The sequence below is a fragment of the Lepisma saccharinum genome, chromosome 13, assembly GCF_977018435.1.
Source record: "Lepisma saccharinum chromosome 13, izLepSacc3.1, whole genome shotgun sequence".
In the NCBI taxonomy this organism is placed as follows: Eukaryota; Metazoa; Arthropoda; class Insecta; order Zygentoma; family Lepismatidae; genus Lepisma; species Lepisma saccharinum.
The window spans coordinates 43,308,628-43,452,806 of NC_139241.1; the positions used below are offsets into that span (position 1 = coordinate 43,308,628).

Here is a 144,179-nt window from a genome sequence, read left to right on the forward strand (position 1 = left end):
CTATCGACATGACTCGTAAACCTAACAATGGTAAATTCAGAAATAAAATCAACGACTTTTTGAACGTTGAAACAATATAAAATAACCATTAATCAAAAATTAAATATGACAAAACACAAAATTGAAGATAATTCGAAATTACGAGAGTACTTGTCCAAACGTTTCAAAGGTTGGAAATCAGAGAACCGTGGATTCTACGAACAACACAAACGTCAAGACCAACACATTATCGATGCAATCAGATTCAATTTTAACTAAAAAACAACAAGAAAAGAAGAAACAATGTATAGCCAAAGAAAATGGAATGAAATGATTACTCAGTACGCCACAATTAAAAAAAATGCAAAATACAAGAAAGAAAATACATAATGGTGGATTCATATTCAGCATTCCAGCCATCTTGGCCGCTTTGGGGGCAGTTGGGAGCCTAGCCTGGGGCAGTGCTGCTATAGCCAAAACTGTAATTGATTCAAAAAAGAATAAGGCAGAACTAGAAGAGCAGAAGCGTCATAATCTTGCCATGGAGAAAAAATTAGGCAGCGGTGTGAAGTTCAGAGCACTCAGAAAATTAAAAAAAAAGAAGAAGCACTTACGAACCAAGACATTGAATCTTTAGTTGAAATATTTAAAATTAAACACTTCAGGGTGGGGGGGTTTCATGTCTGATTTTCTCCCTAAAAGTAGTCCCCACTCTCGAGAATGTGGCGTGGTCAATTTGGATAAGTCCGAAAACATTGGTACCCACTGGATATGCTATTATAAACAAAATAACAACGCTTTTATTTTCGATTCTTTCGGACGGATACCCCTGCAGAATTAATTCGTTACTTACAACATGTTAAGGTTTATTACAACAACGATCGTATTCAAGATTTCGATCAAATTAAATGTGGCCATGGTTGTATTACGATGCTCAGAATATTAAATAAAATACCAAACATCAAATTAAAAGATTTTCAATAAGCTGTATTATATATTAAATATGGGAATTTTTCATCTCTCCAGCGAGACTTTTGTTTTGAAACTACATCTTCACGATGATATTATCTATCCAAAATCCATAGCTCTAAGAGCATTCTACAGTATGTATCTAATTCCAAATGTAACTAACTACAACAATACTATATTAGTAGGTTATGAAAAATTATTATTCCTCCCGGACAGTATAACTTATCTACTTTACAATCTGAACTTCCAAACACCGTATTGCTGTCTCAAAATTCTGTTACACACAGGGTGGAGATTGTGTCTACCAATGAAACAGTGGACTTATCTACCATGGGGGAACTTCTAGGATTCGAGAACAATAGCAAATTAGAACCAGGTGTTAGGCACGTAGGTAAATTTATACAAAAATTCTTAGCTATAGAGACATTAAATATTCACTGCAACATTCCCAAAGGTATGATTATCAAAGCAGAAGAAAATTCGATTGGTAGCCACAAAGAAACAGGTATCATTGCTACATTTAAACCAAATTCAGAATTTATGGAACCCATCTTCTATTCCCCAATCCCACCAGTCTATTTCCCTGTTTCTATTGATAAAGTTCATTACATAGAGATAACAATTTACAAATGAGAAAAATGAGATCATCGATTTTGCTGGTGCTAATAGCACTGCAATAATAGAAATTAATATTTAAAATATATAAATAAATACCAAATGGAAAATATCGAGAGTTATGAATTACAGTCCTTCCCACCAAACAGGAGGACATTTGCAAATTTGAATCAGCCCAACAAAGAGATACAGTATGACATCACGGTGGGGGATGGGTTCATTCATCCACATAGATCAGATCTGTATATAAAATTTGATATTGTAAAACAAAGTAATGGTGAAGAATATCCCCTCCCCGGGGCTAATATAAAACTTATAGATAATTTTGTTCCATTCTTATTCTCTCAAATTGAAATTAGGAAGCATTGTACAGTCATATACAGGATTGATTGCCCTGGAATTACATCCACTACAGTGGGGACATTGAAACTGTCCAAATCAGAGAGTGCATATTATAAAGTTGGTGGGTTCGAAGCTGGAACAAAAATTCAAGCAAAAAGTCACACAGTACTGTTCCCCATGATATTGCTATTTGCATTTGTCTCTGATTATAAAAAAAATTATGTGGAAAGGTGGTTTGAGTGTCATATTTCGCAGAGCACCCAATGGTCATAATGCTATCATGAGATACAAAACTTTAAATGCAGATGGAACAGCTAATGAGGCTAGTTTACCCGAAGCTGCGAAATGTGTGATCCAGTCTATGGAGTTGCGAATGCCTATAGTTGAATATGAATTATGCTCTCAAATACAAAGCCAACATTTTGAAAAATCCTCAAATTACGATTCAATTTTATACTTAACAATGCATACAGAAGCCTGTGGAGGGTAAATTTTTTGAATTTGACATTACTAATCAGTTTCAATCTTTACAATACGACATGCCAGAGTTTGTAGCTGTGTTGTTTCAGACAGGGAGAGATGACAATCAGGAAAAGGATAGCAGCCAGTTTGATAATTGCAAAGTTAAAAATGTGTATTTGAAGAATGGCAGAAATGAGGTGTTCCCTCCTGAAAATTATAATTTAAACATTGCAGAACAAGATTATTTGAAGTTATATGAAGCATTTAGTGCTTTTAAGAGAGTAACTGAAGGTAACATAGATATGTATTATAATGCAGATGAGTTTTTCTTCACAGACCAATGTTTTTAATAAATGCATCAAAAAGAAAATCGGTAGTTATAAATGATAGAACAAATACGAAGTTAATATGTGAGTTTCATGAAACTTTACCGGAAAATACCATATGCAGTGCAATTGTAGAGAAATCATACATACATATATGATGTAAAAAATGAAAGAGTGATAGAACAATTTTAATAGAATAGAATACAATAGAGTATAATAGAATAAAATAATTTTAATACTATTTACTATTTCTTACTATTTAATATAATATAATGAAAATACAACATTATAAATTTTTAATACTATTTAATATTTATATATATATATATCTGTAATAGATAATAGAACAATTTTAAATACTATTTTTAATATTAAATATTTAATACTAATATATTATTTCTTACATTTATCACAATGTTTACTTGTATTATAGTATCCATATTCTTTAGTATGGACATTGCAATCTAATATTTGCAATTTATTGTCATTGCTATCAAAAGCTACTTTATTTTTTTTAGTGTAGACACTAAGTAATTTTCTAGTTAAATAAACATTCTTTAAAATCTTTTATTGTAAGTTCTCTTGTTCATGCTCAACTTACATTTATCACAATGTTTACTTGTATTATAATATCCATATTCTTTAGTATGGACATTGCAATCTAATATTTGCAATTTATTATCATTGCCATCAAGAGCTACTTTATTTTTAAATGTAGTATGCACACCATCCAATTTGCGAGTAATATGATATGAAGATGTGTTTTTTGTTAATACTATTTACTATTTCTTACTATTTAATATAATATAATGAAAATACATTATAAATTTTTAATACTATTTAATATATATATATATATATATATATATATCTGTAATAGATAATAGAACAATTTTAAATACTATTTTTAATATTAAATATTTAATACTAATATATTATTTCTTACATTTATCACAATGTTTACTTGTATTATAGTATCCATATTCTTTAGTATGGACATTGCAATCTAATATTTGCAATTTATTATCATTGCTATCAAAAGCTACTTTATTTTTTTTAGTGTAGACACTAAGTAATTTTCTAGTTAAATAAACATTCTTTAAAATCTTTTATTGTAAGTTCTCTTGTTCATGCTCAACTTACATTTATCACAATGTTTACTTGTATTATAATATCCATATTCTTTAGTATGGACATTGCAATCTAATATTTGCAATTTATTATCATTGCCATCAAGAGCTACTTTATTTTTAAATGTAGTATGCACACCATCCAATTTGCGAGTAATATGATATGAAGATGTGTTTTTTGTTTTCTTTTCTAATAAACATTTTTTTAAATCTTACATTGTAAGTTTTCTTGTACATGGTATACTTACACCCTTGGCTCTTTTAATTTCTTCTTTGCCATGAATATTTAGACAATACATTTTTGGTCTTAGACCAGCAAATTCTGTTATTACAGACCCTGCTGCCTCATCTTTCATTTTCCCAGGGATCATCCGATTTTCAAGACTGTGTAATGGATTATTTTCTGGATAATTACTAAAGTCAAAATATTCTTTCATATCTAGCAAATCACTATACAAATCGGGTGTTTCTATCACATACACAGAAGTATCAGTATCCATGTATGCTATTTCAATTTTATCATTGTATATAGGTTTCATAATATCATAATGAAATTTATACATTTCTAATTTAGCTAATTCTAGAACTGCAACAAACACAGCTATTGGTGCATCACATTTTACTTTGTTATTGGATCTTTCAATAAGAGTCAGATTATCTGTAATTCTTGTAAAACCTTTGTATGTGGGATCAGCAATAAGTTTCCTAAATTTTTTTGGATCGCATACCAAATTACACCTTACTCGATTTATTTTGTTCTCTGTACATTTTCCATATATTGCATTAGTTATTAATTTAAAAAGATCTTTTTCTTCTTTGGAATTTGTTTGTATTCGATTCTTTGTATTTTCCACAATATAAGATTTTAACCATTTTTCTTGCTCAAATTTTAACCCCTTATGGATTTTAGTAAGTTCCATACCTTGCTCCAAGTAATATTACAACAGTCGATAGTGAAGTACATAATTTTTTTTAGTTTCGAAAGATAGTAATTTTAATTCCTCTGGACCTGGGACTTTCTGAGAAACTGGTTCCATAGCTAATCCGTGGTGATGTTTATGGAGATCAGATGGATATTTCAAATCAACTTCCAGTAGACAACCTTTTGGATGATCTTCAGGCTATTCTAAGAAATCCTTGTTTTTAAGTTCTTCTTCACTCATATTTGTAATTACCAATTGGCAGTCATTGAGTCATCGCATAACCATATAAGTTGTTCATATCAACATAAAATATGTATTTAGATGGTTTGCTAGGATCATAGTTAGGTAAATATTTATTGTTTGCTTTTGCATATCTTAAAGGACACTGCACTATATCACCACGTTTAGCAGATTCAACAAACATGAACTGGTTAATATTATTAATAAGACCAATTTCAACTTTAGTATTTAAAAGCATGGCCTGCCAGGATAAACCAGGTGCTGTGTACATAAAAACAGGATCTAGTTCATATAATTTAAAACAACGTTCTCGAAAAGTTTCGAATAGATCAGCCAACTGGAGAGTATCCAAAATCAAGTAGTTGTCATGATAATCCCCCATTGTTTTGCAATCTAGTGTTTTCCAGACTCTGTGTGCAAATTGATAATCTAACTCGCTACATTCTTTATCATCAGTTTGTTATAAAATTTATCTATCGATGGTAACTGTGTCTCTTTAAATTTTTCAAAATTATCCATGTGATCATATGGGTAGACCCCTTTTCTTTTTAGCAATTCTATCTTATCCTCACCAAAATATTCTTTTGTGTAAACAAATTTCTCATTGGTTAATTTACTCACTAGAGTAGCCAAACTGCTGGGAAGAAACTGATATGAATCCAAGAATCTAAGAACAACTTTTTTCCATTTTCTAATTTGATAGTTTTCTCGATAGCAATATATTTATCTTTACTGCGTGGTATAATATTGATATTCTCTATATCATACCCTAATCCTTTGATAAATAAATGTTCATCAAAATTTTGCAAATTGTGAATAAATATTGGAATAAAATTAGTTTTTTTTATTTTCAAATTACATGAATTACAAATTGTATGGATATATTCTCCATTAAAATGGTTGTGGTGTTTCTTTTCTTCACTATCAGAATTAAAATATCTATTACAGTATCTGCAACTTAAAGTATTATCATGTTCCTGTTGTTGTTCTGGTGTAAGAGAGTTCATTGGTATTTCATCATTATATAAGATTGGACCATATTTTTTACCCCACTCTCGAAGTTTTTGAATACATTTTTGGTCTGCATCTTCACCTCGATAAAAATATAGTTCTGAATTATTTTTTTATATGTTTTTACTAATTTTAGTGCAAAACCACATGCTTTATGTTTAGCTATATTTGTTGTACTTGATGCATTCGAATCTGGAAAACATGTTGCTATTGGTTCTAGTATTGTTTCAGAATCTCCATAGATTGCAAATGGATTTTTTAGCAATGATTTGAAATTACTAAATTTTACACTTTTGGATGAAACATCATAAGTCCCAGGAGGGTGGAGAGAGCAATATTTAATATGGTCCCTTAATTTCTCTTTACATGTTTTCCCCCCTCTTCCATCAAATTTTGACAAGCATCGATAACATATTACTATTTTACCATGATATGATGTTATTTGACAATGTATCAATCGTCCTAGATCCTGTATAAGACAATAGTGTTTCTTGTTTCTCTTTGTAACATATAATAAATGTATAATACGTGTACCATCTGCTGCTGGATAGTGACGCAGTGGATAAAATTTATTATTTTTATCAATACCATAAACTTGCACAGCTATTGGTCGATTGTAGTATTCTTCATATATTGTTTTTCAAAATTTACTAATATCTGAGATATCTACTGGATATTTTATGCCTGACATAGGTTTTTTAAACTCTTCTATATATTCAGGATAATTGTAATTAGAGATACGATATTTATGGTCAGATGCTGGATGAAAATAAGCTATGATGCACCAGCGAAAACATTTATTATCTTCATTTTGAATATTTATTACAGCAATCTTGTTTTTGATCTGATCGGGTAATTCAATATAACTAGATCCACCCCCAAGAGGGACATATTTTGTTATTTTCAATTCAAGTTTATGGTTTGTATCACAAAGTGACCAACCCGAACTTTTCCTTGGTTTCTTGTTTTGACTTTTTTCATAAATATCATACAAAGAAGGAATATCACTTTTGTGTAAAATTAACACACGGGTACGATGAATATATTGTTCTTTTTCACTATGAGAATTTATATACATAGAGAATAGATTAAAATATATTTTGAGAGAACATCTTTCAAGTTTATTTTTAATTGCTTCTATAAGTTTTTCTTTCCATTTAGCTAAAAATTTGGAATATCTGTATCTTCGTTATTTATGTCTAATATAGTATATATTTTTGTATACAAATTTTTTTGTTTTTGGTTTCTGTTATTCATTTTTTTATTCTTTTATATAATTTGTATATATATAATTATATATATATTTTTTAAAAATAAAAAAGATTTGATTTTATATATTAATAAAATTTCTTTGGTTTTTATATATTTAATTTTGTTTTTTTTAAATAAAATTTCTTTGGTTTTATATATTTAATTTTGTTTAAAAAAATATGTTAGAACAATTTATACTTAATAAAAATTAATTATAAATTTATATGTTATTAGTATTCTACATACCAAAGTGCATATATATTTTTATATATAGCCTTTTTTCTTTCTTCTAAAAAAGGCACACATGTACATTTTCAGACGTAAAAAATTAATCAGAATATATTATACATTTGAGAAATAATTTTATATGCCCTACATAGCACTGTAGCACTCATAACTTAGAATATACACACATTTGAGAAATAATTATATACGCAGCACTGTACAGCATTGTAAAATAACTTAAAATCACTTACAATATATCTATTTCTCTTAAAATATATAATAATTGTAAATATATGCTTAAAATATACTAATATAAGCTCAAAAAGTAAATTTTGTCCCGTATGAGTTGAGCTTTGATAAAAAAAAATAATTATTTTTTATACTATAAAAATAGTAAAAATTGGATTTTTTGGATCTTTCCCCCTTTAGAAAATTAGCTGAAATCAGGGTAAAATAAATAAATAGCAAATAAATGGCCGCCGACGTATCATTACCTCTACTGTTTTTGGTTGATATGTAAAACTTCTGTTTCACAGCAAATCCATAGAAATTGTTGACATCAAGATAAATAATGTAACTTGAAGGTTTATTCGAGTTATATTGATTCTCAGACATATGCATGTTGTTGGCTTTTGCATGTCTCTGCGAACGTTGAACCATTCCACCCCGTATCCCCCTCTCGATGAAAAGTAAGATGTCTACGTCCCAAATAAGTTCCAGCTTGATTTTCGTTTTGGCGGACAAAAAAAAATATATATATATATATATATATTTCATAGGCATCGTCGAAATCTCCCCTTGTGTGTGTGTTTTCGAAATTTTAGGTTTTTCAACGCTGGGGACACACACACTTGGAAAGAAAACATTTCAAATATTTCGAGGGAGGATTTCCGACATACGGTTGCTATTTTATGATTTTTGTAATTTTTGAAAATTTTATTGCAATTATTATTATTATTTTTCTGAAATGATATGAAACAAACATTTCTACTTGCGTTAGTTTTTAAAACTGTTCCGTGACTCTCTCGTTCTTCACGTCTTGGACGAAAGATTTGTCTGCCACCAGGATGACGCTGCACAACGTGTCGTCGGGGATTCGATCCGAGATACGCTTTCGATTTTTGAATTTCGCGGTATTTTTGATAGGTGACGACAGAGAAAAAAAAACCCTCGAATGTTGGAGTTTTCTGTCGACTTTTTTTTCACTATAAGAAAACATGTCATTTAGGAACCTTGTGGTAAAAAATTTGGTAATGGCCAATTTGAAAATTGAATAAAAAAATAACAATTTAGGTGGCGATTAAAAGTTCGGAAAAATATGACAATAGGTTTCTCCAATCTAAATAGAATTGATGGTGAAATTTTGCATTCTTTGAAAAAATATAAAAACGTTGAATTTTGTACGTGATCGTAAATTTTTTATTTGCTCTTCCCGAAAAATTCTATATAAATAACATACCTGAAAATTCTATCGCATTTGCGGCCATAGTTTTTTAACTTGTTTTTTTTTTTCAAGTTTAGAGGTGATGCCTTATTTTTTCGACCAGGTTGAATTTTTTACATGGTCAGATTTTACTTGCTGTCCCCGAGAAATTCTATATAAATAACATACCTGAACATTCTATCGTATTTGCGACCATAGTCCTTTAACTTGTTTTCGACAAATTATTTCAAGTTTAAAGGGTCTTTTTAGAAGGTGTTCCTTAGTTTTCTTGAATTTTTTTACACGATCAGATTTTACTTGTTGTCCCCAGGAAAAAATCTTTTATAAATAACATACCTGCAAAAATGTCACCGTTGTTTACTTGACTTTTATTCTTGTTGATTTTCTGCGAAATATCATGCCGGCACGAAAAATTTGTGACAAGTGTCAAGCTAGTGTTGACAGTTCTTGTTGGGCCCGACATCAACGTAATTACGCACCGGAAAAAAGTTGTTACCTTCTAAGCCCTGTCCTCAATGCGGAAAGAAAATTAGCATTAACAACCTAAACAGGCACGTTAAGATTTGCAAAGCGTCAATTCCCGAAGCAGCGACGACTAGTCAAATACTTCTGAAAAGAAAAACTGTCAATCCTTCAACTGATGCGCCCAAGTCAAAACAGAGTAAGAAGTTTTCGGTTGAATTCAAACTACGACGAACTGCTTTCGGTGCACAACTCAAAGACTTCAATTTCAGATCAGAAGCATGCTCTGACATCAGTGGCGCCTTGGGTGAAATGAAATATTCTGTAGTGGACCTTCTGAAAAACGAACTCGAAAGCGGTCCGATTAGATTTCATATCATTTTATGTTATGAATATCGGAATTCCGATGGTGAGATAGACACATTCCATCATTGCTCAAAAACCCAAACTCAGTATTTGTCCGATATTAGTAATTTGAACGTCATTTACGATCGTCTAATTGACGAAATGGTTAAAAAGCACGAAGAGTTCGAGGCTAATGGTTCAGGTTGGACGTTGTGCGGAGTTCTTCATGATTTAGAGTTGAAAGTGCGTCATTTCACACCTCTTTCTAGAACCTCTCACGAATTTGAATCAATTCGATCACCTTTCGGCATCTAGTTACATTCCCCTTCCACCTGACATTCAAAATAAAATCGCCGTGTTGAATATTCAAACAATGACGATAGATGCTTTAGCTGGTGCATCTTGGCGGCTCTGCATTCGATTCATCGATTAAATCATCCGGAGCGGGTTGGATATTAGATGCAGTATTCAGAGAAGTTTCAATGTGCCATGGCTGGCATCGAGTATCCAGTTGCTCTTAAAGATATATCAAAGTTCGATACTCGGCCACGAGATGCAGAAGGCAATCGGTTAGCTATCAATGTATTCATTTACATCAATTAAGCATGTCGTACATCCCGTCAGGATAAGCAATGTTGATGATGACAATGCTCGCGTAATAAATCTCCTTCTCGTCTCCAACGAAAATTTTCATCACTACTGCCTCATTCGTTCACTTTCCCGATTGGTCAGAAGCTAAACAACCAAGTATGGAAACCACATCGAAGTTTGTCCAAGGTGCTTAACTACGTTCATCCATAAAAAACAACTCAACTACCGAAAATACACCGGACGTCAAATTGCTGCTCAAAAACTTGCCGAAAAAAAAAATATTGCGGTGAGAACAAGTCTGTGCGAATGTTGATGCCAAATTCGAAAGATGTCGAAGAATTTAAAATCCATAGTGCAATGTTAGAGCATCCTGTTATTATTATCGCAGATTTTGAAGCATTTCTCAAACTGCTTTCTTATTTCGAACCGGACCCCAAACTTTCTTCCACCACATCTTATCAGCTGCACGAAGCCTCGAGTTTCGGATATGTGGTTGTATGGTGCGATTCATCAGAAAAAACAAATGAGCCTTTCGTATACCGAGGACCAAATGTAATCAAACACTTCTTTGAAAAGATGGTCGAAGAGGTTGGGAAAATTGGTAGCATGTTGAATAAATCGAAATCGATGCTTCCGTTATCTGCTACCGAATTTAAAAATCACAATGCAACTTTTGTCTGTCCGGTCTGCAATTCAGGTTTCACGGTTGATAACAGAAAAGTATTCCACCACGATCATTACACCGGAAGCTACGTCGGGGCATTATGTAATATCTGTAATCTAAAAATTCAAAAACCTAAATTCGTCCCCATATTCTTCCACAACGGCAGCGGATATGATTTTCACCACCTGGTTAAGCATCTCGGCTATGATACAGAAAAAAATAGATATTCTCGCTCAAAATGAAGAACTTTACATCTCTATAAGTAAGGAAGTTAAGATTCCAGGAACAAAACAAACCATAGAGATGAGGTTTCTAGATTCATACAGATTTCTCTCTGCCAGCTTGGACGCTCTAGCGAGTAAACTTTCAAACGAACAATTCAAAATAACTAGAGCTAGTTTTCTCAACGTAGATACAGAACTTATTAGACGTAAAGGCATTTACCCATACGAATATGTAACCGATGAATCTAAATTTAATGACAACACTCTCCCGCCTCAAAGAAAATTTTACAGTCGACTCAAAGGTTCAGATATTACGGACTTAGAATACGAGCATGCGAAATTAATGTGGAATGGATTGAAATGCAATACTCTCGGGGATTATCACGACGCATACATGAAATTAGACGTAACAATACGTACTCGCGGATGTTTTTCAAGCATTCAGGGAAACGTCAGCGAACATTTTCAAGTTGGATCCTGCTCATTTTTACTGACTCCCTGGTTTGGCGTGGTCGGCCATGTTGCTCCAAACGAAAATCAAGCTGGAACTTATTTGGGACGTAGACATCTTACTTTTCATCGAGAGGGGGATACGGGGTGGAATGGTTCAACGTTCGCAGAGACATGCAAAAGCCAACAACATGCATATGTCTGAAAATCAATATAACTCGAATAAGCCTTCAAGTTACATTATTTATCTTGATGTCAACAATTTCTATGGATTTGCTATGATACAGAAGCTTTACATATCAACCAAAAACAGTAGAGGTAATGATACGTCGGCGGCCATTTATTTGCTATTTATTTATTTTACCCTGATTTCAGCTAATTTTCTAAGGGGGGAAAGATCCAATATAATATTTTTGTCCGCCAAAAATTTTGTGATTTTTTCAGAGGTTCGAACATAACGTGAAAAATAAAAAAAATACATTGTAGAAGATTACTCGGGGCCCCTCGAGGCTCCACCTTATGTGAAAAAAAACAATCAAAAAAGTATATCGTAGAAGATTACTCTGAGGGCCCTCGAGCTTCGAACATAACGTGAAAAATCAAAAAGCACATCGTACAAGATTACTCTGAGGAACCTCGAGGTTCGAACCTAACGTGAAAAAAAATCAAAAAAGTACATCGTAGAAGATTACTCTGAGGACCTTCTTACTTATGATAAAATTCTTACTTATTATTGGTTTGAAACAATATTTTTACTCTACCAGTATGTGTATGATTTCTAACTCGTGAAGGATCGTAAAAAAAGCGAATAGGTTAAGTTATATCACATAAGATCATAAAAATCATAAGAAAAAAGCCATAGACAAGAACAACCCTTGTAGGTTAATTTAGCCCGTAAAAGGTCGTAAAAACAAAAGTAGCGATGCATTTCGTCCAAGAAAATGGAAAACGACCAAAAGGATAGAAAACAACCAAAAAGATGGCGTGAAAACAATAAACTTACACTACTTATCCGTTCTCTTCTAAGTCTTCATAATTCCTCTCGTACCATTCTCTTTCTATCACCACAATTGTTCCTCCCTTATCTGCCTGCTCTACCAACACACTGGAATGAAAGAAGGTGTTAGAAAGAGTGGAAAGGACAAGAGAGAAAGAGGAGAGAAGAAGGAAGAAGAATGAAGGAGAAAGAGCGTGAGATAAAGAGTCCAACCACATTCTAGATGGAAGTAAATATGTTTAGCCTTTTAGGTGAAAGTACAGTTGACAAGGGAAAGCCACCTGCTAGAATGTTCCAGAACAACTTTCTAATAGTCTGGAGAGGAGCAAAGTTTGTGTGTATATATATCGTCCTGTTTTTGTACCTTGTTACATTTTTACTTGGTGCAGAGTCTGAAGAAGACCTTGCTAGAAGGTTGAAACGTTACGTTTAGTATATGTTTTATAATAAAATAAATTACTGCCTTGGTCAGCATATTGAGTTTTTCATATCATGGAAACAAGGCTTAATTGTGTTATAATTGGACATTTTCCAAGGCTGATGAGGAAAATTAACAACTGGAAGGACTTGAAGAGGAAAGAAATACACAAAGACGAACAAGAGAAGTTTCTGAGAAAATGTTTGTAGAGAAGCACAGCGCCTAAAGGATTAAAAATAAGTACGAAGGGAGTGGTTTGCAACACCAGGAGATGGAAGATATTGGTTCAGAAAATGGAAAAAAACTGATATGGAATGAAAGAAAGGCAAGAAGAAAGGAGATAAAAATAATAAAGGAGGACCTGACAAGAATTGAAAAATCTATTGAAGATGGTCTCACCATTTTTACGAGAAAATATACATATATTTTACGAAATGAAAAGCTGGCAGGAGAAGTTTAGAGACAAAATCAAAATAAAGTTGAAGAAGAAAGGAGAGGGACTTGGATGGAAATAAGAAAGGGGAGAAAAGGAAGAAGAAGAGGATACCAGAAGAAGAGTTGTGGTAATAGGGAATGTAGACCTAACAAAAGAAGAGGAAGCTTTTTTAAAACTAGGAAGAGGTTTCAAAGTTAAAGAAAGAAATGTAGATTATGAAGAAGTTATACATGACTTTGAAGAAGCAGTGCTCCATATAGAAGAAGAACCAGAAAGAGACAAGATTAGAAGAAGAACAGCAGCCATACTGAAGAAAGAAATAGAAAAAAAGGAAAAATAGATAATTTGAGTCAAAAAGAAAGGGATGGGACGAAGAAAATCAAGACAAGATGTGATGTGGTGATAGAGCAGGCAGATAAAGGAGGAGCAATTATGGTGATGGAAAGAGAATGGTACGAAAGGAAGTATGAAGACCTAAAAGAGAACAGATATGAGGAGATTTGCGGAACAGAAGAAGTACACACTATAAGAGAAAGAGTCATACTTGACTGTAGGAGGAGAGGATTCAAGAAGTGCATAAAGGAGACAGGAGGACTATCAAGTTTGAAAGGCTTTCCAAAGATACACATGAAGGAGATAAAGTTGAGACCAGTAATGGACTGCAGAAACAATACTTTGGAACCCTTGGAAAATAAATTAAAGAAAGTTATTGAAGTGTTAGTAACACAGCAAGAAAGCATAGCAGTTAAGAACAGTGAACAAGTAGTGGACCCCATAAAAGGACTTAAGTTATATGAGATGAAGACGACAATGTTTAGCTTAGACGTGAAAAGTATGTTCCCGAGCATCAAGAGGGGACACGTTTTGGACATTGTTAAAATGAGAATGGGACAATAAATTATAGGGGAATTGGATAGTGAAAGGGTAGTGAAGGCGCTGGAAACCATTTGGAATAACGGTTACAGTATAATGGGGGATAAAATAATGTTAATGAGTGAAGGACTGAATATAGGTTCTAGCCTAAGCCCAGCATTGGCTGAATTGGTTATGAATGAATGGGAAAAGAAAGTGATAGAAAAAGGAGGTGACAAAGTAATTCTGTTTTGCAGATATGTGGATGATTGTTTTGGCATATGGAAGGGAACGAGGAGGCAGCTCGACATTTTTGCCAAAGAGATACAAGATGAAGAAAGAGGGATATTATTGGAACTCGAAATAGAAGAAGAAGACAAGTTAAGCTATCTAGATATATTGATGAAAAGGAAGAGAGGACAAGAAATTGAATCCGCTTGGCATCAGAAGAAGTGTGCAGCAAGGGTATTCTGCCACAAAAGAAGTGATGTAAGTGAGGTGACAAAAATAAATTTTATAAAGAATATGGAGGACAGAATGAAGAAAATATGCACGAAAGAATGTGAAAAAGAATTCAAGATAAATAGCCTATGGAAACAGCTGGAAAAAAATGGCTATGAGATGGAGGATAGACTGGATATAAACAGAAGAAGGAAGAAACGTGGCAGGGGAGATTTGGAAGAGAAAGAAAAAGAGGAAGAGAAAGAAAAAGAGAGGAGGTTTGGAATAAGGAGTATGGGGAAGACCACAGAAAAGATATGCAAAGTGCTTAGGAAAGCGGGAGAAAGGGAGGGAGAAGCATCTTAAGAATAGCGAAGAATGCAAACAAACAAAAAAAGAAAACAGAGAAGAGGAAGAGGAAGGGATTATCTAAGATGTGAAATGTAAAGAATGTCAGAGTGTGTACATAGAAGAAACCAAAAAGGGGCTGAAAGACAGGTTGAAACAACATAGGTATGATGTACGACTTGAGAGAGAGAGAAAAGTGATATTTAAACACACGAGAGAAACAGGACATGACATAGATAGTGGGATGAGGCTAAGCAGATAGGAAGGGAGAAGAGAATACTAGTGATAAAATGGAGGGAGGCGAAGGAAATAGAAAAGAAAGGTGAAGAAGACACAATGAACTGGAATGGAAGAAGGTGTTAGAAAGAGTGGAAATGACAAGAGAGAAAGAGGAGAGAAGAAGGAAGAAGAATGAAGGAAAAAGAGCGTGAGATAAAGAGTCCAACCACATTCTAGATGGAAGTAAATTTGGTTAGCCTTTTTAGGTGAAACGTCTTGTTTTTGTACCTTGTTACATTTGTACTTGGTGTAGAGTCCGAAGAAGACCTTGCTAGAAGGTTGAAACGTTACGTTTAGTTTATGTTTTATAATAAAATAAATTACTGCCTTGGTCAGCATATTGAGTTTTTCTTGTATCGCAGTTTAACATTGAAAAAAAATGAAGAAAGGTTTAATCTAAATTTGATGAGCACGCTATATAAAATTGCAAATAACAAAATAGACTCTATGGGGATTAGTATCTGCATTACAATGTCGTGTACCTCAAATGAGAACCAGACCGAACCCGGGTTGTTTCATTTACTAAAATCTAAAACCAACTATGTAAAGATATCTCCGATGTGGAAAAAGGGTAAAAATTATAATGAAGTGGTAGCAAATGATCCGAGTGTTGATATAACAATATGTCACTTCAATCATTCAAAAGAGCCCTATTGGCTCAGTGGAGAAAGAAGTGAGGGATTCGTCTATATAGTAATTAGTGAAACAATTTATATTATGCACAATATATGTAATGCACAAACATACGTACGCGGTAATGCACAAACATACGTACGCGGTAATGCACAAATATAGGTAATGCACAAAATGTATGTATGCCTCAATGAAACAATGTTCTGTGGCATCATTTGTTTAATAAATAAATAAACCCTGGTTTGTATACATTTTAATAGGTATCAGTACACGCTGTGCAGTTGAAAATGGTAAGGTGCTGCGCACATTTGGTGGTAGTTTCTGAAATGAGAGTAGTAAGTAACACCACAGAGAAGAAAATATAATTTTACTGCCCCACTCAATCTGAAGGAAAAGTCACATACAAGAGTTTCAAAATCGAGTTACATTTCTTGTCCCGCCCTGGAATAAACATTGCCCAAATATTCTTCCAGTACTATTGTCCCTGCTTTCTCAGCACATCCAAGTATGATTTGTAAGTCTCGTGAGGATTCTGGTCGTCTGGCCATTTTCCTTCCTTCACTTTGTTTTGCGAGCCTGTCAGATAGTTCCAGTCCTTCTTCGGGGTGAACCAGTCCTTGCCGTATTCAACCTCGATGACTTCTTGAACGTTGCACGGGACTCGAACCTTCATCCCCAGAAACTCAGTCCAGCACAGGGAGATATTTGGGTAGACGTATCTGGAAAATAATGAATGAATGAAAGGATTAAAAATATTTGGGTGCGTCTGCACATATGACGATTTTGCACCCTTGGAATTATACGAGTTTAAAATCCTTATTTAAAATCCTTGCCTCAAAGTTTAAAAAGGGATGTAAGAAGCCCCTTGAAAAAGGGCAAGGTTATAAAGGGACATATGCAGAACAAACACAACACATTAAAAAAAAGTAAAGCGACGCTAAAAACGTCTTTATAGACAATGGAAAAGTTGCATCCTTCTGAGAAAGATAACATTACTTCAAGCATTTGTATCATCTCCTCACATGGATGATACATCGTTGAGAAGCTTAAAAGTGTGTGAGGGAATGAAAATCGGCACATTCGAGAAGAAAGTGCCGAACATTTGATGCGACATTTCAGACACGGCACAGCAGAGCGTCCAGCCCTTGCAGCAAAATGACGATGAGTGTCCAATACGAAGCCGAGTTAAAATGACTTCGACGGGAGGGACGGTACGAAGTATGCCATGCATCACATGTGTTTGATAGTTCGAAACATTTTTTCCCAGTTACTTTATGTAGACTAAACAGACTATAAAAATTCAGAAGGGTTTGAAACGCTCTAAATATAGGAAAAAAAATATTTTTGGTCGTCATATTGAAGCGCTTCGATCTGTTTTACTCAAATGCTATGTCGAGTCATCTGCCGAAGGTATCTAGTCACTACATGAATTCCAGATTAAAACTTCTAATGTTTCTAATATGAAAATTATTATATGAAAATTTTGTTAGGTGACAGTAATGCACAGATTTGTAAAGAAGGGTTTTTTAAACTCACTATTGGTAAAGAAAGTCCGCAACCTCAAAGAATTCAATTGTGAAAAGTACCACTTTTAATAAGAAAATATATCCATAAATATACCTGCCCCCCCACTCCCAGATGGTAGAACTCATAATCAGATAGATCATATTCTCATTGATAAAAGTTGGCATACTAGTATAATTGACGTTCGTTCACATAGAAGTGCTGACTGTCCTAGTGACCATCACAGGCCCGTAGCTAGAATTGACCTCCAGGGGGAGGGGGGGCTCACGGGTTATCAAGGTGGGCTTTGTAAACAAAGTCCATTTTTTAAAAAAAAAACAACAGTATTAAATTAAGGTAAATTATGTGTGTGTATGGAGGGAGGGGTCATTAAGGTATATAAAATTTATAAATATCATAAAAATACTACTTTTTTCTACATCTTTTAAAACATCTCTTGAAGTGTTAATTGACTAATACTTAAATCATCCCTTACACACTCCATACTACTTTAGATGATACAGATATTTATATCACACAAAAAAATGCACAATATTCAATCACAGTGCCTACAGTATATTCCACTCCCGACCGAAGCAATTAAACTCCCCATCCTTCCCAAAACTTGAGATCTGTTGACCTTTCACGCAGATGCGGAGGGAATTTGCATGATGACATCAAAGTCACAGATTTCTGTCTAAACGGGAGGTCGCAACAGTGACAGTGAAGGTAGAGATAAATAAGCTCCCCCATGAAAGAACTTTCTGAAGTCTAGAGAATATTATAAATACTTGCAGCTACTTCTGCTCATAAACAAAATGAGAGAATGTAATAGATACTTGTTTATATTCTGTGGAATATCTTTAAAGTTGTGAATTGTCTACATTTCCACTCTTCACTGCAAACAAATTATGCAAATATTTTACCTAATATCAAAGGGGGCTGATGGCAGTGCCAGGGGGGGCTGACGACAGTTCCAGGGGGGGCTGAGCCCCCCTGGCCCCTGCCTGGCTACGGGCCTGGACTATCATTTAATAATTGATAAATTAAGAGAAAGACTCTGAGTTGTAAATCATAAGCAACAAAATCTAAAAGTTCTAAAATTTAATACAGGAACATTGGTTGATGAAACAATTAAGAAAGATTACCAAATTAAACTGTCAAATAGATTTGATATTTTGCAGGATTTAAATTATGATGTACGTACATATAAATGAAACAAACGTAAATGAAAATTGGGAGCACATACGTAATTGAATAGAATCAGCAGCTAAAGTATAGGATACCATAAATCAAGAAAGAGTAAGCCGTGATTTGATAATAAATGTTATAATCTAATAGAAATGAAAAATCAGGCTGACTTAAGTGGTAAAATAACTTTGATGATACAAATTTAAACAATTATAATAGAATATAGCGAGAAGTTAACCTCGCGTTTAGAAGTAAAAAAACAACAACAAAAAACAGATTACTTGAAAAGCGACATTAACGAAATTGAAACAAACAGCCAAAATTAAAATATCAGAGATTTATAAAAGTTTGTGTAAATGAATTTAGAAAGGGGTGGCAACCTAAAGTAAACTTGGTAATAGAAAAAAAAACGATGATTTTTTGTCTGATCCAAGCGATATTTTAAATAAATGGAAGAACTACTTTACACGTAACATTTAGATGTTCATATAGGAGATAAATCAGAAGTAATTGAAGTACACAAAGCAAAACCTTTAGTACCTGAACCTAACTTGACTGAAATTAAAGATGCTATTAAAAAGCTAAAGAAGAACGAGAACCTTGCATTGATTTAATAACAGTTGAGTTAATTAAATATGCTGGGAATTCATTAATATATCAAATTCATAACTTAATTAGTTTAATATGGAATAAGGAAGAAATTCCTCAACAGTGCAAAGAATCCATCATTGTTCCAGTGTTTAAAACAGATGAAGATGAACTGCAATGAACTGGTCCTAACTGAAGGGAAACGGACTGATATCAGGTTTAGCATTGTTTTCAAGGCTCAGACAAAATAGAATTTGGCATCAACTTCCTAGCACTACTAATAAATCTCTGCCTACAATCTCTATCGGGTAAAGCTATGTTTAAAAGTTGCTGCGTACCGCCCAAGCTTGAGTAAAGCTTTAAAAGAAGAAAAGTTAATAATCATTCATTCCAAGAAATTATAGCTCAAAACAAATCTTAAACTAACACTATAGAACATGCAGGGGCTTGATGCCTTCTTAAGAAGTTCAATAAGTGATGAGGACCTCCCCAGTGGCGCAGTGGTAGCGTCGTCGCCTTGTAATCAACGAGTCCCGGGTTCGATACCCGGTGGAGGTACACAATGGTTCGGATCCCACTTTAAACTGTAGGTCCAGTCCCGATTAGCCTTAGTGTGTATAAAGTGGAGTTAAAACACAAAATCAATCAATCAATAAGTGATGACTTACGGACTAAAGGCAGGCGGCGAGTGTCATCATAAATGTTAACATGAATTCAAAAGTAGATTATCTTGAAATGTATGCATTTCTACATGTTTGCATGATTAGCATGCATACCTCAAGCAGTAAGTTTAATTCGCATACTAGTCGTACAAATCAGACAAGTACTCGTGGCTCACCTGTATTTTTGTCCTGAGGCGGAACTATGCCCCATCCAGACGCTATCTTCTTCTTCATAAAAGGCGAAAAGATCTAATTTCACGCCATCTCTCTTGAGTGACAACACGAAGCTGTCGTTGACCCTTCCATCAATAAACTTTACGGTGAAGTTACTCCTTTCAAATTCCAAAAGGATGCCTGGCTTGTAATCCTTTGCGTAGAACCCAATGTCGACGTCAGTTGTGTAGGATATGATGTCACACTCTCGAAGGTAACCTTCAACAATGAATACATTTTGACATTACCACAGAGCATGGGCGGTTCTAGATTTTTTCTGGCACAGCATGTGCTGTTATGATGTAAGCGCGCGCGCGCACGCACACACACATACATACATACACACATATATATATATATATATATATATATATATATATATATATATATATATATATATCAATATAATAGCTCTAGAAGTTAAGGGTCAATTTTTTTTCATAAATTTTATGTTGAGTGATTTCTTACATAAAAATATATTTTTTGGAATTTTCAAAACCATGGAACCATTTATTCTTTCGAGTACATGATAGAATATGATAGAAGCTTGCACGCCCGTACCAAATTAATTTTTATATATTCACACACCTCATTGCAAGAGTAGTTGTATTTACATTACTTTAATATATGCATGTAGTCACTGATGATGATATTATTATTATTATTATTATTATTCATGATTTACCCCTACCCACAAAGTTATAAAAGTTTACTTCGTGCATTATTTTGTGAGTGTGTGCATGGGTAATTACTTATGAGTATGTGTAGTTAACAATATTTTGATATGGTTGAATACAATTGTGGTACAAATCGAACATCCCTCTGCACGATCTTCAAGTCTTAAGTTTTGATTTTCGCTTCGGATAGCTTAATGTATGTGTAATGAGTCAGGTTTTTGGTCTTCTCACAGAAACGATCTTCAAACAGCAAATACACAAAAAAAGTAGATAATTCCAAACGATTTTTTTTTAACTCACCTAACAATGTGCCAGATTGCAGCCAAAACGGGACCTTCAGTGTATCAAGTATATCTTTAGCTGTAGCAAGCAAATTCCTGGATTTTCTGACGAATTCTTGAACATTTTGAGAATCATTCTTTCCATACTGCTGGACAAAACGTTTTGCAGTTTCTACGTTGCACTCAATGAACTTATGTTGTGCTGATCGTTCGAGGAATTTCTTGATGTTTTTTGGTATCAGAACAACCTGGAAATTTATCTCTACTCTTTCCGTATTGAACCTGAAATATTAATGCATATTGTAGACGGTATAAATGTATGTCTAAACTACAACGTTGTACTTGGTATAAGGGAAACTCGTCCAAATGGGGACGTCGGATAAAACGGGGTCGCTCGGTTGTACAGTGATGTGTGCTGTTCCAGCGGCAAGTCCAGGTACTACTGCTCCCGTCCACCATTACCGAAGTTTGAGGTGGTCTCTGACAGGAAGAGCACGTTTCGTAGGTCGTGAAAAGGTTTTAGAAGTTTCACGCCAGAATTTTACGATATTTACATGGTGTGTGATTGCATTGTATGCTTTTTGTGATACAGAACAGAATTTGATAAGTAAGCCACTGTATTCTGCTGGTGTTACGCATTACTGTACTGTTGACTTTGTTCAGCTTGAGTAACCGTGAGCATTGAGACGCCATGTTTGGCAGTGATCGGCAGTGTCGGATAAAACGGGGACATAGAAGGTTGTCCAAAATGGGGACGTCCCCATTTTGGACGACATATAGTTGGAGGGTTCAGGCATTATGTCTCCATACTCTAATGCCATCACGTTTAGTTTATTGTCAGGCCTACACTATTTTTATCAACACATTGAGTAAAAAACATTGTTTTAGTTGGCATAGGTGTTCTGTGCTGTACTATGTTTAGGTGTACTAGGCTATATATTTGTAATATACTAATAATACAAACCGATGGGCAAAGCTCCATCGTAAGCTATTTTGAAGGCTTACCCGCCATTCAAGAAGTTGTGTATCGTTTAATGTATGAAATGTGCGTTGTGAATATGCTGATTACAAGTTTTCATACTGGTAACTAAATATGAACTATTATTATTAGATGTTGTGTTACAAGACTACACTAAACATAAAAAGAAATGAAACACTAAACATAAAAAGAAATACGCATGCCAAATACTCATCCTAATATAAACAGTTCAGTCCCCGCTCTGTCTTCTAAGATAGCTACAAATCAATACATGATTGTAATGTAATTTTATATGCTCTACAACTTTTGTTGCAACATTTGTTCTAAAAAGCAAATCGTTCAAAAGTAATTTACCGAAGGGCAAAGTTCCGTCGTAAGCTATCTTACAAAGAATTATGTAGGCCTGTAAACACTGGGTTATATTTGTTATATTTGTTTATTCTAGATTCCAAGATGGGGAGTATAAAAGAAAGACGGACAGACAGAGCTGGTCTTCAGAAAGCATGGCAGGAGCGATCCAGGCAGTTCTACAAGGAGAAATGGGGTACAGAAGAGCATCTGCAGCCTTCAACGTTCCGCAAACGGCACTTGAAAGAAAAGTAAAGGAATCCAGAGACAAGTGGCTATCTTCTGAACAAGCTGCCGAAAAATGTCTAGGTAGGTACAAACGTGTGTTTTCTAAAGAACAGGAAGATGAATTAGTCCAATACATCCTAACTCTAGAGGAACGACTATTTGGGATGACATTAACGGATCTACGTAGATTTGCTTTCGAGTTAGCTGAAGCAAACAGTCTTTCGCATTCATTTAATGTGGAGAAGGAAATTGCACGAAACGATTGACTGTACGGTATCATGAGAATGGTTGGATAAATAAGGACAGCTTCTTAGTTTGGATTGAGAGATTTATTGCATTTGCAAATTCTACTCCTTGCAAAGCCTGTATTGCTAATTCTTCTTGGCCACAATTCACATGCCAAGAGCTCAGCACTCATAAATCGTGAACGGGAGATGAATGTAATATTGCTATGCTTTCCCCCACACACCTCCCATAGGTTACATAACTTACATCCAGAGATTCATGTCTCCACTAAAAAGGAAGGCTATCTAAGTGTCCCCCTCCGATTTCCATGAAACCTGGAAGCTGTATAGAGGGGCCCAAAGGAAGAAATACATGTTTCTTTGTTTCGGCTAAGAAACTGTTTTAGGGGGCAAAACCTCCCCTCAAATGTCAAGATGAGATCAAATTGAAGTGGGGATCTGACCCCTGTGTCCCCCACAGGTTTCCATGAAACTTGGCAGATGTATAGAGGTGCCCAAAGGAAGAAATACGTGTTTTTTTTTTGTTTCGGTAAAAACTGTTTTAGGGGGCAACCCCCCCCCCCCCTAAGATGCGGACAAATTGAAGTGGAGATCTGACCCCGAAACCACGTAAATCTGGCATAGGAAGAACACGCTTATATAATTGGAACACACACAGCACAGAACTGTAGGATTGTCGGTACCAGACGCAGTATAATTGTAGAGAGATGCCGAATTCATAGACACCGTTGTTCCCGGATAGGGATGTGGATAACAATAGACGGACGAGAGCAGGGTAACGGAGCATCAACGGAGCATCAAAATAGCCGCACACCGGAACCATAACCCTATCAAGCATGACCTAGATATCATATAGGTGATATCCATAGCCAAGGACACAAGAGGATAGTTCCACAGATGAATACACAGCATGTACTCGTATAAAACATTTATTGCCATCAGAAAGTAACACGAAACAACGTTATGGTAGCCTATTTGCCAACACAAAGTAAGAACAAGCACCCATGCATCATATTGAAAACTGCCCCCATTGTTGCTTCCACGGTGTCAATGTACATACTCGTCACAGTAATGGTACTCCTAAAAAAATGATTTAAACATAATGTTCGGTTACACCATGCACATCTGATTATTGCACTGCACCACAAACATCACAAATCGGATTACTGTCACCCCCAAAACAGAATGCCACCGGATTCTCAAATGGAGGTGGCTTTTCGGGAAGATACCCACTCTTATACCGTGCGTATTGGAAGACGTGTCGAAACCTGGTGACCTTCCGGGACACGATGTGATGTGTTTTCTTGAATTTCCAAAGCCAAAACCGTGACGCCGTAAACCGAGGAATGTCCAATTCAGCTTTAGCTTGCAGAGCCCATCTCCGAATATCAATATCATGAATTGGAACCTGTGCTTGCACGGCATCGTTAAAGTTTTCTAAAACATATTTGGAAACCTGACACAGCTTTTCTTTCCGTGTTCCTCCTGCACGTACCAGCTCTTCCCATCTTCGTAGTTGCCGTGTTGAGGTAATCTTCTTATACTGATTTTGCACGGTGGTCAGAGACAAACGTCGCTTCTGTCCACTCCTCCAAAAGTCAACTGCTCTTCGTTTATATCCAATGGATACAGTATGTGGTGAACAATGGTCGGTATAGTCTTCTTCCGTGCCATCATCTGTATCTTCCAAAGCGTGTGCATACGTATCGTCTTGCTGGTCAAAGTCCAAGGAAGTAGCAAATTCAACGATGTACGCAAGATCTGCGGTACATCTTTCAATGACGTCCTTCACAATGTCTGCGACATATGCCTCCAGTGTTGTTAAAGGAGATGGGCTACTGGCATTAAATGCCTGTATTAAAAGTGTGACCACATTCATTACATTCAACATGGTACCTCCATACAGAACGATTGTCCTTATTTTCTTCTGTGAGCCTTTATATACGGGGTCACACACACGGAATTTGGATTCATGATGTCTTATCGTACATACCATCCCACTACAGCACACCTGATAATTGTGTTTAACTGTGGCCTCCTGGCACCATTTCACGTTTCCTTAGTCTTATCTCCTCTGCTTGTGAGGTATCTCATGACAGACTGCCCATAGGTGATACGTCGTGCTGGGTGCGTTGCACATGATTTGTGTCAAGCATGTATCGTGTGTTATGTAACGCATTTTGTCACATTGTATGCTCTCGCGTGGCATATTTGCCTTTCTTCGTCTCGTCGGTGATAGCTGTGTTTCCCAGTGACATGCACTTCATATCTCAAATGCTCCACTTGTGTATCTGCCAGTTTTTTAGCCGAAACAAAAAAAAACACGTATTTCTTCCTTTGGACCCCTCTATACACCTGCAACGTTTCATGAAAATCGGAGGGGGACACAGGGGTCAGATCCACACTTCAATTTGTTCTCATCTTGACATTTGAGGGGAGGTTTTGCCCCCTAAAACAGTTTTTTAGCCGAAACAGAAAAACACGTATTTCTTTCTTTGGGCCCCTCTATACACCTGCCACGTTTCATGGAAATCGGAGGGGGACTCAGGGGTCAGATCCACACTTCAATTTGTCCTCATCTTGACATTAGAGGGGAGGTTTTGCCCCCTAAAACAGTTTTTTAGCCGAAACAAAAAACTTATTTCTTCCTTTGGGCCCCTCTATACACCTGCCAAGTTTCATGGAAATCAGAGGGGGACACTTAGATAACCTCCCTTGTAAGTACGAGCACGATTGATAAATACTAATGGCAGCAAACAAGTCCAGCAGATAGGAAAGAAACAAATTACTTCCACTAATAAAGGCTGTCGGGGCCGAGAAATAAAGAGAATAAAACTTCAGAAAGAGGCAGAATCAACCTCATCGTCCGATGACGATGATTCTGACGTTGCTTGCATATTCTGCAATGACCTTGTAATGATGCGATCATTACTGGATCCTTTTTATGTTAAAAATTGTGTATGTCTATGTCCTGTACGTTTGAGTTCTTGGCCGTTGGGGAGCTGTAAGTTTCCAGTAACGGTTTAGGTCATTAGCGGGGCCTATAAAAGGAAGGGAAGGGAGCAGTCGGCCTCAGATGTTTCAGTGCAATTCGGCGAGGTAAAGAGGTGTCGTTTCTCTATGGGGCGAAACGAAGAATCTTTCTTGATAATATGAATAGGCGGATACTTTAACTTTCTTTCTTTCTTTTAATACACACACTTGCTCTTTTCATATTATTCCAATAGTTTATTTCATGTGGGAAACCGGGTACACAAGACACATACCTTCAGCCACCTTTTTTGGTACTGAGGGTTATATTTTTACTCGTGGAGCCAGTGGCTACGCGAGTCTACACACTCTCTTCGGGAAGGGGGGACAGGGTACACAGAAATGCAGATTTTGCGAATAACGGCCAAGAATTAACTTCTGTAAATATATTATGAATAAACCTATCTATATCTAAAAGGAAATGGGCGTTAAGCTATAATTTGAAGAAGTACGTGTCTATTGCCTAAACTAGCATCCACAGAACTTCAGGTACTGCAAGTTTTGAACCTCGGGACAAGGATTCAAAAATGTATGGTTGTGTATATTGTGCATGTTGCTGAGAATCAGCTTAAAAGCACAAAATATACCGCTACAACCTATACCTCAGTTCCAAACATAGCGAAGGATGGATTCGATGCTCTGGATGAAAGGAGTGGGCATATGAAGCATATTCGAATGCAGAGGAAGGGAATGAAACTTTTATTTGTGATTTTTGTGGGGCTTAAACTATAAAACACAATATAAGCAAAAGACATTTTAAGTTGTATTCTTATTCTTCATGTGTGATTTTTGTAATACATGTTGCACTAGTATGTAATTTTGCGTCATTAAAAATAAATTTTGGCACCAAAAATTAATTTCCTTTATGAGGACCCCATTTTACCCGACTAGTCGTCTAAAACACGTGCATGCTTTTGTCAAAATGAACGTATGTCGCATCAAAGAAGGCGTATTTTTAGGAAGCCTAAATATCAATAAAGGATTTTAATTGCATTTAGCCACTTTAACATTAGCGTCACTGGGTATATATCATCAGATAGATAAGCGTTCCCATTTTGGACGAGTCTCCCCTACTTTACCATTGTATTAACTTCTGCAAACGTTTGCCCATACAATCAGCTTTCAGAGCCTCCCATATGACGTAATATAACATCAAGGTGTCCTGGGTTCGATGCCCGATATACTTTAAAACTATAGGTCCACTTCCGATTAGTCTATCTGTGCATACATCGGATTTTAAGTATACCTCAAGCATCTAGCTTCCTCCAGTAGGAAACACTGGATTTCAAGAAACCGTCGGTGCTCGCTGCGTACAGTAATAACACATCATTTCGACCAGTTTTTGATTCATTTATCACTTCACCAGTTTTTAAAATTTTATCAATTTAACCACTTGTTTCTGTATCCTTTAAGTGTTCAAAACCCCGACACTGGAGATTTTCTTTACGTTTGCGTTTGGATCTCTCAGTAAGTCGCGTGCTGTAATTTCAGCGTTTTCAGACAGGATTTGGGACGTTGAGGGACGAGGTCCTCCAACCTCCTCTCGCCTCTCTCACAACCTCACCTTCTCTCTCAGTTTTCTTTTCTTCGTTGTTTGCATATCGAGCTTAGTTTTTTTTTGTTTTGTTTTCTGAGAGCGGCTTCGTCCCAATTATGGATTATGGAAATCAGAAAGAGGTTATTCATTATGCAGGTAAAGAGATTTACAACTTGGTAAATAGGTGAGGACAGGGAAAGGAGAGTGGGTTCTATACCTTGATACCTATGTTATAAACCAAGGTGTATGTACTAATTAGTTATGACTCAGAAAGAGAATATATGAATGAAAAAAAAATAAGCAGTAAGTTAAGATGTTCAAAATGTAATAAGTATTTACTAAATTAGTCCTTAGACTAAGTGTTAGGTCTTCTAAATGTATTTAACTGTGTAATCTAATATATATTAGATACACTTTAATAGAGAAAATATTATAATATAATAATATGATAGATTATGTAAAATACAAGATATAAATATATACAAGAAAATAACAGTGGACAGATAAATAGATGATATATGCATTACAAGTCCTTGGACCTAAAGCTTCCCGAAAACAAGGGAATTATCCAAGGAAGGACTTTCCCGAAGTATGGGAAGTTCCAGTCTTGTAGTCTTCCTGGCTTTTGGTGGCTTCTTGGCTTCTGGTAACTTCCTTTTAACCTGGGTGGCACACAGGGAGCCCTAAGGCACCATTGGCATTGGAGCTCTGGATGGATCATTCGGCTGTGGATTCAATCTGGCTTCTTGGTGTAACCTTAACTCTTGAGGGTTCCATAATTTCTTCTTCATTTTCAATCTACTCCCTACTCTTCAAGGCAGTGGAAGATGTTTGGAAGTCGGACTTCTTGAATAGATGATATGATAAAATTCCTTATCCTTTCACCTTCGGCTTCCCTGAGGGAATTTCCAAGGGAAGAATAGTTCCCAACAAGGGAGTTCTAAGTTCTTAAGTTGTCTTTGTCCATGACATTCATTCAAACTTCTTCCGTTCTAATACAGCACTTGAATCCCTCTAAGTTTTATCCGGTTAAATCTTCAAAAGGGTCTAGAGCCAAGTTGGCAATTCCACACTCACACGAGCCTCAATCTAAGAGCACTTTGCATACAGTTCTTCCAATTCAGACTTATCACTTAAGATCACTTAGTTCCGTTATTGTCTCGGGGCCAAATAGTCCGGCATCCATCGATTTCACTTTGATCTACTTGACGTAATATAAACTTTCCGTCTGTTTATGCAAGAGGGACCTTCATAAAATCTAGTCTAACACTGTTCAGGGGATTCTGTCCTCAGTGATCTCCTTGTCATTGATCTAGTATTGATTGTTCTCACATATGTAGGAACAGACGAAACTTCATTTTGTTGCGACGAGGATCTGACACTATAATTAAGTTCTTCCATATATGAAATTTCAGCAGATAGTTTATTTAGAATATTAAACTTAATTTGGCTGTCAAAAATTGTCTCCTTATTGAACTGTCCTAGGTTACGTCTAAGTTCACTCACATATCTTGAGGCGTGTTCCTTACACTTTAGCACTTTTCAGACATTTATAACTTCTGTTCTGTAGTTCCAAATATAATGATTCAAAAAACATTTTCTTGAAAAATGAAAGCTCTTTCTTTCTGTTTCTTGCCACTTTTACTCTCGATTATTATTTACCATATTATACTACAATCAATACGATGGATATTTTCTCATAATTTCTTATTTTTGGGACACCAAGTTATCTCGAAGGGACACAAATACCTTTACCATATTTCCTCTTTTTACTCTGTGGTATCAAGTAAATACCAAAATTGTTACATATGAGTTTCCTGGACCCCATTTTTCTGTAAGCTCCTAAATATTGAAAATGAAAAAAAAAGAAGTTTGATGCTCTTGTAACTCAAATAGGAGACAGTGAGATCTCTTGAGGTTCAACATTATACAGAAATTAGAATAGAGTCGACCATGAGGAATTGAAGACTAAAATTGGTAAACGCTGTAAGTGCCACAATAATTCAAACACCGTTTTCCACGTTAAACTGTAAAATGTGCCGTGCTTTATAATGTGGTAAACGTGAAATGTGGCTGGTAGCCCTCTAAGTAGTTCAAAGGGCGTGTAAAGAGGACACTAGTGTGAACGTACTTACGGACTGATGTGCTTAACGATGCGATTTCCAAACACTTTCGCTTTTGGCACTTACAACGTTTACCACTTTTAGTCCTCAATTCTTTATCAGTTGCATCCCCACTTTTCGCCACTTTTGCCCCGCACTATGCTAAACCCAATCTACAAAGCGAAATATACTGTCTTTGCCCGCAAGGTTTTGTCACTTTGCCCCCTTCTCCCCGGTTTTGGAACCCAATCGCCGCCACTGTTTAGGGGCAATGGTACCAGTAGAAGCTATTTTCTTCCCACTATGCTCCGTGTGACAAGAGTTCCTAACTGTCAATAAACATTTGTCACTTTTGTAGGCGTCTGGAAACGACGGCGTGCACAACTTTTGAGTCTGAGAAGGATGTTAAGGTATGGCCAACTGTTCTGATGTCGTGTGGAAGGTGGTGGAAGCTCGTTTGCATTCTTATATACTGGCGGTGAGACGTTGGGCTGACTGTTCAATCTCCCTGGGTGTCCTTATGTAGTCGAGAAGATTGATACTGGTGTTGAGTTCTCGACGACACATATCACAGTTCAGAGTGGAAGTTTTGCTCGTTGGAAGCTGACGGGTAAGAAGATCGTGTCCGGATCGTGGTAGGAGTTTAGAGCGTTGATCGCTGTAGGTTCAGCTAACAGTTGTAGTCCCTTTCTGATGACAACATCCAGTACATCAGTTCTACCGCCTGGTATGGTTTATTGCGTGGGCTCATGTGGTGCTTGTACTGTGAAGCCCAAGGTGGCAGCTAGGTGATGGAGTTCACGAGCAACGTTGTTAACTCTTCTTGAATGCCACTGGGCATGCTCTGCGTTAAGGTTGACTGCCAGAAGGATTTTGAGGCCCAATCCCATCACGGTTCGAAAGTCCGCCTCTTCCATGTGCGCTGGTGAACGGATGTATCCGGCTACTGCGATGAACCGAGATCTCGGTGAGAAAACCTCAACAGCCAATGCTTCTAGGTGAAGTTGATTGCTGATGTGGACTTGCTGAGATGGTATATCTGCCTTGAAGCAGAATACCTTCCTTTGGTTCAGCGGTTCGATTCTGGCTGTAGGTGGTATAGTTTGGAAGAATGGGAAACATCGAAGGGACATGTGGTGGCTACACTGTTCGTCAAGATTGTGAGGAAGATATGGTCCGAGTGCCTTTAAGTTTGTCCGAAACTTTACGTGCCCATGGCATATGGGCAACAATGATACTCCGTGAAGAATTTCTATCTTCTGAGAAGTGCTTCGAGTATGGACGTCCGACAGGGGGGCAAGGGGGGGGGGGGGTCGTGGCTTCCCTCTGGAAGTTGAAAACATGATTATTTCAGACATAAATAATGTTTTTTGAGGAGGCATCTTTATTGTTGGGAAAATATACCGCCTTTGCCCCCCCCCCCCCCTGTAAAGAACATTATCTTGCTTTCTCCTTCCTGGAAAAAAGCCATGGCTCCGCGACTCATAAATTTTGGACCATTAATCTTCCCCATTTGAAGTCCGAATACATTACGTAGTATTGCTTACTTGTCATAAGACTCTTCGTCATTCATGATGTCCAGTTGGCTCCACTCTAACCCAACGACCGCTAGCTTTGCCCTCCAGGAGAAGTCAAGTTCCAGACTACCATGCCACCAGAAGTTGTCCTTGTAAAACGAAAGGAAAGAACACACAGTACGTGAAAGAACAAATACGTAAATTAAATTTACAAGAAAAACTGAAAAATCTTTGTATGAAGACTGCAATTAAATTAACTTACTTTTTACACAGGTCATAACTTCAAGCAGTATTAATAATTTCTTAGAACATTTCAGTATATCCCATCGATATCCAGAATTGGACTAGATATATATTGTGGACTCCCAATAGATATGTAGAATTCTATAGCCAGGACTGGATATCCAATGGACGTTTAATGGATATTATTGGATTTGATTTATTTGACTTCGCTTTTCTGCCACATTTGGCTAATCCTGAAGATGAGGATGAGTGATGATATGATCAAATTCATGAACACACTCTCACAAAAACACCGGGATTCGAACCCGTGACCCCTGGCATCGTAGCTCTCTATGCTAACCACTCCGACTCAGAGGTCGGCCTCCGCGGATATCCATGGATCTGATCTGAACATTGTGGATATCCTATAGCTCTGGGGTTCACCCGATCTTTGATAAATGGGTACCTGGGAGTTAAGCTGCTGATAAAAGCCACCGGAGTGTGGTGCTGATCACATCACCATGGTGATGGCTCAACAGTCTCATATGAGCCTCCATGGCTTACTGAAATGCACTGGGGAACACTTTACTTTTTATTAATTATTCTGGTAAAGCTTCAGCACAAGCAACTCTCGTCAGAGGAATTATTAATGTTAACATGCATTACATTCCTGCAGAATAATTGAAGGAAATACGTTATTTGTGTCGAAACAATTCTGTAGGATCAAGTTATAACTTCACATTTTAATTTCCTAGAGCTGAATTCAAAGAATAAATCGTCGCAAAGAGATTTTTGTAACAAATAGAAGGTCAACTTCATGACTAAAATTTTTCCTTTACTTTCGAGCGTTTTCCTTGAACAAGATGTGTGAAAGTTAATAACAAAATAAAGTAACTATAGATTTTAGTATATTAACGGCATGAAGTGTGAAATATAACGAAAAACAATTGTGTCTGGTATCGAGTAAAAGTGTCTCATAATAATAATTTTGCAGTAACAGTGATACTTTATAATTATTCGTTTATATTAATGGAAAACATCCCTGGTGCAACAGACCTCCAAGAACCAGAGCCTGATAAGCGACTTTTTCACTGAGTGACAACAATAGGGATTTTTTTTGCATATTTTGATGCAGGTTTTGAGCAATTTAAATACGAGTTCTCAAATTTATAGGCCTAGAACACAAACCCTGTGATCCGGTATTATTGCTAAGGGGGATGCCCCATGCACGTGATAAATATATCATATTCAAGTTGAAATCTAGATATATGTTGTACTTGTAACTGTCATAATTTGTCATGATATAAACTTACTTCTGTCTCGTGGAAGATAACGATTTGGATTATGACTGACTGCGATCTTAAAATAACAGCAGTTGGACGGGAAGATGTGGTGTCCTCCAAAGTAACGGACTGGAACCCGAGACCTTCCAGCTCCTGGAACATGCCCTCCTGGAAAGAAGACGAAACGAAACAGGCGTTAGTTCAGGATACGTGCAGTACATTTACAAACTTGAATCAAACTCTAATGCGTTTTACTTGCATTTGAGCGTTCCACTGCATGATTACTTTGTACCATTGGCGTACACAAGGGGAACTGAGGGGGCTACAGCTCCTCCTGAAATTTTGAGATAATCAAAATTTTGAAATAAAATCAGTAAAGGAATCGACAAAAACAAAAGTGGTAAATGGAATGACTCCAAAATTACCATATTCGTCTTTGAATAACTTTTAGAACGAAGACTAATAATGGTAATTACGAAGTACTTTATCCAGCACCCACAGCTATGTAATAACCAACTTTAGAATTCCAGCCCCTTCCGAAAATAAATCCTTCGTACGCCAGTGCTTGGTATGACTGTTTTTTTTTTTTTTACCGTATTTCTTCGAATCCAATACTCCATCGTATGTAAGGCGTACTTTAATTATTGCTTCAGCTGTTGAGAAAAATATTTACTTCCAATGCAGATGTACATACCAGCAGTGGCGTCTCGTGGTCTGGCTCTATGGGTGTAAACTTCAGCCTCGCGTCCAGAAGTGTCATCATCCCTCTCAAGTACTCGCAACTGTTTTTGCATACATAGTGACGCTAAATATATTGACAACCCAAGTTATGACCACCTTTCACTGATAATGATGCTATAGCAATGTTGTATTTCATGATATAATTTTTTTACAAATTTGAAATACCTCTATGATTTTTCCGTCTCTCACGAGATGAGGTGTTATTGGGCTGTAGATAATTCAGCATTCGATAAGTTTACAAAATCACTGAAAACATAGAAACATCGATCTAAAAATATCAATATTATTGTCGATTTTCAAAATATTTAGTAAAACTTCCTCCCTCGCCCCGTTGTTAATAGTGAACAAGGCGAATAGTAGGCCTAATATGTGAATACATCAAACAAGGTAGCCGATCCGACTACCACATGCAGAAAATCGATTTTAATCAGATGTTTATTTCTAATAACCGTTTAACCGAACCAACAAAATCAAATGAAATCAAGAGAATAATAAATATATTGTAAATTACCTTACTCACTCAGTCAACACTGTTTCGTACTTAGGAAGTTTTCTTTCCCTTCCGTCGTATCCATATTTTTATTGCAGTCACTGCACGCTTCATAGCTACAACCCTCCTTTCACTCTTCCTGCCTTCGTTGCCAAAAAAAAATCGCATCGTTAAATAGTACTGAAAGAGCAACGAGTTCTTCACAGTGCTGCACAGTTTTACAACTTCTTCTTTTTCTTCTTCTTCTTCATGCCCCTCATCGCTTGTATGGTAGCAGTCCTGGGGCAAAGGTCTAAAAACATTGATGGCTGGAATATTCGCGCACAATTTTGAACATCACAATATTTTGTTACACTTCACTTCACTGTCACTATAACACTGCAATGGTGAGGTATGATATCAGAAGCGAAGTTCGCACTGTCGAGCAAAACCATAGAGGATCCACATAGTAGAGGGGGAAGGTGATGAAAGTAAAGAGGGTAAGGAGAGAGGAAAAGGAACCCTTTTCCAACGGAGTCTGTGAAAGAGTGCCTGACGTTGTGTATTCCAAAGCGGGCATTGAAAAAATAAATGGGTGGGGGTTTGTTTATGTTCTCCGCAGTTACAATTGAGAGAGGGAGTTTGGTGAATTCTTGCCAGATGATTGTTTGTGGTCACGTGTCCCGTTCTAAGCCGTAGGATGAAAGTGATCACTTCACGAGGCATTTTAAGGTGATGAAACCAGGGTCGAATAAGTAGTTTATCCATGAACCATTTATAAGTAGTGGTTTTTGCACTGCGGCATTAACCCAATCTTCCCACTGGGAATGATTTTTTTTTTTTTTGATCCGAGGTAAAATATCAGTATAAAAAAATCGGATAGGAGACGGAAGGAACGTCCGTAGCTGTTTTTGCATAAAGATCCACTAGGTCTTGATAAGGATTAAGATTGCTATGCGCTTTGACATAAGTGAACTGTCCGCGTTGTTCGTTTTGGTGGAGGTGAAAGTACTCCTGTAAAATTAGGGTGGGAAAGAGTTGCAAACGATATGCTGCCTTACCACAACGAGCGATCGTAAATAATACCTACGGGCATCTGTCAGAATTTAAGTGTGCGTGTAGTTTGCTTCACGAGCGTGGAGTAAAGCCTGATAAATGGCATAGCACTCTGCCGAGTAAATAGACGCTTCTGACGATAAGGAAAATTGACGTACAACATTGTATCGAGGGACATAAAAGGCACAGCCTACTCGGTCGGCATCTTTGGAACCGTCTGCGTAAATAAAAGTGTATTCCGGCCATAATTCTTTGTAGTATTCGTGTCTACCGAAATCGATATAATTAATATTAGGGAGAGGGGCGATGAGTATGGGTAAAATGTAAATCAAAGAAGATGTAAATGTGAAGCTGAGATGGCAAGCGTCTTGATCAATATTGTAAAAGCGAAAGCGATCGAGGGTTAAAGATTCGTCCAGTTGTCTTTAAATGGCGAATACGGTATTGAAGGGGTGAGGGTGTCGTTCACATGTTTTCAATATGTATTTCAGGGTAGAGTATTGATATCTGATGGAGAGCGGCGGTTCAATACTCTCACCATAAACGCTAACAGTGGAACTAGACGCCATTAGGCCGAGAAAAAGACGGAGTGCCTGACGTTGTAAAATATCCATTTTCTGTAGCCATCGATCAGACATCCCGCCCGATACGGGAGCCGAATAATCAAAAAGTAAACGAAAACAATTCTTATGAAACAATAACATAATGGAGGGGTGACAACTCCATTTGGTATTGGCAAGCCTTTTCAAAATATTTAAAAAATTTCCCTCTTGTGAGCAAATACGTAAGATGTGGTTGCCAAGTTAATTTACGGTCAAAATAAATTCCTAAGTACTTACAGGTTTGAACCACCGGAATTTGATGTAAATGAGTTAAATTGTTAGGATAACGAGTAATCATATACGGATTGAAAAGAATGATCTGAGATTTCTCCGGGGAAAATGATAAACCGCGTAGCGATAATTCATCTCGTAATTGAAGAATAAAGTTGCGTAAGTCTAAGATGCCTCGAGTGGCATCTGATGTACTATTATAGAAACAAAAATCGTCTGCATATTGAATGATATGATGATTAGAATTTACTGTTTGATGTAAGTATTGGTATATATGTACAGGGTGATTCTAAAGGTATAGTACAAACGAAAACCACAGATACCTCCCATGAAATAGAGACGAAAGTTCCCCTGCCACTTTGCCGAGAGATGCCTCCGTGAGGAGCTAGACATCGCCGAAAACGTGTGAAAATGAACTTCACACCTCTGTACAGCCAGTAGCAGTGAAGATAGAAAGGCGGAACAAACGAAGTCAAAAGCAACACCAAAGTCGCCCATCCGAAAAACACTAGGCGGCAGCTGCGCAACGCATGCGCATGGGGTTCCACAAAGGAAATAGGAGTGTCCCGCAAGACAAGTGAAGGGAAAGGGTAGCGATCGACAACGGTAGGGAGAAAAGATGCTATGAAGCATGAAGTAACAATTGCACAGCGGGAAACAAACACCATGACTGAAGCAGTGCAGTCGAGAAAAGTAGTGCGAGGTTGCAGAACCACGGGAGGACGACGTAGGATGTAAAAACACACCGAGAATGCAAGCAAAGTGGTCCGTGACACTCGACAGGCAACAGACGCGTACATGGTTCGGGGCAGAAATAGCGGCGCTGACGGTGCAGCGCAAGGGGAGTCCCCAAAACACAGTGGGGAGACACCGCAGCAAGAACAAAGCACGGTGCAACAAAAGAGAAAGAGGACCGGACGGGGAATGGTACCTGCCAAGGAGACAACAAATGCGGGACGAGGGATTCCCCGTAGCAGCACCGAGGGGATGTCACACAGAGGTCGTGCGCCAGCAGGACAAGCACAGCAACTACGGGCACAGGAGGTTATTGCTAATGAAAGGTGCACGTACAGTTAGGACCACGTACCCCGTACTGACGTTGTAACAAACGTCGTGATGGGGCCCAATCAGCCTCTTAGAAATGAAGCCGGAGGCACATCGCTGGGTGGGAGCGGGCGAAAGGCTGCTGGAGTGTCGTGCGGACCCCACAACTCCGTACGGTGGACGACACTAATGGACGAGGTCGGAATGTTTCCATCCCGATCACCAGGTCCACCGTTCCCAGACCTGACGCGGCTGCTTGCTTCCGAGCGCAACCCCAGCCGAACAACTCGAGTCCCTCCTCGGCCGCAGCCTTCCGCTCCGAAACCAAGCGTGGCCTCACACCACCGCAGCCGCACACTGCCGCGTGGGTGTGAGACCGGGCCGAGCAAGGCTGGACAGATAAACTGCGTGGGACAATCGTGTAATGAAGCTACGTGGGGGTATGCACGTCTGTTCAACTGCTGGGTTACCCCACATTGGTGTACACAAACACCACACGATCGTACGTAGTGGTCCCCGTCGGCTCGAGCAAGACGGACGAAGTACGTGTTGTGGGTGAATGGGGCAAGAATGAAGGACGCTACATGCGTTCCACGATGACAAGGCCCCAGAGTACATGGCCCCACCTGACGGCAGTGGTCAGGTAGTGAAGAGCACAGGCACGGGTGGCTCAGGAACGTCAGCTGATTGTACCACAGCGCCGTGCGGACGTGTGGGCTGATTGGAAGTGCAGCGTCAGGGAGCGTGTCAGTGAAAGAGCCGGTGCGGTGGTGGTGTGCTTGACGTACGACAATTGAGTACGTTGTTTCGAAGCCGTTGTGACCAGTGTGTGTGTGTGTGTGTGTGTGTGCCACCTGTGCACTGCAGTACAGTATTCCATAATTGGCACTATCCTCACCGTACCATGGAACGCTACACATTTGTAGAACTGAGGGACATGCATTTTGTCTACGACCTTGCAGATGGCAATGGCCGAGCAGCTGCACGCCTTTATCGCGGACGGTATCCGGAGAGGCGACAACCCGACAGCAGGTTGTTTTCGAACGTGCACCGTACCCTTGGTGAATCGGGTGTGTTATGTGCAGGCCATCATGTCGGTCACCCAAGACATGTGCGAGGAGGACGTACTTGCTCGCGTGGACGACACACCGTCCACTAGCACCCGTGGCATTGCACGTGCAGTGGGAGTATCACAGTCGACAGTGTGGCGTGTCCTTCATGATGATCTGCTGTATCCCTATCATCCACAGCGAGTCCACGCGTTGCAGGCTGGGGATTACCCACGACGTGTGGAATTCTATCAACGACTGTTGAAGTTTTGTACCGACGATCCCCGTTTTTTGCGCCATGTGCTTTTCACGGACGAGGCAACATTCACCCGTGAGGGCATCTTCAATTGCCGAAACAGCCATGTGTGGGATTATGAAAATCCACATGCAGCAGTCGAGGTGCACCATCAGACCCAGTTTGCAGTGAATATCTGGGCAGGTATCATCGATGAACAGATTATCGGTCCATACCTGCTGCCACCACCTTTAAATGGCCGCCTCTATCGCACCTTTCTTGCATCAGTCCTTCCAGAGCTGCTAGAAGATGTACATCTCAACGTGCGACATCGTATGTGGTTTCAATTGGATGGAGCGCCTGCACATTTTGATGGCACAGTGCGAACCCTTTTGCACCGTACCTACCCACAGCGCTGGATCGGCAGAGAGGGTCCCGTCCCCTGGCCCGCCCGTTCGCCTGACCTCACACCAATGGATTTCTTCTTGTGGGGCCATGTGAAAACACTCGTCTACGAGACCCCTGTGCCTGACAAGGAAACATTGGTAGCGCGGATACTTGCAGCATCGGCCGAGGTGTGTACCATGCCAGGGATTTTTGATAGGGTTCGCCAGAATTTCCTGCGACGCTGCAATGCCTGCATTGAATGTGGTGGTCATCAATTTGAGCAACTTTTGTAACAACGTCAGTCCGGGGTACGACTACGTACTACGTACTATTCCTATCGGTAAGTGCACCTTTGCGTGGCAATAAACCTCCTGTGCCCGTAGTTGCTGTGTTTGTCCTGCTGGCGCACGACCTCTGTGTGACATCTCCTCGGTGCTGCTACGGGGAATCCCTCGTCCCGCATTTGTTGTCTCCTTGACAGGTACCATTCCCCGTCCGGTCCTCTTTCTCTTTTGTTGAACCGTGCGTTATTCTTGCTGCGGTGTCTCCCCACTGTGTTTGGGGACTCCCCACGCGCTGCATGTGTTTGTTTCCCGCTGTGCAATTGTTACTTCATGCTTCATTGGCTCTTTTGTCCCTACCGTTGTCGATCGCTACTCTTTCCCTTCACTTGTCTTGCGGGACAGTCCTATTTCCTTTGTGGAACCCCATGCGCATGCGTTGCGCAGCTGCCGCCTAGTGTTTTTCGGATGGGCGACTTTGGTGTTCTTTTTGACTTCGTTTGTTCCGCCTTTCTATCTTCACTGGTACTGGCTGTACAGAGGTGTGAAGTTCATTTTCACACGTTTTCGGCGTTGTCTAGCTCCTCACAGAGGCATCTCTCGGCAAAGTGGAAGGGGAACTTTCGTCTCTATTTCATGGGAGGTATCTGTGGTTTTCGTTTGTACTATACCTTTAGAATCACCCTGTATATTAAAAAGAATTGGACTGAGTGGGGAACCTTGTTGGACACCACTCCGGATTAATCGCGGTCCCGTGATATTATGGGGAAACCAAAAAACCAATATGCGATCTTGATATACAAGTAAATGCCATATTAATTGTGCTACCACCGGATGAATATGAACAGTATCAAGAATTTGGTATAATATTGGAATTTGAACCGAAACATAGACGTGAGCAACATCTATGAATAAAATAAAGCAATATTGTCGCAATATTTGGCTATTCTGAAGTGCTACTGTAAGGGTACATATAGCATCTTGACTGCCAAGCCCGGTGCGAAAACCCATTTGGGAGGGAGGGAAAAAATTGAGTTTTTCTAAATTCAAAGATATTCGGTGTTGTAAAGTTCTTTCAAAAAGTTTAGCCATAACTGGTATGAGAACAATAGGGCGGTAAGATGTAGCATGTATAGCTGGTTTATTCGATTTTAATATCGGGATAACTACATGTTGGGTCCAACCTCTCGGGATTTTGCCCCTACGATAAACAGAATTAAAAATCGCAGTGAGAATATTAAGTCCTTGTTCTGGTAAATGTTTGAGGATGTCATAAGTGATACCATCATAACCTGGGGCAGTAGATGGGATGTTGTCTAGAATATGTTGGAGTTCCAGTATTGTAATAGGAGGGAAATCTGCTGTAAATGTGATGTTTGTCTGTTCTATAAAGGGGGGAGGTAAGGTGACTGTAGGAGGTGTGAGGAGATCCATAAATTCAACTTCCCAGGCATTATTAATCGGTCGGGGACGAGGAATATGGGGGTGTCGTAAAGAGTTGAATTTGCGCCAAATGACCCCGATTGGGAGATTCATATCAAGGGACTGACAGAAGAGTTTCCATGCCTGTCGTTTTGCTTTGGTATATGTATTTTTTGCGAGAGTCTGAATTTTGTGTAGTACCAGCCAGGTTTCGGGCTTGGGGTGTTTGGCATAAAGTTTTGTGAGTGCTGTTTTTTGTTTTTGATGGCGGCACATTTAGTGTTCCACCAATGAATCTAAGGAAATCGATCAATGGAAAAACATTTTTGGCGAGTGCCGCTCCGATCAAGAGCTAACGTAATCATGTGGAGGAATTGGGTATATGTCATAGTCCGGTGGGAGGGTATAACATCCGTATAATATAATTTAAGAAAATAAGAGCGGAAGGTGGTCCAGTTAATAGAATCACGTGTCCATCGACGGACAGGAATATCATTCACGCCTGTATTCGAGAAATTATTCGGTAAAGAAAGAAAGATCGGAGTGTGATCACTCCCTCTTAAGTCAAAATCATTGATCCAATTGATATGAGAGAAAAGGTTAGGAGACACTAATGTTAAATCGATACTGGTCGGACGGGAACCATTGTGTGGATAGTGGGTGGGGGTACCGTCATTCATTATAATAAAGTCATTCTCAATGATCCAGTTTTCAATGGTGTAACCTAATCTATCTGTGATGACGTTGCCCCACAGCTGGTGATGGCTGTTGAAATCTCCATTTATTAAATAGGGTCCTGGGAGTAAAGTTAGAAGTTCATTGAGGGTGGATAAAGGGATGGTCTTCAAAAAGTGGTGGGGAGGAATATAAAAGGATAGGAGTGTGAATAAGTGATGATGAAATGAATGCGTACAGCAACAATTTCTACGTTATGATGTTGAAGCAAGGGAAGAGAAGGTGGGAGAGAAAGGAGAGAATGTGGAATATTTTCATGTACGTAGATAGCAACACCTCGTTGTGTTTGGGGGAAAGGAGGACCGTAGGAGATAAAATGTGGTAATCGGTAGTTCTCATATCGTGTGCCTTTCACCTCTTGTAAACTAAGAATATGGGGTTTATAATCCGCCAGAAGTCGCTGGAGTTCACATTTTCTGGCCGAAAAACTGCGGACGTTCCATTGAATAATGACTGGAAATAACATGGGGGGTGGAAAGAGGAAAAACAAACTTAAAAGCGGTCTATACCGGGACAGTCTAACGACCCGATATAATAGAAAATAAATGTGACGTGAGATCTTGAATTTTGCGAATTAAGTGTTCTTGTTCTTTGAAGTCGTGAATTTTAATAGCCGAATTCCAGAGGTGTGGGATAAGGTCCAGGAGAGAATGATAAAGAGTTTGGTGATCGCTAGATAATGTCTGATGATCATAACGGATTCGATGGATGTCTTGGGACGGGAGACTTGTTTCTGGCATAGGGTTTTTAAGCGGAAGCTGAGGGTTCCGCGGCTATGGAGATACCGGGGGAACTGCCCGTTTTCCTACGGGCAAAGAAGGACAAATTTCATCCTCCGAAGTGGGGCTACTCTATGATGATAAACAAGATTGATCACCCCGTGGTTTGGAATGTTTTGTTTTCTGTCGTCGGTGAGAGATATGTTCCCGGCGTTCCGAGATCGATTGTGAAACACGCCTATGGGAATGTTTGTGTGGAGGATAGACCTGTTCCACAGCTCGTCGATTATCACGATTTCCTGTAACAGATTGCAAGGTTTCTAGCTGATTGAAAGAACGTAATGGATGAAAGGGATTATCCCAGACACTATTATGGGAAACACCAAGCGGGTTTGCCTGTATAGAACTACGATGAGTAAATGTGGGGAAGTCCCGTTTGTTGAATTGAGGGTTGAGGATATCTTCCCTCGTGAAGGGAGGGGTAAAGGTTCCAGCAATTTTATCTTTAGCCTCATGATAAGAAATATTCTCCTCCGCCATTCTAGTTTGGATGTTTTGTTCTCTTTGCCAAATGGCACAGGTTTGGTCAAGTGCCCCATGTGGGCTCTTACAATTTATAGATAGATGAGTGTTAGTACAACCTTCCCCATGACGTTCCTGTCCACATGGGACACAGGGGTTTTGACCTGCATTGGAACTGCGAATGATTATAGCGAATACAAGATTTGCACTGCAGTACAGCCCGCACACGCGGTTTGACCGTGAATAGACCGTGAATCTCCTTTCCAGATTTTTTTTCAATTGTTTGGCACATATGACACGAAATGGAGAATCAATACCATCGAAAATATCCTGTTCTGAGACGTCAAAGTCAATTCCATAGACCAAGCCCTCCCTTTCAATTAGACTTTATGGGATTTTTGCTCTGACACCTAGTGAGTCTAAGAAGGTAGTATTTCGGATGAGATTATTTCCGTGGTCAGCTGTTTGTAACGTAAACCGCACCCGATTCCTTCCACATTGTTCTACTAAACTTATGGGAATTTCAACCTTTCGAAACTTATTGCCAATGCTGCCTCCAGATAGTGTGCCAATATTTTGGTGAATTCCGTCCGAAAGGACTACATAGGGTCCTGGTAACTCTGACGAATACCATAGGGTTGGTTGGCGTCTTTCAGTTTGTGAGGGGCGAAACATTTTGTCTTGAAAATTGTCTTCAGTACTCACCTCGTCCAGAGTCCTTTTACCTTTTATTTTGTCTATATCAACCATGGAGATATCATCGTCTTGAAGTTGGGTATTTAACTCAGTTGTCGCCAAATTTACCAATCCTTCTGCCGCTGTTCGTTCCCGTTCTTCAAACATGTCGACGTTGTTGGAGTCGTCCGGCGTGCCGCCGGTGGCTACTGTGGTCGAATGTGGATGGCTCCAAATGAACGATATCAGAAAAAAATAAAAATAATTAAACGAAATACTACACACGATTAGTAACGTTAGATAAAGTATGTGTAACAAGAAATAGTTAATCCTATCACTCGCGGTAAACTTCTCCTTAGGCTAGCACGATCACTGTCCCTGTTGATCCTATCGCCTGTAGAGCTCGATCGCGAAAAAAACACAGTTTTACAACGCAGCAACAGGCGAGCAATGGAAACAGCTGACTGCCACGCTCTCTCTGCTTGGATTAATAATTCGATGGCAGCGCCACAGGAGTATTTTGCACCTCATTCTTACGATGCAAGATATTGTTATACCTGCCGCAAAATTAGTTTGGTATTGAGAACTGAAGGAACACGCGTCACGGTGTTGCCATATCATGCGGTACGGCACGCAGTGCAGTCGTCTGACGCTGTGTCGAGGAAAACGTGTTATGAAAAGGAACAACAATGATGAAATGTGTTATTGTTTTTCAAGGAAAACGGAATAACAATGATGACAACAATGATGAATGTGTTATTGTTTCCTTTCTTCATTTCCATTTACCTTACAACATGAACGAATTAACGAAACGAGCATTGTTTACAGGTTACCTTTTCAGTAATCATTTCTTTCCGAAGTTGCCGTTAACGTTTGCCCGTCTTTCAATTATACCGCAACTGAATTGCACAAAGTCCAGTTGGTGGGGCGTCTGACTTTCACGCGTGAGACCCGCGGTGGAACTTTTTCAAATATCCCGAGCGGCTCCGGGGTCGACTCAGCCCAAGTGAGTACCTGGGGCAAACCTGCGGTAAAGGCGGTTGGTGAAGCACATCACCGCATCACTTCCATAATATGGCCTAGGTCGAGGTCGAGAATGTGTGGAGCTCTACCTCCACATCCCCATATGCCTCCATACTTTACTTTATTTTGCGTCCATTATTTTTTTCTGTATGAGAATCCCAGATATTTTATGATTAAATATGTTTCCCCATCTTGAAAAAATGCCGAATCTTTCAACGAAACTCGCAGATTCCGAACAGTGGGATGATCTTTCCTCCTATAATAAGAGTAAATATGGCGACGAATAGCATCTTGCTGAAAGGTATCTAAATTTGTCACGCGTTTACTGATATTCCTCTTCTTTCCTGGTGTTTCCAATTTTGAAGCCTCGCATTTATTTATTTATTTACTTCTACCACATTATATTTTTCTTTCCCAATGGTAACAATAGTGTTCTTAGACACGCCGAAAGCAGCAGCAGTCCTGTCCAGAACTTTATTTACAGAAATGATTGGACCCCCCTTGTTTTTCTCTTGCTCAAATTATTTGCGCTCAGAACAAACCATCTACCGCGTCTGTCCTTTGAGAAGAATTCCTTTTTCTTTTAGTGCATGGCTTCTTTGGTACATTGTCATCTCGAGTATTACCTCCTGTGCTTGACATTCTTCACACAAGCTCACGACACACTCAAGCAGAACACAGAAAATTATGTACAAAAAATAACACACTAAAACAACAAAGAATACTCTAAATTCAATAAACACTAAACAACGGACCGGTTAAAATATCACAGCAACGCAACGCAACAAACAAACAACACGTCCTCTCCCAACAACATGAAAACTGATCGCAGGAACAATCGCCCGATAAGCGGCAACACCGTGATAAACGTTTTCTGTTGCTAGGTAACCAGGGCTTGGGTTAAGCACTGGGAAGATTTTGATTGGCTTGAATTGGCTTGCATGCCAGTAACCCACCCTCCCGCAGTGACGTAGAGCCGATTTCAACACGTGCTTCCCAAGCGTCAATACAAAACTAATTTTGCGGCAGGTATAAAACATCGGTTTCACTTTCAATGACCCCCTTTCTTGCCTTTCGGAACAGGGTGAGATGGCTAGCATACTATTTTATAAAAATAAAATAATTCCCTCAATTTGCAGGTGAAGCGGCGTGGAAACATTTGATGTTTTGAAGGAGATTGTGTTCAATGAATAAGTATAATAATAATGATTTGCATTTCAGATTTATTTGTATATGCACGGTGTTCTGTCAAGGACATCCACCCAGCTCAGCGCTTCCCTTTTCCTCACTCCCACTCCTATGCATTCCCCGTGCAGCACCCAATGAACAGGCAGAAACAACAACTTGTGATCGTTTGGAGGGGAACAGGCGACTGCGTGGGGAGACGATGCCGTGACCTTGAAGCGCAGTTTGGAAATGGAAGCAGTATAGTGACAATCGCCACCAGAGACAATCGCCAACAGTCCATTAGCTGCGCGTCACCCCCTGTCCCTCCCTCCATCCCTCCCCTGAGGCAATGACCGCAGGACCTTCCCCTCCGGCCGCTACCCCCGGTTTCTCTCATTATTGCTCTCGCAGGCATGCTCTGCCTCAGTCAAGTGAATTTTACTGATTCCCATCACACTTATTAGTTTTATTGTGCCATCCCTCGACAAAGTGGGTGGTTCGATGGCGCCTTTTGTAACAACTCCAAAGCTCGACTGGAACTTCTTCGTTTTCCATCCATCTCTCCACGAAATAGTTTAAAAATCCAGAAAGTTTTTCATTGTCAGGCACTCTGGAATGTATTTCCAGGCAGCCGTCGGGAACATCCTCAGGCCGAAGATACGTCAAAGCAGCACACATGCGGATGATCATTCTCACCTCTTCGTTCTTCATATACTCACAAGCAAGTCTCAAATCTTGAACTTTTCTCCAGATGCACTTTCTCATGTGGAAGTAGCAACCTTTTACCTCTACTGCGGGAAATACAACTTTAAGGGCAGAAATTGCTGCCGATTCAAAATCGACTGTCACCGTCGCTGGATTGCACTCTGGTATGGCTTCAATAACAAGGCGGAAAAGTCGAATGTACCTAGGTATGTTCTTTCCTTTTGTTTGGCAAGAGAGCAAATATAACTGGATATAATTTGTTTCGTTTTTTGAGCTTCCAAAGTCTGCATTAATGGTATAAATTTGCGTAAATTGTTTACCGCAACTCTTAAAAGTGCCATCCATAAAAAAATCTTGCCTACTTCTCAAAGCTTCTTTTCCTAATGCTCCACTAAAAATAATAACTCGCCCGCCTGTGTTGTAGGCTTAATGAAATTGACAAATACTCATTGCATACGAGGGTCACTATTTATACTTTGAGCCTTGGCAACACTGATTGAAGTTAGGCGCGATTTGACGTTTGCACGGAATCGTCTGGCATTATTGAACATAACGTACTTCAAATGTTTTGTCAATAGCTTCATTTGTGTTGTTTATGTTGCCTTGGAGATTGCGCGACAACAATAAAATGGAATTAACTCGTGAACATTTTCGTGCGATGATTTTCTACGATTTTCGACGTGGATTATCAAGACAAGAGTGCATCGATCAACTTACTTCCACATTTGGCGATGAAGCCCCATCCTTTGCCACTGTGAAACGCTGGTATAACGAATTTAATCGTGGCCGCCATTCGCTCACCGACGAGATTCGCGAAGGTCGTCCAAAATCAGTTGTTGTTCAAGAAAACATTGATGCTGTGCAAAACCTAATACTGCAAGATCGTCATGTGACATACTGTGAGATTGAGGCAACCATAGGCATTAGTTCCACCAGCATATATAAAATATTACATGATCATTTAGCTGTGAGAAAGGTATGTTCTCGTTGGATCTCACACAATTTGACAAAAACTCAAAAAGACGCTCGCATCGCGTCAATTGGTGCAAACAAATGCTCAATAAATACAATCGTGGTGCTTCAAAAGACGTATATAAGATTGTAACAGGTGACGAATCATAGATATATGCATATGAGCCGGAACGTAAACAGCAGTCGAGTGTATGGGTGTTTCAAGATGAACCAAATCCAACAAAAGTAGTTCGCGCTCGAAGCACATCGAAACAAATGGTCGCCTGTTTTTTTTTTTTTCGGGAAAACTGTGCCTTTAGAGGAACGTAGAACGGTCAACTCTGAATGGTACACAACAATTTGTTTGCCAGAGGTCTTCGGTAAAATACGAAAAACAAACAAACGCCGTCGGATCATTCTTCATCAAGACAATGCCAGCTGTCACACACCTCGTCTAACAACCGACTTTATGAACAGTCAAAAAATCGAATTGATGGGTCATCCGCCGTACAGTCCTGATTTGGAACCCAATGGCTTCTTCTTGTTCCCGAATGTCAAGAATAAATTGCGTGGACAACGATTTTCGTCGGCGGAAGACGCCTTTGATGCGTTCAAAAACCATATTATGGAGGTGTCTCAAGAAGATTGGAAAAACTGCTTTGACAAATGCTTCGAACGAATGCAAAAGTGTATTGACCATAAAGGAGAATACTTCGAAAAACAATAAAGCAGTTTTCAATGCCAAATTCCTATTTTTTCATTGTTAGGCTCAAAATATAAATAGTGACCCTCGTATTACTTGTACATTAAGACCACGAGAAGACGTTTCAGCGTCCAGCTCCTAAACTGCCCATCCTCCACCGACCTTCCCCCGCGGCGAGCTGGCTGGTTGTAGGAGCTGAATAAACTTAACATTACGCTTATGGGAGTATTATTTTACGTGTTGTCTTGAGGACATCACACTTCCGATGACGTAGGGAAACGTTGGAACGGAGAGAGGACACGTTCATGATTTTATTTGTCGTTGAAGAAGTCGAAACCTCTCATTGATTAGCCGTAACTTGAAGTGAAATTGTTGCGTTTTGTTTCTCCATAAGGAAAGTATGGGATTCTGAAAAACTTATTCATCATATTTTTCAAACATCGTGTCTAGATTAATAATGAACTTGAAAAACCGCTTCCATTTGCAACATGGGAAGAAATTCATACCCTTTTGTACAGTCCTATTTTCTTTTAATAAATAGCAGTCCCAATTCCGACGATATTGAAATACAGCACATATGGTGCAAAACTCACTCTTCGCCTTAACACGGTGGTATACAGGGTGTCCGGCTTAAAAGTATAATAAAAGAAAAATTAATAACTTGAGAAGTAATTGAGATATTTATTGGCGGTTTGCTTCTACAAGTATGTTAACTCAAAATGTTTTTTTACATACCTAATACACCTCGATATGTGCACCATTAGTGGCGTGACAGACATCTAATCTGTATTCCACTTTTCTCCAAGTGTTTTGCAGCATTGCAGGCGTAACATTAGCGATAGCTGCACGAATGCGATGGTGTAGATCTGGTAGATCATGAACTGGTGTCTGGTACACTTGATAAACCCCACAGAAAAAAATCAAGTGGCGTAATGTCTGGGCTTCTAGGGGGCCAAGCAATCCATGGACTACCTCTCCCAATCCAGCGATCTGGGAACTCATGATCCAAGAAATCCCTCACAATGTTCGCAAAAATGGCATGCTGCGCCTCTTGTTGAAAGATCACTTCACGAGGAAGTTGTGGCACAACATACAGCTCCAACATGTCGATGTACGTTCTTGCATTAACTGTAGGCTCCGCGAAGAAGAATGGGCCTATAACCCTGTCCTTCAACAATCCACACCACACAGTCACTTTCGGCGAGTCACGTTCCCACTCCATCACTACGTGGGGGGTTCACTTCCCCATATGCGGCAATTGTGCGTGTTTACCTTGCCGGAAGTGTGAAATGTAGCCTCGTCCGAGAAACAGATGAAATCGAGGAATGCCTCGTTTTCATCAATTTTTGCCAGAATTGTCTCCGCGAAGTTCTTCCGTCGTGGCCTGTCCTCGGTCTTGATTTTGTGACGAAGCTGCATTTTGTACGCCCGTAGGCGCAACCTTTTATGGACGACATCGTGTACTGTCGAACGAGGTAACTGTAACTGCCTACTTGCTTGTCGGATTGACTTACGAGGGCTCTGCTGGAAGGACGCTCGGATTAATTCAACAGTAGCCTCTGGAACTGCGTGCTTGGCATAGCGGCCCGACATCGAAAGCAAACTTTCAGCTTCCCGAAGCTGCTTGTCCCAATTCTTGATTGAAATGTAACTGGGAACATCGTCGGTTGGTCGCAGTCCATATTCAAGTCGAAAACGACGGTTGTACTAGTGTAACAGACTTTAGTTCCGCGAGAGAAAGCACACAGAACACCTTCTGCTGTGGAGTCCACATGGCTACTGACGCGCGCGTTTACGTGAACAAAGCAGTTACGTGCAGTTACGCGCATGCGCACGCGATACCAACTGCCGCAAGCACACGTAAAAAAACATTTTGAGTTAACATACTTGTAGAAGCAAACCGCCAATAAATATCTCAATTGCTTCTCAAGTTATTAATTTTTCTTTTATTATACTTTTAAGCCGGACACACAATATTTATACATATATACTTAGACCGAAGACATCATTGAATCTAAAGCGCATCTAAATTTTCAAAATCCAAAACCTTTAAAAACCTTTCAAAGCCTTTGGTTCGTAGGAATACGGTTTGTGGATTTTCTGGTATTCTTGTTGATACTATTTTATAGATCAGATAGAGCTTCACTCAATCAGTAAGTTGAAAATATTTGTTGCAAAAGTATCGTGTTTTATTTTATGAATTCAGCAAAAAAAGAAAATATACATATATTGTAACCCCTTGCTCTGTGCAATGCATTTACCTTCTCTAGGCTTTCAGTTCCCCAAGTAGCAAATGTCCACAACCGCTTCGTGGCAAACATTCCTTTCTTCTCCAGGTCGCTTTCAGCTTTCTGGTAATATTCCAAACCCTCAAAGTCTATGAGAACCACTGGAACACTCCACTGGGAGCAGACGGAGAGAAACGTCTCGATTTCTCCAACTGGCTTCCCGCTTCCACTCAACAGAAGGGCATAAAACTGCGTGGAAAATCAGTCAACCATTAACTCCATTAAGATGTTCATTTCAAGTTACAAAAAAACAGAAAGTTTGATATTTTTATTGCTAATAACAGAAATAAAATTCAGTTAGTATTCGAACAGAATAACCAAAGCAAAAAATGCGTTAGGTCTAAAAAATTGAGTGAATATTACAGGACTAGGTTATATTTTTATATTCTACCATACACAGAATAAATGGTTCCATAGTTTTCAAAATTTCAAAAATTATAGTGTTAGGTGAGAGGTCACATGACATGAGTAAGATATCTCTCGAACTTTTAAAGCTTTTCTTCAACAAGACGTGTAAAAGTTAATAACAAAATACAAAATTGTGAATTTCAGGACACTAACTCTATGAAATATGAAAAAGAAATAATGTAAAACCATTGTGCTGGCTAATAACTTGTATGGTGGATCGATTAGAGAAATCTCCCCATTTATACAGTACAATAAATACTAATACTCGTAATAATAATAATAATAATAATAATAATAAATAAACACAAATTTGAAATTTGGAGTAGATTTGGTTTATTTTTATTAGCTTATTTTTATTATTGTAACATAACAATTATAACCGTGGTAATAATAATAATAATTATTATTATTTCTACTATACTGCCTACGCTAGTGGCCGAGGTTTCGAATGCGCGGAGCCATACCTCCACATCATCTCAAGCTGCCTTTACAAGCAGTAGCACTACAGAACACCTTTTCATACCGATTTTAATTAAATGGTTAAATAATTTCCTTTATACACCGAGTACTGTTGTCAGATCTCAACATACCAGTTAAGCCCTTCACTTCCCAGGCACTCCAGTTCTACTTAACCAGGCAGGGTTATAACCAAGCTTTCTTTTCTTTTTTAGCGGTGGACAACTATGGAAAAATTACTGAAATGACAAACCTAGAACGTTGATTATGTAGGAATGTTTGCGAATATTTTATATTCAAAGAAAAAAAAATCGTAGTGTTTTTCACAGAATATGCTTAAAATGGAATGGAATTTGCGAGGGCCGTTAAAAATAACGTAAAATACTTTATTTCGGGATTTAATATGCATGAAAAAGATGTTTAGCATATCATTATATACACTTACTCGCGTACTGTCGACGTGGCCTTTGGCCACGTCTTGCACGCTCGCATGCGTGACCTTCGGCCACGTTGTGGTCGCAATCATGTTATAGATGGGGTTCTTCATAGATCTTAATGACTTTGAAAATGTCTGCATGTTGTATTGGATGATGGGGAACATATGTATAAGTTTGAAAAGTTTAGAAAGTAACTTTATATGTGTATGGGCTCTAATAAGGTACAAATATTCAAACTATTTTTGTCTATTTTCTTCATAATGAACTGAGTAAATAATAACAGTTTCAACATAAGTAGTTGGATGTTTTGCATCAACGAATTGAATAGCGACTAAATTTAAAATGCAATATTTACGTATTTGGTTATTTTCACATTTTTGAACGTAATTGGATAATAACTGTATTCCGTCATTCCCCTCAAATCCCTACCTTGCATCTGTAATAAATTGTGATGCTCGTATTTTGAAATTCGAAAAGTCTAGCATAATTCCCTTACAGTAGCTTCCGGAGTGAAAATAAACTTTCTTTAAGTTCCCTAGCAACGTCCGTTTCCATGGACAACAACAGGCACGGCAAGCTCTAAGGAATTGCATGTCATTATACCCCCTAAACATTTAGTTAAAACAAGCACGATGTAGATATTTACGCATTGAGTATAACGTAATTGTATCTGGGTTGAAACTCCTTATTATGTAGATGTCACCCTTGTTTCAGGCACCTTTTCAAAGCCACGAGTTCATTCATCTGTGTGCTATTGATCTGTGAGAAATATAATGTAGCTAGACAATTAAGAATTGAAGGAAACAATGTGTGCAAAAGAAATGCCCGTGGCAACGGTTGCTAAGGACGTGAAAAAAGGACATTTTCACCCTTAAGGAAGGGCGAATTGAGCGATTTTTGAATTTTCTCGGCCTTTCGGGACAATTTCATGGGGGGTCGTAATCGGGCATTTTTCGCCTCCGGGGCTTCCTTCATGGAGAACATTTATGTCAGTGAGTCAGTGAGTCAGTGGTGGGATTGGGGCTATATATATATTGGACTCGCGTACTTTCGACGTAGCCTTTGGCCACGTCTTGTACGCTCGCATCCGTGACCTTCGGCCACGTTGTGGGCGTAATCATGTTATAGATGGGGTTCTTCATAGATCTTAATGACTTTGAAAATGTCTGCATGTTGTATTGGATGATGGGGAACATATGTATAAGTTTGAAAAGTTTAGAAAGTAACTTTATGTGTGCATGGGCTCTAATGAGGAACAAATATTCAAACTATTATTGTCTATTTTCTTAATAATGAACTGAGTAAGTAATAACCGTTTCAAGATAAGTAGTTGGATGTTTTGCTTAAACGAATTGAATAGCGACTAAATTTAAAATGCAATATTTACGTATTTGGTTATTTTCACATTTTTGAACGTAATTGGATAATAACTGTTTTCCGTCATTCCCCTCAAAACCCTACCTTGCCTCTGTAATAAATTCTGATGCTCGTATTTTGAAATTCGAAAAGTCTAGCATAATTCCCTTACAGTAGTTTTCGGGGTGAAAATAAACTTTCTTTAAGTTCCCTAGCAACGTCCGTTTCCATGGACAACAACAGGTACGGCAAACTCTAAGGAATTGCATGTCATTATACCCCCTAAACATTTAGTTAAAACAAGCACGATGTAGATATTTACGCATTGAGTATAACAATATATACGTAATTGTATCTGGGCTGAAACTCCTTATTATGAAGATGTCACCCTTGTTTGAGGCACCTTTTCAAAACCAGGAGTTCATTCATCTGTGTGTTATTGATCTGTGAGAAATATAATGTATCTCGACAATTAAGAATTGAAGGAAACAATGTGTGCTGCAATAAATGTCCGTGGCAACGGTTGCTAGGAACGTGAGAAAAGGGCATTTTCACCCTTAAAGAAGGGCCGATTGAGCGATTTTTTAATTTTCTCAGTCTTTTGGGACGATTTCATGGGGGGTCGTAATCGGGCATTTTTCGCCTCCGGGGCTTCCTTCATGGAGAACATTTATGTCAGTGAGTGAGTCAGTGGTGGGATTGGGGCTTTATATTTATTGGATAAGCAGTTTCAGGGAATAATTAACAATTTTATCTTATATGTGCAAACTAAGGGGTCTGCATACAAGCCATACGATAAAACATTTGCAAATGATATCAGTCACATTTCCTGGTATTATATGAAAACGAGTGCCAATGACAAATTTTAATGCCATTTTTTGAAATCAGCACCTGCAAATCTATAAAAATTCATATATTTGCTTTGATAAAATTTCTGGAGGGGCACGAGGCCAGTGAAACCATGTAAACTACGCCACTGTATCCTAGCAGAACGGTGCTCTAGTACTTTTTTACGGAGACCTCCTGTACACAAATCATACTTTACTGATAACAATTGAAGTTCCTGAGCTTGCGTCCTGACTTGGGCATGTTGTTCATCAATTTCATCACTCATCCTTATCGTCGCGATTAGGCAAACATGGTAGAAAAGCTACGTGAAGTAGTGAATATACAAATATTGAAGCTTCATGTGTTATAATATCACACTCGATAAGGTATTCCGACAAGGCTATTTCGCTTCCATCTTCAAATGAAATTATTTACATAGAAAATCAAAACTGTTCAATTATCAATTTACTATTGCTCTCTCCACGAAAATATACCGGTCAAGGTTGGAGCTTCCCCCTACCTCCTCACCTATCTTGACAGTGACGTCAGCTGGGACCGCACTGCAACTTGATGTATCACTCCGCGCCAAGCATGAAAAATTCTCACCGTCTCATTTGCATCTCGGAGTCCGCAGAGAAAGTACATAGAAGGAGCGGAACGTTCTTGTGTACAGCTGATCTTCATGCGGAGAAATGTCAATGCTTGGCGCTAAGAAATAGGAACACGAAAAGTTAAACAAATTACAAAGTTAAAAATATATTTGGACTGAGAAACTAACGGCCTTATAATGTTTTAAATACGTGTAATAAACGAAGTATTGACATAAAGTAAACTTTGTCTTTGCCAGTCTTCCATCAAAGCCACTCTTGATGTACTTTTTTCTCGAGACATTGTTTGGTACATTCTCATTACGAACAGAATGATACGGATAATCCATTATCCTTGACAATTACGCTATTTGGTTGCAGTTTGGGTAGAATATCGACGAACCACGTCTCAAAACGCTGCCTCAACGCCTTTTCTCGAACGAAGCAACAAACAAACACTTTCCACAAAACCATCTTCGCTTCCTACATACACAACAACGAACCTTCCAATTTTATCTTAGATCTGAACTCTGAGCCTAGTCGGAAAGCATACCAATATGACAGGCACGTATCTAGAAATACAATTCGGGGAGAGGGGTCCGACCAAGTTTCTCAATAATAATAATAATATAATTAGAATAATTATATTGAATTAAAATAATAGTAATTGAATATGTAAATTAATTAATATTACATTGCTGTTATTACATGAATAGGTAAAAAATGATAAAAGATACACAGTAAAAACTGCATATCCTGGAACCTGTATAAGAAGGAAACCTGTAAATACGGAAAAAAGGTCCCCAGATCGGACCGATTTTATACCTGAAAATGACCTACTTAAGGCGGAAACCTCCTTAACGCGGAAACGGAACACCATTTAAAGACCAACGAGATGTTTTTATTCTCAGTAAGACGGAAATTTCTTCCTTTATTTTTTTCGCTCGCAAGAAAACAATGCAATACTGTTAAGTGGAACACGCCTCTGTTGCCACTAGCTTATCGGTAACATTGTCGACATGAAAGAATGCGCAACAATACCCATAGCTGTTACGATTCCGTTTCTTTCTTTCATCTCTTACCCTCTTTCTACATCTTTCTTTGTCTATTTCCCCTCTGTTCTTTCGTCATCTTTCTATTTTTTTGTTATCTTTCTTTGTTCCTTCACTTTTATCTCAATCTTTCCTCACCTCTCTTATTCCATCTTTCAATTTTTCTCTTTCCCTCTATGCGCATCGCGCTACGACGCCAGGGGTTCCGGGTTCGAATCCTGGCATGGGCATGGATGTTTGTGAGTGTCCATTTTACTTCGCTTTATGTTCCACTTTTGGCTAATTTGCGAAGATGGGAATGAGTGTTGATGTGATGAAATTGATGAATGTATCGCATTTTTATTCATATACGTACATGCATTAGTACTCTACATTATAAGTAATGCGAAATGTAAATCTGTCTTTCCATTATTTCCTGCAGCGCTCTATACTGTATTTAAAGTCAACCCTGTATAAGAATTTAAACTGTTAAGACGGAAAATTTTGCTCGGAACCATCATGTTCCGGGATGGACAGGTTTTACTGTATAACAACATCTATCCATTATGTAACTTACGTGTAGTTAAGATCACAAAATTTTGTGTAAAAGCAACAGCTCTAGCAAGGAAATTTATGTCAAATAGACATAGAAGTGAATATTTATTAAATAATTTTGTAATAGGCAAAAATAATTGTACTGTGATCGCTTTTAATTCCCTATTGGAATTGACGAAAAGTAAATTTGAAGATTAACATTTCATGCATATTATCATACGCAGTAGTGTGTATAAATCTTTGGAAGCAGTATGAGCCAAATTCCTTGCCTTTCGTTCAGCGGGGTATAACCATCGATTGTACAACAAATGCTAAACAATTATATTTTGAATATTTAATTTTAGTACTTGCTAAGTCTTTCGGGGGTGGGGGTCCGATTCGCATGGACCCCCCCCCCCTAAATACATGCTTGCAATGTGGAACAACTCTTTTGCCCTCCCAAGCTTTGTTTACAGAATGGCCAAAGGCCGACATTAACTCATGTCTCATACATGTAATGAAGTTTCTTCTTTCACAGCAATCCGATATCGCTTTATTGGCGCAGATATTGGTGGAGCCAAGCAACAATGTCGTCTACACAAACCCAGGTCGTACAAAATACGCCTCATTGTTGATGTGCTTATGGATCAGGATCTCAATCAATTGCGGCAGCCACTTTCCCACTGTTGGAAATTTAGTTTTCCAATTGCTCCTAAACGTTTTTGTGACAATTCAAATCGGCGTTTCATCACAAGTACGAATGCGTTTACACATCCCCCCTCCCCCAGTATGACTATTCAAAGTTTTCCCTTTACAATGCGATTTAAAGTAACACGCAAGCGATTGAAGTGAAACACTTGCCCGGATCTCGCTCGCTGAGGCAACAAGGAGACAAATGTAGAGTCGCCCTTACCCTCACTTCGACCTGCAACCCTGCTCCGAAATTCGGGTCAACGAACCCACGCATATTTTTTAAAACTTTGACTTGCAGCAAAACAATCGTACCAGATACTCTTCATTTGAACAGGTAAAGGTAAAGGTAAAGTGCTCCCCTGTGCATAGCACCACGCCATGAAGGCGTATAGGGGGTATGGGGGTAACGCCCGACACGTTCTTGATCCGGTCGCGAGTGGGGGTGATGTGATCAGCATCACGCCCCTGACCGTCTTTACCTCCCCAGGGTGGGCGCCGGGGCCGCTTCCATCGTTAGAAAAGTTCCCGGATTTGAACCGGCCGGGGATCGAACCCGGGACCTTTAGCATGGTAGTCAGACGCGTTACCGACTTTTTTTTAGGCAACAGCGCTACCACTGCGCTATCTTTTTTTTATATTACTATTATTACAAATTACATTTTATATGAACATGGTTAAAAATAAGAAACCTTCTTTTCATTCATATACAACCTTTAGGAAATTTGCATAATTATTTCTGTTATAAACAATAGTGTTTTGCATTAATTCTTGTTGTAAGAAATCTTTAAAATTACATGCGTACTTAATATTTTTGCAGTTTAAAGTATAGTAAATAAAATTGCTAATAAGCCATTGTACTGCATTCCATTTGGTTTTAGGATAATACTTAAAATCTGGTATTATTACAGTCTGTGTCGTATAATTAGCTGTTGATGTACGACATATTCTACTTAACATGTTTCGTAATTTTTGCCACGTGGTACTTGCGTTACGACATTTAGATATTCTGTGTTCTATTGTATCTTCCTCATTGCACACATTACATAATGACGTGTCACTGAATTGAAGTCCATGTCTTTTACTTTTGTTATCATATTTATCATGTACCAATATGTACCATAAGAATTGAACCTTGTTAGTTAAATGTTTCGCCCAAACATTCGTCGACACTAGGTTCCATTCCTTATTGGGAGTTTGTTGCTCTACTTTCGTTAACTGCGTATTTAGGTCAAGTTCCTGGCGATACAAGTTATTATTGTCTTGTACTAGGTTCCCTATCGTACTTCCTGCTCCGAGTCTGTACACACATTCTGCAATATAAGGTAAAAGATAAGCAAAGTTTTTCGGGATAGCTGCTGTGTGCATTGGCAAGGTCAAGGGAATTTTATCGAGGATCGATCGTAGCACTATCGCTGTGTAGCTATCTGGTTGTTATATAAGCATCTGTAGATTACGCGTGTTGAACAATGCCGCTGCTTTCCATTCCACGTGCATTAGTCCCAATCCACCTGCCGTTCGCTGTTGTACTGCAGTGTTGTAAGCCACTCTGAAAACCTGACCTTGCCACAAGAAATACGTAGCTAGCGATCGTAAACGTGTTGCAAAAATTCTTGACAAAGGGAAGAGTGCTGCAACAAACCAAACTTTTGCGAATATGTATCTGTTTAAATAATGCACTCGTGATATAAGCGATAAATTTCTTAACACATTGGTTTTAATCAAACCTTGTATGTTATTTATTATGGTTTCAAAATTTATATTGATCGTCGATTGTAATTTATTCTGAAAAACTATCCCCAATATTCTTACTTTATCTTTAGTTACAATTTCACGTCCATATGTTAAGTTTGTTTGCTTTCCCAGTGGCAACAAATACCATTTTTTATAATTAATTTTTGCACCTGATGTTTGCATGTATTCATTTAGACAGGCTATAACTTCCTCATAATCAGTCTTCGAGTTAATGAAGGCTGTTACATCGTCCATATACCCACATACATGTAAGTTATTTTCACAATATCTCAGAGATGACAATTTTGTTTGAATGATGTTCAGAAAAGGTGATAACGATAACATGAACAGATATGAACTTAACGGGGATCCTTGTAAGACTCCTCTTTTCACCTGTATTGTCGATGTTAGGAACCCATTAACAAGTACCTTAATATATATATTTCTAGTTAATAGTTGTACCCAACTAATAAATTTGTCACCAAACCCAAGTTTTTGTAAAACTAATTTTAAGTATTTATGGCTAACATAATCATATGCAGATGCAAAGTCAAGCGTGAAAATAGCTGCGTCAGTGTCATTTTTCTCTTCATATGTTGCTATTATATCTCTAGTTATCATTAATGCTTGGTGTATGGTTCCAACACTTGGCATTCCATATTGTGTGTTACCTACTAACATTGACATATATGGTTTTAACCTATTTGATATTATTATTGTTAAGATTTTATACTCAACATTCATTAGATTAATTGGTCTGTATTCATTAATTGTTATCGGTTTCTTTACCTTAGGTATTAAAACAGTCACTCCAGTACTACAATTTTTTCCTATCTTAATTTTGTGAAATACCTCTTGAACCCACTTAGTTACTGTGGGTCATATAGTAGGACATATCTTTTTATAACCTTCACTTGTAATACCATCGATACCTGGTGATACATTTCCACGTAAACTGAAAACCGCTTTAGTTATTTCATCCTGAGTAAACTCTTTTTCTAATATATTTCTATTTTCATCCTGAAGTATTGTGGGTATATTATTTATTATTATGTTGCCATCTATTATGTCATTCGTTTCTGTTTCAAATTTTTGTTGAAAATGTTCCTTTATTTCTTGTTGAATTTCAGATTGCATTATAATTTCTTTCTCATGTTTGTTTTTAATTTTGCTTGTAATTTTTCTCTGACCTCTATTTCGTTCTTGTTTTATATGATATAATGTGGTTGTTTCTCCGTGATCAAAAGGCTGTACCTTACTTCTTACTTGAATACCTTTTATTTTATTTCTATGGAATCCTAATAATATCGCCTGAACATGCTTAATTTTATCTTGTACTGACTTACCTTGCAATACTTGATATTTTAATTCATGCAAAACACTATAGTAAAAATTGTACATACTATTTCTGTCTTGATATTTTTGTTTTCCATAGTTTTTACAAAGTTTTTGGAATTCTACTTTGAAGCAACTATCCCACCACTCCACAAGATTTGTCTTATAAGATTTGTCTTGTTGAGCACGTCTTCCATTTTTCTTGAAACCGTACTATGAATTCCTTGTCTTGAATCAATGCATTATTTAAATGCCAGAAACCTGGTCCTCTACAAATATTATCTGAATCTATTTTGATCCTAACGATATATGCAAAATGGTTTGTAAAGCAAATTGGGAAAGTTTTCACATTAGAAACATGGTGCTTAATATTATTAGATACATAAATTCTATCAATGCGCGAGGCATGATTTGGTTTGATGTACGTATAACCTTCTTCATTTCCTTTACAATATTCCCATGTATCAACTAATTGTAATCCATCTATTAATGCTTTTAAAGTTGGGGAGTAGTTGTAACCTGGTTTTTGATTAATGGTTCTTAGAACTGAATTAAAATCACCTCCTAAGATGATAGATTTAATATTACCACTTAATTCCGCCGCCACGTCTTCTAGAAAGAAGTGGTTCCGCTGTGTTCTGTTTTGTGAACCAGAAGGTGCGTAAAGATTACAAAGTTTTATTCCATTTAATATTGCTGTTATCATTCTTCCTGAATAGTAACATTGTACCTGTTGTATCGGTATTCCTTTACGAATATAGAGAGCTGTACCATGATTTTGTGGAGTAAAATTATTATACACATCATATATGTTACCGTCTTCTAAATATGGAGTTCCAATTTCTTGCAAAAAGGCTATATCCACATATGCTTTTTTAAGGAAGTCTAGTAAAGCTTCCTGCTTAATATTACTACACGACTTATTATAATTAATAGTAGCTACTGTATAGGTCAACATATTATGAATGTATAATGAAAAACTAAGGGTTACATGTATATATATATATATAAATATATATAGAATTATAAGAAAATACTCTTTTCCAGTTCATTTTACCTTAATATTACTCTGTATATATATGCAATATTTCACACCAATTATCAAGGCCAAACTATTTGTTACATTATTGTTTTGATTTACTTAAATCACCTACCCTGCGCCTAGATCTTCTTTTCGCTAAGTTCATGTCGCTCACTTTCGCCGCACTTTTAGTCCGTTTTTTTGTACCAGTTATATTTTCCACTACCATTTTCATATCTACACTACTACTCTCACTATCTTCATCAGTAATCAACTCACTATCCATATGGTCTCCTATTGCGTTTTGTTGTTCTTCCTGTCTTTCTGCTGTCTTCTGATCCTTAATGTTATTGGTGCGTACCACGCCATCCTCTACGACTACTTCTCTCACTGATTCCGGTTTGGAGTTTTCTTCCTTAGTTACCAAACATGGTGTACCATCTTCCTCTGGGATCTTCGAAGCCGCAACTGCCACTTCTGCTTCCTTCGTGGTGTCTTCTACTGATTTGGTAGGTGTTCCGTCCTTCTGGGGGTTAGGGTGTCTTTCTGTATGTGTTTCAGTTGATTCCAACTGATTCTCAAGGCTAGTAGAAGGTGTTTCACTGGATGGAACTTCTTGGTATGGTCCTTCTCGTTGTTGCGCCACTTGACTGTAGTTTAGTCCGTGCCTGAGCGGAACTCTCAGGGCAGTGGGTTGACGAAGGTCGCACATCCTACGTTTGTGACCAGGCTGGTGACAAATCTGGCATGTCCGTTGCTGTCCATCATAGATAACGTGACACTGAAACGAGCGTATTACTAGAAAGGAAGGCATTGGTTTTGTGTCTTCCATTTTAGCCACTCGCACTCCATTATACACTGGGTATCGAAAGTTCCCCGACCATTGTTCTTTGTCTACACTATCGACAGTTCCAAATTCTCGTAGTTTTTCTTTCACGCTATCATCGTCCATTTCCAATGGGAGATTAAAGACACGCACAAATTTCACTTCCCTTCCCGCATCTTCTAATGACGCCATGTTGTTCTAATAGTTTTCTCATTGTCGCTTCTCTCACAAATTTCATATACACACAACTCAAAATTGTCGGGAGTTGTATTCCCATCAATTCGTCAACATGCAGATGGAATTTTCCGTGAATAAATTCATGTATATCCGTTGCCCTCTGTTTAGGAGCATTCACTGGAAAGCTTATTTTTATCGTATTTAACCTATTCATTTCGTTATTCTTACTTGCCACTAAAGTACTTACTGGTTTATCGATTTATCTGTTATTTTACAAGTCCAATTTTTCAGACATAGTTGACTCACTAGCTGCACTCGGGGAAACGCACTACCAGAGAACGATATCAGCACGTCCAACACCAACGGCGTCCACCGAGGAACTCTACTGAGCCACCGCAGCCACTTTCAACAGGTTTTTTAGAATCTAATATCTGTAATACATTTCTATGTACTGTATATGATATCAACGTGCTTCATGTAAGGAACTATATTTTTGTGCTCAAGTCTCGCGAACTTCCCGTTCGAAGGCGCGTTGCCATCCCGTATTCATTATCTGAATCCAAATCAGTTTCGTACAGTTTATTATGTTTATGTATCGTGCTCATTTTAATGGTTATAACGCTGTAAGTTTGCAATACTGTTACGACATCACTGCCAAGTTAGGTTGCACCTGCGTATAGCCCTCCAGGGTTGCCACACTTCTTCTAAGTTGCTCAATCGACACTTCGCTCACGTATGCGGTTGATTTCGTCGGTTGAAACTTTTGCTTATTGGCAACACTGTAGGTGGGTGGCGTGACCTTGACTGGCCTTAGCCATATCATTTATATTGTTTTTAAATTTAATACGAGAGCAGTTGCAATCTGATTCATTCAATCTATGTTCACTGCAGTAGAAAGTGTGGGAGAATATATCGATCTAATGCAGATATAAAAATCGACCAGTATTGATTGCAAGTTGGAACATGTCCCAACTTTCTCGTTCACTTTTTAACGTCCCTCGTAAAAATAGAAAAATGAAAGTAACAAACTAGTTAGGTGATGCTCGCAGAATCTGATAACTGTTACATGACGGTTTATGTGGCCAATAATTAATTAAAACAGCTCCAAATTACTCACTACGATTTGAAATATTTAAAAAAATATATGTACCTGATATGCTACTGCAAAGAAGAATATACATTTGACGAGCTTCTTTAAAGCATTCGATGACCTCATATCTATAAAATTGGATCCTAGGGGCAACGATAGAAGCCGGAAAGGTTGTCAGTTGGGATACAGGAGGTTTCCTATGAATAGAAAAATAAGAAAAATAATTAAAAACTAATCATGCAGTGTCCTATTACACACCTAGGATAAATTTTAATATTGAAAATAACATAAACATATCTTCACTATTCTCCACATACATTTATCAGAATTCTGATATCAGTGGCATATTTATTTACCTAAATAAATATTATAGTGATGAGCGAGCACAAAATCGAATACAGAAGTGTATATCTTAGAATACAATATGTATACCTGTGGAGGAATTTTAGTCACATCAGATTATATCTTACCTACAGTTTCCGGTGTAAACTACATCTCCAAATAATCCACAATTACTGTTAACGTGTTAATTCAGTGCGTGTCATCTCTTCTCGCCGAATCTCCTTTCGCCGAAAATTTTCAATGGATGGAACTCTGTGATGGAACTTTCCCTCCGCTGGGAAATTTCAAGTATTCGCAGCCTAAGTAACACCTCATTCACTATTTTAAACGAACAGAAAATGTATTTAAGTAGAAATATGGCGAAAGATACCTAGAGAAAGGAAGTACTATTTATAGTATCTGTGGACGTGAAGAAAGCAAGATGGAGTTAATTGGATAAAACTTATACATATTCTGAATAAGGTCAGTGAAGGTGTGGAAGAGTGGAGACTCATAAGCAATATGTTTCATGAAATGAAATAAACTGAGAGTAGAAGAAATGACAGAGGGAAGTGAAATTGGGTGAGAAGTACGACAAGGATGCTGCTTTTAATCTACATTATTAAGCATTTACTTAGAAGAATTAGTAAAGAACTGTTTCCAGAATAGGGAAGTCTAATAATAGGAGGAAGAAGAACTATGTATAAGATTTGCGGACAACATGACATTGTTAGCAGAAGACGAGAGGACGCACATTGTAAGCATTTAGGATGAAAATAAATATGAACGAAACAAAGGCTATCTATGGTTATTGGGAAGAAACGGAGGAAAATTAACGTGAGACTTCGACGCCAAAGTATAGAACAGATGTCTAATTTGATGTTACATTAGACTAGGGGGAGGAGGTAATGCAACCACCATCCATTCCCCAGATAAAGTGTCGCAAGTGAATGAAATGAGGTAGTTATGTTTACAGCAGTTTATTTCATATTGTTTTTCAAACATTTTTTCAGAAATGTTTACATATGAGTCATTCCAAGCCAAATCAACACAGATATGTGCAATTTCCAACCTGACCATCTCCGATTTTCATGAAATTTGGGGAGTTGAAACTCTTAATGGAACTTAGTAACTATGAAAACTTTTAGTTTCGTTTGTCTTGTAATTGTTAAATTATTCAATGTCAAAGTTAACAGAAATTGCCCTTTTTGAGCCCGCTTAGCTATACTAAATGTGCTGTAACTCCGCCCCTATTTCGCCTAGATAGCTCAAATAAAGCTTATTGTACAGGGAATTAAACAAGCTTTCCAGTGATATATAACAAAACCTACCTTCGGATAAAAAATATAATTTTGTCACGTGACCTTAACCTTTGACCTTGAATATCTAAAACATATCATCACCAAAAATTGTGAAAAAAAATATATTTGGTCCCTCATACCATACTCTAAAACATATCAAAAAATCATTCTTGGACTGCAATGGGATCAGAAGATACAAAATAATATGTGTAACTATGTGACTGATAAAACCTCATTACATAAACTCACCCACTACAAAATGTAAAGGAGTTATCCTGGTCATGAAAGAAATAGGTTAGGCACAGGGAGATCTCTAGCTGTGTGTGTCAAGCGCAGGTCCGGCATTGTGTTGACCGCCATATTGAATTCAACGCAAACATTTCAAAGGAAAGGGAGTGATGTGAAATAACAAATCAGGCTAGAATTTCACGAGAATTGAAGCAGCGAAGGTTTTTCCAACTTATCTCTAGCCAGCAAAACGTTACTACTGCATGCTTGTAGCCATTTTCTCCTTTTCGAGGTGTTAAAAACAAAGCATTAGAATGCTCTTAACGTGTTAGGAACTCATCGAGATCACGTTGACATATCGGGAGAGAAAGAAGTATACGCACCATTCCATATGATTTTAATCAGCAACATTCACCAAATAGTTGACTAGTGAAGAATATTGGGAAAAGTATCTCAAACAATTACGTGACACTTCCTTTCGAATGAAAAATTCTTCAGTGACGAGGCTAATTTTTATGTTCACGGTGAAGTTATCAAAAATAATATGCAATACCTGTGATTTGATAATCTACAGTGGACAGATTCCAGCCGAATGGTTGTTGCTGGTAAGCTAATGATGTGGTATAGTATATGGAGAACGGGAATGGTTAGTTCATATTCAACAACGGAACCTTAAATGGTGAGGGCTTCTTGGATTTGTTAAGTGAACAGGTTTTTCATCCTTGCTTACGGGATATGGCTCTTTTCCAGAGTTTTGAAATAGGACAGAGTGTGACCACACTATGTGGACATTTTGGCAATTTCTTGATGATAAATTTCTAGGTAGATTGATGGGCAGACGGGGATCTATTAAAAGGCATGCACATTCGCCAGATATAACATCTTAGGAGGACTTTTACCTTCAGAAACATGAGAATGGTGCATGCACTAAAAGTCCGTGATATTGACCATCTGAGAGAAGGCATAGTTGCTGATTGCGATGATGTTGCACCTGCTACATTGCCAAATGTTCTATGTGAGTGTGAGAGACGTCAAAAAGTGTGCTCACAGGAATATTGACAACATTATAATGTGCATATGTCGTAAGTGAAAGATATGCGTATAACTTTTTGCTAGCTAAAGATAAGTTGGAAAAACCTTCGCTGCTTCATTTCTCGTGAAATTCTAGCCTGATTTGATATTTCACATCACTCCCTTTCCTTTGAAATGTTTGCGTTGAATTCAATATGGCGGTCAACACTATGCCGGACCTGCGCTTGACACGCACAGCTAGAGATCTACTTGTGCCTAACCTATTTCTTTCATGACCAGGATAACTCCTTTACATTTTGTAGTGGGTGTTAAAAGACTTTTGACTCGTCATAGTTCATGTAATGAGGCTTTTATCAGTCACATAGTTACACATATTATTTTGCATCTTCTTATCCCATTGCAGTCCCAGAATGATTTTTGATATGTTTTAGAGTATGGTATGAGGGACCAAATATATTTTTTTCACGATTTTTGGTGATGATATGTTTTGAGATATTCAAGGTCCAAAGTCACGTGACAAAATTATATTTTTTATCCGAAGGTAGGCTTGTTATATATCACTGGAAAGCCTGTTCAATTTCCTGTACAATAAGCTTTATTTGAGCTTTCTAGGCGAAATAGTGGCGGAGTTACAGCCGATTTAGTATAACTAGGCGGGCTCAAAAAGTGCAATTTCTGCTAACTTTGACCTTGAATAATTTAACAATTACAAGACAAACGAAACTAAAGATTTTCATAGTTACTAAGTTCCATGCATAGTTTCAACTCCCCAAATTTCATGAAAATCGGAGATGGTCAGGTTGGGGGCTGTGTTGATTTGGCATGGAATGACTCGTATCGTTCGACTGCAAAATTCGTCACAATATTGTATTGCATTAATACTTACAATGCAGAGCTTTCTGTAACCGTTTTCTTTGTCTTGTCAATTCATAAAGTTTCCAGCCTGTTGTGGACAATTTTACTAGTAATCAACACTGAGGGCGCTGTTTCTCGAAGATTTACTTCGAGTGTAGCGCCCTCACCACTCGATCTCCGACGGTGGACTTCACCTCAAACAATTATACTACTTATGTGAACAGAATTGTACCATGAGTTTCTGAATTCGTTCAAAATATATTTCACCCAAGTCCCTAAAATTTCCCGTTGGAGGGAAAATTCCCTCTTTTCAAAATCTTTGGCGAAAGGCAATTCGGCGAAATGGGAATTCTCGTTTGACCGAAAATTTTCCTTAGGTGCGATGTTTGTCTCTAGGGCATTCGGCGAAAATGGATTCGAGTAAAACATTCAATGACGTGGAGTAACTTTCCGGAACAGTCATCAGGCTGAATGGTACTAGCTTTAATAATGTCCAGTAGTAACCGAGGAGATAACGTCGGTTATGGGTTGTGCAATTACGCGTAAAAAAGTTTTCTACATGACACGTAAATTATGCGTAAAGATGCGTAAATACGTATAAAACGTAAAGTACGTAAAAACTAGAATCAAACATAAACATTTAAAGAAAAATGTTGTTTGGGATGATTATTGTTATGTACCGCAGTTGGCAGTGGCAGAAAAAGAGAAAGGGCTTTAAAAAACTTTCCTTCCGAATTTACATGTGCTTTTAGCTGGAATTCTACAAACTGGCATTTTCACATTCACATCATAATTAGCCTATGCAAGTTTGTAATACGTATGAAAAGGAATTTTAAGCTGTTACTAAAACTTTAAAATCCAATCCAAATAAATTGTTGTAAATCGTTATGTCATGTTACCAATACAAATAACTAGTGCAAGACATGTATAGTATCAACAGGTATCTGATTTTTTTAAAAATATGCGAAAGAACAGTTCTATTTTTAAAAATCTGTTAGCGAAGGTGAGGGCGTGCTGTTGCTGCATAAACAATCTTCAGAAAATAATAATTTTGTGCTGAAATATCGTAATATGTAATATAATTAAAGTGGTTTTTATTACCTAATAATATACGAAAGAAAATTAGTTTTTTTACATCTGCGTAAAAAATTGGTTTTCTACGCGAAGTATATTACTAGTAAATTACGCGTAATTTAAGTAAAGAACCTAAGAAGTAACTCTGGGTTCGAGAAACCTCCGAGGTAGGGGCTGCGCCAGTGTGGTGGGGAGGGGTGCTTGCCCACCCCTTCATTTTCTTCCTCACTCCTGTCAGCACACCCTTTCATTGCCATACTTCTCTATGACTTATTAAAACCATATCGCCGTATTAAGCGTAGAATGTTTGGTATTGAAGCGAAACCTTTGTTACTGTATACAACAGGCAAGCCTTATCTGAAAGAGAAGCCGAATACATTTTCCCGTAATGACTGAAGTCTCTACAATGATCAGAGGCTGTTGCCTTTCATTCCTCATTATTATTGTTGTTAATGTTTCTTCTTTTGTAAGACACAATGTATACATTAGCCTGCCTTAAGAAGATTTGTTCGTTTCAAATTACAAAACATGTGGCTGTTCTGCTTCAAGGAACAATGTCTATTCCTCCAACTTTTCAGGGAGGAAAATTCAATGTACACCATGTAAGTTATGTCCGTTTCATCTTTATTGGCACATAATACGTTTTATCTCTTATCAATCAATCACTTTTAAGATATCTTCAATTTTTGTGAGTCGCCCTCAAAAGCTCTCCTAGAGTAGAGTGGGAAGCAATTATTAAATGTATAGCCACGACAAATCTAAATTATTCACATTATACAGTGAAACCTCAGTATATCGGACACCGGTTGGGAAAGTAAACATGTTTCCTATTGAGAAGTGTCTCCTATTCAAAGAGAAAGAAGCTTAGATGATATAAAATCTGTATTTGTGTCACAAAGCTCTATTATGTATTTAAGAGTTTCAATAATGAAATCTATACGTAACGCATAAGATGGCTAAGCATGTTAGCTTTAAAAATATCGAAGTTTTGCTTTTTGTAAAACTTAACGAATCAAATTTATAATGTATGCAAATGCTATATTTTAATTTCTAATGTGTGTACAATGTTTTAAAAATGTTCTCTTATTCAACTGCTTTTTGGATAGATTCAGCTCATTTTAAATGATGAGATATTTTCTACAAGCACTGCAAAACCACTCAAAAGTTAAACTTCCAGGATTAGTTAACCTTAGATTCACGGTTTATCAATATAATTTTGGTTTCTTAAAATATCACTCATTCACGTTTTCCTCACATAAAATAGAATATACAATTCTCAAACAATAAGTGTATTTTTCTATAAAAGGTTTCCAAATTTATCAATTATGAGGTCACGTACTAGATTCGAAGTTGTAGTTTCGAACGTCGTATTTAATCATCGAGGAAATGCTTATACTTGCACTTCCTGAAATAAAATCTATATCAATATAAAAATTTGTGTAAATACTTTCTGAATGTTACTGAAAATGATTTTATACTGACTTGAAATGTTCATTGGACATTGTCCATTCTCTAGTGCTTTTCTTGCTTTTACTTATAACACTATTTTGCACAGAATTACTTTTTTCTCGTCATCTGGTGAATAAATTTATTTTTGGATTGCAATTATGGTTGTTTGTTCCGCAGATTTTGAGAAAGGAGTGAGCATTTTGCAAATATTATTTTTTCTTGATATTTTATTGTAGAGCACTAGTATTTTAGAGGGCCTGATCACACATGTTGATTCTCATATAAGGCTATATAGGGGCTCCCCGATGGCGTAGTGGTAGCGTCGTCGCCTTGTAATCAAGGAGCCCCGGGTTCGATGCCCGGTGAGACATGTAGTGGTTCGGATCCCACTTTAAACTGTAGGTCAAGTCCCGATTAGCGTTACTGTGCATAAAGTGGACTTAAAACACCAACTCAATCAATCAATCAATCTTCTAAGGCTATGATATAATCACGTGTTATGAATCAAAGCACGATCTCACCGAGGTTCCCAGATCCGAGTGCCGGCCTGATCACTGATGTTCTTTGTGAGTGTCCCTTCATCAATTTCATGCAATCATCACTCATCTTCACCGTCGCGAAGAGCCAACGGGGCAGAAAAGCAACGTGAAATAACAAGAAAACTTTGCTCAAAGTGAGGAGCAGATGCCGTCTTTCACAGACAGCAACTTTCATATGGGCATATGACTGACTAATAAACTCTGTCCCAGCTATTTTTGGAGCAAGCGAACGAAAACAAGTCTCTGCGCAAGTAGTGACGCAAGACGGTTCCACCAATGAACAAGTGAGAGGGAATGGGATTGCGCCGAGGGGGGAAACCACTGCAGTTACCAGCCTTCGAACAGCTTGGACTGGTTCGCTCTGCCGTGTCCTTGCTCCAGAGACAGTTGGGATATAGTATACATCTCGCTGTCTCCCTCTTTCTGTAAGTACATTTCAGTTTTAGAGTGTTGGACGCTTTCCCGGCCATTGCTACTAAATTTACAAGATGTTGCAGTAGCAAAAAGTCAGAAATCTTTCAAATAAACCTTTCTTTTCGTTACTTCCCCAGGCAAATAATTAGCATTACACTTTAAATCGAATCGGTTCAATCGAATTAAAGACATTGAATAACTACCATATTCTTTACCATAGATATTTGGGAAAAACTCAGTTCTTTTATCTTGAATGATAGTCCAGAAGTTCAGTTTAAAAATATATAAAAAGTATATTTATTTCCTTGATTTAATATTTACAAAGAATTACATAAGAAATAACCCCCACATAAGAAATGACATGATCCTCTTTAATTGAAACACTGTAATATATATATAAGAGAGGTTCGTACGCTGGCCTAGACCAGCAGTACATTTTCCTTATCGTGGCACTAGTCTCAAAATATCCTGTTCATAGAACTCCGTCAAATTGGGAATACAGCCATTTGCGCACAACCGATTGCACTTCTTGATCGGAATTAAAACGTTGGCCACCTAGGAATTTCTTCATTGGGCCAAACAGATGGAAGTCGGAAATGTTGAACCGGCCACACAAGGTTCTGCGATGGATCCACCGGTCGTTGAGAATTGCCTGCTCAATGGCTGTAACATTCCGTTCCGTTGCAGCTGTTACTGGTCGCCCGGAACGTGACGAGTCAACAAGGTTCACACGGCCATTGAAAGAATGTGCACCACCTGGAGATGTTGCTACGGTCCAAACAGTCTTCCCCATACACGCCCAACATTTCACTGAGAATTTCACTAGTGTTTTGTCCTTTCGCCCACAAAAAACTAACTACAGCTCTTTGCTTTTCACACGTTGACGACAGTAACATGCGCGCCATCTTTGTTAAGTAGTTCACGCTTCTGCCGTAAGAGTTATACCTGATCGAACAAATGCCGTCTCTAGCGCGAACCTTAAAATATACATCTGTAAAATTTCAACGTCCCAGCCACAATAACATCGCGGAAAAAAATGTTGTGCGATACTTAATGATCCACCCTCGTACTTCTCAATTTCTCGAATCCTCTTGCCCCTTGCTGTACATTTTTATGCAGTTTCCAATGTAACCTGTTGTAAGGCTGGTCTACGTGACAGTAAAAACCAGTTTGTAGAAAGCTGTTAGGTTCAAAATCTTGTTCTTTCAAACCTGAAGTGGGTGGAAATGTCCAGTTTACTGCCTTTTTACGAATCGCCTATAAGAGAACCGATTGAGTAACGGGGGTTGGCATTCTTACGAGTTTCTTGGGCAAGAGGGGAGACCTTTGGAAGGTTCTCTAGGTGCCGGTAGAGTGGCTGGGCTAGTCAAAAGGCTAGCGGTCACGGTCAACCATTTGCTTTCATCGAAATACATGGACAAGTCCAAGCATTTTCTTGATTCGTTTGGTGACAAGCGAACGCTTAGTTCTCGGTGGACATTTGTTATTATTATTAGAGAAGCGTCGTATCCGGGGGAATTAAGGGACACGTTTAATTTCAAGTATATGTCTATCCGTTGATGAAAAGTCAAGTACCTTGACGGGCGAAATTTTTAGTTTAAATTTGTTGATTCGACACTGTCAAGCGTCCGGTTTTTATTTAATTTGGGATTAAAGGGACAGTGACAGGGTGCAGAAAGAATCATAACAGTTTGGTTTTTTTATATAATTTCAAGAACAGCGCATATTAGTTGTTATAATTTCAATCAAGTTTAGTCTATTTTTGCGAGGCAATTTTCATTATAAACAAGAAGCGGAGGGAATTAGAGAAACATGTCATGTATTCTAGTGACAAGCTAGATACAGTTTTGAAATAGTACTGCTGGTCTAGGCCAGCGTACGAACCTCTCTTATATATATATTACTGTGTTTCAATTAAAGAGGATCATGTCATTTCTTATGTGGGTTATTTCTTATGTAATTCTTTGTAAATATTAAATCAAGGAAATAAATAGACTTTTTATATATTTTTAAACTGAACTTCTGGACTATCATTCAAGATAAAAGAACTGAGTTTTTTTTTCCCAAATATCCATGGTAAAGAATATGGTAGTTATTCAATGTCTTTAATTCGATTGAACCGTATTGTTAGTTTTTAAAGTGTAATGCTAATTATTTGCCTGGGGAAGTAACGAAAACAAGTAATAGGTCGAGCCAAGGCAGGTTACTCTCCTCAGAAGAGAAATAAAACATAATACTAACGAGAGGATTTCAGCAACCCTGGCGACAGTTACACTCACGCCCTTGCGATCCAAGTTCGAGTCCCAACCTCAGAATTGGTGTTTTTCGTGTATGACCCTTCAACCATTTCACCTAATCACTAACCACGCTTATTTATTTATTGGCCTTCAACACAAATAAATACTAAATTACAGGTACAAACTACAAACAGTGTGCGAATTAACGGGGGAAGGGGGGGGCTGCCGGGGATTTCCCCCCACAGAAAATTTTATCCCCGGCAAAGGAGAATTATTTTCATCCCTGGAAGTTCCCCCCCCCCCAAAAGAAAATGAAATTGAAAGCATATTATATTATACCATTTCTTAACTATTAAAAAAAAAACATTTAATGGTCCAGTCATCAATGATTTCCCTGGCGAAAAGTATGCAGCCTTGTGGAGCCGAGACAATTTTCGACATAATTTTTCATGGCATAGTGGTGATATTTTACATATATTTGTGTTCACAACAAACGTGTAGGTAGGTTTGGATGGCCGTTAAGTTTGGAATTCGGTCTAGTTTTCCGTGTTACTAGTTCGATAACTCTCTCTTATGTACAAGTTTGGGTTTTCTTAGAATGTAAATATAGCAAATGTTTCTGGATTACGTGTAAATGTTATCATGTTAAGATTTAATGACTAAGGTTTTGAACCAATTTTAAGGTACTTTGAACCACAAGGCAAAAGTTTACACATAGTTTATAGTGCATAATTTTTATAACCAGTGTGTGAAAAGTGTGTGAATTAGTTCTCATAGAGCATTCCAGGCGGCAGCACAAATGCAAAAGTGTTTAAAATCTGTTTTAAGTGTTAAAGCTCATGTACGAGTAATTACGGATTTCTAGCTAGAAAACTACCCTCTGTCTCAACTATCTCTGGAGCAGGCGAACGAAAATATGTCTCTCCGCAAGTAGTGGCGCGAGATGGAGATGGCTTTACCAATGAGCGCGTGAGAGGGAACGGAATTCCTTGGAGGGGTGGAAAGCGACTGCAGTTACCAACCTTCGCAGCGGCGTGTACTGCTTCGCCCTGCTCACTCGATTCCCCCACCCCTTCTCTGATGCTATGCGCTTCCTTGCTCCAGAGATAAATTGGACAGGGTATACGTATAGGGGCTCCGAAATAAGGTTCCCCGATTTTCAAACATCTCAAACCATTGTGCGTGTTTATGTTTGGAACCCATAAAAAAGTATAAATAAATACTTCAGTAAGGTCACTCGAAAATATTTACACTACGAGCAGTCGACATTTTTAAACTTTAATGTTGTGCTCCGAAGTGATCTATTTTGATTTGAAGAAGCAAAGATACTCACCTTGATTTACAAGACTTGTCGGGATGAACAGAGGAGATAAAATGAGGTCTCTATTGAATGTGAATTTATCAGCAGTCTGCAGCTGTCGTATTTGATTTACATAACAAGCAGTATTCAACGGTTTCTCTAATCTTACAGAACCTTCCGTATAGTGATAAGAACTTATAAACTGATATGGGATATTGGCAGGGACGTAAATATGTTGATCAGTTTGGGGGGGGGGGGGCAAACGTAAGATTTTTTCTATCAAACTATTATAAATTAATATAATGTATATTCAGGACAGTATGAGGCAAGTGGCAAAAATTGTTGAAAATACAGGGATAAAAGTAGTAGTAATACAAGCTCTCCGACGACTGTGTTTATCTTTGCACAGGATACACATGTAATAGTTTACAACTCTGAATAGAGCAGTATATTCGCTACTGATTCATCATTACATTGTTACTGTGGTTGTACGTGTTTTAGCCTTAATGTAACAACGTGAACCTCGGATACTTCCGTTATCAGCACAAAAGTACCACAAGGCATCTGGACACAAACCTGTAGATATCAAACTTGCAACGACATTTGAAAATATTTGACATGTAGCTGGGCGTAAACAGTCACATGTAAGCCTTAACTCCAATAAACGTTAATGTTGATATTTGATATGTAGGCTGAGACAAAATGCGATATTGACACTTCATTTTGAATAAGTTTTTTTACCATTTCTCATATCGTTGGTTCACTTCCCCCTTCCCCTGAGATGACTGCTGATCTTCTGGCTGGTAGGCTATGATGTTCGGTCTTCTGAACGCGTTTCTCGCTTCGTTTTACAGCTAATAATGTGGTTGGAAGTTTGTCATTTTCCATAAAATTTGTGTGTTCCTTGCAATCCTCCCGTGCGCTGTTTCGCCGCAGGAAATGACGCCACAGATACGATCAAATGTTGTGTTGGGTTGCCAGCATCCAGGCGGCAAAACGGTCTTTTTAAACGGCTGTAACGTCGAATCGACGCACCAACAAGAAAAATGTTACTGAGAAAAGTTGTTTGTTTTGATGTGCTCTATACGAATCTGTGGGTCGTGGGCGCCATTAAAATGACACCCTGTATAATAAATAAGAAGCTATGCCTCTGTGCGCAGCTTTCGGATGCAACAATAGAAGTGGCAAGAAAAGTTTTTTTAAAAAGGAAGGAATTGAGAGGTCCACAGATAAACATGCTGCTTATAACATATTTACGTTTATTATACACGCATTTCTGTTGTGATTTTATTAGTGAATTTGAATTTGAATTTGATTTTAAAATTTTGGGAGCGTCAGCACTTAGGCTATTTTGCTCCCGTCACATTATACGGGGGCCAGCCCCTTACCATTACAAATGACAACTCTAACTTTGCATAATTAAAAAATCTTAAAATGTTCTGACTTCTGTTAAAACCTGAGGCTGTCAACAGGCACTCAGCACACACAAGGACAAAAAACAGGACAATACACACAAAATTATACTGGCCATAGTGCCAGTCGCCAGAGCCTCGTTAGTCTTTAGTCCAGGGTGCACTACGTGGAAGTGAGGTTGACTTTTGGGCGCCTACGTGCAAGGTACCCCTTACACCCCGATTTTATTAGTGGTATTATTATGAACGGTATGTATAAAATTTTTAATTCAAAATTGTGACATATCGGAATAGCGAAAATCGTTAGCACGTTTCATAAAGGTAACTATTGCAAATGTTTATACGTGTTGAGAACCTTGTGGAATGAAAATTCATTGAACGAACAAAGAGAGACTTCAGACATGGAAAAAGAGAGACGTGTCGCTTGGAAACCACCCGTACGAAATAAATGAGAACTTCCGAACCGAAGCGACACGCCAAGCTGCACGTGTCGCTCGGACTGGGCAGTTTTCTTAATACCGTCCCTCGTGTCGCCTCGGTCTGTTGGTGGCTCATACACGGTTAATTTTTTTTTGCTTCAGACTGAAGGACCCCGTATCACTTGTGGCCTCAAATAATGGAGTTTTCAGATCTAATGGCCACGCGACTCATGTCGTGACGGAACGAGCAAGCTAACGTTTACACCTGCCTTAGCGGCAATGCACGAGCCTGCATTGATGAAATCCTCAAAGCGGCACGAATGGCTTCTTGTGTCGGCATGAAATCTCTCTATTCAGACCGAAGCGACAAGCAACACGTGCAGCTTGGAACCGAACCCTCAGAAATCAATGCAACTTTTCCAATCGAAGCGACACGGCAAGCTGTATCTGTCACTCAAACTGATCCGTTTTCTCTATAGCATTTATCGTGTCCCCTCGGTCTCGTTGTAGCGCATGAGCGGTGAATGCTTGCTTTTTAGGGAGATTTTTCACAGAAATGTGACACGCGGCATGTGTAGCTTAAGGATTTTACAAATCAAAGGTAGACTAGTGCAACCTCTCACGCCTCTATGGTGTGAAACGTTGATGTTGATTGGCTCGTTCTCAAGTGGCATGTGTCGCGCGAGCACCTGAGAATTCACACCGGAGTGGTAAACGACAAGGGCCCCTTCAGTCTAAAGGACAATTCATACCAAAGCGACAGGCGACACGATGTGTCGCTTGAGGATTTCTCCAATGCAGCCTTTTGCGCTCTGTCTTGCCGCTAAGGCAGGTGTAAACAATCTGTGGTGTAAACGTTGGCTTGCTCGTTCCGACGCGACACGAGTCGCGTGTACATTAGATCTGAAAACTCCATTATTTGAGGCCACAAGTGATACGGGGTCCTTCAGTCTGAAGCAAAAAAATTAACCGTGCATGCGCCACCAACCGAGGGGACACGATGGACTGTATTAAGAAAACGGCCCAGTCCGAGCGACACGTGCAGCTTGGCGTGTCGCTTCGGTTCGGAAAGTATAATTTATTTCTGATGGTGCAGTCTGTCATGTCGCTACGGTGTGAAACGTTTGCTGTTGATTGGTTCCCTCCCAAGCGACACGTGTCGCCTGTCGCTTCGGTGTGGATTCTCACCAAAGCAAAATATTCACCGCAGATGCGCGAACAACACACCGAAGCGACACTATGTATGAGAAAAGGACCCAGTCCGAGTAGCACACGTGCAGTTTATCGTGTCGCTTCGATTTAAAAAAAAAATGCATTCATTTCTGAAAGTCGGTTGCCAAGAGACACTTATCGTTTGTCGCCTGTCGCTTCGGTCTGAATGCTTTCATTGAATGAACGGGCTCCTGTCTTTTGTCGCCTATCGAGTCTCGCGTATCGCCTTATGTTTAGGTCCGAAATCTACCTATAATCTCGACTTAGGCTTACTTATTGAGGTGTCGTAAATTGTGTTATTTCGTGTTAAACCTTTATACATAGCTCATATTTATATATAATAATGTTTTGTGATGCATTTACGAGTGTAGAAGTTATAATGCAATTCCTATTGTGATTCTATTGTTATTTCATTAAACTCTTTCTGGTATACTAACGTAGCATTACATATGGTAAATGAACACGTCCCAGTACATAAAAAGGTGTAGATATCTTTGTTTCTTCGTCAAGACTATTTACTAAGAGCTTCGTGTTATTGTTTCTGACGATTTAAACATAAAGAAACATAACAAGCAGCCTTAATTTTTCAGACGAAATTCCCTCTCGCTGAATGTTAACAAATAGACGCAACAGCTGGGTGGCACATCCCAACATGGCGGCCGCCGCAAGCTATTTTGGCTTCAGCTGACGTCACACACGCTCTCTCTATACCTTCTATACTCGAAGATGATAGTCAATGTGACGTCAGAGGCGCAGAGCATGATGGGAAATCTGGCCAAAACCGCATGGTATGGCACAGGGGGTGCTCGTTCGGCGGCGCAGATCGTATGCGCAGTTGTCCGTGGGTACATGACGTCATCATCGAGAAGCTCGGCGCGGAAAAGGCTGGTTCCTTATGCAAATATTGAGATATTTGACAACGAATATCTTCTAAAATATAGTAACAGGGGAAAAGTTACAACTTTTACTGTTAAGATTCATCCTTTCTAATCAATTTATCACAAAGTTGATTCAAATGTGTAAAATGGTTTTCAAGAAATCGTGTTACGAAGGAACCCCTGTTTTGTTCTCTCCAGGCTTCCAATATAAGGGAGTTTTAACTTAAGCGCGTTGGATTTCTTTTTGCTCTATGTTTTAAAATAAGATTATTTTGTTCTTGTCAACTGAATTCGTGCCTAAATGCTATGGAAAGTTGTGAAAACTATTATCAGAAAACTAACGGAAGAAATCTAAAATATCACAGCCTTTCCAGTCGGTAATTGTGTAAGTAAACGAAAAGACAAGATTGTTATAAAAAATGCGGGATTGCCCATTTTTGTGAAAAAGGCATTGTGCGAGATCTAAAAGCAGAACATTTTAATATTGTATGTAAATGTAAGGGTGTAATAAACGTGACTACTTCCCGCAGTAGCGTACGCAGGATTTCATCAAGGGGCGTGTTATCTCGAAACCTTTCTACAAATTCACATTACCATTGTTACCCCCCCCCCACACACACACACACACACACGCGTGCGTATGTACGATTTCAGTTGTAAGTTTTAGACTAAGCTTGTCAAATGTCCACTTATATCTTTGTATTCTTGAGCCATTTAAAAAGAATCATTTCGCCCCTTCTTCTGGACGATGTTTTCCCACTGGAAGCCCCTTTGCAGTTCAAGATCCGGGGCTATAGCCTTCCCAAGCCACAGTCTCCTCCAAATACTGTCCTGGCCTCATGAAAGAAAAATATATGTATTGATACGAAATATTAATTTGACTTGGCAGTTTCTTTTTTCGAACAGGAATAAGTTTTAAATTTTAATAGCTTATAAATTTACACTAGCAATTTTGAGTAAAGGTTTTACGTAACCCTAAAAGTACATTTAGAGACTGCAAGGTCAACTCTCGATATTTCAGATATATTAATAATTTTCATCACAACGTCTAGTAATAATTATTTGTTACTTCAATAACCTCCTCGCAAATGTTTCTCGCATATTAAAACGTAGATGCCATATGATCGTCATTTTCTGTTTATTTCCTTGTAATGCTGACCTCCGTGGCGAAGTGGTTAGCACAACACTTTACGATGCCAAGGGCCCCCAGGTTCGAATCCCCGCCCGGGCATGGGTCTACTTTCCTTTCTTCAATTTCATCATATCATCACGCATCCTCATCTTTGCGATTAGCCATATGTGACAGATAAGCGAAGTAAAATAAACTAAGTCAATTAATCAATTATTTTTTAAAACTCTTTCATTCTTCTTTAGCATGTAACGTTTTTGTTAAAATTATATTACGATTTGTAAAATGAAAATTCTAAAGGAGAACACGCAACTTTCTTTGTAGCGCATCGGTCAGAAAGTTTCAGGAATATGGATTTTCAAAATACATTTTTTCACATGTAATTTGTCCCCTTTTAAAAGTAGCGCGTTTTAAATTATGTTACTAATCATTAAAAGGATGCCTCAATACCATCTTGGAGGATGACAATTAATAATTTTCCCCTCCTAAAAGTAATAATATACTTTCGCTCTCTGAATCTCCCATATAAATGCTAGGGGCCGTCTGCTTGAGCCGAGCTCACTCCCTCTCTGGTGACGTCACGCGTTCGTGCAAGATCGGCAATCTTCGGATGGCTTTACCTAATCTCTATCTACTTTGGGTCCGGCACTCAGTCCGGCAAGCCACAGCACGCTTGAAGGGAAACAAATGCTAGATGCATGAAAATGACCCGATGTTTATTTTTAATTGTATATTTTCAAATGAAGTTTCCTTTTGGTGAATTAATGTGTTGTGTATGTGTGTGTGCCATTGTTTATGTATTAATTGTGAGAGAACTACATACCTTCATACAGTATCTTCGGTGGTTAAGATGGCGTGATTTTTCCAATGCGGGGTGAAATATGAATCGTATTTGAAAGGCAAGTACCGTGTTTATGGCTAGCGTTACATGACTTTTGTGTTACTCTTTACATCCGCATGCTTTGCAACGCGTGCGGTTGCTGTACGATCTCTAATAATGTTCACAGAAAATTTGAAATACTGCTTACCAATCAGCGGATGCATTCGCAGTATACGTATATTTGTATACACTTTTCAGCATATCTTCTATGCCTGTCTCAATACACATAGGAAAAGTGACAATAATACGTTACGGCCTCAAATAATATAGTACACAATTTTGTAATTCGGAACGTTTCTATAAATTAATTTCAAGAGAGAAAGTTTGAATTCACTTTTAAAAAATATATTTAATTTCTTTTTTAAATTCCCTCCACCGGGAATCAAATTTTGAATCCTTCGATTACAAGGGGATATCATTAGCCACTGCACTATCGGATAAGCCCGATTAATTCCATGAGAAACAGGCTCCATAGTCCGGTACTTTCTCGCATGTTACGTATCTTTATAAAACGTTGATTTGTGGCAAATAGCACCTTTTTAAGTACTCTGGTCATTGTTACGAGTTTTAGCAAAATGTGGAAGACTACATTTGGCATGTAATCGTTACATTTGTACCTTGAATCACTGCCACAAAAGCTGTGAGCGTAATGCTTATCAAATGTGTTTTCAACACGCTCCGTAACGTTTGCCGGAATCATGGCGGCGGGCGTGGTTTCGCGCAATGAATTGTGGGGGAAATTGTTCGCTGAATAACATCCATTGTCCACCAAATCAACAGATTAGTGTCAACCGACCGCTTCGATGTTTCTCCTAATTTTCAGAAAGTGACGTTTCACACCATTGCAGGTCATCAGCACGAGGCTTGAGTGCATGTGAGAACAACCGCCATGACTTTCATCCCCGCGCCGGAAAAGGACAATAGTAGAATTCTGTTCTTGCAATTTGAAAATCATGGGTATAGAGTCACTCGCGGGAATACGCCCAACTTTTTTTTTTTTTTGCGGTTTATAGCTTCGCTAAATGAAGAAGTGTGTTATTGTTACCTATAAGTTTAATTACTGTAAGTCTTATAGCAAAAGAACCATAGAAAAATAAACAGATGAAGGTCAATTTGGGCAAATCAGCCCGTGTTCAGGGTAAATTGTCCACCCATTAGGGGTAAAATGCTCAATGCAAGAAACAGTTGTTGTAATGCTTCACATAACATATTCAAATCAAAATAATACACAGCATTAACTGGAAGATTATTAAAGTTTGTATCGTAAACATAACATCAAGTGTACAGACAAGCATAGCATTTCTAACATTTATTTTGAATTTACCATAGCCTATTTTACTGTTTACATTTTTGAGAAATTGCATTGCACTTTGGACACATGGACGTGAATTTGGTACATATTTCATGCATCCACATACTACAACGAATACACTGGATCCAGTCACATTGTGGTCCTTTCTTTCTCATAATAATGCCCATAGCAATATTGTACTTAATTTCTGTGGGCATATCACCCCACAGCTACAAGCAGAAAATTGAATTACTGGGTTGGCAACTCTGAGCACCATGCGGCAATTTCACTCTGCAGATATGTTTCCTGACTTTTTATCTTTACACCAAATATATTTCGGTTTCTTTCTCTCTTGGGAATATTATTGCACACTGTTAATACAGCAACCCCCAAAAACTTATTACCTCAAAATTTTTCTTCTTACCTCATGAAATTAACTCTGGATGGGTTCAGATTCTTCTCACAAGCTCCAAACCTGCTGCCTCGTCTCACCACGGAGGGCGCTTTCAAACAAGAGTCACAGAATTGTCATAACATTAACGTTGCGCGAGATACGAGGGGTTGGGCAATCCCCCGAGTGACTCTATCTTTCCTGCACCATAAAATAATTAACCCAGAAAATCCTAGCCACCCGCGGCTAAATCTTCCTGTTTGTGTCGTCCTTTCGGCGCCCATTGTGCCAATGTAGCGCCAGATGAGGAGAAAGTGCGTGTTTGTGGGGATGATTCTGAATCTGGTTTGCAGGGAGAAAAGTGTATTTTCAAAAGGTCTCCGACTTCCCTGAACGGGGCGGGCCGTAAAACCATTAACCGCATCCTCTGCCAATACATCTGTTTGTGTTCAACAAGCAAGAAACACGAAAATAAGAAAGAAATGCCTTGCTTGAGGTTCGTGCTACACAGTGTTTCAAACTGCAAGCAAGATTTACTGAAGAACTATTTGCAATATTTGTCATGAAAGTAAAGTTTCCAGAAAATACATAACAGTTTCCCGGGGCCACGTGGAAGTTTGGTGGAGCCAGTGATTCCCTAACGACGTCCCTGGATATTGAAGACAAATACTTCAACCTTCGGAAACTTAATCCCTATCAACTATCTTACCAAGAATAAGAGCTGAGAAGATTGGAGTTTTGGTATCGGCAACATTGAAACTATAGTTGTCCATGACATTGGCGGTTCATGCCTTCGTAACCAGCCACTATTTCCAGTTTCTCTCACCTTGTCGCTCAGTGTTGCCAATCGAATGTCTTGTCACTAGATTCGGTACAAATCAGCCATTATCCCCAAATCATCTCTCATCTTGTTTCTCAGTGTTGCCAATCGAATGGCTTATCACTGGATTCAGTGTAAACCAGCCACTATTCCCAGTTCCTCCCTCATCTTGTCGCTCAGTGATGCCAATCGAATGGCTTGTCACTAGATTCGAACAACATTCGGAAAAGGACCTTGAAAAGCATTATCGATCGAAATCTGCTGCGTTCCGGCGACGTAAGAATAAGCTTTGATGACGCTTCTGGTGAACGGATAATGAGCAGGAGCGTAAGTGAGTGCTCTGTCTATGGCCAAACTGGTGGTAGGAGTAGGAATGATGTGATTTTTTTCGAGAACAACTTTTAAAATTTTTATTCTGACTGTAGGTGATGTCTGGTCTCTCAGATGTAAAAAGCGTCACGTGATCTAGCTAGATCGATGCATACTTCAACACCGTTGATCAGGTATTTAGACTGGTGGAAGAAATCTATGTGAAGTTTTCCCATAATGTCGACCACGACTGTCACTTCCGTAGTATTTCCGGTCGTCGGAACATACTGAAAAAATTATTTCCTGGTAGTGAAACCTGTGTTGTCGGCAGTGATTTTATCTTGATGTTCAGGTGTGTCCAAATACCACAGGGCATTCGTGAGATGAGTGTTTGCGGCATCGCTTCCGTAATTGATAGCTGCTTCGAAGATTGCTTTATATGCGTAATTATTATCGACGGTTGTTACAGCAATGCCGTTGAGAGTCGCTGTACATTGGGAAAAAAGTGAATGGAGAAGATAATTCACGACACCGCAGTTTTTTGTGAGGGCATTTTCTGTTTCGGAAGCACTCATGGGACTTCCATCCTGTTTAACCATTTGCGTTTGCAGACGGAGATAGGCAGATGAAAGATCGAGAAAATCAGTTCCTGCCCCCGGTATGGCAAACTGAATTATTATTCTGATTATCGAATGAAGCGATAGGTTTGTAGTGGCTGTGTACGTTTTTTCCACATTATGCTGAATAGGTTTTTTCCGGACGAGGTCGAACTGCGAGATCATGCACATGTTATCCTCCATCATTATCCAAAAATACCTTTTCCTGCAACCTTCTGTTTGATTTTTCTTTTATGTGTACTCCTAGATGTTGTGGATGTTTTCCTTCGTTTTTTGGATGCCCGTTTTTTACGGATCGTAGATGTTCTAATACGGGTGGCTGACCGTTTTAACATCAACTGAGCAATTTTTGTTGCAGGTTTTGTTCTTATACCGAAACCTACCAGAGAGTCGATTTTCCGTTGTGCTTTACTTTGAAGATTTTGACCCACTTCACGTACCCGTTGACGAACAATAGTTTTCTGTGTTTGCTGGGTTGTTGCAATGTCGGTGATAATGTTAGCGCCAGTTTTTAAAGCTTCTCTTCCGATTGTTTTTGTACCGCTCCAGAGTAGAGGTTTCACCATTCTAAAGAGTCCTGCGAAAAGTGACCCTAATCCTCTCCCTTTTTGATTTCTAGTTGAACGGTAGATGGGTCCAATTCATCCACGGATATGGTTACTATAATATTCGGTCTGCGAATTCATGGTGATTCATTCGCTTTTCGACAAAGACTGAGAGAAATAGCGATCTACTGTTTTTTAAAAGAACTTTGCTTTTCTACGAAAATGTAAAACAGCGATTGTGCGTACGGACCCAGTTCTCAAATGTAGGAGATTTCCTTTTCTATCGTACAACGCAATTTCTATTGTTTCGAAAGAGGCTTTATCCAGAGGAACGTAATGAATGTATGATGGGCTACGGGTACTGTGCAAGATGTATTTGTGCCCGAACACTGTTTTCGGGTAAGATGCAAGAGACGTACCATTTCTCCCCCGACCAATTGTTGTTTCACCAGATCGGAGTAAATGAATATATAGGGGTTTTTATCCACAACGCTATTGGACATTGCGTGCGTAGAATAAATAGATTTCAATATGTCATATCGAAATTTAGCATAGTCATCAGTTCCGTCTATGGGTGTAACGGTATTTGTTGGAGCATCGTCAGGTTCAGGCTTCGGAACCCCTATCACGGACAGATGTTTGTACACAGCCTCTTTGAAGAAAAACCTGAGATGAGTAGGAACAGCTACATTAGCAGGGTCTGTTTTCAGGAAATAAATCAGATCCTTTATAGTATATGTTGTTGCAGGAAAACAAAATGGTTGTTCGTTAATATAGAGTGTGTTATCCGCACAGACAGTAGATCCAAATGTTCCCCATTGTGGTTCCGCTAAAAAATGGCAGAATTTCTCGAGAACGGATCTTCTTATTTCCAGGTCGGCGGAGAGAGATTTGGTGATGGTAGAGATCAGGTCCTCAGCACTTGCATATGTCTGAACAGGAAAAGTTAACATTCCAGAATCAGTTTCCAAAACATTGTCGTATAGAGTTGAATAATGTAGTTCTGTCAATCCGACTTCCCACAATTCTGGAGACAGATCAATCCGTTTAGCAAGTTTTACGGTGAAATGGGTGAGTGTGTTGTTTGGAAAATATTCCTCCGATGCAGATGATAGGAGGTAAACGTAGAAATTATCGTCCATTCTCGCCGAACACAGAGAACTCACTGGATCGCAGTAACGTTATATTTTGATATAAACATGTTTTGGAAATTATTTTTCCGATAAATGTTTTACCTAAGATGCCTTGATCCATGAATCGAAACTAGGCGGATATCCGAGCCAGCGAACCAGGTATTCCAAATTTTTACCTTTTCCCCGGGTGTTTAAAATCTTATCAATTTTATACTCTTCGTCAGGATCCGAATAAACTTTCTGCAGTTCATGTTTGTAAAATGTACCTTTTATAGGTTTTTCATTTAAGTCGTCTAATATGTATACAGGTACAGGTGTTCGCTGAACAAGGGAATGGATTTTGAAAAGTTCTCGTGACCACGATTGTTCGTATTCTTTCTCAAAATGTCCTTTGACGACAGATATTCGTACAATATTACCAACATTAAGATCTGAAGATGGTTGTGAACCATGTTCGTCAGGTTTGTTGAGACGTTTCCACACAATGTAAACGTTTGTTTCGTTGACATCTCGAGGGGACATTCCTATTGAACTGTGGATTGCTGTATTGTAACCTTCGAGAAGTTGCGGTAAAATATCTACATAAAGTCTTGTTTGTTTTGAGGTGAAATATTTCCACATTCGTTCTTTTAATGTTCTGTTGAAACGTTCCACTACACGTGCTTTCACAGGATAATTTGTTGCTGTCGAGAATTGTACATGTTCATTTTTTAAAAATTTCTGCAATGTAGAATTTGTAAATTCCGTTCCTTGGTCGATCTGTAGAGTGACAGGTTTCCGTCTGTTTTTTTCGAAAATAGTTTTGAAAGCTTCGGTTACCGAATTGCTTGTTTTATTTCTTAGCGGTAATGCAAAGGTATATTTTGAAAATATGTCGATCACTGTCAAAAGATATTTGTATCCGTCGTTATGTTTTTGTATCGAGGTCATGTCGTTGAGATCAGCTTCCCAAAGCATGTGTATGTTCCATACATTGTAACGATTTTGAGGGAACCTTTTTCTCGCAGGTTTGTGGAGAGTGTAGGTTTCCTGATGCATCAGCCATTTTTTCACCGTATCGCGGGATATATTTTTATCCCGTACCGCTTTCCACAGACGATCTACAGATGAGAATGAAGCATGGTGTCGGGGATCGTAATATATTTTGGTGAGAATTTTATTGTGTTTCAACTTAGGGACTCCCATGACCGATCTCTCTGTCTACGGCTTTTTCTCAGAGGAACCAGTTTGTAAGCGTCAGGTGTTCTCAGAAAAGGTGTAGTTTTCCTGGAAACACGGACGGTCACTTTCTTCTTCTTCTTCTTCTTCTGTCGATGAGACGGTCCAGGGCTTTCCGTTGGCGACGAAGAGAAGTTTAACGTTTTTGGATCCGGAAGTGTCTTTTCCTGACGTTCGTCTATCAAATGTTGTGCCGTAGATTGGTACTCGTCGATGATATTCTGTAACTGATGCCGTGTATTACGGGATAATGTCTCTGCTAGGTTCTGTGAAAATACGTCGATTCTGGTGAAATAGTAGGAGAACCTTCGTTATCTTGAACACTAGGAATCTGTAATGGTTCTTTGGATTTTCGACTCAGCCATAAATACTCATCCAGTTCTTTTCTGTAAAGACGCCATTTTTGATCGTCTGTTATATTTTTCATTTTTAGAATATCATTCATTTTCTTATCTAGAACGGATAATTTTTGAGTTACAGACAATTCGGAACCACGAATACGTACTAACTGTTCCGGTGAAAGGACGATCATTTCTTTGTAAGAAGATGTCACTTCTCAATGAGGAGTGAGAGTACCGAGAAGACCCGATAACAAAGAACCTAGAAGTAAGGGTAGAAATCCTACTTTCTGAACAAGAAATTTTCTGCGTTTTTTGATGTTCACTTTCGGTTTCACGAGATTGCGTAATACCGTCTTGTAAGTTGTCAGACGACGTTTTGTGGAAGGTTTAATTTTCACGTTTCCTTTTAAAACGTTCAGGCAGCATTCGCTGATGAAACGAATTGTCTTCTTCGGAGCACTTTTTAATAATGATTTACGGATTTTAGTCGGTGAATTTTTCAACACGTGCAAAAAGGAGAATGTTTCTTGAAAGAGGTCGAATGGTTATTCCTGTTAGAACGTGATTTGGTACGTGTGTTCCTAGTTTTCCTCATCTCGATGTTTTAAACATTCCTGAGGAAGATATGCAGTTGAGTAATTCTTGTTAAAAATGTCTGTCTGATAACGTAAAGAATCCCGTATTGACTGTGAGAGATCAATATACAAATAACTGTAAGGTTGCGTGGTAGCATCTATATATACTTTCTCGAGTTCCTTCGTGCGGTGAAGATGGAGTTGTCGTGCAAAAACGGTGAATTGTTTCATATCTCGTGGATTTTTAAATATGACAAAATGTTTTACGTTCAGAGAAATATCCCTGCAATTCTTTTCCTGATGAAAAAGATTTTGTGTTATGAAGACCATCGAAATGTTTTTGTGATGGCTGCCTTTTGTGAAAAGGTCGGCGACTTTTTCCCCTTGTGCAACCATCATAAGATCATCCAGGATTATGAGAGTAGGGTTTTTTCCATTCCATTACTGCCAATCGACAATACCTTTATGATATTGCACATCTCGAAGTTTTTGCGGAATACTGTTCTCCTGATCGTAACACCATATGATTTTCTTGACGGATCCTTCTACAAGATGAACGATGTAATCGATCATATTTGTCACAAAAGTAGTTTTACCACTTCCTGATGCTCGAGAGACCATCGCTGTAAAAGGATGGACGAGCTTAGGAAACATTATTGTATTCTAGAGGAGATTGAGGGAAAAAATGAAAGTTACTCACTCTGTTAATATATTATATATTTATACAGGATCTGATGACTACATTTACAATATATTTACAATTCTGTCAACGTTACCGAAATTAGGATCACCACTAAACCATGATAATCTTGAAAACCAGAAAATATCTGTTTGTATATTCAACAATACCCAAATGGATAGGAAAGAAAGTCTTCACCAAACCTACGTTTTAATAACACAGTTTCAAAAATTTTCTGTTCGTTTGCGGTGATTACTTTCAGTTCTTTTGTTCTCCGTATGCGAAAAATACTTTTCACTACAACATCTGATTCTTCACCTTTAACCATACAACACACAGTATTAAAATTTACTACCTGTGATGCACCTATATTCAATGTGATACCTTTAAGTTTACATATATATTCTGGTGTGCATTCAGGTTTACATACCTTGAGACTATAACTTTTGGGACCTGTTGACACAAATTCCGTACAAACTGCTCTGTCACCGAAAGATTCCAGTTCGTCTGTTAGTTCACCAAGTGAATCACCTATTTCAGGATGATAGGTCATTTCAGGGGTATCGATATATATATAACAGAATCAGTATCACAATAGCATACTCTATCCCCTAATTTTTCTAACAGTTTTAACAGTTTTCTAAGAGTAGTAAAGGCTGCTATAGGAACATTAATTTTTGTGTTCGGTTTGAGCACTTCTTGGATGTATTTCCAATGAATAATAACAGTCTCCTGATTCAAAAATATTACACTGTTGATGATTATGTTAGGATCAGTCATTTTGTCTAGAAAATTCTTTGTTTCTGTAATAATACTCGTTTAGGATAGATTTTATCCGTTGGCAAAATTTTCCCCACAATGAATTCAAACATAATTTTGCAAGGGTTCGATTTCCAGGATTGATTTCTATTTTGGATCTGTCCATTAAAATTCCTTCTCTGTCGAAATAGTCTTGTAGGTAACGTTGTTTATCTTCGTCTGTGAGACACCATACAGGCCATCACTTGCTTCCTGCTTAATTTTGATGAACGTATTCATATAACCTGTGAATAACCCTCCTGTTTTCAATGTTGGATTATACTGAGTAGTTTCGTACTTCCTCACCTCAGAAATGGAGAGAACAACATAACCCAAACTGCAGGCTTTTCTAACTTCAGCTATCGCCCACGTTCCATCTAGTGCACGTTCTTCTGGAGAATGTTCACATGTATCCTCGCACTGTGTTTTAAAACCACACTTATTACACAATACAAACCATAATTTCTGATTCATTTTTGTCGGTAGAACAGGATGTAAGAGATTTCTCGGAGGCAATATTTTACATTTGATAAGACCTTCCATATTCAGAATTTTATCTACCGTAGGAATATCTTTACCAAGAAATATTGCAGAATGTCCAACAGGATAACAATAATATTTGTTTACATAAGGATATAAACTAGTAAAATCCCTATAACAGATAGCTTCATTTTCCTTTGTTTGGTAATAGGTTCTGACATTCTCCACTCTACCACCATAAAGAGCATCTCGAGGGTTTAAAGGTGTATATTCTACATTAGGATGGGATGAAAGATACACATTTAAATCAGGATCTTCTTTAAGAAATCTGTTGAAGTCACATTCCCACATTTCCTCAACATTGTAACCTTCAGACCTGAGTGTTGCTAACTTACAACATGTCATCTCATATTGAAATCCTGCAGTATTCAACATATCTTCATCAAAGTTTTCTCTTCCAGCCTCTTCATTAGTCACACCTCTGTATTCCGGGTATCTACTTCTTCTAATGGGCATACACCGTTGACAACCATGCCAGAAACATCCTAATGCTTCATACACTGTGTTACTATCTTCATGAAATCCGTCAACTTTGTAACGACCACCTAATACATATTTCTCGCTAGTTCTTCCTCCATAAATAAGAACAATATTATTTTCTTCTTCAATATGTGTTAACCATTTTGAAGCAAATTTTGACATAGTATCAGCATGATGATATCCTCCCTTTGGGATTATTCCAATCGTGTTGGCGGACATGAATTGGAATCTCTATATAAGAGAACAAACAGATGCTATGGTGATACATTGTTTAGAGATATCTATTTTACAGATGTCTATGAAATCCCATCTTAATTTCAAACATCCCTGTCTCAAAAGATTAACATCGTTGATACAATATTTTAAAAGGTATTTTCTGTTATCAAAAACTTTGTTAGCATTTTTCTCTTCTTCATACCAAATTAAAAATTTCATTTGCTCGTCTGAATTCATCATGCGTTCATTGCCATATGCTGACGGTGGTGGTATTTCTTCGAAATAATTCTTGTTCTTTTCTGTATTTCACTAGTAGGGTAATACCCCTTCTGTGTAGGTAATCAGAAAATTTTAGAAAATTCAGACAATTTTGAATGAACAAAATTCAGACTGTCCACAAAATACAAGTTTTCATATCATACTGATTATTTTTGTGCCATCGAGAATAACACTAGGTTTCATTTTCTTCTCCAACATTCTTCGTAAAATAAACGTGGAATCGTAACCTCGTGCATTATGCTCTCAAATAACAATATGTGACAATTTATTCTGCAGTTGTAAATAGGAGAGAAATGTGTCAACAGGATTCTCCCAAAATATATGTTGTCTAGTGGCACAAAATTTACACGACATAGATAGATCTTCTGATAAATAACATTTATGGCATGCAGTTTGTAACGCAATTAAATTAGGTACACGGAGAAATGATTTTTCTTTATCCGTATTAGGAATATCGGTATAACACTCAAAGTCATAAAAAATAAAAAGAAATTTAGAACCTAATTGTTGTTTTGGAACACCCATATAAAATAAATGATTAATAGGTTTTACCATATTATATACTAGACAATATTTCATCTCACAATCGTGAACTTTTTCATATCGGTCATTTGTAAGAATTATTCTGTGACATTTTTCACATTGCTGAATTTCCTTATACACAGTCCACTTTCTGAAAGATGTAGAACTATGTTTTGAAAAACATTGACTGTTTTTGAATAAACGGTGGCATATATAAAATCTTTTTCTGAAGTTATTTTCTGGTACACATGGTGGTATTCCACGACACATGGGACACATCTCTCTACATCTGTGGGTGTGTGGTTTATCAAAAATAAGTTCATTACACCCTACACATTCGTCTCTTGCTGCAAATGCGGCGACCCTGTTCGCAATAACATCGAAATGTTGCATTGTACCATCATACAAAAGATATATTGTTTTTGATGGATTTTGTATCTGACCTTCAAATAAAATATATTTAGGATCACGAAGATTATTATAGACAATAATTTTGTAATCCGACAGATACTGTTGGAATTTTCGAAATTCAACAATTCCTCATCCGTTATTTCCGAGATTCAATCCTGCTTTACTCATAAGTTCAAATACAGGCTTTTGTAACTTTCTTCCATTTACATATGATCTATAATCTGAAGTATTATCAATCAGCACGTGCTTTACCAATAACTAATGCTTCTGCCAAACACAAAGGTTTTTTCGAATTTTCCACTGATGCTATGCTTCTGTTTTGTGCTGCTAATATATGGTTTCGTGCACTGTAAGCACGCAGGCCTCAACCCCCAACAGGAATGTTCGAATGGTCAGCTCTTAAAACTAGGTGATCAGTAATTAGAAATGTTTTAGCACTTTGTTGTAGCACCAACAATTTCCCACAACATATCTGCATGTAATTGGTCACTTCTGTGCCATGCTTCATACATGTCATCTACATTTACATCTGAAAAATTAGATATTCTTAACCTAATTTTATCTTCATCCTTAGCATGTTTTTTGATATAATTAAGGAGATTTGAAAGTCCCTCTCGAATCCAATTATAAGGGTAACTATTTTCCGGAGGAGGTTCAAAAGTAAATTCCAGTCGGTACTCTGTAGATCTAAATCTAGGATATTCCATTTCTTTAATGTCATGTAGAACAATGTTACCAATTGTTTCAGTATTTGAGGAAACGTATTTTCTTTTACGATATTTCTTACCTCTATTTTCTACATCTGTAAGGTTTTCCTCTATTGTTGAATATTTTGGTGGTCTATCGTTGTTTCTCCACGATGGTCCTCGTCGTTCCGTCCTCAATGATGGTCCAGGTTGATCTTCCTCCATGATGGTCCTGTTTTTTTTTGTTTTTTTTTTATCTGTCCTCCATGTTGGTCCTGGTTGATCAGTCCTCCATGATGGTCCCGGTAAATTAGATTCAGAATCATCTTCTGACTGATCTGTCCTCCATGATGGTCCTGGTTGATCCGTCCTTGTTGATGGTCCACGTACATATGTTTCAGAATCAACTCCTAGTTGATCTCTCCTCCATGATTGTCCTGGTTGGTTCGTCCTCGATGATGGTTCTAGCAAATTGATTCAGAATCATTTGCTTTCATTGTGACTTTCCATTTTCAGTGCGTAAGTACTTAGATATTATAAGAAAACAGTTCCAGAATTAGCAGGTTCTAAGAACATACTGATGGACACAGATTATCTTTTTTCTACACCGAAACCTGTTCTATATCTGTTCCGTTTTCTGTTATACACTAACACGACGTGACATTCGTATTCAATAGTCTATCACAATGATGTATTATCATCAATGCCCTATTAATTTATACCCGATTTTATCATTTCCGGAACATCAAAAATGTCGTCAATTTAATTAGTGGACACATTATCTTTGTCATAACACAAACAAAGAGATACATTTTCAACAGGATATGCCATTTCCTGCACGGGTGTTTAAAACAGGAAAACAAAGGGGCGTTACTGGTTATTTATAATACAGGAAACAGGGGAAGTAGTAATATCATGTTCAAAAACTAATCTTGTGAATGTTCTGTGAGATTTCCCTTCGTGTTCTCATAATTTTGACGACTCCGGTTTCGATATTTTATATTTTGTACCATATATATCTCTCTCCTCTTGATAATATTATGTAGAACGGGTTCTAATATTTGTCTTATTACTTCTATTCTTCTTCGAAAACGAAAAGCATCAATTTCATAAGTTCCACGTCGGGATTCACATGTAAAGGATACTGGGTGTATAGTAACACTTTCAGCAAAACGGACATGTGTTGTATACTGTTTCATGGTAACATGCACTATGATATTATACAAATATATTTCAAGCTTTTAAAATCTTCAAAGGCAAGATTATTTCATGGCCATCGAAAGATCTAGAGGAGTAGAGTCCGAATATACTATTATTTCCGGTCTAGCACTTTCGGTTCCGGAGATTTTCGAATTTAAAGTTTCCATGGTCAAGGTCATTTGAAGGTCATTGAAAGATCTAGAGGTGTAGAGTCCGAATATACTGTTATTTCCGGTCTAGCACTTTCGGTTCCGGAGATTTTCGAATTTGAAGTTTTCAAGGTCAAGGTAATTTGAAGGTCATCGAAAGATCTTGACGTGTAGAGTACGAAATACTGTTATTTCCCATCTAGCACTTTCGGTTCCGGAGATATTCGAATTTGAAGTTTTCAAGGTCAAGGTCATTTTAAGGTCATCGAAAGATCTTGAGGTGTAGAGTCGGAATATACTGTTATTTCCCATTTAGCACTTTTGGTTCCGGAGATATTCGAATTTAAAGGGCCCAACCCTGTGACCAAGTGGTTAGCACATCGCGCTGCGACGCCAAGGGTCCCAGGTTCGAATCCCGGTCGGGCTTGGTTGTTTGTGAATGTCCATTCATCAATTTCATCGTTTCATCACTCATCCCCAATTCGCAAATTAGCCAAGAGGCACAAAACGCGAAGTAAAATAAAGTAATCAATCAATCCATCGAATTTAAAGTTTTCAAGGTCAAGGTCACTTGAAGGTCATCGAAAGATCTGGAGGTGTCGAGTCCGGATATACTGTTATTTCCTATCTAGCACTTTCGGTTCCCGAGATTTTCGAATTTGAAACTTTCAAGGTCAAGGTAATTTGAAGGTCATCGAAAGATCTTGAGGTGTAGAGTACGAAATACTGTTATTTCCGGTCTAGCACTTTCGGTTCCAGAGATATTCGAATTTGAAGTTTTCAAGGTCAAAGTCGTTTGAAGGTCATCGAAAGATCTGGAGGTGTAGAGTCCCAAGACTACTAGTAGGAAAGGCTGGGGTCAGACACGCCTCTTTTCGCGACTGCTGCGGGTGTTACGTCATGGGCGGACAAAACCCAGCTGAGTCTTTACCCCATATGGAAAGAAACTTGGAAAGGCTGATCTGTTTCGCTCCTTTTTTTCTTGTATTTCTGGATTGTTGGGTTCAGGGTGCGAAATCCTGGAAGGGACGAGGGCGATTTCTCCCCACCAACAATCTTTGCCTCAAAAATCCCCCCACCAAAAATTTTCCGGGGGAAAGAGTTTTAGTTATAACAATGAAAAGATAAGCACTTACTTTTAATTTCAAATATACTTTACTAAGAATAATATCGAAAAAACACACAAATTAGTGTGGTTCTGAGTGTTGAATGCTTTCTGTCTCAAGAGATCATTAACAAGTCTACATCAATACGTACAGTAAAAGTAAAACAAGAATGCAAAACAATAATAACTATGAAATCTAATTGATTTGTATTAACATAGTGCACAAACTATACAAAAACTTACATATAGTAAAACCACTTCAACTATGTCAAAATTTATTAACGTATTTAACCGGTTAGTAATGCAATTAGTTAGCTGCTTTACACTATCTGATATGTATGAAAGTAACAAATTAATTTCTAATTAATAATCATAATAATGATTTTAATTGAATAATTTATTTTTACTCTTAATAACATTACAAATATATACATCGTATAATTCACACACATATTTGTGGCAAGGGGGTTGTAGGTTAAGAACTTTCTCCCCCTCACCAGTTTTCAATGATTTCGCACCCTGGTGGGTTGTGAGGTGTTGCAGTTCACAATGCCTTCAGTGAGGTGTTGCGACGTTAACAACACTAATAATACGTAGTAACTGTTATAATTCCCTTGGAAATACGCAACTTGCTATTTATATACCAGTGATGCTTAAATGACAACGTAGTTCAACTTCCGTCCTAGATTGTTCTATTATTTATTCAGTCAAATTTTCATCACAATCGCCCCCCTCTTTCAAAGTTAAGTGGACTCAACCAGCCTCTGGGCACCCCTGTTCGACATCCCACTGATTATATATATACGTATATAAAGTGAGCCTCGACTTTCTTCAGTTCTATGTCTCACGTTTTCGTTCAGTCAAAAGTTGTTTAAAGTGTTTGTGACATAATACACACGGAACTTCCTCACATTCCTCCCTGTGTAGTTCAAAGATTCATAATACTCAGAATTGTAATCCGAATAAGGAAAATGAATGAAGAAATAAATATCAATAGTCGAAGCAAAGTTACCAAATTTGAAGAAGTTAAGTAAAAACAGCTCCTCCCTCAATCCTAAAGGAGAGCAATAGATGAGGTTGTTTTCGTTTAGATATTCAACTTATCCATAATTTTGGCTTTCTGCCTTTCTTTATTTAACAAAATTATTTTACGCATTCAACATATATTTTTCTTTCTGCCCTAACAAAACGCATTACTAGGTGTATTAACCCAAATTTTACATGAAACTAATGTTTCACAGAGGAATGTGACGACATATAAACTACCGATAAAATGTGTGCGTACATGGCTGTGTAATCCAACTGTAAGGACATGCGTTATGTCGGATCCTAAGTATGTCTGTGTATTCACTCCCAATTAGCTTCTGGGCATAATTTCGGCTCTTTTTGTTCATAATTACTGTTTGATTCGGCTGCGAATCCGGAGCGTAGAGCGATCTGTCCGCCCGTGACGTCACGCCTGACGTCAAGGACCACGTGATCAGGTATGGCCCCAGCCTTCTCATCTACTAGTTTTGGTAGAGTCCGAATATACTGTTATTTCCTATCTAGCACTTTCGGTTCCGGAGATTTTCGAATTTGAAGTTTTCAAGGTCAAGGTCATTTGAACGTCATAGAAAAATCTTGAGGTGTAGAGTCCGAATATACTGTTATTTCCCATCTAGCACTTTCGGTTCTGGAGATATTCGAATTTAAAGTTTTCAAGGTCAAGGTCTATTTCAAGGTCATCGAAAGATCTTGAGGAGTCCGAATATACTGTTATTTCCCAACTAGCACTTTCGGTTCCGGAGATATTCGAATTTAAAGTTTTATAGGTCAAGTTCATTTCAAGGTCATCGAAAGATCTTGAGGTGTAGAGTCCGAATATACTATTATTTCCCATCTAGCACTTTTGGTTCCGGAGATTTTAGATTTTAAAGTTTTATAGGTCAAGGTCTATTTCAAGGTCATCGAAAAATCTTGAGGTGTAGAGTCCGAATATACTGTTATTTCCCATCTAGCACTTTCGGTTCCGGATATATTGGAATTTAAAGTTTTATAGGTCAAGGTCATCGAAAAATCTTGAGGTGTAGAGTACGAATATACAGTTATTTCCGGTCTAGCACTTTCGATTCCGGAGATTTTCGAATTTAAAGTTTTATAGGTCAAGGTCATTTCAATTTCATCGAAAGATCTTGAGGTGTATAGTCCGAATATACTGTTATTTCCCATCTAGCACTTTCGGTTCCGGAGATTTTCGAATTTAAAGTTGTATAGGTCAATTTCATTTCAAGGTCATCGAAAGATCTTGAGGTGTAGAGTCCGAATATACTGTTATTTCCCATCTAGCACTTTCGGTTCCGGAGATTTTCGAATTTAAAGTTTTATAGGTCAAGTTCATTTCAAGGTCATCGAAAGATCTTGATGTGTAGAGTCCGAATATACTGTTATTTCCGGTCTAGCACTTTCGGTTCCGGAGATTTTCGAATTTAAAGTTTTATAGGTCAAGGTCATTTCAAGGTCATCGAAAGATCTTGAGGTGTAGAGTCCGAATATACTGTTATTTTCCATCTAGCACTTTCGGTTCCGGAGATTTTCGAATTTAAAGTTTTATAGGTCAAATTCATTTCAAGGTAATCGAAAGATCTTGAGGCGTATAGTCCGAATATACTATTATTTCCCATCTAGCACTTTTGGTTCCGGAGATTTTCGAAATTAAAGTTTTATAGGTCAAGGTCATTTCAAGGTCATCGAAAAATCTTGAGGTGTAGAGTACGAATATACTATTATTTCCCATCTAGCACTTTCGGTTCCGGAGATTTTCGAATTTAAAGTTTTATAGGTCAAGTTCATTTCAAGGTCATCGAAAGATCTTGAGGTGTAGAGTCCGAATATACTGTTATTTCCCATCTAGCACTTTCGGTTCCGGAGATATTTGAATTTAAAGTTTTATAGGTCAAGGTCTATTCCTAGGTCATCGAAAAATCTTGAGGTGTAGAGTACGAATATACTGTTATTTCCCATCTAGCACTTTCGGTTCCGGAGATTTTCGAATTTAAAGTTTTATAGGTAAAGTTCATTTCAAGGTCATCGAAAGATCTTCATGTGTAGAGTCCGAATATACTGTTATTTCCGGTCTAGCACTTTCGGTTCCGGAGAATTTCGAATTTAAATTTTATAGGTCAAGTTCATTTCAAGGTCATCGAAAGATCTTGATGTGTAGAGTCCGAATATACTGTTATTTCCGGTCTAGCACTTTCGGTTCCCGAGATTTTCGAATTTAAAGTTCTATAGGTCAAGGTCATTTCAAGGTCATCGAAAGATCTTGAGGTGTAGAGTACGAATATACTGTTATTTCACATCTAGCGCTTTTGGCTCCGGAGATTTTCGAACTTAAAGTTTTATAGGTCAAGTTCATTTCAAGGTCATCGAAAGATCTTCATGTGTAGAGTTCGAATATACTGTTATTCCCCATCCAGCACTTTCGGTTCCCGAGATTTTCGAATTTAAAGTTGTATTGGTCAAGGTCATTTCAAGGTCACCGAAAGATCTTGAGGTGTAGAGTCCGAATATACTGTTATTTCCGGTCTAACACTTTCGGTTCCAGAGATATTCAAATTTGAAGTTTTATAGGTCAAGGTCATTTCAAGGTCATCGAAAGATCTTGAGGTGTAAGAGTCCGAATATACTGTTATTTCCGATGTAGCACTTTCTTTTCCGGATGTATTCGTATTTGAAGTTTTCTTGAGTTCGAGGTCTTGTGTGTTAATGTTTTCTGGGACGTATCATAGTACTGGGAATGTTTTATCTGTATTCTCGTTAGGAAAATTTGATATCAGTATCCACACACTTCCTTCAAAACATATATCAATATGCACCCACTTTATTTTGATATTGCACATGGAAAGTGAAGCTCATCGAATTTACTGGCATTGTTTGTTCTGACTTCTACACTACAAGAACGAAATATGGAGGAAGAGAACTTTGTAAGTATCCCAAAGATTTAATCAATAAAACATTTATATATTGGTGATACATGTTTATTTCTATTGATTCTAATGTCGAATACTTATATGGATTAGCCAAACATTTAATTTCTGTTTACATAAATTTAAAGTTTCATTATTGTAGATACACACAGTTTTCATATATTATTTTCTATATACCGTGCGTCCATTTCGATCTTCAGCCGAGAGATCGGGAGAAGCTTGGCGGGCGGCGCTGATGGAGATGCCGACATTTGCGGCCTGTAATGCCCGCTTTTATTTATGGACATATGCAGATATTTATATAAATATTGCAAAACGAGCACTAACCTGTGTTATAAGAGTTGTTCAAACTGATATCCACCTACATTCGCACATTCCTGGCATCATTTGATGAAATTTTGATACACTCGCAAAAGTTCTTCTTCCGTAATTCTTGCAAGTTCTGCTCTTATATTGTCTTTTAGTTCGTCTATTTTTTAAGGTTCCCCACAAATAATAGTCACATACGGTAAGATCTGACGAACGTGAAGGCCATAAACCTCTAGAAATTATTCTGTCATCAAACACCTCCCTCATAGCGTCCAAAGAACGTTATGGGCTGTGGCCGAATCTTGTTGAAAATACCCATATTGTCTCTCATTATCTGATAACAACTGAAAAAACGGTGCGAGTATTTGTGTGCGGTACCTCTCTCAATTTATTGTGTCTTCAAAAAATATAGACCCTATTATTCTTTTTGCACTTACAGCACACCACACACCAATTTTTGCATCATGTAACTGAACGTCGTGTATTATTCGGGGATTTTCAGTGCTCCAGTATCTATTGTTCTGTGAACAAACATGACCACGCAACTGAAACCATGCCTCATCCGAAAAAAATATTAACTGTGGATCAACAATACCATCTACAATATTCTGCAAATTCCAATTACAGAAATTTACTCTACTTACGTTGTCAGGGGGCCGTAATTCTTGCACTATAGAAACTCTGTACGGTTTTAATTTTAATAGCTTAGTGGCTGTATGTGCTGATGATTTTGACACGCCCATCTCCTGTGAAACACGGGGTAGAGGTTTGTTTGGAGAACGTTCTAACGCTGCACCAATTTCATCGAGTTTTGCTTCGGTTAGAATCCGTCGTTTTTGCGTAGGTGTTTTACAATTTAACGATCCAGTTTCTCGTAATTTAAGGACAAGATGTCTAACCGTATCTCTATGTGGATGTGAAACGCCTGATAATTTCTGTACAAATTGCCTACACACGTCTCGACACGAGTCTGTTTTCACGTAAGTGTCATACATAAAAATTATTTGTTCTACGAGGGGGTGGCTGATAAGTTCTCGGCCTGACCCCTTCCGCACATGTCATCCTGAAATCATGAATTGCATTTGAACCATTGATATTTTGGAAGTTTAAGTGCCAGCTGGGATGATCGTATCACTAACTGTTTTTCCTTTACAGGCCATTTGTTGAAGCATGGTGCAGCCAAATGTGGAATTTTCCAAGGAGGAGTTGCGAGGTGTAATGAATTTCTTCTTCCTGTATCAGAAGTCGACGAAGGAAATCCATGGTGGCATGCTAGACACATTGGGTGTACATTGACCTTCACACTCCACTGTGAAGAAATGGTGCTCAAACTTTAAGCGTGGTGATTTTTCCACAGAAGATGGTGAAAGGTGTGGGAGGCCAGTGTCAGTGTGAACTCTGGAAAAAGTGGATGAGTTTCATGACCTGATTTTGAGTAACAGCCGAATTTGTCTTCAAGCGATAGCTGAGACCTTGCACATATCCAAAGAACGTGTCTGGTCAATAATCCATGATCAGTTGGACATGCACAAGCTTTCCGAGAAATGGGTGCTTAAGCGTTTGAACGCTGATGAGAAACACAAACGTGTGGCATCTTCTCAGGTGATTTTGCTGTATTTTGCGAACTCTAAGGACGTTAAGGCTTGTTACCCAGAATGAAAGTTGGTTCCACTACTTTGATTCTAAGACCAAACAGCAATCATTCGAGTGGCGCCACTCAGGATCTCCCAGCCAAAGAAATTCAAAGCACAGAGGTCCCCATGTCTGCTTGCCTCAATATTCTGGAATAAGGATGGTGTTTTGTTATCAGACTACCTTCCGTAGGGTCAAACCATACTATCAGAGTATTACTGCAGTCTTCTGGCTAAGTTAAAGGACGCTATTAAAGAAAAGCGCCGGGGAAAATTGAGAAGAAGTGTGTTGTTTCTGCAGGGCAATGCTCCCGTTCACAAGGCTCTGGATGAACAATGGACTTTCTGAAGGACCTAGGGTTTCAGTGCATTGACCACCCACCTTACTCACCAGACCTTGCGCCCTCTGATTATTATCTCTTCCCTAGACTGAAAAAAGTTCTGAAAGGACAGAAATTTAGAAGTGATAACGAGGTTATAGCAGCTGCCGAACAGTTTTTTGCACACCAGAATAAATCTTTTTTTTCGGAGGGTTTAGATAAGTTGGAGCAACAAAGTGCCAAGTGTGTAGACTTTCGGTGAGAATACGTTGAATAGCCTGAAACTTTCGTGCCTGTAGCTAAAGTCCTTCTGGGTCGGGCCGAGAACTTATCAGCCCCTCGTAACATGAACCTTGCGGCTGGCATTCCAATCGTCTCACTGACACAACACACAACACACATACACACTGCAATAACACAAACAAGTAACGGCAAGTAACCAAGAATAACACTATTGCGCACAGTACGAAATTAACACGCTCATGGTTTACATCTGCTCGCCACTATATTCACAGCTCTGTCGCGAAGGAACAAAAAACTCGAGCTCGAAGATTTCGGATTGCAAGGAAGCTCACGAACACCATTGACTTTTAACGGTTTCGTCTACAGCGTAATCTTGATACAGTGTTGCACATTCGAAACCTCCAAACGATCCCCGTCGACACAAAACTCTTTCAAGGATATAAACTTGAGCAGGACGTTACTGGTCAAAACTATGATTAAAATTTTTATTATTTGTGCCTCTTAACATCGTTTCTAAAGCGTATTTTTTTGTGTATATAAGGGCAGAACTTGGATGAATTACAGATGATAAATTATAACACAGGTTAGTGCTCGTTTTGCAATATTTATATAAATGTCTGCATATGTCCATAAAAATAAGCGGGGATTACAGGCCGCAAATGTCGGCATCTCCGTCAGTTTTCATATATTTGCTTATATATAGTACATTGATGAGGATAAAGATATTTGATCAATATATTCTATTTCTCTATAAGTTTCAAATGTACTAAAACTTACATACTATGTTAGTTTGTTAGTTATCGGTTCTTCTTTTTTTGCCATATCTATTACCCACGTTACTCTTCTTGTTATACTTATCTCCTTCCTTTTGTTGTTGCTGTTCTAAATATTTCTCCATTTTTTTCCACAATTGGTACAGTTTGTTGTTCATCCTGATCCCCATGTTTTTCCTTCAACATCTTAAACATATTATACAATTCAAAAGCATTAAGTAGATTTAAATAGCCTGGAATGTATTTTGCATTCTTTACCTTTTCTACACTTCCGTCGACATTTTCAAAAATCTTACTATACATTTTGACCACTGTGTCTGTCTGTAATTCTAACTCTTTACCCTCATTTTCTAGACCATTTATCAGTTCTTCTGCCAAACCACTTCCTTTACAGAAAACAACATAAGCTTCGACATTTTTCAACTTCTCTGGTTTGTTGTTTGTTCCACAAAATTATTTTTGTGCATACATGAATTTCTTCGGAGTCTTCCATATCATCACATTGTAGACATAATTTCATAGGTAAATCAGTCATCTGCAAAAAGAGAATACCGTTAGTAACAAATATCTGTTTGTTTTCAGGAAAGTTTTTTTAGTATGGGTGAGATGATCAAAACACAATTTGTACTGATGCAAATATTCAGTGTCATGACCAACACAAATGAGAAATTTATGAAGAAAATAAGGAACATATCAGGAAAATTTAGAAAGGAGAATGAAGAGACCAAGAAATACTTCTAACAAAAAATAACATCAATGAAAACCCAACTGAATGAAATGGAACGTGAACTAAACAAGAGATTCGGTACAGATGAGATGGAAAAGGAAATTATGAAAGCGTGCCAATCTCAACAAAGTAAGTACCTTCATCTTATGTTAAAATATTTTAGACTTTCATTATTTTATATTACATTGTTTACACACATACTTACAATTGTCAAATTTAAGTATTGTAATAATATCTGATCCGTCACATAAACAAATTTATATCCTTACAAACTTTCTTTCAATTTCAAATATTTTAATAATAATTTATTCCATACATTCATGTTATGGTAATATATTCCTTCTTATTATTTATATCTATTTACAGGTTTGACACTCTCCGGAAAAAGCATGTACGACGTCACCAGCGTTTGGTATCAGGGAGGAGAACAAACCGAAAACAACCTTCATCGTCATCTACAACAGTAAATCCTCCCCCTCCTTCATCCCGAATGCCTACGTCATCTTCTACAACTATCAATCTTTCTCCCCCTTCCTCTTCTACTCTTCCTGTACCTGCAGATACTGTACCTGCTGAACCTGCAACTATTCCACAAATTTATCCTCCAACTCTTAGTTTACTTCTTGAATACCTACGTTTTTCTGAACCTTCCTTTCCCCTGATACCAAATACTTGTACGTCGATTACTCCACTATCTTCTGGTGGAAATAACTCCCTACCGGAGATAGTAGAGATACTTTCCGGGGAAGAAGACCTACCGACATAAATGCCGAATCTCTGGTGACTTCTCCATTTTATATATTTTTTTAAATTTTTGTATTACATATATCTCATTAAATATATACCTTTATTATACTTAATGAATATGTACCATTCAATCTTCCTCCTCAGTATCAGTTTCGGAAATTATATCTCAAATAGGGCGTCTCGTGTTTAATCTTCTTTGGAATTGATCCTCGATCTTGTGCAAACTAAAAATAAAAGGATAAACCCGTCTCATTCTTATATTTACAAATCTGTTTTCTTCAGCATAATAGTCAAAATCCTCAGGCTCGAACACAGAACCTCTGATTTTCACAATATCACCAAAACCTTTTCGCAGATCAATCCTGTAACTGAACCATCTCAACACATAGTTCAATGACATCAGTGACTCTTGATAGCTTTTTCGTATTTTGGACATCAATAGGTACACATCACATTCCGTTATGAAACAATACACATTATGACAACCAAATCTATACAATTCCGGTCTTTCATTATCCAATACTTCCAGTGTTTCAAATTCAACAAAATCTTCAATGCCATACAGATTTTTTTATCTTTTCAACATCAGGATTTTAGTCACTTTACATTCCGGTAACATGTGGAAACCTTCGTCATTGATTATTCTATTATCTATTTCCGATTCTGTGTATTTACATATACATGTCGATGGTGAACATTCTGTGATAATTAACGGTCCTGCATTCAAGCCTTTTTCTTTTATATCTAACAATATAAAATTACTCACCAATTTTATGGTATATGTCCGAAAATGGGACAATTCTCATATTCCTGTAATGTTTCACACAACCCAAAATTTTTATCACTGATTGTAAAGGGTGTCCCATAAAGTGCGCAACTTTTGAATCTGGCGCCATTTTTTAAATGTTTTGTTGGCAGCCCTGTTCTCATCATTTCTAGTATCTACTATCACTCCGATTTGATTAGCAGTTGTTGTTTTCTTTATTGTTGCAGGTGTTGCCATGGAGCGGTTCACAAATGAACAGCGCGTTCTGACAGTGAAAACTTATAATCAAAATCTCGAAAGTGGTGCCGAGACGGTAAGACGACTTCGCGCGGTTTTCGGAAGAAATGAAGCACCCAACAAGTCTACAGTTCTAGGGCTGATAAAGAAGTTCGAAACAACTGGTTCTGTTGCCACTTTGAAATCACCTGGGCGAAATCGCATTCAACGCAATGCTCAACAATTCGCAGTTGTGTACCAAAGTGTAACAGTAAGTCCAAGGAAATCAATTCGCCGACGGCCACAGCGGTTGAACATTCCACGCAGTTCATTACAAAGAATTTTGAGTAAAGACCTTCACATGCATGCATACAAAATCCAACTGGTGCAGGAACTCAAGCCGGTGGATCATAAAAAAAGAAGACGATTTTGCGAATGGATTGAAGAGAGACTGGCAGCGGATGAAAATTTCGCAAAAAACATCAGTGGAGGTGGTCATATGCCAGATATTGTTTTCCACTATTAAATCGGAGATGTTATTGAATGCAAATATATAAGAATATATGCATTTTCATTGATATATAACTGTTTTATTACTTTTTTAAAAGTTGCGCACTTTATGGGACACCCTATACATAGGCATATTCGTCGACCCGAACGAAAAACTTCTTCACTCTTACAAATGTCTTCCCCTAAATGTGAATTGTAATAAGTCAGTAATATAGTTTCTCTGTATCGCACAGGAAATTCTATAATCAGTAACTTCTGACCGACAGTTTTCATATTTTCACCACAAATTAATTTGTTCATATTCTTTCTGGACTGGTTAACGGATATACAAATACAATGTTATTTCCATACACTGGGTTTGAGACACCGTCAGCATGTGGAATATCCTTTACTTCTTCGTAAATATGTGTCACACTTTTCTTCCTTTCCCACAAACTACGAAATTCTTTTTCGGTTGGATATTTAGTAAATACATCCATTCTCATATACCCAAAATTCTTCTCAGCAAGGAGAAGAAACTTTAGGTAAACGTATTTTACCTGATATAGTTCTTTGTGGTGATGGTAACAGTACTAGTGTTAGAGATAATTGTGATGGTGGAAGTAACACAAAATTTTTGAATATCTCGAACATACTAATAAACAATTTTACAACAAAATTCAAGATCCAAACCATTTTCAACTTACCTCACAATTTTCTTCTTAGGACTTAGACATCCTTAGAAACAGACTCAATGAATTCGATGCCTTCAAATAGTCACATATATATTCGTATTTATCAACAACGCCCCTTCCTGTTTCCTGTGAAATCACCAACGTCCTCGTCGTAATACGCCCCTTCCGGTCCTCACAAACGTCCGTCACGAACGCCCATTTCCGGTCACCGGAAACACAACTTCCGGTTTCCCACCAAAAAATTCCCTCGCCCCCAAAAACTTATTGATCACTTATCGATCTTTACCAATATCTATTGATTGATTGGGACGGTATATACGGGGGGAATAACTAATTTTGTTGTATAACAGGTTGAGGTGTTATTATGTATAATATCGGTGTACACAAATACCTGCTGAGGATATCCAATATTCAAGTATGGACTCCGCGATCTATTGATGTATTTTGTGATGTTAGCGTACGGTTCATATCACAACTGTAGTCTCAAAACTGGTGAAAATTTAATTGCTTCTACACGGAAATCGTGACTACAATGTATATTGTTTGCTAATTTGCGATATGTGAATCGAAAAAGATCTGTTTTTTTATTGATTTGTTCCAGCACACTATCTACAGTGAGATAATACCCAGACGGAATTTTGATTTTGTGGGCCTCATAGAGATTTTCTTCGAGACGCAAATTATACCAGATGATATTTTGATCTTCGGTAATATTATAACATGTATTGGGTATTTGAATTTCGGCTAATGCAATTTTCCAATCAGACTGTTTGAGACGAACTTCGCTTTCCACCATATTCATAAAATGTGATGTTGTGTTGTGAGGAAAATGTTTGTGCGACCCATTCGAAGTAAGAGTAATGTAAAAATCATTTTCTGTGCCTTCACTGATCATTTTCCTGTTTGCTTGAAATGTAGCTTAATGTACGATGAACCGAACCGAAATGGTAGATTTTCCCATGTATGTCCCTTTAAGTCTATCTCGATTGTGTCAAAGTAGTGTTTTTCGACTTTGATATATCGTGGTACATCGAATGCAAAGTTCTTATTTCGACCATAGGTATAATGATTGATTCCGATTTTTCGTAATAGACCATGCTGTTGAGGTTTCACAATGTCTACGCAAACATTAATCTATTGGGGAGAAAATAATTCAAATTACAAACATAAGGTGCTTCTTTGTAAAATAAGGGTTCGTGATTCACAGCAACCACCACAGGTTCTTCTGTTTTTGGTATATTTTGAGCATATCCAAAAATACACATTAAAGCAGGTGTCACACCTATCATGATTTGCTGAATGGACTTGTCAGTTTTAACAAATACACGGTTTATGTACTCGTCATAATGTATAAATTGTTTCATTTTTTTCTGGAACACAATTCAGAATATGCTAAATAGATGCATAAACACCAGCAGGAATTTCAACTCTTTCTTGAATAACTTCCGAGTTGTCTGCGCGCACCGCTTTGATAATAATCTATTGATCTGCTGGCACATTATAAAAACTCCATGTACAACTACATTCGGCATGACCGACCACCCATTTAGAATCAGTGAGATCAATAGGGTGAGCTAATTTTGTTGTATAACAGGTTGAGGTGTTATTTTGGAAAATATCGGAGCTTGCATTAGACGGGAGCGAGAGATAAAATTCATTCACACGCTCCATCACAAAGCTAATGAACTATAAACACAAGGTGTCACTCTTTTTAACCCAAGAATTGAAGATATTTGAGTAACCGAACCATTTTACATAGAACAAATTAAATTTTCTCGATTCTATGGACAGTATTTTTATTTACGTTAATTTTCTGTAACTCTTGGTCATAAAAAATACCTTTCACCATTTCACCGTTCCAATATTTAATGTGATATGTTACCGGATTTGATTTTATGCATTTGTCTACAATAAAAATTTCCCGACACCATTTTGCTAAATAACCTTTCTCAAATTTCATTTTTGTTTTTGATATTCGCACATAATCGCCAGGCTTAAATTTGCATCTCTTTCGAGAGTTTTTCTTTGATCCGTATGATGTATACCATACTTGATGCATATTTTCATCGCTAACTTGTGCTGGTGCAACTTTGATAGTTGAATGTTTAGAATTATTATAACTTTGAACTAAATCTTGCAAAATATGAATATATTTGTAACTATGATTTGCTGTAAAATACTTATAATTTTTTTCTTTAATTGTACGAATAAACCGTTCGCATATCGCAGCTTTCATTTCCGAATAAACACTGTAGTGATTTACATTGTATTTTTTAAATATAGTTTTAACATGTTTATTGTAAAACTCTTTGCCGAAATCTGTCTGACAATTTAACGGAACATTTTTGTACATGTGCAAAGCTTTCTCCACTGCTTTTGCTATAACGGGACCAGTTTTGTTCCTTACCGGAATGCAAAATGCTAGTCTGGAAAATATGTCTATAGCACACAAAATATATCTATAACCACGATTGAATTTTGCAACATTCTGCATATCGGCTAAATCCATTTGCACAGTTTCGAAATGACCACTTGCATAGTATTGTTTTCTGGGAAACTTTTTATATGCAGGAGCATGCAAGGTATAAGCATCTTGAGATTGTAACCAATGTTTTATTCTAGCTTTGGAAATTTTTTGTTTGGCTGCTTTATACAATTTAGACGCATTTGATAATGAAGCTGGATTTGTATACACATAATAGAGTTGATGTAATTTCATGTTTACTATAGTGCAGGAGACCTTAGAAAGAGCGTTTCGCGGGCTAAAAGCAGACGTCGCTCGTACACTATTGCCGATACTCTCGTCTCGTCTGCTCCTCAGCCGAACAAACAGGCCGAGGTAGCAAGAGGCAGAGGTCACTGACCCTTCCAGAAGGGTGCAGCGAGCTAGCTGTGGCAACCGGGCTTGCTCATTCGCAGACACACCCCCATATTGTCGTCTGCTGTAAGCCCGCGAAGCGATCTTTCAAAGTCCTCCTGCACTATACTAATATTTATATTCTTTCCACACGGCCTCCCCCATGGCGTAGTGGTAGCGTCATTGCCTTGTAATCAAGGGGTCCCGGGTTCGATACCCGGTGGAGGCACAAGTTGTTCGGATCCCACTTTAAACTGTAAGTCCAGTCCCGATTAGCCTTACTGTGCATAAAGTGGACTTAAAACACCAACCCAAACCAAAATATTCTTTCCACTTTTCAAAAAAAGATAATGGTGACAAAGCTTCCCTTCTTTTTGGTGATAGTTTCGATAGTGCTGCAGGTCCAAGAAACTTTTGTGGAATGTTCATTGAACAAAGGATTCTGACAAACTGATCAAGTCCAACAGGATTTTAACTTTTTCTTCGTTACCTAACATATATTGTGCGAACTTTAAACTATTTTTAGCAATAGCTCTGTATTTTTTCGAAGCATTATTGGAACTGTTTCAATAATTTCAGAAATTGGTAATGTACCGGGATTGCTTTTTATAGGTTGGTATTCCTTTGTTTCAACCGCTTCGTGTTCAACAATAGGTATTTCTAAAGGTTTTTGTGCATGAGGTACAGATTTTAAATATTTGTCCAGTGCTTGTTGGTACAATTTCAATTTTTCATGAATATTTATATCGTTTCTAGATAATACTTGGTGCATTTCAGAATCGAGAAGTGATTGAAAATTTTGTACTGATTGGACAGAAGCTTGAACTTGACCGACTACATCTTCTGGTACAAGTATAAGTTTCCTTAATTGCGAACTCATGATCCACCACCACCACCGGCGACGGCACTTGCAATAGCGCTAATAATAGGTCCAAGCAAGAAAGGTAAGAAGCCAGCAGCTTTGCGCAGTAATAGATTACGTTTCTTTTTCAGAGACACACGTTTTTGGGCTAAAGCACGCAAGATCTTTTTATGTCTTCGCAATCTATGTCTCTGACGATCCGATAATTTAACATTTCCTTTTAAAGTGTTGTTAGCAACTTGAGAGATAGTACGTATGACATCTCCAGATGCCTGTTGTAGCATAACTTTACGTTTTTTGGGTTTACATTTACAAAGTGCGCGTAGCACATGGAAGTGATGTTTCAACTTCTGCATTTTTACTAGAACTGAATATTAAAGGCTTTGAACATGTCTTTTTGTTGAGCATATACATGCATAGTTTCTCCCGTAAAAATATTTTTGCGTATTTGCAATGCATCAGGGGTAGATTGCGTCCTATCGAATAGTAAATATGTGTGAGGATCACGCGTAGCATCTTCAAATGCTTAAACCACAGATTTGCTAAGATGTGGCATAATCTGTCGGGCAAGATATTGAATTTGTAATTTATCACTAGGATTTTTGAAGCAAATAACATAATGTGCATTTAGACTAATATCTCTTGAGTAGTTGTATTGGTGGTATAACCAGGACCACTTACAAGTGTAGAAAAGGAGAGGCTATTTGATTGAACAATCCGATTTGCCCATACTTAAAACAATGGCAAGAGGGGCTTATACCCCAATTCTTCAGGTGTGATATGCTCTGAATTTTTAAGAATTTTGAATTCTAGTGTAGAAAAGGTGAAGCCTCTCAGACAGATTTGCCCACACTTAAAACAATGGCAAGAGGGGCTTATACCCCAATTCTTCAGGTGTGATATGCTCTGAATTTTTAAGAATTTTGAATTCTAGTGTAGAAAAGGTGAAGCCTCTCAGACAGATTTGCCCACACTTAAAACAATGGCAAGAGGGGCTTATACCCCAATTCTTCAGGTGTGATATGCTCTGAAGAAGTGTAGAAAAGATGAAGCCCCTTAGACAGATTTGCCTATACTTAAAACAATAGCAAGTTCCCATATCATCTTATTGTTCACAGTGTATTTTTCTGTCAAAATCCCAAGAATCTTGAATCCCCCCCCCCTCAGACAGATTCGGCCATGTGTGTAAAAGCTATATCTGTGTGATTGTTGTTTATAAACTTGTCAAAAATATGGCTTTTTTGTATGAAAACATGCAATCCTAAATACAATTCTGGTTTTGTCTTGTTCTGTTAATATAAACACAAGTGAGACTTACAGAATATTTATTGCACAGTTCAAAATCCAATTCTGAATTGTATTTAGTTGATATAGAGATGAGGTTCTAAACCTGGTGAAGTGTGTTGTACATCAGCATAATAGAGCAAAACTATCACCAAAACCTAGTTACTGCTGTTGTTTGGGTATAAAAGCACCAGCTCAGCCACTAACTGCTGAACCCAACTGATATTTTGTATAGAATTTTGATTTGAACCCCAAGAAATTTTATATAATAAACAACAACAAAAATGCCAAAACAAAAATATTGCAATCAGTGTAATAAAAATATATCTAGTTCTCATTGGTCTAGGCACCGGCATATTTGTGACTCTAAGAAATGCAGAAAAGCTACTAAATTGTGCCCAAGATGCCATAAAATATTAAGCAAGGCATATTACAAATGGCATAAGTGTAATTCTTATGTACAGTTATCAACATTGCCCCCACAACCATCCACATCTGGTCTGAAAAGGAAGCATGAAGCACCTGTTAATGCTGGACCGGCAAAACAGCCACGCTATGAACCACCTATCCATAGCAGTTGTAATGGCCAATTAAGGGATTATCGGTTTGTATCAGAGCCAAGATGTCGTATTAAGAATTTTTTGAACAGTATAAATCCTGATGTGCAGGCAATTCTAAATGCACAAAATGGCTCTTATAAGCTGTCCCTCAAATTGTTTACACAATATAAGACGCCAAATGGCACAAAATTTACACAGCCCCACATAACAGAAACTGTACCTGTATATTCAAATGCAAATTCAGACAAATTATAAGCAGTTTGATAGAACAATTGAATATTAAACACTCTGAATTTGCAGCAAAAGAGTCTGGATGGAGCCTATGCGGTTCTCCACACAAGTTATATGTTAATATTTCTGAATTCAGCCCATTACAAGGATCTACATATTTGCCATTACCTGTCAATATAAAAAACAAACAAGCCGTGGTTAATATAAAAAATAATGATGAGAAATGCTTTTGTGGTGTATTTTAGCTGCTTTGTATCCAGTTTCAAGGCATCCTGAGAGAATAAGTTATTATAAACAATATGAACACAATTTCGATGAAGCAATGGAGGGTTTAGAATATCCAATGTCTGTTCAGAATATTGATAAATTTGAAAAAAAAGCCAGGCATATCAATGGCAAACAATTATCTATTAATGTATTTATTTGTTCCACTGGCCGTGGCAATTGCTTGATAGAACCTCTCAGAATCAGTATATTTGATGATGATTCTGCTGTTCCGATTGATTTGCTCTTAATTGAAGGGGATGGCACATATCATTACACTCTGATACATAATCTTGAAGCTTTAGTAAGAAAGCAAATAGACAAATCCAATACAATATTCAAGTTGTGCAGAAGATGTTTAAGTGTATTTGATGGCAGGAAAATGGTAAATAGGGTTCCGGAAGAGAATGCAAAAATTGCTAAAAACAAGTTAATTGAACATTTAAAATACTGTGGCAACTATAAACCTGTTCATATGGTGATGCCAATGCCAAGTGAAAATGCAGAATTTAAAAAGTTTGAAGCCTTGTTGGAACACCCAGCATATATAGTCTGTGATTTTGAATCAAACCTCAAACCTCTTGCATTTTGTAGCCCAGATCCTGAAGAATCTTCAATTACACCATACCAGCTACATGAGCCTTCTAGTTTTTATTATGTTGTTGTACAGGATGGTGTTGTTAGTAAAAAAGATTCATACATGGGAGCAGATGCCATCACAAAATTTGCACATAGAATAGAAAATGAGTGCTATGACATAGCATCTAATTTCTTATTAAAATCAAAACCTATGTTGTCTTTAACAGAGAAAAAGATTGAAGATTTCAACAATGCAGAAAAATGCCCGGTATGTGATTCTGAATTTTCAGATATAAAAATCAAGGTGAAACACCATTCTCATACAGATGGTAAATTCAAAATGGCCCTGTGTAATAGTTGTAATATTAAGATCCAGAGACCAAAATTTATCCCTATATTTTGCCATGGAGCATCCAATTATGATTTTCATCATTTGATCAGATACGAGGGGTTTGACAAGCAGAATTTAAATATTTTAGCTGAAAATGATGAGAAATATATTGCTATTAGCAAAATAATTAAAGTTAATGGTGTTCCTATTCACATAAGATTTCTTGATTCATACAGAATTTTATCTGCTAGCCTGGCTACACTGGCCACTCAATTATCTGATGATCAATTCAAAATCACATGTACCATGTTTCCAAATCAGGACCTGAAATTAATTAGGCGGAAGGGTGTATATCCATATGATTATGTTACAGATTTTTCTAAATTTGATGAGTGTGCTCTGCCACCACAACAAGCATTTTACAGCAAAATCAGAGGATCTGGAATCAATGATGATGATTATCACCATGCCCAATTGATGTGGAACAATTTAAAATGCCAGACATTTGGTGATTATCACATGGCATATTTAAAACTTGATGTGACCCTGTTATCTGATATATTGCAGGCATTCAGAAAATCTTCTATGCAAAATTATAGACTGGATCCAATATATTTTTACAGTGCTCCGGGCCTAGCATGGTCTGCAATGTTTTTAAACACTAAAATGCAATTGGATCTGATCCAAGATCAAGACATGTATCTGTTTATGGAACAATGTATAAGAGGAGGCATGGTGCAATGTTCTCAGAGATATGCCAGAGCAAATAACAAATATATGCCTGATTATGATCCAGCACTGCCATCAAATTATATACTGTATGTAGATGCAAACAGCCTGTATGGTTATGCCATGATGGATAAACTGCCATATGCAGGGCTTGAATGGGTCGAAGATTTTAATATTGAGAATCTTAAGAATTTTGATGACAGTAAGTATGGCCTGTTCTTAGAGGTTGATCTGACAATTCCAGATAATTTACACAACAAATTTTCTGATCTGCCCCCAATTTCTGAGGTTCAGTGCTTACCTGGCTCTAAACAAAAGAAATTGATGATGACTCTGGAGCTGAAACAGGGTTATGTCATATATTACAAAAACCTCCAGTTCCTGATGCATCATGGTGTTCAAGTGACCAAAATTGGCAAAGTTTTGAGGTTCAGGCACTTCAAATGGTTGAAGCCATATATATACAAACACAGAGCTTCGAACATCTGCAATAAGCCAATTTGATAAGGCCTTGTTTAAATTGATGGTCAATTCTGTGTATGGCAAAACTATTGAAAATGTCAGAAAACATACCGATGTTAAAATAATTACTGACCCCAGCCTGAGCAAAAAATTGGTTGCAAAGCCTAATTTCAATTACAGAAGAATTTATGATGAAAATATGGCACTTTTCAACATGAAAAAAACAAAGATTAAGTTTGATAAACCTATTTATGTAGGGGCTGTGATATTGGAATTGGCCAAATTACACATGTTAAAATTGTATTCTGATGTGTTGAAACCTTTTTATGGTGATAGTGTAAAATTGATGTACATGGATACGGATAGTTTTGTTCTTGATATTCACACAGAAGATGTTTATAAAGATATGTCACAGCCTGCATTGCTTGAATATTTTGATACCAGTGAACATACAAAGATTCAACCCCACAACAAAAAGGTGCCTGGCAAGTTAAAAGATGAGACACTTGGTGATGTTATTGTGGCATTTGCTGGGTTAAGGGCCAAGATGTACAGTTGTGAAACATGTAGTGGTATTGTTGCCAAAAAAGCCAAGGGCATTGGCAGAGTAACTGTAGACAAAGAGCTTGAATTTGAAGATTATAAAAATTACCTCAAATCATGTAGCACAATCAAAACATCAGAATCCAGAATTCAGAGTGTGGGTCACTTGCTGACTAGCAATATTGTAAGAAAAGTGGCTCTGGACCCACATGATGATAAGAGATGTATTTTATCATGTGGCATACATACTCTACCATGGGGTCATTGTGATTTGAAAAGTGGGAATCAATGCCCAAACACAGAGCATGATTTGAAATAAATAAACATGCCTATGAACTTATTTGGGTTCAAAAAACGGGCTATTATGGACCTGCCAACACCACAAGCCTCTTCTGATATAATATCTAAACTAAGTGCTTTGTTAATTATTCATCTTAACAGCATACTTACAGATGTTGATGATGAAACAGGCAAAACATTGTACATATTTAACAATAATTTAAATCATTACCAATTACCTGTAGGTGGGCAATTGCAATTTATTACAACCCCTGAGGGTGATGTCAAGATTTCAATAGGAAAAATATTTATAGAATTAAGCACTCAAACATGATTTCTGGCACTGTTTATACTGTTTCTGCTGGTGACTGCTTATATATTGAGGTCCCGGGATCCTATGACAAGCTTATACCCTTTTTTATAGAATTAAGAATCAGATATTCAATAATAAATAACCGCTAAAACAAAAATGCCTAATGATATATTTGGCCATACAAGACATGAAGATTTCAGTGATGAGATTTTGATGCTTGATGTCAGAGTCAAGAAATTAAGATGTGATTTACAAGCTTTACAAACCACACTCAATGCCAGTCTTCAATTAGAAATTAAAAATTTGCAATCACAATGCATGGACCCTCTTCTTAAAATTGATTCTGAACTCAAATTGCTGCTTCAGAAATATACTGATTTGGCTACATTAGATAATTTTCAAAGTTTAGAAGAGGCTGTAGCAGCTCTTCAAGCCAAATTTAAGACCCAGGCCACCAATTCTGAGCAATTGAAACAACAATTGGAAGAGCAGATAAATAATGTCCAGGCACAGCTCCAAACAATTGTCAAAAGCATAAAATCACAAGAAGATTTTGATCTAGTTATTTCCACTCTAAAATAACAGATTCAATCACTGGAGATTCCTAATCTAGGCCCTCTAAACAATGCCATAGCCGAGGTTAAAGAAAAAATTGAGACACTTGAAAATTTTATGAACAATTTGCCATCTTCTGATGCTTTGAATGCAATAACTCGGAGTGTGTCAAATATTAAGTTGCAACTTGAAACATATGAAGATTTTGGAAAAAATCAAAGTTCCATTACCCATCTTGAAGGTACAATAGCAGCAGTGCAAAGTGATTTGGCAAATGTACTAGAATCCAGATTGCCTGGGATTCTAGATACCCTTGTTGGTGTCCAGCACCAAATCACAAAGCTTGAAAACCTCAACACTGAATCTGAACTATCTCATTTTCATCACTTGATAGATGATATCCAAACAAAACTTGAAATTTTACAACAATCCACACCCTCTCAGGCTGATATAGCCCTGCTCCAAAATGCTATGCAAAATGTGGCCGATGCATCTGAATTAAACACTGTGAAATTGGCACTTGAATTTTTGCAAAATACAGTATCAAATCTGCCTACATCACAGGAACTTAAAAATATTAAGAGAGCAGTGAATAGGATATTGAAATCAGAAGATATCAAGAATATCCAAGCAGAGATCAAACATCTCACACAGACAGTGGCCACTCTACCAACAAATCAACATATTAATGAACTGCATGTCCTGTTTGAGGATATCAGAAGACAAGTCCATGATCTTACAGCTCAAAATTCAAAATTGGCAGTTGTTGAAAATTTGCAACAAATTGTAGCTAATATCAAGCAACAGCTAGGGACCATGGAATCCAATCAAGCAAATGCTCTGTCTGTTTTTGCCACCCAGCTTAAAGAAATTGTGCAACAATACAAGAAACTTGTTGTGGACATAAAAATCAAGCCAGGCCATGATGATGTTGTTAGGACCATCAATGAGCACCTTGAATCTGTAACAAGCAGATTGCTTACAGCAGAAAAAGAAATAACAGGCATAATTGAAAATCCTAAACATACAGTAATTCTTGAATTGTACAGCATCCCCAACAAAGAATATGATTCACCATTTACACCAGGTGGCAAAATATATATGCTGTCCCCTGCACAATTTTATTACCAATTTCTTGTTGGGGGCACATTGAGACCAATCAAGATCAAATATTGGCTTCAACCACAGGCACACCACTACCCCACCTTATCAATAACAAATGCTGATAACAAAGTGAAAATCACCAGTGTAGAATTAGAGGATTTTACAGATCCCAATACATTAGAAACATCTTATGTTGAAGATGATGGCTCTTTGGAATTTAAAATACAAATAGGGGACAAATTATATTTAGAAAATCCTGCAGTATCAGCTGCTGAACACCCTATAGTTGCAATATTCTTGTTTACATATTATGTCTAGACAAATTATTGTTGATGAATTACACAGACAAGCCAGACATAATTTTAAGAGACTCCCAGTAGTCACAAAGGGCATAGATGATTTATGGCAGAGCGACTTGATTGAAATGGCAAGTGGACAGCTGAAAAACTTAGACAAAATCAACAAGGGCTACAAGTATCTACTCACTGTAATAGACACATTTTCAAAATTTGCCTGGGCTGTGCCACTCCAATCCAAGACTGGAAAATGTGTTACAGAAGCCTTCAGGACAATCATCAATCAGAGTGGAAGATCCCCGCGCTATTTGGAAACAGATAATGGCAAAGAATTTTATAATTCAGTGTTTCAACAATTTATTAAAAGCCAGTCAATACAACATTATTCGAGTTACAGTGATCTCAAGGCCTCAATTGTAGAGAGATTCAACAGAACCCTAAAAAATCTTATGTATAAACAATTCACACTTCAAGGTAATTATAAATGGATTAATATTCTTCCAGAACTTCTACATAAATATAACAACTCGGTCCATTCTACAATCAACATGAAACCCTCTGAAGTAACTTCATCTGATGAGCAAAAATTGATCAGCACTGTTTATTATCCTAGATACCAGCCAACAATAAGAAAGGCCAAATACAGGGTGAGTGATCAAGTAAGAATCAGCAAATATAAGCACATATTCAAAAGAGGCTTTACAAGAAACTGGAGCACTGAATTATTTACAGTGGTTCAAGTTAAACCTGGGACCCTTAACACATATTTAATAAAGGATCACCGAGGAGAAATTCTCAAAGGCAGGTTTTATGAAGAAGAGCTCAGCAAAACTAAACAGCCTGACACATATCTCATAGAAAAAATCATCCGCAGAAAAGGCAACAAGTTATTTGTCAAATGGCTAGGACTTCCAGAACACAGCTGGATCGATGGAAACAAAATAATAATATGAACACCTGGGATGTTATAAAAAGGCTGCCAGAACCTGAACAGCAGAATAAGAGAAATGGAAAATTGCTGCCTGATAATATTAGGTGTCTTATTGTTGGGCCATCTGCTTGTGGTAAAACTACACTAATGGTTGATAATTTTTTATTGGCACCCAACTGGTTAGACTGGAAAAAGAGGCACTTGTATATCTTCTCTAAGAGTTTGGAACAATTAAAATATCAGCAGCTGATGAAGCTATATGATGGATTGGATATAGCCACTTTTGAACCAGATGTTAAGCCACTTCATGAATGTCTCGATAATTCTGTTGTTGTATTTGATGACATTATATTGGATAATCAAAACAAGGTTAGGAATTTCTTTACACAGGGCCGACACAAAAACGTTGATTGCTTCTACCTGGCACAGACTTTTTCAAAAATACCCAAGCAGCTGATCCGAGACAACAGCAATTTTATATGTGTGTTTCATCAAGACCATACCAACCTCAAACACATACATGATGAATATGTAGGTGGGGACCTGAGCTACAATGATTTTTCTAAGTTTTGCAGCAGGTGCTGGAACCAGGATAGTTATGGGTTTGTCACAATTGATATGACAAGAACACCCAATAGTGGCAAATACAGAAATAAAATCAACAATTTTCTAGACATTGAAACATATATAAATAAACATGAAAAGGCCAATTATTGATGATCTTAAATTAAGAGATTATCTTGTAAAAAGATTTAAGGGATGGAAATCAGAGAACCGAGGAATTTATGAAAAACACAAACAAACAGAACAGCCTATAATTGATGCTATTGGTGAATTAGGTAAAAATATCAAAACTGTTACAGAGCAAAATCAAAATTTGATCACAGAGCTTGTACCTGTAGCTGCAAGAAACATATTAGATTATCCATTCACCCCACTTTCCAGTATTCATACACCTAGTCCTATTGCTCCTAGAAGAATTGAAGCTACTCAGGATCCTATTGAATTGGGTCTTCTTGCTCAAAAATATTTAACCACACCTAAAGACAACAAAGATGAGGTGTTTGGCTTATATGCTGACACAGAGCTTGATGGTAGCATCATACATAGAATTGGCAATTTCAGAGTAACATTTATGGGGGATGATCTGATTGTTTATTCAGAATCTCGTCTTGGAGAAAAAGGTGCTTTTGTTAAGTACCCCGGCACACCTGGATTGTGGGAACTGATGACTAGGAAAAGGCCTGGCAGCTATACAGATCAAGATTATGAATATTACAAAGAAATATTAATAAAATCAGATGCTCTATACCCGAACAATGATCCCACACAAAAAAGAGTCAAGTCTAGCAGTGGAGCAAAATACAACAATTTAATCAAGCCCATATGGTCTCAGATCAAGAGTGGCAGTGGAATAAAACAATACAACACCCTGCCCAAAGAATTTGTGTGGGTTGATGACGTCAGGAAACTTGTAGATAGGTTATTGGCGATAGCTGGGGAGGAAAATGCTGGGAACCACAATTTTTACAATGAAAAGGTTGGAATTATGGACATGATAAGCACAAAATTGTCTAATTTTATAGTGAATGACACTAAGGGGATTGGATATCTTATAAAAATTATTAATACTCCACCCCCCAAATTTTGGAATATTTCTGAGGGTCGGGGGTTGGTTAATGACATTATAAACAAGCTGCCATTTGAACTACACATTCCAGGCTATCAGTATTGTGGTCCAGGCACAAAATTGGACCATAGATTAAACAGAGGTGATCCTGGTGTTAATCCCCTAGATGCTGCTTGTAAAGACCATGACATACCATACAACACACATTCTGATCTTGACAAGAGACATGTTGCAGACAAGAAATTAGAAGAGGCTGCATTTGGTAGATTTGTAAGCAAAGATGCTTCTTTGAGTGAAAAAATAGCAGCATTGGGGACCACCATAGCTATGAACACCAAACAAAAATTGGGGTGGGGGTTGTGAATATGTATATAATAAACCTACAATGAAGGCCAAGGGTGTTATGTATCAAATACCTTATGCAGGTCTTAAATCTCTTAAAACTATTGACAGCCTTTTAACCAAAAAGCAGCGCAAGAAAAAAAATTCTTGTATTGCAAAGGGGCATGGTATGAAATTGTTGCTTAGTACCCCTCAATTAAAAAAATTACAGCAATCAAGAAAAAATCACATGTGGGGGGATTTATATTTACCATCCCTGCCATCTTAACTGCTCTAGGGGCTGTGGGGAGCTTGGCCGGGGGATCAGCCGCCATAGCAAAAACAGTAATAGATGCCAAGAAGAAAAGGGCAGAATTAGATGAGTTGAAGCGCCATAACCTGGCCATTGAGAAACAAGGCAAAGGTGTTAAGAGAGCCATGAATAAGTTTAAAAAAACAAGAGCCGCTTACAAACCAAGATATTGAAGCTTTAATCAAGCCACTGGGCATCAAACATTTTAGAGGTGTGTACATGTCTGATTCTTTACCAGAACAACCACTCAACAAAGAGTGTGGCATTGTTAATTTGGATAAGTACAAAAATCAGGGCACTCACTGGATCTGTTATCTTAAATATTTAAAAAATGAGGCATTTGTGTTTGATTCATTTCGAGGTGTTCCACCTGAAAATTTAAAAAAATATCTAAATTCAGCTAATCTTTATTACAATAATGCCCGTGTTCAAAATTTCAAAGATGTTAATTGTGGACATTTGTGTTTATCTGTTCTTAGATATATGTCTCAAATAAATAAACCATCAATTGAAAATTTTCAAAAAGCCTTGTGGTATTTAAAACATCATGGGGGTATTCCATCTCACCAGCCAAAATTCAATATTGAAACTCAAATTACATGATGACATAGTGTATCCCAAAACAATAGCTCTCAGAGCATTTTACGGCATGTACTTGATCCCTAATATTACACACCACAACAACAAAATTGCAGTTGGTGATGAAAAAATTGTCATCACTCCAGGGCAATATAATCTATCCACTCTAAATGCTCAATTACCCAGAGGTATAGTATTAACTCAAAATTCTGTCACTCACAGAGTAGAGATTGTATCTGCCACAGAAACAGTAGATCTGGGTACTATAGGAGAGCTGTTAGGCTTTGAGAACAACACAAAACTTGAACCAGGCATCAAACACACTGCTATTAATATACCTAAATTCTTAGCCATAGAGACTCTAAATATTCACTGTAATGTGGCTGAGGGTGTGATCACCAAATCAAATGGTATAGGCACTCACAAACAAACTGGCATTATTGCAACATTAAAACCTAATTCTGAATTTATGGAGCCAATCATCTACAATCCATCCCCAACATTATATTTTCCTGTGTGCCATAATAGAATAGATTATATTGAATTGATGGTCACTAATGAAAAAGAAGAATTAGTTGATTTTGCTGGAGCCACAACAACTGCAATCATAGAGATTAATATTTAAATAAAATACATACAAGAAAAAAATGGAAAATATTGAGAGTTATGAGCTACAATCATTCCCTCCAAACAGGAGGACATTTGCAAATTTAAATCAACCCAACACAGAGATTGAGGTTGATCTTGATGTAGGGGATGGCTTTATACACCCCCACAGAGCAGATCTATACATCAAATTTGATGTTGTAAAGCTCGATGGTACAGATTATCCGGCAAATTCAAATATAAGATTGGTGGACAATTTTGTGCCGCATCTATTCTCTGAAATTGAGGTCAGAAAACATGGTGTTGTTATAAACAGAATAGATTATCCCGGCATTACCTCCACAGCTTTGGCCACACTAAAATTATCCAAAACCGAGGCTTCTTACTACAAAATAGGTGGATTTGAGGCTGGTGATAAGATATTATCTAAAAACCACACAGTGCTGTTCCCCATGCGCCTATTGCCAGGATTCTTCTCAGATTACAAATATATTATGTTGAAGGGTGGTTTAAGAATCATATTTAGAAGAGCTGCAAATGATAATAATGCTTTGATGAGGTACAGCACATTAAACTCTACAGGGGAAGCTCTGCCTAATACCCTACCTGATGAGGGTAAATGCATTATTCAGACTATGGAGCTAAGAATCTAAGTTGTTGAATATGAGGCCAGTTATGCTCTTAAATACAAAGCTGATATAATAAAAAATCCACAGGTTCCTTTACAATTTTATACATATCAATGTGTACAGAAGCCCGCAACTGGTACATATTATGAGTTTGATGCTGCAAATTCATTCTCCAGTATACAATATGACATGCCGGATTTTGTAGTGGTACTGTTTCAGACTGGAAGACACAATAATGAGGAAAAAAATTCAAGTAAATTTGATAACTGCAACATCAAGAACATATATCTTAAAAATGGCAGAAATGAGGTCTTTCCTAGAGAAAATTACAATTTAGACATGTCCAAGGATGATTTCCTCAAATTATATGAGGCATTTTCGGCATTCAAACGGGTCACTACTGGCAATACTGACATGTATTACACACCAGATGAATTCAAAGCACAGAGGCCCATGTTTGTCATCAACACTTCAAAAAGGAAACAAGTTGTGGTTAATGACAGGACAAACATTAAAATTATCTGTGAATTCCATGAGGCATTACCTGATGACACCATATGTAGTGTTATTCTCATAGGTGAAAAATCATATGTTTATGATGTAAGAAATGAGAGAGTCACGGAGCAATTCTAGAAGATATTTGCTCTATTATCCTGTTGTACAACACACAAACCTCAACTGTATATCAGCTAGCTGTGAATATCTCATGTGTGGGCATATTATTTTGTTGTATGTATTTCAATCTTACACATTTTTATCAGGACTTAAACCCAGAGCTCCTGATTACAAGGCAGCAATATTAACACTTCTCCATATGGAATATATCCACATTTTACTGGGTTCTGAGACCCTAATACAGACAAAATTGGATTTTGAACTGTCATAATATTCTCTAAGTCTTGCCTATGCTCATATTATCAGAATAAGAATTGGTTTCACCATGCAAGGCAGTTCATTGCTACTATGTCAGAAAATTTGTATTTTTATCTCAATGATCTTTGTTACACTTTTTCCCCTGTCGCACAGAAAGATTAATGGCCCCTTCAGTGAATCAACAGAAATATTATTAATGGCCCCTTCTAGCTGTGTAGATTATATCTGTTGCGTGCCGGCAAGACATGCAAGCAATTAATTATGCTTACCCGCTCTTCTCCTATTGTATTGAGCGAGTGGTTATAAATCATGAGAAAATAAGGAAACTTAGAAATTCAGTTTTTGTACAATATATTGTTGTAAAACACTTTTTACCAGGTTTTCAGATCTGGGGGCTATCAGTTGTATATCAACTAGCAATAATTATTCTCAAAATGTCACGTATGGAGATATTATTTTGCAACATGTATTTCAATCTTACACATTTTATCAGGACTCAAACCCGAGCCTTTTGTTTACAAGGCAACAATATTAACATTTTGCCATCAGGGGAGGCTTCATATTTTATGAGGACTCAAACCCAGAGGCCTCCTGATTGCAAGGCAATAAAAACCATGGGGCTATGCACCACACTCTACTGGGTCTCCTGGGATTTTGACAGAAAAAACACACTATAAACAATAAGATGATATGGGTACTTGACATAATTTTAAGTGTGGGCAAATCTGTCTGAGAGGCTTCACCTTTTCTACACTAGAATTCAAAATTCTTAAAAATTCAGAGCATATCACACCTGAAGAATTGGGGTATAAGCCCCTCTTGCCATTGTTTTAGTGTGGGCAAATCTGTCTGAGAGGCTTCACCTTTTCTACACTAGAATTCAAAATTCTTAAAAATTCAGAGCATATCACACCTGAAGAATTGGGGTATAAGCCCCTCTTGCCATTGTTTTAAGTATGGGCAAATCGGATTGTTCAATCAAATAGCCTCTCCTTTTCTACACTTGTAAGTGGTCCTGGTTATACCACCAATACAACTACTCTCTTGCTCGCTTACTTTTTGGGAACAAATTTTGCAAAATAAAAATAACAGTTAAACTTTTATGATGAGCGTATTTTGTGAAGAGATTAGCCACATCATCGTTCGTTTCACCCATGAGGTCGTCAAGAATAATTAGACTGTTGTTTTGAATTTCAAAGCTATCCATATTGGGAATTCCTGGACTGGATGGAACCGTTTATTTTGACTGTTTGTTAATTTCGGAATCACAGCACCATAGCACCATATAATTTCGTTAAATTTTTGGGTGAACATTCAATTACAATTTGATAACAACCTATGCGTGAATTGTGTTTTTTCCGGCCCTGGACGGACCACTGATAATAATGGTACACGGGTGATTGAACGGAAGCATTATTAACCACTGAGCAAATACAACAAAAATCATTGCCTTTTTATACAACTGACGACCAAAAATTGTTCATGCAAGCCAATCAAATACCTCTTTCTCTCTTTCTCTCTCCCTCCCTCCCTCTCTCTCACTCTCTCTCTCTCTCTCTCTTTTTTCTCTTACACACACACACACACACACACATTAAATTAAAGTTTTATAAAAGTTATAAGAATTCTAGCGCGCCGAAGGGGTTCCTTGTTCGAATCTCGACTTAGACAAAAATTATATATCACATTGGTGCACATCAAAATAAAAAAATAATCTTAGGTTCGAATCGTAAATGTGCCATTTTCTTCAAAGTTCTCTGTTTTGCTAAATACAAGTATCTATTTGTTTCAAATTACTTTTCTATTATCACCGTTTCTACAGCTATAATATAAAATATATCCCAATAGAACACACTGGATATTGTAAATTTCTTCTTCTTCAACTCCGACAAACACAGAATAATAAGTTCCTTTTTAACAATACAAAGTAACAATCACTAATCAAACTTCTAAACACTTGTGAACACACACACACACACACACACACACACACACACACACACACGTTTTGCTTAGGCTGTTTATTGATTAATCACAGAATAACACAAACCTTACAGAGAATAGGTCAACACACCAAATAAAAGAGTAGGTGTATTTTTAAAAAAGTTTATTTTTATTTAATATACAAATATAGAATATGACAGAATTATGTATATATACATATATATAAAAGATACTCTACCAAAGTTTGTACATCATATAGGCGTTAGAATTTAGCCGACGCTGGAATTCTTCCATAAAGGTTCCCCAATTTGCTGTTGTCGGATTAAAAATAGAGACAAACATGCACAATGTGTTTGCGGAAAATGTTGTTAACCGATGACGTTGAAGTAGCCACTGTATCGACAACAGTATAAAATTAGATGATTGTCACCAGCTGTCATATTTCCGAAAGAAGCTCAAAAAGACGCAAGCTGTATTTGCCGACTTGTATCTGTAAATGAATACCAGGTAAAACTGCAGTAAGTTGTTATAATTTTACTGATTAATATTGCATTGTGTATTTGAGATAAAATGTTTAGTGTGAATTTTGTGTATTTTGTTAATTTTTAATTAGACTAATCGCTATGATGATGATAATGACAAAATTAAAAAAAATGTTTTGTTTTTTAGTTTATTTTATGCCCGGATAGAACAATCAGGACTGGGTCTACATTTTAAATTAAGATTCGATCCAGTGGTTGGTGTTTTTAGACCGTTATTTTAATATTATATTGAATATTGGGTGAGGTTAATATACGTACGGGAAACGGGACTGGACCTACATTTTAAAGTGGGATCCGAATCACTTGTGCTTTGAACGGGTATCGAACCCGGGACCTCTTGATTACAAGGCGATGACGCTTCCAATGCGCCATTGGGGAGGCCCTAGATAGTATTAGAATAATGAAATCAAGAAGACCTATGTTGACAGACCATGTGGCACGAATGGCAGAGGAAAGAAAAGTTTACAGGATTCTTGTTTGGTAACCTGATGGTAAAAGACCTGAGGGAAGGCCAATATGAAAATGGAGGGAAAACGTTGAGATTGACCTAAAGGAAATCGGTAAGGATTGAAAAGATTGGGTTGAACTTGCCCAGGATAGGGACAGATGGAAGGCTTGTGTTGCTTCAGCCATAAATCTTCGTGTTTAAGAATACTGGAGAGTTAGTCAGTTAGTTACATGGCTTCTAAAAGATACCATATATAAAACACATCCCCAATAAATTGCTTGACGATATTTTATTATGTACAGCTATGGGGCTCTAAAAGTAACTGAACTGATCTGGAACTCTTGTCATTCATAAGCAGAGATTGGAATGGTTCAAGGCAGAGGATGAGGGAACCCCCATCTCCCTTGATATCGCACCATGCATTAAAATTAATAGATGTTTGTTCGCCATTGAAACCTTTTATTAAAGAACTAGAAATTCAAAAAATAGAGAACTAAAAATTATCTATCCAAACTTTCCATTAAAAACAGGAAATATGTGTGTGCTGTTCCAAAATAAAATTAATGAAAGAATTGAAAATTGCATGTGGGTCAGCACTTAGGCTATTTGTCACGCATCACGTTGTACGGTGTCCAGCCCCTTACCATAACAAAAATAAACACGTGTGTGAGGACCAAAATATATTTACCTGGGTTAAAAGCTGAGGCTGTAAACAGGCACTCAGCACATGTAAGGACAAAATACAGGACACACACACAGCGCTACAGTGGATTATATTGACCATAGGTCCAGACACCAGAGCCTCGTTGGCTTGCAAGAAGCCGTTACCGGTGTGTACTACGTGAAAGTGAGGTTGACATTTGGGGGGACTTTTTAATTTCCGGAGGTATTCCACAATCTGAATTCATCAATGTGTATGTGATATTACGTAAGTGATCCTTCACAATTTGGTCTCTATCTTTTTTCCTGTACTGATATTTTTCTTTTCATGTTGCTCTCAGCGTTATCAACTTTTGATAACAGGAAATTATCTCTCCTATCTCTTTCTTAAACCGTTTAAACTTTAAACTAGTTCAAGATATTGTTGAAGACATGATTAGATAAAGCCTGCAGAAGATGTACAGATTTGTTTATTCATGGTGATATAGTAAAGATAATTGGGATTGAGCGCTTGCTTTGATGCAAAAGTTACCATGCATAATGATATCTAGATTTCATTACTGTTAGGTGCTTTGATACCAGTCTCATATGAAAAGAAATGTTAAGAAAAATAAAATAAATGTTGCCCAAAAAGGATGTTGCCCAAAAATTGCTACTGTGTTTGCATAAAGTTTTATGTTGTTTCTACTGTAATCCAGTAACATATTTGTACAGCAGGTTTTATCCGTTGTTCTCCATTCACTGAAATGTACCATACAGCGTTATTTGGTGGAATGCTTCAATTGGTGAGGACCAGGGTTTGAAATAGACCGGAGCGGACCAGTATGGCGTTCCAGTTTGTGAATATCTGGAACCTTCGTCACAAACGGCAACGGACCTTTCCGCTACGTTTATTATTATTTTTTTAAAAAAACTATTTCACTAAGTATTTATTTATTTATTTACCACAGAATTCCAAATACAGCTTTGGCCATTTTACATTGGAATGTAATAACAATGGAAATAACAAAAAATAACAATGGAAGTAACAATAAATAATAATAACATAAACTAAAAAACATAATTTTTCCCTTCATTCTTCACGTTTGTGCATACATACACGTACGTATGAGATAAAGTGGATTACCTGTTGTTACACAGTACCTTTTTAAAACGTGACTGGTTTTCAAAAATATCAACCTGGTTTGGTAGAGTGTTGTATTGGCCGGGTAGTCTGTGGAAGAGAGAACGCTGTATTAGGCTTAATCTTGGTTTCTGATATGTGAAAAGTTGAGTGCTCCTTGTGGTGCGGGACGGTACTCGAAAGTGAATTTCTTGAAGAAGGCGATCACTTCTTATGTTCCCATTGGTTATTTTATGGAGGAAAATATGGTCTGCAACTATGTGTCTGTCATGAGGGGTATGGATATTTAGCATTTTCAGAAGGATGGACTTTTGTAAATGTTTTGTGGATGGAATTCGGTGACGAACAATGGCCAGGAAGAAATTTAGAACAGAATTTAGTCTATCTTTTGAGGGCCATGCCATAGACCAGATCGGAGAACAGTATTCAAGTTTAGGTGAAACGAAAGATTTGTAAAAAGTGCCGAGAGCAGACATGTTGTTTATTTCAGTAAAACGATAGAACAGACCTAGCATACGCATGGAACCCTTAGTGACTGCAGAGATGTGGTCAGAAAAGGAGAGTTTCTTATCAAATATGACGCCTAAGTCCTTCTGTGCGGCAACCCTTTGAACGCAATTGTTTTCTATGAAATATTGCGTATTAAATGTATTTTTCTTTAAGGAGAAGGTCATGGTGGTACATTTCTGAGGATTAAGTTTCAGGTTCCATATTTCACACCACTTTATTAGGGAATATAAGTTCTTTTGTAAAAGTGCTATGTCATTTTAATTTGATATTTTACTGTATATTTTGCAATTATCGGCGAACAAAAGAAGGTTTTTACAAGAGTCAGAAATATATTCTGGAAGATCATCAAGGTAGAGGATGAAGAGAAGGCGTCCAAGAACACTGCCTTGGGGAACACCAGAAGATACACCTCGATATGAAGAAGAGGTTCCGGAAAGTACAACCTTTTGTTGTCTGTTTCGGAGGTAGTGTTTGAGCAGAGAGGGAAATTTCCCATGAATATTAAAACGATGAGATAATTTATGTAGGAGGTAGTTGTGGTTTATAGAGTCGAAGGCTTTGGAGAAATCAAGATGTACTACATCCAGCTGAGAGTTTTCAGATACACAGTTGATAGCGTCAGATAATAAAATGCTTAAGTTAGTTAAGCAGGAGCTATCTGGTAAGAAGCCGTGCTGTGCTGTATTTATATATGGAGAAGTGAATTTGTAAAGTCGGTCCTTCATTATTTTTTCACATGCGATAGAAAGTGGTGATAACAGGGAAATGGGTCTATAAGAAGCAACAGCATCCTTGTCCACAGATTTATATAACGGTATCACATTAGCCTTTTTCCATGAATCCGGGAATGTTGCCTCATTGAAGCACCTGTTTAATAAAATAGAGAAGGGAATAGCGAGAGAGGGAGCAGTGTTTTGAGGAAAATAGAAGGGATTTCGTCAGGACCATTTGCGCGATTTTCAGGCAACGAAGATAGGATGCTTAGAACTTCTCCCGAAGACGTGGAGTGAGATGTCAGAGAGTGACAGCAAACTGGAGTGAGATTAGGAAGAGAAGAAGCCGGTGTATTTGACACTATATTTTTAGTGAAAAAGGAGTTAAAGAGATCAGCTCTGTCATGGTTCTCTGCTTGTGCTGAGTCATGCTTTACTTCGATAGGTGGTAGTATAATAATGTTGTTTCTAACTCATCATAAGTAAGAATTTCATTATAAGTAAGAATGGCCCTCAGAGTAATCTACGATGAACCTTTTTGATTTTTCACGTTATGTTTGAACCTCGAGAGCCCTCAGAGTAATCTTCTACGATGTATTTTTTTGAATTTTCATGTTATGTTTAAATCTCAAACTCATCATAAGTAAGAAGGGCCCTCAGAGTAATCTTCTACTATGTATTTTGTTTTTAATTTCCTCGAGGGACGTGATATAACTTAACTCACTGATTATTTTTTTTGTTTCTCGGTCTAAATTAACCTAAGTGTCGTAGCCTTTCATGACGATTTTTTTTGTGCGTTCAACGGTGCAACTAAATTTTCGCACCACGATCTTACGTGATAAAACTTAACCTATTCACTGATCATTTTTTATTTCTCGGTCTCAATTAACCTAAGTGTCGTCTACGAGTTACCGAATCCCCCTGGGCCAAATATCGAAAACGGTGCAAAAGAGAGGTACCCCCAAACCCCCACCACCTGTTGATAGAGAGAGATGCATGCTGGACTTGGAAAATTTTCGATTGATGAAAAAAATGGTTCTATGATGACCTATACTAATTTTGGTCTGGGAGGAGAGAGGACACCGAGACTCGACCAACACACTAAACCCGACCTCTCTCCGACTACATGTTCGGAAGTTACGAGTGATCAAAGTTTTGGGGGGTGTGCAAACACCCCTTGCCCTTGAACTCAGGACCACCAAACTTGGCATACATACTCTACATCCCCAAATTCGACAAGGGGGTTAACGGGGGAGATTTTTCGATTTATATTTTCTCTATCTCTCACCGTTTTCGAGATATTTGCAATTTTTAACGCTGGATTTGGAAAATTTTCGACAGAGGGGTCAACCATGATAACCTATGTTAATTTTGTTAGGAGCCGATGCTCTACGATGATCCTATCGAAAAAAAAAATTCGACACCCTTGAACTCAGGACTACCAAACTTGGTACACGTACTCTTCATCACCAAAATCGACAAGGAGCTCAACGGGGGAGATTTTTCGATTTATTTTCACTCTATCTCTCACCGTTTTCGAGATATTTGCAATTTTTAACGCTGTACTTGGAAAATTTTCAGAGGTTGTGCGTATGTTATGTTACCCCCACCCCTTTTGAACCCAAACGTAAGACCAGTGTGTTCCTCCTCTCTAACAACGCTTGTCACTACACCCGATGAGGTGAAGAATCTATTGTCGTCTCTTTCAGCTCACCGTGCCCTAGGACCGGACGATTTCAACACCATGTTCCCCCAGGAAAACTGTGCAATCCCTCTCCTTTCTCTTGAACAGATGTTTTTCGGAAGGCATCTTTCTTCAAGCTTGAAAACAAGCTAACATCACACCGATTCACAAAGGTGGTAACAAAAATGTTGTTTCATCTTACAGACCAATCTCCTTACTCTCCCCTCTCTCCATCATCTGTGAAAAAGTAATTAAATACAGACTGTACAAATTTGTTTCTCCGTACTTAAGCTCTAAGCAACATGGTTTTCTTCCTGATAACTCCTGTCTTACAAACCTGTCTGTTTTACTCCCACAGACATGCATTTCAAATAATTCACAATTAGATGTAATTTACTTTGATCTGGCCAAAGCCTTTGATACTGTTAGTCATCGTCTTCTGATTCACATATTATGCAATAGATTCATGCCAAATTTCTAACCCTTCTCGCAGATTACCTTAGCGATCGCCAACAACATGTCGTTCTTCCAGGAACTGTTTCTAATTTTCTTCCTGCCCTCTCTGGAGTTCCACAGGGTAGTGTTCTAGGACCTCTCTTGTTCATATTATTCGTCGATGACCTTGCCGACCATCTCACAGCTCCCTCTAGCAATTACCTTCTTTTCGCAGATGACTGTAAAATTTTCAGAGAAATCTCCACTTCCGAAGATACTCATCTTCTTCAGAATGACCTAACAACGTTTACTTCCTGGTGCCTGACATGGGACCTTACATTACATCCTGACAAGTGTACTACTCTCACTATCTCTCTCAAGAAGAACCTGTTAAAGTCATCTTAATCCATCTCTGGCAGTAACATCAAAGCAGTATCCTCTCACAAAGACCTAGACATTGTTTTCTTGAGATGTTGAACGTCCTTCAACTTTCAAAAATTCATTTTTCACACCTATTCCGGAAATTGGAAACACCATTTGTAGAGGATAATAATTCTACACATTTAACTCTATATATAACCTACAGAACCAAATAACAATCTCACAGCCACTGAATAAATCCACCTACCAGGTAGGCAGCAGAATATCATGTCAATTTTAGAACACATCGTAATAAGGTAACATCTTCCTGAAGTACAAAATGTACTTGAGCATTGTAATGACCTTTTATGAAAGTTTTATAATGAAAAAAGACGTTTTTCTCTTGTTTCGGTCGAAATGCGTCTACTGTACAATAAAAATCTGGAGGCTAAGAACTATTTTGACGGGCTCCAACCCTCACTACCCCCTTTAGCGCCATTCCTAAAGTTTAAAAGTCCTCTTAGAATTTTTTAAAGGAATATGAACCTTCCAAATAACTGCATCACACACACACACACACACACACACACACACACACACACAAACAGGTCTTCACTACTTATATGTAAAATTAAAAAAAAGAAAGAGCATATCTGAAGAAACATCGGCACACATTTATTTCTTATTCATTTACAACATATGCTTTGGAAATAAAAATTAACCTCGTACAGTCTTCATAATTTCAGCCAGTATATCTACACAAAGGTCATCTTATATTACAGTTACACTAACATATCGTGCTGTAAGTCATCTTATATTACAGTTACACTAACATATCGTGCTGTAAGTAATATTGTCTACGAAAATTTACACAACCAAAAAAGTTGAATTTCTATGTTGCAATGTTTTCTCCTAGAAAAACTAAAGTACAACACTCGAGATTATTCCCTTATTAATTAAATAATTTACAATTAAGCCTCGCGGATAAAGTTAGCACTTTGTGTATTTAATACGCTACCGCGACTTCGCGCGCGCGAAAACACACACACAAACACACACACACACACACACATATATATATATATATTTCTCGACCTTGAGTCAAAAACCCTGATGGAACTGATATGCAACCTATATCCAAACACCATAAGTTTGGTGCAGTGAATTTCGGTGAAGTCCGGAGGGCTCATTTAGCCAAATCCACTCTCCTCACCTCCTCGTTGGGGCCCCCTGGGATCTTTCAAGATGCGAAAGAGAGAGTGGTGTGCGGAAAGCAACGGGAAGCTACCGCATATATATTTTCCCTAGAAAAACTGCAATCATGATGAGTCATTCCAAGGCAAAATATTCTGGACGTAAACTAACCCCCTATTCGGATGTCCGGGAGGGGGATGTCTGGGAAGGACACATTATGACAAAGGGCACTGATGGGGAAAAGAGAAGCAAACAGAAGGTAAGATTAAGAATTGGAAAGTGGAATGTCAGAACCCTGTTACAGTCGAGAAAGCTAGAAAACTTAAGACCAGAAATTAGAAGAAACAAAGTAGATGTTATGGGAATATCAGAAGTGAGGTGGGAACAAAATGGTGAAATAGTGAGTGATGAGTTCAAGATGTTTTATTCTGGAGGTGATCAACAAGGAAACCGTGGTGTGGGAATAGTGCTAGGACCACGTGTGAGACATAAAGTTATAGCAGTGCGTTATGTGGATGACAGGATTATAATGGTGAAACTTCAAGGAAAGAAGAAAGATTTAGTGTTAATTCAAGTGTATATGCCACATACTGGGTTGTCAGAAGAAGCAGTGGAGGAAAACTATGAGAAGATAGAAGACTTGATGGAAAAAGAGAGAAAGGGATCGTGCATTATCGTAATGGGTGATTGGAAAGCTGTAGTAGGAGAAAGGCAGGATGGAAGTACAGTAGGAAGATATGGATTAGGTGAGAGAAATGAGAGAGGGGAAAGCCTGGTAAATTTCTGTAAAAGAAACTAACTAATTGTTGGAAACACACTGTTCCAGCAACATAAGAGGAGGAGATACACCTGGATATGTCCAAGAGATTCCAAAAGATACCAGATAGATTATATACTGGTACAAGAAAGATTTCGAAATTGTTTGAAAAATGCGAAGACATTGCCAGAAGCTGACATTAATTCAGACCACATCTTGCTAATAGGAGAAATCAATCTTACATTGAAGAAGATAACACAAAACCAGGTGAGCAAGAAACCCCACTTAGAGAAGCTATGGGAAGAAGAAGAAAGACAAAAATTTGCAGAACATTTCCAAGGAAACTATACTAAGTTTAAAGCTAGTTGTAACAATAAGGATGAGATGTGGGATGGAATAAAAAGCTGCTGAAGGCAGTGGATAAAACAATAGGCTACAGGGAAAGGAAAAGTGCAAAGAAACCATGGATTACTGAAAGTATGCTGGAAAAAATGGAGGAACGGAGAAAATGGAAGAATGTAAATACAGAAGAGGGAAGAAATAATTACAGGATACTGAATAACCAGCTAAGAAGAGAAACTGACAGGGCAAAAGAACAATGGATGAAACAAAAATGTGAAGAAATTGAAGAACTGGAAAAAAGAGGAAGGTATGACTTGATATATCGTGAAGTAAACTGCTTGTGAATCCAAAAGAAGAAATGGAAAACAATATGGATGATAGAAGACGAGGAAGGATGTGAAATCACAGACAAAAAAGGAATATCGAATGTGTGGGGAAAGTACGTTGAAGAGCTCTACCAGAAAGAGAATCGCCCAGACAGTCTGAATGTAGAAAATGAAGACGACGTGCCTGATGATGAGAAAGGATACTATATCCTGAATGACGCATTTGAGCAAGCACTCAAAGAAATGAGGAATGGGAAAGCAACGGGCACTGATGAAATTCCTGTTGAATTTATCAAATGTCTGGGAGATGGAAAAAGAGAAATATTGCACTTATGCAATGAAATCTATGAGAAAGGGGGTTGGCCACAAGATTTCACAGAGACTGTTTTGGTACCTCTGCAGAAGAAAAGCAATGCCAGAAAATGTTCTGAGTACAGGACAATGAGCTTGGTATCTCACTCGGCAAAAATTATTCAAAGAATTCTGAACAGACGCCTATACTCGAAGGTCAGTGGAGAGTTAGAGGAAGAACAGTTTGGTTTCAGGAAAGGAAGAGGTACAAGGGATGCAATTTGTTTACTGAGGACCATTGGGGAAAGATATTTAGAGAAAGGAAAGGAGGTGTTTGTAGTATTTGTATACCTGGAGAAGGCCTTTGATAGAGTGAATTGGGTTAAACTCTCAGAAATTCTGAAGGAAATTCGTGTAGATTGGAAAGAGAGAAGACTTCTAAGCAACTTATACATGAATCAATGAGTTAAAGTGAGAACAGGAGACGAAATGACAGAAGGCTGTGAAATTGGAAGAGGAGTACGACAAGGATGCTGCCTATCGCCTACTTTGTTTAATATCTATTTAGAAGATATAGTGAAAAATTGTTTCCAGGGCACAGGAGGTGTCAAATTGGGAGGAAGAAGAATAAACTACATAAGATTTGCTGTTGACATGGCATTATTCGCTGAGGATGAAATAACCATAAATAGTATGTTAGAAGAGTTAAACAGCAGCTGTGAGCAGTATAGGATGAAGACTAATGTAAACAAGACAAAGGCAATGGTTATAGGACGGAAACCAAGGAATATTAATGTGAGAGCAAACAGTGAAAGAATCCAGCAAGTGGAAAGCTTCAAGTACCTCGGATGCACTATAAGCAGTGACATGAGCTGCAAACAAGAAGTGAAAATGAGAATCGCAATAGCAAAAGAAGTTTTCAATAGAAGAAAAATGTTTTTTGTGGACCCATGGACATAGGTCTAAGGAAGAGATTAGTGTAATGTTTTGTGTGGAGTGTAGCACTATATGGTGCTGAAACTTGGACGTTGAGAAGAAATGAAGAGAAACGACTCGAAGCTCTTGAAATCTGGACATGGCGAAAAATGTAGCGTGTAAAATGGACGGACAAAGTAAGAAACGAAGCCGTACTGAAAAGAGTTGGTGAAAAAAGATCTATACTGGAAACCATCAAGAAGAGGAAAAGAAACTGGTTAGGACACTGTCTAAGAAGGAACTGCCTGCTAAGAGATGCTTTGGAGGGAATGGTTGAAGGAGGAAAAGTCCGTGGAAGAAAGAGATATCAGCTTATGGATGATATTAAATTAACTGGGTCGAATTCTATTACGAAGCGTAAGGCAGAGAATAGGGAAAGCTGGAGATTGCAGTGAAAAACTTGCCAATTAGGCAGAAAACAATGAATAAATGAATGAATGAATGAATGAATATATATACATACAGGGTGACTGGTAATTAGATGTATTCCCTGAAATGGGTTAAAGTGAAGAAATAACACTTCATTCATCGTCATGTGAATGGAATCAATGAACAGAACAATTAAAGAACATTACAGGTCTTGCTCAAAGTGGGCACCTCCGTTACGAATGCAGGCACGCAGGTTTTTACGGACATTTGGTCTCTTAACTCGTGATGTGATGGTGTCCTTGATGTGTTGTCCAGCTGTTAAGATCCTCTCCCCGAGCTCATCTTTCGAGTTTACCGGTGTCTTGTCATGTGGCTCCAAATGTAAAAGTCGCAAGGCGTCAAATCGATCGGGTGATCGAGCTGGGCAGTCATCATGCTGACAAATCATGTCACGTCTTGTAGCTAGAGGCACATCCTCCAACAACATTGCCATCCCGTTCCTCAAAAATGTTCATAAGTGATGCCATTTAAGATTTGGGGCAGGAAAAATGGCTCGATCAAATGATTGTTGATGACGCCCATCTATACTTCTGCCTGGGCGTGCAACAGTGGCTGGATGAAAATTACCCAAAGAAATGTATTGGCCGAGGTGGCCCGATTCCCTGGCCGGCTCGATCCCCCGAATTGACTTTTTGCGACTTCTACATTTGGAGCCACATGAAAGAATTAGTTTACAAGATACCGGTAAACTCGCAAGAGAAGCTCAGGGAGAGGATCTTAACAGCTGGTCATCACATCAAGAACACCATCACATCACGAGTTACGAGACCAAATTGTCGTAAAAATTTTCGTGCCTGCATTCGTAACGGAGGTGCCCACTTTGAGCAAGACCTGTAATGTTCTTTAATTGTATTGTTCATTGATTCCATTCACATGAATATGAATGAAGTATTATATGTTGTACACAAATGTGAATGTTAGCTACATGTGAACCTTGTTAGATAGCAGATGTCACAAGGAAGTAATTTAAGTAATTTGTACGCTTCGTGTCATACCATTTTTGTTATTAATACGTTCCCAGTAAACTAAGAGTGCATTTCTTTATCTTCACTTGTAAGTTTAGACCCACCCGTTACTTACATGTGATTGTTATTTGGGAAAAACTTTTTTTATAACGAACCGCTTATTTGATACCTATCAGAAAGCGCTGAAACAAGTGGAATACAATGAGCAGTTTTTCTCAATTCATCTTTTTATGTGGAAAATTGTCATTTTTCAAAAAAACAATAGAAATTAGATTATCTCGAAAACTACTAATTTTCGGACGGGGTATCATATGGTCAAATTTATTGCAAATTGTCTCTACTTTAACCCCTTTCAGTCACCCTGTATATATTTATATATCACATCAATGTGATACGTTCTAAGCACAATTACTTCACGCGTCGTATTATTATACTATTAATATTAACTTAACAATACTCAGCGATGAACGATGAGACTCGGTGAAGTACACAGACTCCTCTCAGGTACAGGGATAGTGTTAGGCAAAGACAATATTCACTGCACAGAGAAATAAAACCACATTACTGCAGTATGTATAAACTGAAAGGTTTTATTCTTGTTTTATTGCAATTATAATGCAAATATACTTGAGACGAAGGCGAGGATTTCGCTTTGTCGATGAATTGAATCAACTAAAACGCATAAACTCAATGCGTCGCTATCGGCAAGCCTATGATCACATAGACCTAGCTTGCGCCCCGAACTACCACACCAAGAGATATGCAATGATAACTGAGCCAATATTTGCTCTTTAGCCTTTTATTTCCAAATTAATCCTTAGGCTAACTTTATTATTTGACGTAGAATGGTTGCAGTATTGTGCATATCATCAATGCATGGCTATCGGCGTACCTATGATCACATAGGCCTAGCTTGCGCCCCGAACTACCACACCAAGATGTATGCACAACACCGAGGAGTTCTTTTTAAGTTTAAAAGCTTCGTCGATCCGTGGCGAAAAAGTGTGATGATTCTTACGCGATATCCTCGCTTTTATACTATTTTCGAGAACACAGATTAAAGTACAGATGAATCATTCATTCACTATCTACAAAAGGATACTATCAACAAAACTGACATCTATAAATCTTTAGAAATACAAATTCGTATAGTGCACTCTTGCAAACATGAAGATACATTAAACTACTCATAACAGAGCATAAAATACAATAAACATTAAACAAAAGATATATATTACAAACAGGGTGCAATATTACATATAATAACAAAGAAATTACGCCTTCTTTTACAAAAATAAATACATTAGTGACATATCTTCTACTGGTGACGTCACATAAAAATGTGGATCATATCATCTGCCCCTTCCTTTCGGAAACTAAGTTTCAGGAAGGAAGTTATCTACCTGGAGGAAATTTAGTTTTAAAGTACAAATTCTTTATTTTTATCCTCCGAAAAACGCACCAGTTTTAGGTTATCCAAGTTAACCTTACCATATAATTCTTTAGTCCTTGGAATTAGCTATGTCACAACATTATTTTCCACTTTGTCCACTAGATAAGGTCCTATCCACAACATAAATAACTTTTGAATGGTCCTATCTAGTGAGGAGCTTAAGGAATGGTTTTTAACCATCACGAAGTCTCCAACTGTCACTGTCTTGGCGTTTCCCTTCTGTTTTAAATTATTCGACAGCTTCTTCTCCTCCCTGACTTGGGCTAAGAATAATTTGGACTTCCAAACCGGTTGGGCTTCTTCCCGTTCGGGCCAATTGAAATGTGTTAGGATATCTCTGGGTATAGGATGATTGAAAAATAGTTCAGCAGGCGAATATCCAGTAGTCTCAGAAATTGAATAATTAATTAACCAAACAACTTTTGATATGTATCGAGACCAAGTCTGATGTTCTCGATAACAAAATAAACGAAGTAATCTGACTATCTCTTGATCTGCTCGTTCTACCATGTTCCCCTTTGGATTGTAAGCTGTTGTGCAAACGTGATGGAAACCAAGCTTTTTGGTAAATTCGTGCCACTGCTTAGAGGTAAACTGAGCTCCTCTGTCGCTCAGGGTAAACGTAACGTTTGGATAGTGAGCAAAATATCCTCTCTGAAGCGTGTTTATAATTTCTGTGGTGCTGGCAGTCCGTAAAGCATATGCGGAGACAAAACGCGTACCCACATCAATAAGGCTCAAGATGTACTGGTATCCATTAGACTGAGGAAGCTTCCCAATCAAGTCCAGAGAAAGCATCTCATGAGGTTGCTTGGGACTGATATGAAGGGTCTCTTTGAGTATCCCCAATTTGTCTGGTTTACTCTGGACACAAATTTCACAATCTCGGATGTACTGTATCACGTCATCCTTCATGCCTTTCCAGAAGTATCGTACTGTAAGTCGCTTCAATGTTCTGGATATTCCACAATGTCCAGCTTCATCATGAATTACTTTCAAGAGAGGTTGCTTCATTCCCACCGGAACACACAATTTCCAAAGGGACTGATTGTCTGATCCTCTCTTAAATAAAATTCCTTCTTGAATACGATAGGAACGATGCAATCTGAGGTTAGGTTCCTGAGAATTTAAAGATTGGAGTAAATTTTTGCAGAATTCATATTCAGATTGTGCCTCTCTCCACTTGTCGACGTCATCTATTTCTCCTCTTTCGGCCCACAGGTAGTTTATTCTGAATGTCTGCTGGCTATTTTCAGGATGAATCTGGGGTATATCATTAGCAGGATACCGAGATAAAATATCTGCCAGATCGTTTTGGCGACCAGAGACGTATACTATTTTATACTGGTACTGTTGGAGTTTTAAAGACCAGCGAGTCAAACGACTGTTCCAGTTACGGGCATCTTTTAACCATACCAACCCTTTATGGTCACTGTAGATAGTGAAGGGCCTACCTTTCAAATAAACAGCATACTTCTCAACTCCAAAGATTATGGCCAAACATTCTAACTCATGGATGGAGTAATGGCGTTCGTTCTCCTTCAGTTTTCGGCTTGCATACTGAATGACCTTTCTCTCTTCACCATCCATTTGGAAAAGAATACTACTCAATCCTTTCCCAGAAGCATCGCATTGGATACAAAATTCCTGTTCAAAATCAGGCTGTGCTAATTCAGCATCTCTTACAAGTTCATTCTTCAGTAGCTGGAAACTTTGTTCTTCCTCGTCTCCCCAAATCAAACGTTAATTTTTACCTAACAGCTTGGTGAGCGGTTCAGATTTAGCTGCAAAATTTTCAATGCACTTCCGCCTCCAGTTGGCGAGGCCAAGACATTTCCGAACATCCTTTCTAGTTTTAGGTTTAGGAAATAACTTAACGGCTGAATTTTTGTCTGGTTGGATTTTGATCGCATCTCCAGAAACAACGTGACCCAAGTAGGTGATTTCCTTTTTGACAAATTCACACTTTCGCAGCTTTACAGTCATCCCCACTTCTTGGAGTCGCTGCAACACTTCGTCCAGATGTTCGAGATGCTTGGAGAGTTCTTTGTCGAAAATCAGCAAGTCATCCATATATTGAGTTAGATACTCTTCGGTTTCAGGACCAAATACAGCATGCATGGCAGCTATGAAAATTGACACAGCACTAGAGATACCAAAAGGCATTCGAGCAAACATCCACTGACGTCCTTTATAGGAGAAGGCAGTACATGGTTGGCAGTCAGTTTTTACAGGGATCTGTAAATATCCAGAAGCCAGATCCAGATTTGTAAAATAACGAACACCTTTAAATTTTTGTAAGGCATCCGAAATGGGCTCAACTGAATTTCGTGGAACACGTACAATTTTATTCAAATTTCTGAAGTCAATGCATGGGCGTACTGTACCGTCAGGCTTGTCGACTACAATTAAAGGGTTCAAGTAAGGGGAATTGCAAGGCATTATAACACCCCATTGTCTCCACTTTTCTAATTCTTCCTCCAGGAGTTTCCTTTTTGCTATAGGTATGGGATATGGAGATAGATACATAGGTTCTGTGGTGGTGAGTTCAATCTCACACTGGAAGTTTTTAATAGTACCTGGTCTCTCGGAAAATACATCTCTATGCTTCAATAAGACTTCTTTCAATTGGCTTCTACCCCTTTTTCATAAAATCTCATTCGCATTGACCTTCTGCAGAATGTCGTCAGGACTAGCCGTCCACTGATCGACATGGGAATCTTCACGGACATTTCTTACATACGTCCCTTTCGAAGATCCATTATTCACGAGGTCCTGCTCTACCGGAACTCCGTCTACGGTGAGGGATAACTTCTCGCGCTGTAGGTCAATTCCTGCTTCATATTTCCTGAGGAATGGGTAGCCCAAAATAAAGTCAGCTTCGAGACCCTTCAAGACAAACATGTCCTCCAATAAATTTCTTCCAGCAATCTCCAGATATACTTGTCTACATCCTACACTCTAGTTTTGTTTCTCCCAGTGAAATCAGTCAGCCTAACATCTGGACATGTTTGTAACTGCAATGACGGCAGCTTCTCTTTAATCTTCTTCCAAATGGCGTAGCTCATGAGATTACATTCGCTTCCAGTGTCCAGAACACAAATAAAATCGACGCCTGTTACAGTTGCTTTAATTAACGGAGCCCTGGGTAAATTTTCCTTTGTAACTGCCTGTTGTAGTGCTCTATCTAAACTTTGTTCTCCTTCATTGAGAGTCAGCACAACAAAAGATGATTATCTTCACTATTTATAACGCTGTCATCGGTTCCCAGAGAAGTCCAAGATTTTAGCCCAACCGTAATCGGGAACGAAGAATTCACGTTGGGCGACTGGCTAAATCCGACTGCATACCACTCGGATTAGCACTAGTCGATGTTGCCCAACAAAAGTCTCTTGTCATGTCGACGCTTTGACGTTGCTCGTTCGTCAAACGTGAAGCAGAAGGTTCAAACGGAGGCGCCGTCGCTCTGAAGTTACTGGGTTCAGAGGCGTTACGTGAAGAGTCACGGGAATGGTCTTCTGGATCAGATCTGGAACGACGCGGCCCACGTGCGTAGTTGTTCCTGCCATCCCTTCTAGGAGGATTACGTCGTCTGTTGTAATTGGAATATCCATTCCTCTGGTTTTGCATAACTTGTCTGACTCTGGGTTGTTGGTTTCCAATTCTATTTTGTCTGGGAGCATTTCCCTGGCCTGCACCTTCCTTATTCCACACAGGCTTCCAACTGTCCTGCTCTTCAAGCACCTCGAATCTTTTCAAAAAATCAGCAAGCTGTCGTACAGTTCGAGGAGAATTAGCCAAACTCAGGCTGCGGGCTCTATATGGAAGCTGAGAGATAATTAAGTTCACTATCTCTGGTTCTACATAACGGGCAGACAGATTGCGGTAGGCTGAGTAAATGGACCATGCGTATTCTTCCATACTCATACCAAACTGCTTTGAATATCGCCGAGATCTCACTGCCGCCAGCTGCCTCTCTTTGGCCTCTTCAGAAGCATATTGCTTGCGAAAAGGACGGCAGAAATCGGAATAGGACCTGAACTCCAACTGATTTGCTCGAAACCAATGCTCAGCCTGGCCTTTGAATAACCGAGGAATAATTTCCAATCGGTATTCGTATGGAACTTGCATTAAATCAAAGTTGATATTGAGTTCTTTTAAATACTGTTCAGCATTCTGGGCTTCCAGGTCTCCCTTGAACTTGGACAAGGAATTAAGGTCTGCCATCCTTGGGGTTCCTGTCGTCGTTGATCACTGAGTTCGCGGTGGTGACTCATCTGACCCTCTTCTCACATTTCCATGCCTTCGTGTTCGCTTCCTGATATTCGCTTGATACTGAGAGTCCGAGCTGGTGCTGGAAGAGGAGGAACTGCGATCTTTCTTCCTTGCTAGACGTTTCCTCTTTGCCCCTTCTTCATAACGACGATGTCGTGCCCTGAGAGATTCACGCTCTCTGTAACCTCTATCATCGCCCGAAAGACTAAAGGTAGGTGGAACTGCAGAGGCCACTTCATTAGCTCTTGAATCAGCAGTAACTCGTGGGCGACATACTTGTTTGTCTTTTCTAGTTCTCTCTCCACCTGTTCTGTCCATCGCTTCATTTAGTTCAATGTTAATGGTTGGCAACACTGCACTCTCAGCAACTGCAGACGGGTGACCAGCTGTTCGAGATCCAGTTTCTGTTTCCGTTTGCCGGGAAACGTGCATAGTCTCTAACTGATTTGTAAGTTGTTCTACTTGAGTCTTTATTTCCTCAACGTCCTTGCTTCTTTGAGACACAACTACGGAAATCTGACTAATATTTTCTTGGACCTCAGCCCGGAACTGTATTTTGTCAGTCTCGGCGTCGGCAAATATCTGTTCCATCGTCAGCTGTTTTTCAATAATCTTATTGCACTCCTCAGTGAATCTCTAATTAATATCCTCTACATCGATGCGAACACTTTCCGTGGCTTTATTAGCATCGGCTGCCAAGCTACGCCGGAACTCATCAAAGTCCATCTCTCTATTCTGCCGAATTTCTTCAGAGAATCGGGCCCTAGTATTCTCGTTCTCAGACTTTAGTTGCTGTATTTCACAGGCCATCTCGCCTATTTCAGCTCTTAAAGCTTTCATAGATTCATCGTGCTGCTTACCGATATCATCCTTTCATAGCGCACATTGTCTACAGATATCAGCCTTCAAGTCGTTAATGGAATCAGCTTGCTGTTTAATGTCAGCCTGGAATGTCTCAGACTGTTTGCTAATATCAGTCTTCAAGTTATTAATGGAATCAGCTTGCTGTTTAATCTCAGCATGCAATGTTTCAGACTGTTTGCTAATATCAGTCTTCAAGTTATTAATGGAATCAGCTTGCTGTTTAATGTCAGCTTTCAATGCTTCAGACTGTTTACACATATCAGCCTGCAATGTTTCAGACTGTTTGCAGTTATCAGCTTTCAGTGCTTCAGACTTTTTGCTAATATCAGCCTGTAATGTTTCCATACTTTCAACTTGCTGCTTGCTAATTCCTTCAATCATGGCTTTTAAAGCTTTGAACATATTTAATGGATCAGATGTAATAGTTGTGGACAATGATTCACATTCTTTACAAACGAAATCGGTAGCTTCGTGGCTTTCAGATCGAACATCTAAGCCACAACATTCAAAATGTAGAAGCTTTGTACATTTCTTGCACACAAATGTGGTTTATCTTTATCAATGTACCGACAACAATCGGGAACATTAAGCTCTGAACTTGAAGCAAGATTTTTATTTGCGCTACGCAAATGTTTTCTTTCCATTTCAAACGAAGTAGTTCTGTGCTTTTCTACAAATATAAAAGTTTAGTGCTCTTGCACAATGAATCTCAACTTTAAACAATTGTCTTGCCCTTGTACACTACAAAATCGAGCCAACACGTTGAGCTGCCACTTGATACGTTCTAAGCACAATTACTTCACGCGTCATATTATTATACTATTAATATTAACTTAACAATACTCAGCGATGAACGATGAGACTCGGTGAAATACACAGACTCCTCTCAGGTACAGGGATAGTGTTAGGCAAAGACAATATTCACTGCACAGAGAAATAAAACCACATTACTGCAGTATGTATAAACTGAAAGGTTTTATTCTTGTTTTATTGCAATTATAATGCAAATATACTTGAGACGAAGGCGAGGATTTCGCTTTGTCGATGAATTGAATCAACTAAAACGCATAAACTCAATGCGTCGCTATCGGCAAGCCTATGATCACATAGACCTAGCTTGCGCCCCGAACTACCACACCAAGAGATATGCAATGATAACTGAGCCAATATTTGCTCTTTAGCCTTTTATTTCCAAATTAATCCTTAGGCTAACTTTATTATTTGACGTAGAATGGTTGCAGTATTGTGCATATCATCAATGCATGGCTATCGGCGTACCTATGATCACATAGGCCTAGCTTGCGCCCCGAACTACCATACCAAGATGTATGCACAACACCGAGGAGTTCTTTTTAGCTTTAAAAGCTTCGTCGATCCGTGGCGAAAAAGTGTGATGATTCTTACGCGATATCCTCGCTTTTATACTATTTTCGAGAACACAGATTAAAGTACAGATGAATCATTCATTCACTATCTACAAAAGGATACTATCAACAAAACTGACATCTATAAATCTTTAGAAATACAAATTCGTATAGTGCACTCTTGCAAACATGAAGATACATTAAACTACTCATAACAGAGCATAAAATACAATAAACATTAAACAAAAGATATATATTACAAACAGGGTGCAATATTACATATAATAACAAAGAAATTACGCCTTCTTTTACAAAAAAAAATACATTAGTGACATATCTTCTACTGGTGACGTCACATAAAAATGTGGATCATATCAAATGCAAAAAACTAAAACAGTGAGATAAAATGAGTTTTTTCTTTCCCAATCTGACTGAATTTTCAAGGCTTTTGTCCCCCTTATCAGAGGGTCTGCGCACGCCTATGATGTTGGTACCTTCTTCTAATAATAAAACCAAATTAAAATGACTGTAATATTAAATTAATCATATTAAAATATTAATTAATATTGTTATTACATGAATGGGAAAAAGACGGCATAAGAATAGGAATATAACAGCACGTTATCTAGCCCATGAATAGTTAAGATCGTTTAGATTTGTATAAAAACAACTGCCCTGGCAAGGTGATTGTGAAACAGATAAGGAATTGAATATCGAAAATGGAAGTTAGATTCATTTGACGAAAAGTAAAGTTCTTAATTTAATATTTAAGCATATTACTTAAGTAGAGGAGTGCATAAATCTTCTTTGATACAGTCAACCAAAGTTGTATGACTTCAATGTCAATAAGTTTTACGGAAATACACCTCTCTCGATTATACGACAGATGCTAAACGAAAGAAGCATATTTACATTATTTAATTTTTAGTACTTCGTAAGTCTCTCGTGGAAGATTCGGACTCCCTGGACACCCCCCCGCCTCCCCTAAATAGTCCTTGGCTCTATTACATGCAATTGTATTGCGATGTTCGTCAATGTGCGTTTTTCTTCTTTCAGACACTAGGAAAAAGTTTTCTCCTATCACAGAAAACCTGTCGGAATGATAAACGTGGGGGCTGAAAAAAAAAAGGTCTGTTATGGTCAGACCCTTGAGCGGTGGGAGAGTAGGGGACAGGGAACCTTGTTGTCTGCTTCTTTCGACACAGCAACCCTCCCTCCAGCAAAGTCTCAATAGGTCTCCCATGCAATGGATTTGCGTTCGAAGGGGGAAATGGAATCAATATTGGTAAGACTAGGAAGAATAAATGACATCTGTCCGGTGTTATTTACTCTTTTACAATTATTATT

General features: G+C 38.0%; 1 protein-coding gene across 2 annotated transcripts; it reads right to left on the reverse strand.

The window, feature by feature from the left end:
• Nucleotides 1-16,270: 16,270 nt before the first annotated feature.
• Nucleotides 16,271-73,027, reverse strand: LOC145996930 (ribitol-5-phosphate transferase FKTN-like). 2 transcript variants are annotated; one of them, XM_083133507.1, is made up of 8 exons: nucleotides 72,962-73,027; nucleotides 62,239-62,375; nucleotides 49,642-49,857; nucleotides 32,694-32,831; nucleotides 31,189-31,307; nucleotides 21,192-21,454; nucleotides 20,178-20,433; nucleotides 16,271-16,776 (listed from the first exon to the last, which is right to left on the reverse strand). In XM_083133507.1, exons 2-8 carry the CDS (start codon nucleotides 62,302-62,304, stop codon nucleotides 16,533-16,535), a joined length of 1,302 nt encoding a protein of 433 aa, XP_082989633.1. In that variant the 5' UTR covers nucleotides 62,305-62,375; nucleotides 72,962-73,027; the 3' UTR covers nucleotides 16,271-16,532. The 2 variants fall into 2 exon arrangements, with proteins under 2 accessions (XP_082989633.1, XP_082989634.1); XM_083133508.1 differs by lacking the exon at nucleotides 49,642-49,857.
• Between the last annotated feature and the right edge of the window lie 71,152 nt (nucleotides 73,028-144,179).

Coding starts and splice junctions, on each gene's coding strand:
- LOC145996930 (XM_083133507.1), bottom strand. CDS start 62,304: ATGAGGTCATCGAATGCTTTAAAGAAGCTCGTCAAATGTATATTCTTC. Junction 21,455..31,188: donor GACGAAGAGTCTTATGACAA/GTAAGCAATACT, acceptor TTAATATTTCAG/GTTCAATACGGAAAGAGTAG. Junction 16,777..20,177: donor GCCTCAGGACAAAAATACAG/GTGAGCCACGAG, acceptor ATTATTTTCCAG/ATACGTCTACCCAAATATCT.